The sequence below is a fragment of the Meleagris gallopavo genome, chromosome Z, assembly GCF_905368555.1.
Source record: "Meleagris gallopavo chromosome Z, MGAL_WU_HG_1.1, whole genome shotgun sequence".
Lineage (NCBI taxonomy): Eukaryota > Metazoa > Chordata > Aves > Galliformes > Phasianidae > Meleagris > Meleagris gallopavo.
This window is the reverse complement of record NC_139435.1, coordinates 24,081,822-24,201,455: the sequence shown is the minus strand read 5'-3', so window position 1 is coordinate 24,201,455 and position 119,634 is coordinate 24,081,822. Positions and strand designations below refer to the sequence as shown.

The window sequence follows — 119,634 nt, the reverse complement described above, 5'->3', positions numbered from 1 at the left end:
GCCAAGGCAGGCAGGCAGGGAGCCATGACTCCAGCCAGCCAGCCAAGGCAGGCAGGCAGGTAGGGGCCACGACTCCATCCATCCATCCATGGCCGGCGGACACGTGCCACGACTCCAGCCATCCAGCCAAGGCAGGAATGCAGGGGCCATGACTCCAGGAGGCCAACCGAGGCAGGCAGGCAGGGGCTACGACTCCAGCCAGCCAGCCACGGCAAGGAGACAGGGGCCACGACTCCAGCCATCCAGCCAAGGCAAGCAGGCCGGGGCGTGACTCCAGCCAGCCATGGTCAGCAGGTTGGGGTTGTGACGCCAGCCGGGAGGCAAAATAAAAAAAAAATAAATAAAAAATAAATAAAACAGTCCTTGGTTATACTTGGTTTCTCAAGACCGTGCTGGGCCACATTCTCGCCATAACAAAATTTCAGAAACACAACTAATTGAGTGGGTTTTTTCTTCTTTTTTCTTTTTTCTTTATTTTGTTTTGTTTTAGTAGATGTTAAAGCATTGTCTAATAACGAGTCAACCTCTTGGAGTGGGTCCAGAGGAGGGCCACTAAGATGATCAGAGGGCTGGAGCACCTCTCCTATGAAGAAAGATTGAGGGAACTGGGCTTGTTTAGTTTGGAAAAGAGAAGGCTCCGAGAGGGGGAGACCTCACTGTGGCCTTCCAGAATTTGAAGGGAGCGTATAAAGAGGAGGGGGAATGGCTGTTTCTGAGGGTGGGCAGTGATAGGACAAGGGGGGATAGTCTTAAACTGAGACAGAGGAGGTTTAGTTAAATATTAAAAGGAAGATTTTCACACAGACGCACTGGTGACGCACTGGAACACGGTGCCCAAGGAGGCTGTGGATGCCCCATCCTTGAAGGCATTCAAGGCCAGGCTGGATGTGGCTCTGGGCAGCCTGGTCTGGTGGTTGGTGACCCTGCACATAGCTGGGGGGTTGAAACTAGATGATCATTGTGGTCCTTTTCAACCCAGGCCATACTATGATTCTATGACTGTATGAATATCTCAAGTTGGAAGGACCCACAAGGATCATCAAGTCCAACCCCTCGCTCCACAGAGGACCACCCAAATGCAGACAGTCCTCCATCTGCAGCAGCTCGGGGCCGTGCCCACTGCTCTGGGAAGCCCTACCATACACACCTCTTTCTTGTGCAGACCCTTTCCCCAACCCCCAGCTGCCCCTCCCCTGGCACAGCTCCATGCCGTTCCCTCGGGCCCTGTCGCTGTCACCAGGCAGCACAGCTCAGCGCTGCCCTCCGCTCCCTGTGAGGAGCTGCAGCCGCCATGAGTGCTGCCCTCAACCTGCCCTGCTCTGGGCTGAGCACACCCAGGAACCTCAGCTGCTCCTCAAACACTGTGCCCTCAGATCCTTCTCCACCTCTGTAGCCCTCCTTTGGACACTCTCGAATAGCAGCTTATGTAGTGGCACCCAAACCTGCACCCAGCGCTGGAGGTGAGGCCGCACAGCGCAGAGCAGAGCGGGACAGCCGCTTCCCTCACCTGGCAGTGCTGGGCCTGACGCACCCGGGGTATGGTTGACCCTTCTGACTGCCAGGGCGCACTGCCGGCTCAGATTCCATTTGCCATCAACCCAGATCCCTTTTTGCCAGGCTGCGCTCCAGCCCCTCACCACCAATGTCTGCACACAGGGCCAGGGGCACCCCATCCCAGGTGCAGAACCCAGCGCTCGCTCTTCTTTGTGCAGATGGGGACCACCCTCATTTTGTCCAGATCTCAATGCAAGGCCTCTCTATCCTCAAGGAGGTCAACACTCCTCCGAGCTTAGCATCATCCACAAATTGATTGATACTATTTCCAGATCTTTATTGGAATCAACAGTAAAAGCAATAAGGAGAAATGGCCTTACAATGGAGCCCTGCAGAATCCCTCTGGTGACAAACAGGGCAACAGTCACGCCAAAGCCAGCCAGTCACCCAATACAGCCATGTTTTGGTTCTCAAGGGACATTCTTAGGGGCACATTGCCATGGCTTTATGATGTCACGAGCCACCTCCCTGCCAACAGCTATCAAAACGGGAACCCTGACAACCGAACAACAACTATGATGCAAGGCAGCCAGCCAATAAAGGCAGGCAGGCAGGGGCCACGACTCCAGCCAGCCAGCCAAGGCAGGCAGGCAGGGGCCACGACTCCAGCCATCCAGCCAAGGCAGGCAGGCAGGGGCCATGACTCCAGCCAGCCAGCCAAGGCAGGCAGGCAGGGGCCACGACTCCAGCCAGCCAGCCAAGGCAGGCAGGCAGGGGCCATGACTCCAGCCAGCCAGCCAAGGCAGGCAGGCAGGGGCCACGACTCCATCCATCCAGCCAAGGCAGGCAGGCAGGGGCCACGACTCCAGCCAGCCAGCCAAGGCAGGCAGGCAGGGGCCACGACTCCAGCCAGCCAGCCAAGGCAGGCAGGCAGGGGCCATGACACCAGCCAGCCAGCCTAGGCAGGCAGGCAGGGGCCACGACTCCAGCCAGCCAGCCAAGGCAGGCAGGCAGGGGCCACGACTCCAGCCAGCCAGCCAGCCAGCCAGGGAAGGGAGGCTGGAGCCATGACTCCAATCAGCCAGCCAAGGCAGGCAGGCAGGGGCCATGACTCCAGCCAGCCAGCCAAGGCAGGCAGGCAGGGGCCACGACTCCATCCATCCAGCCAAGGCAGGCAGGCAGGGGCCACGACTCCAGCCAGCCAGCCAGCCAGCCAGGGAAGGGAGGCTGGAGCCATGACTCCAATCAGCCAGCCAAGGCAGGCAGGCAGGGGCCACGACTCCAGCCAGCCAGCCAAGGCAGGCAGGCAGGGGCCATGACACCAGCCAGCCAGCCTAGGCAGGCAGGCAGGGGCCACGACTCCAGCCAGCCAGCCAAGGCAGGCAGGCAGGGGCCACGACTCCAGCCAGCCAGCCAGCCAGCCAGGGAAGGGAGGCTGGAGCCATGACTCCAGCCAGCCAGCCAAGGCAGGCAGGCAGGGGCCATGACTCCAGCCAGCCAGCCAAGGCAGGCAGGCAGGGGCCATGACTCCAGCCAGCCAGCCTAGGCAGGCAGGCAGGGGCCACGACTCCAGCCAGCCAGCCAAGGCAGGGTGGCTGGAGCCACGAATCCAGTCAGTCAGCCAAGGCAGGCAGGCAGGCAGGGGCCATGACTCCATCCATCCAGCCAAGGCAGGCAGGCAGGGGCCATGACTCCAGCCAGCCAGCCAAGGCAGGCAGGCAGGCAGGGGATACCACTCCAGCTAGCAGCCAAGGCAGGGAGGCTGGAGCCATGACTCCAGCCAGCCAGCCAAGGCAGGCAGGCAGGTAGGGGCCACGACTCCAGCCATCCATCCATGGCCGGCGGACACGTGCCACGACTCCAGCCATCCAGCCAAGGCAGGAATGCAGGGGCCATGACTCCAGGAGGCCAACCGAGGCAGGCAGGCAGGGGCTACGACTCCAGCCAGCCAGCCACGGCAAGGAGACAGGGGCCACGACTCCAGCCATCCAGCCAAGGCAAGCAGGCCGGGGCGTGACTCCAGCCAGCCATGGTCAGCAGGTTGGGGTTGTGACGCCAGCCGGGAGGCAAAATAAAAAAAAAATAAATAAAAAATAAATAAAACAGTCCTTGGTTATACTTGGTTTCTCAAGACCATGCTGGGCCACATTCTCGCCATAACAAAATTTCAGAAACACAACTAATTGAGTGGGTTTTTTCTTCTTTTTTCTTTTTTGTTTATTTTGTTTTGTTTTAGTAGATGTTAAAGCATTGTCTAATAACGAGTCAACCTCTTGGAGTGGGTCCAGAGGAGGGCCACTAAGATGATCAGAGGGCTGGAGCACCTCTCCTATGAAGAAAGATTGAGGGAACTGGGCTTGTTTAGTTTGGAAAAGAGAAGGCTCCGAGAGGGGGAGACCTCACTGTGGCCTTCCAGAATTTGAAGGGAGCGTATAAAGAGGAGGGGGAATGGCTGTTTCTGAGGGTGGGCAGTGATAGGACAAGGGGGGATAGTCTTAAACTGAGACAGAGGAGGTTTAGTTAAATATTAAAAGGAAGATTTTCACACAGACGCACTGGTGACGCACTGGAACACGGTGCCCAAGGAGGTTGTGGATGCCCCATCCCTGGAGGCATTCAAGGCCAGGCTGGATGTGGCTCTGGGCAGCCCGGTCTGGTGGTTGGTGACCCTGCACATAGCTGGGGGGTTGAAACTAGATGATCATTGTGGTCCTTTTCAACCCAGGCCATACTATGGTTCTATGATTGTATGAATATCTCAAGTTGGAAGGACCCACAAGGATCATCAAGTCCAACCCCTCGCTCCACAGAGGACCACCCAAATGCAGACAGTCCTTCATCTGCAGCAGCTCGGGGCCGTGCCCACTGCTCTGGGAAGCCCTACCATACCCACCTCTTTCTTGTGCAGACCCTTTCCCCAACCCCCAGCTGCCCCTCCCCTGGCACAGCTCCATGCCGTTCCCTCGGGCCCTGTCGCTGTCACCAGGCAGCACAGCTCAGCGCTGCCCTCCGCTCCCTGTGAGGACCTGCAGCCGCCATGAGTGTTGCCCTCAACCTGCCCTGCTCTGGGCTGAGCACACCCAGGAACCTCAGCTGCTCCTCAAACACTGTGCCCTCAGATCCTTCTCCACCTCTGTAGCCCTCCTTTGGACACTCTCAAATAGCAGCTTATGTAGTGGCACCCAAACCTGCACCCAGCGCTGGAGGTGAGGCCGCACAGCGCAGAGCAGAGCGGGACAGCCGCTTCCCTCGCCTGGCAGTGCTGGGCCTGACGCACCCCGGGGTATGGTTGACCCTTCTGACTGCCAGGGCGCACTGCCGGCTCAGATTCCATTTGCCATCAACCCAGATCCCTTTTTGCCAGGCTGCGCTCCAGCCCCTCACCACCAATGTCTGCACACAGGGCCAGGGGCACCCCATCCCAGGTGCAGAACCCAGCGCTCGCTCTTCTTTGTGCAGATGGGGACCACCCTCATTTTGTCCAGATCTCAATGCAAGGCCTCTCTATCCTCAAGGAGGTCAACACTCCTCCGAGCTTAGTATCATCCACAAATTGATTGATACTATTTCCAGATCTTTATTGGAATCCACAGTAAAAGCAATAAGGAGAAATGGCCTTACAATGGAGCCCCGCAGAATCCCTCTGGTGACAAACAGGGCAACAGTCACACCAAAGCCAGCCGGTCACCCAATACAGCCATGTTTTGGTTCTCAAGGGACATTCTTAGGGGCACATTGCCATGGCTTTATGATGTCACGAGCAACCTCCCTGCCAACAGCGATCAAAACGGGAACCCTGACAACCGAACACCAGCTATGATGCAAGGCAGCCAGCCAATAAAGGCAGGCAGGCAGGGGCCACGACTCCAGCCAGCCAGCCAAGGCAGGCAGGCAGGGGCCACGACTCCAGCCATCCAGCCAAGGCAGGCAGGCAGGGGCCATGACTCCAGCCAGCCAGCCAAGGCAGGCAGGCAGGGGCCACGACTCCAGCCAGCCAGCCAAGGCAGGCAGGCAGGGGCCACGACTCCAGCCAGCCAGCCAAGGCAGGCAGGCAGGGGCCACGACTCCACCAAGCCAGCCAAGGCAGGCAGGCAGGGGCCACGACTCCAGCCAGCCAGCCAGCCAGGCAGGCAAGGGAGGCAGGGGCCATGACTCCAGCCAGCCAGCCAAGGCAGGCAGGCAGGGGCCACGACTCCAGCCAGCCAGCCAAGGCAGGCAGGCAGGGGCCACGACTCCAGCCAGCCAGCCAAGGCAGGCAGGCTGGAGCCACGACTCCAGCCAGTCAGCCAAGGCAGGCAGGCAGGGGCCACGACTCCAGCCATCCAGCCAAGGCAGGCAGGCAGGGGCCACGACTCCAGCCAGCCAGCCAGCCAGCCAAGGCAGGCAGGCAGGGGCCACGACTCCAGCCAGCCAGCCAAGGCAGGCAGGTAGGGGCCACGACTCCAGCCAGCCAGCCAAGGCAGGCAGGCAGGGGCCATGACTCCAGCCAGCCAGCCAAGGCAGGCAGGCAGGGGCCATGACTCCAGCCAGCCAGCCTAGGCAGGCAGGCAGGGGCCACGACTCCAGCCAGCCAGCCAAGGCAGGCAGGCAGGGGCCACGACTCCAGCCAGCCAGCCAAGGCAGGCAGGCAGGCAGGGGCCACGACTCCAGCCATCCAGCCAAGGCAGGCAGGCAGGCAGGGGATACCACTCCAGCCATCAGCCAAGGCAGGGAGGCAGGAGGCCTGACTCCATCCATCCAGCCAAGGCAGGCAGGCAGGTAGTGGCCATGACTCCAGCCAGCCAGCCAAGGCAGGAGGCAGGGCCATGACTCCAACCAGACATCCATTGCCGGCAGACACGTGGCATGACTCCAGCCATCCAGCCAGAGCAGGAATGCAGGGGCCATGACTCCAGAAGGCCAACCGAGGCAGGCAGGCAGGCGCTACGACTCCAGCCAGCCAGCCACGGCAAGGAGACAGGGGCCACGACTCCAGCCATCCAGCCAAGGCAAGCAGGCCGGGGCGTGACTCCAGCCAGCCATGGTCAGCAGGTTGGGGTTGTGACGCCAGCCGGGAGGCAAAATAAAAAAAAAATAAATAAAAAATAAATAAAACAGTCCTTGGTTATACTTGGTTTCTCAAGACCATGCTGGGCCACATTCTCGCCATAACAAAATTTCAGAAACACAACTAATTGAGTGGGTTTTTTCTTCTTTTTTCTTTTTTGTTTATTTTGTTTTGTTTTAGTAGATGTTAAAGCATTGTCTAATAACGAGTCAACCTCTTGGAGTGGGTCCAGAGGAGGGCCACTAAGATGATCAGAGGGCTGGAGCACCTCTCCTATGAAGAAAGATTGAGGGAACTGGGCTTGTTTAGTTTGGAAAAGAGAAGGCTCCGAGAGGGGGAGACCTCACTGTGGCCTTCCAGAATTTGAAGGGAGCGTATAAAGAGGAGGGGGAATGGCTGTTTCTGAGGGTGGGCAGTGATAGGACAAGGGGGGATAGTCTTAAACTGAGACAGAGGAGGTTTAGTTAAATATTAAAAGGAAGATTTTCACACAGACGCACTGGTGACGCACTGGAACACGGTGCCCAAGGAGGTTGTGGATGCCCCATCCTTGAAGGCATTCAAGGCCAGGCTGGATGTGGCTCTGGGCAGCCTGGTCTGGTGGTTGGTGACCCTGCACACAGTTGGGGGGTTGAAACTAGATGATCATTGTGGTCCTTTTCAACCCAGGCCATACTATGATACTGTGATTCTAATATCCTTTAAGCAAGACGTGTTTAACACAAGCCTAAGGCCAGGAAATGTACACAGCATAAAATAGCAAGTGTGACATCCCAATTTACAATAAAATATATAAATGGAGCACTTACAGTTGTCTGAATGATTGCACTCTGAGAGTTGTGGTCATTGGCTCAGTGTCCAAATGGAGACAGGTGAGGAGTGGTGCTTCTTAGGGGTGGCCAGAAAGGAGAGTGAGGTGACTATTGCCTTCTGCTGTACTGTGTCCAGGACTGGGGCCTCAGCACAAGAAACATGGAACTGCTGGATTGGGTCCAGAGAAGGTGACAGAGATACTCAGAGGACTGGGGCACCTCTCTTAATGAAGAAAGCTGAAAGAACTGGGCTTGAGAGACCTTACAGCAGTCTGCCAGTATTTAAAAGGGACCCCTTTTAAATAGGGAGGAACTGTCAAAACAGTGAGAGTAGGAGAATCATAGAATGGCTTGGGTTGGAAGGAACCCCAAGTACCTCCAGGTTCCAATGCCCCTGCCACAGGCAGGGCCACCAACCTCCAGATCTGGTACTAGAGAAGGAGGAATGGTTTTAAACTAGAAGAGGGGAGGTTCAGTTTAAATGTTAGGAGGAAATTTTTCTGAGCGGTGAAGCACATGAAGATTTTGCCCAGAGAAGCTGTGCTGCCCCATCCCCAGAGGCATTCAAGGCCAGGTTGGATGGGGCCCTAGGCAGCCTCAGCTGATGGATGGCAGCCCTGCCCATGGCTGAGGATTGGAACTGGGTAGGCTTTAAGATTCCTCCCAGCCCAAACCTTTCTGTCACTCGATGACAGTAAAGCTACTAATTGAACTACAGCAATGCTGCTTGTTGAGTACCTCTCTTGATAGTAAGATGGTTAGTTACTCTGTATTTCAATGACAATTGAGCACAGATTAATAGTTTTCATTTCTCAAGTTCTTTACAGAAACTCATAACCATTTTGCCTTCTACTAAAAAACACCCATTGCTGTCAGAGTTGCTGTCATGTTTTAACAACACGAATGTATACAACAGTTCAGATACCACACCCAATTTTCAACACTGGAACTTCGTCAAGACAAAATGCAACTGGATTAGTGCTCAAGGAGTACTAATTAAAGTAGCATGGGAAAAACAGTATTTTAACACTGGATAAACAATACTATTATGCTGATCTCCCAGCAATTTTCAAACAGGATGCAAACAGTAAGATTACCTGTAAGATAAGATGACTGCACTAAATAATTAGACTCCAAGTATTTTGTGGCGCATACAGACACACCTACAGTTCATCTGTTCAAACTCTCACATGACTGATGCCCATCAGTCAGCACACAACCCTGGGGTTTTGAGTTCCTTGTTTCCAGGTGCTGAGGAGTAATTCCAGGGCTCTGTCCATGCCAGGAAGCTGAACTTGCTGGGTTGCTTCATGACTCAGTCACAATCCCATCCCTCACGGTGAAATTCTTCAGTCATTATACGCTATTAGTCTAACACTAACTAGGAATCACTTGCCAAGAACCATCCTGGGATGGTTCCTGTGAACCATCATGGGAGCGTCTGTCCCATCACACAAAGGTTTAGAAAGAAATTAAATAGATAAATTAAATAGATAAGTCTTGAGCTTTACATGCTTTTCAAAGGATACTCATTTGTAAATAAACATAAGGATGTATAGTAAATGACAGGTGTGTAAGCACTTCCCATTTGGAAGGTGAATGAACATGTGGAGGGACAAATCAAATATGAAGACTTGCTGTATGCAATTGTTCTACTGGATTGCAATGCTTTTATTGGCTCAGAACAGCAACAGAATTAGGGAGTCAAGGCCAGGAGCTCAAATAAAGCGTTAAAAACAAGGAGTATGGCAGGAGAATCTACTTCAGAGTCCAGCATGCAGCTGCTTCTAAGCATTTCCAAGTTTTCTCAGCTCCTTTACTTCTCATCTCTGAAAATGAAATAAGGGACTCAAAACAACATTTATAAACCATGCAAATTTTTTTTTCTTTTTTTTTTTTTTTTTGTGAAGTGGAAAAAAGAGTTGTTAATGTTATTTTGTGATATGAAAATCTCACGTGGAAATTCAGGCAGACCACCTCAAACAAAAGTAGAATTAAAAGGTCCAAATTAAAGAGAAGTTCTTATGTTTTAGACAACATAGGTCCAACTGTTGTACGGTCCAACTATTTCTTTTGTCCTCAAAAGTCCATTTTAAGAGAATTAGTTTAAACTTAAAATTGCAGCAATTCATCTAGCCTTCCTTATTCTAACACATCAGAGGAAGGTGCGCAGAAAAAAAACCTTGCTGCATCAGTGGTTACAGCTTAAGAAAAATGTACACCGTCAGGCACACAATGCTCTGAAGTGCATCCCTTCTTGTTTATCTACTTGAAAAATAGTTTTCTCCTTGTATGAAGCTTTTTACTGCTGAAGAGTAAAGATAACAGCAATGCCATGAGTCATACACACTGGTAAATTGTGTGGCATAAGTAATTATTAATATCTAGGGTCAAATTATATTGTAGCTATTCAGATGGCTACAGAAAAGCTCAGCCTCTCCTTACTAGAAAGCATGTGTTTTTTAATTACAAATCAAGCAGGTCTTTTGTTTTGTTTTGTTTTTTTTTGTTTTTTCCCAGAAGGGAAAAGGAGGGTGGCACAGGGAGAGATTTCTTTTTTGCCAGATGAAATAGCTGCACTTGAAGGCAGGGCTTGCAGCAGGACTCTCTGCATTTGTTGCATTATATTACCCAGGGCCTGATGCAACTCAGCTTAAGGTAAATTTTCTTTTTTTGTGCATAATGCCATTCTATTAACTCAAGCTGTTCCTCTCATCTTGCTTACCTGTAAGGTTCCCATAACTTAAATGATTTCTGCATAAGAAGCAGAAATCCCCGCGTAACCAACAGAAGAGGGATTGTTACCGATCCATTAGGAGGCAGTTATTCCTGCTATTAAGAAAGCCTGCTCTGCACCACCTCATCTCAGTTCTTAGCAATTCTTCATATTTTAGAAAAAGTACAAATTTATTGTATTTCTGGCATTTCTCAGCCCTGGATCTCCGTTCTCCCACACATGCTTTCCTGATGTTATTTCTGTACAAATGAACACAGAAGCTTAAATACAACTTTGGAAGTACTCTATATTAAAACTATACTGTACAGTAATATCGTCTAACATGCTTCTGATATGCTAGTACAGAATGAGATTTTTCACACATCAACAGCTTATGTGGCATTCCAGTTTTCACTTCAGCAACCTCAGTAACACAAGCAAGCTGCTTTCTGTTAAATGTTTTACATTGCTACACTGCAGTACGGCATACAACTTCATATACAGTCCAAAGGTTGGTTACAGCGTAAAATATTTAAGTAAGTTTCCTTAAAGCACTGAAAGTTAGAAATAACTACAAACCAGGGGTTTTCTTCATAATTTTTAATACTTTTCACTTTAAATACTGGTTTTAAATTTGTGATTGTAACATAGAAGAGCCAACTTTTAATTTTTAAAACTTATCATTAGGATCATAAAGCTATTATATAACAGTTACACTCTACACACTCAAGGTACTCAAAAATATGATTCATGTTCTGAGTCTGTAGATGAACAGTGGCAATTCAAATACAGCGTTATCTGTACAACGTGACAAAAATACAGGTGGACAATCTGATTAGTTTAAAGAGAATCTGCACAACTTCAGATAAGCCAGCTCAGCCCAACTAACAGAAGGGTAATTTCCCCTCAGCCCATAAATGCACCATACTTCTCACACCTAAGTTGCTCAAAGTAAGTTGTTCAGTTTCCCAGACGGGCTAACAATGACTATTGCTCATCCTCGCTCCCATGAGTTCTATCAAGCTATTTCCTTAGACTGCCATATCCCCAGCCCTTCATATGGGCTCAAGTTACAGAAACATCTATCCTAGAGCAAAGGGCTTCTTCTGCAATTCTGCAAAGAAAATCATAGCAGTATCAATTCTACAGATTCATTAACAGGATGAAAAGAACACAGAGTGCTCATATTTGTGGCAGTGGGAAAAGGGTTCAGCTCTGGAGAAATTTTATAGAACCATAACAGGAAGATCTCTTCTGGAAGAAAGGCTCTGATGGCTACTTGCACACAGACAATCCAACAGGCCTAAAGAAAGCTGCTTTTTTTTTTTTTTTTTTTTTTTTTTTGAGAGAGAGAGAGAGAGAGGTCTTTTAATACCTATGTCTCAATTTTGCAACTCCTTCCACAGTTTTAAAGAAGTCTCTTACAACACTGATTGGGCAGGGCTAACTGCAGTGAAGTACCAGTGCCTTTATCTAAAAGTAAAGTGTATTCTTTACAAAGAGTAGTAGTGTGATTTTATTTACAGAATAAATCACAAAAGTACATCACATTTAGTGCAAATGCAACTAATGATAAAATATTTATATACTGCTTTGTAAACTTTCCATTCCTTTGTAAAATAAAGCTATCCAATTAAATTAAGAAACAGTTACTCACCTGTGTTCAACAACTATTACCAGAAATGACAGATAAGGAATTACACTCTTTTGGACATTTTTTTTTCTCTTTTGAAGTTCCCATCAGCGGCTATGGTGAATGAATTATTGTTTTGTTGATTGTAAAAAGATGAAGTACATTTGAGGTATAAGAATTATTTTTTAACATTACTATATAAAATGCTCACTGGTGATATAGTAAACATGTATAAATTTTTGTCTCGTTTGCCTTACTAGCATTACCATATAGGCACTTTTCTACGTATTCAAATTAACAGAATAGTTCTGTAATAAGGCATATTCCATGCACACTTTCAGAGAAAGGCAAATAAAAAAGATACAGTTATGGAGCATGAAATCCGCGTGCATGTGTAATCATGTGTTATGTATGGTTTTATCTCAATAGAGAAAGTGAACAGGTAAAAGAACATGTTTTTTTTCCTAACACTGTGAATATCCCCTTTATCATTCACCAGATCTTTATTAAATTACTCTCTTAAATTTATTTTCAGGCACCTACTATACTCTATCAAATACAACTTTCTCCTTCTTTTGAGAAAAATAGATATCTGAAACTTCTTTTTTTCTTGAGATATACGGGTCAATGAAACACCCAGCAGCCTCTGCATATTTTCCAGCTACAGGACGTGGATTAAATAACTCAAAGTGAGTACCAGTCTGTGAGAGTTGTCTCCCAATGAGCATCCCCAGAATCTAAGGCAGGCAAGTATCTGACATTTAAATTTTCACAGCAACTAAAGGGAACTTTCCAAGAAGATCAATGCATTGTCATAGTTCTGACAGGTTTTTGATCAAGTGACAGGTATTATCAATGCAACTACTTTTCTACATGAACCTCATAGCATGGCTTTATTAAGATGAGGAAAACACATGCAGGATTTGAAAGTAATGTACTCATCCTCATTCAGATCAGGAATGTTGTCTTATGTAGTCCAAATTACTTCAATAAATATTATAGTGTACCTTCTCACAGCCTCAGAAAAGCCCTCTAGATATCACGCAGGAAAGCAGACCACGTATAGCACGGACAGATGACATTTAGCTTTCAGACAGTCTCTTGCCCTTTCATATAGAATCTTTCCAGAAATTTCTGGGTCATGTTTAATAACAAAAATTTCGTAGCACATTACATAACTAAAAAATACAATAGAAATATAAAGATATCTGGAAAAAAATAAAGCTTTTCACACTCTTACTCCTTCAGAAATAAAGATCTTCATAAGAGTAAGACAATAGAAAAGGCAAAGTCATAAGGATATTGACAGCCCTCAGTTATTAACTGACATTTTATGTAACAAGATGATTCATTATAGAAACCAGCAGCAATGAACTATGATTATACAAAGCAAAACAAGACCTGCCAGTAAGTCACTAGGCTTTACTGAACTCCTCCCTTCATCCTCCCCCAAAATACCACAGATTTTTGTGCATATAAAGCACATACAGTATGCTATATGTGCATTTGTCTTTTGTGCTTTTTAGACATGCACAAAAACTATGCAATTATCTGGGGAAGGCTGACAGTGAAATTCTGCAAGTTGTTTAAAATTAAAGCAGCAACTCACGTTGGTGATTCAAAGTTGTACGTTCTTCCTCTTCTAAAGTAAGCAAATAAAAATAGAGCCATATACATGTTATCAATACATGTATTTATAATTACACACTGATTCAGCAAGAGAAGTTAGCAGGAGAGAGAGCTAGTGTTAAATATTCAACCTCACGGTGTTGCAACGTTTCTTCACTTCAGTATACAAAGCCTAGAATTTGGGCTGTAAGAAGACTGTAGATCCTTCGTTCCAGCATGGAGTCCTCTACGTATGGTCACTTCTCCAACGTGGAATGCTCACCCAGTCTTGTTCTGATCACTGGAGACAAGCAAAGACAAAATACACCATTGTATAAACACTAATAAGAAAACAAGAAATTGTTAAACTCCATAACTTATATTACTGCTATGCTCACATTTGAACTATTGGTTCATGACATGTTCTTGACACATCAGGTTCACCTACACTATCACTCTAACAATGCACAGTTAAATATGTGAATCAGATTTTACAGGATTGCCTTTTAACAGAAGGATCAGTTGACTTGAAGTCTGACATAACAAATAGAATTTAACAGTAGATGTGGCCTGTGTCATGCACAGAACTAACTTTCAGATCTTGCTCTAAACAAGATATAATAGCACTGTGTTGTTGGAATTTGATGGCTTACAGTCTGCACACTAAGGAAAATTAAGCAAAGCCTTACTTTGTACAAAGGCTTATGTCTGACAGATTATGTGACTGGGAAATATTGCATACACATTTTAATACTAAATGTTGTATTGATGCTAATTATGATGAAACATTTCTAGATTGCATGCTTCTGTTTGGCCTTAAACATTTACAACAGTGAATTAAGAAATTAAAAATGAGTTTGTACCTGCTAATACTAGAATAAAATAGATTTTCCAGCTGTTTTCTCTTGCACATATGATGTAAAACGCTTCAGGAATTTGGGATATTCTCGTTTTGCCACTGCCCGTAACACAGATGCTGGTGCCCACCCTCCTGGGTTGACTAGGAGAAGACAGGAAGAAAGGCAGAAATATACAAAATCCTCTAAAAGCTGCATATAAGAATGTAAGTTTGTATTCCTGCAACTTTTTCCAAAGAAACAACAATGAATAATCAGAACTTTTTTTAGGCCATTATAGTCTGCTGTAGTGTTTCCAGCTCTTAATATTCACGTTCAATCCATGTCTATGATGCCATTATTTAGAAAAATAATAAAATAAGGTGTGAATCTTTAAGTACTGCCCAAATGGAAGGTGGTATTCTTCCAAGAAAAAATGGGAAGAATCAAATTCTTATTTCAAAGAAAACAGAAATCAATCTTAGCTTTCCAGTTACTGCTGAATTTGTCTGTAGAACTGCTACACAATCAATGTCTTACAAATGATTTTTGAGGGACTTCAAAATGTGCTTACATTTTGCTGAACAAGTTGCCACTTACCATACAATGAGAGTTCAGCATTTGTCATGGAAGTATATACTACAAATAATCAGGAAACTTTTGAATAGGAAAAAAACCACATTCCCCCAGAGGTTAGTATTGTATCACATTATTTGTACAGAACTTCCTACAAGCTGTAATGAGTTCAGTAAACATTTGCAATGTAGGACTGATTCTACAAGCTGTATCAGTCTTACATTGCAAATATTTACTGAACTCATTTTGCAGGCTTTTTTAGTAAGTCATATAATAGATGGTTAAGAATAATGAGCAGGTGGGCTACTCTTAAAGTGCTTTTTAGCTGCAGGAGATGATCTAATAGGTATGTGGGTCCAGTACTGTAATACACTGCTAAATACTGGGTACAGGAACAATACAGTTAGGCTTTGATAAATTTACAGTCTACAAAAGGGATTTTATCAGTTAAAAAACATAAAAAATATGTAACTCAGTTATACATCTTGCAAACATCCTCATTAAAAAATGTATTTGTACCTTCTTAAATACTGAGTTTTTTGCCTAACAAGATGAATCAGGGGGAAAAAAAATGACAGCAAAACACAAATTAAAAAAATTATTGAAACTAAAAGCCAAACCATCCAAGTTGCAGATATTGTCCTGCAATGATGACCCCCCCCTCAATGACTGCTACATCTTTTTGAACATAAAGATCACAAATATTGTCCTCTGTTTAACAGAAAGCTGCACTGACTTTTTTCTTGCTAGCACTCAGTTCACCAGAATTAGCATGTATCTCAAATGCCACACCAAAAAAATATGTACAAAACATGAAGACTTACCATTAGCTACATATGTAATCTTGCATAGAATATTGTCTCTGCTTATTTCTTTGTTCCCCTCTGGTGGGCTTACTAATGTCTGACATATCATAGCAATATTTATTTTGGCACGGACACAGCGATTGTTCAGCTACAAGAGAAAAATGAAGAAAGATTTGTAAGCCTCCAAGTAAACTTATTTCTTCCTACTTGATTGCTAACATTTTCTTTTACTATAAAGTTTAAGACAATCCAAAGTCTGTTTTTTGAAGAATGTACATTCTAGCACAGTGATGTACCATGAGTGCAAACAAAAGGAAAGGTACATACTGAATAAGGAAAGTATTGAACTGAAATGCCTAAATCTCACATTTGTTTGCTTAATAGATATTAGACATAAGGTATTTCAATAATTTTAACAAATCAGTAAGAAAGTATTAAACGGATGATACTTCTACAGACATCAGCAACTTTTCCCTTATGAGCAGGCAGTGGCATAGAACATGAGCAGAGAAAGATTCCAAAGACAAAAATTATTGCTAATATTTGCAGAATGATGTCCACTGGAAGTTTAATAGATCCCATATCTAACCTCATATCCACACTGCCACTCTTTAAAATATTTTCACATATATATTTTGTTTTCATTTTTCTGCAACACTTTGTTGAGATAAGGCAAAAAAGCTTTATCGAACACACAGGTCAATGTATCACCTCATTTAAAAAAAAAAATATATATATATGTATTTTGCATACCTTCCTCAACTCCCAGCCTACTTTACACTTGTACTGCAATACCATCACCACATAACAGAAAAATTGTGTACAAAAATGGAACAGAAAAATTCTTAAAGCAGAACTAGATAGAGTGAAAGCAAAACTTACAGGAGCACTGTCATGTTCCACAGAAAAATTGCACACAATCCATGTTTCAGGATCATTTTCACTGAATGCTGGAATCTTTCTGATGGCAGACAGATACAGCACATCTCTTTGAGAAGCTGGCCACACTCTCTGCAGAGAAATATCCCATCATAAGCTTTTCATAATGTTACAAATTAAATACTTTTTATACTTAGAAGGTCACAACAATTAAGGCTAACAATGTCAGATGTGTTATCTAAGTAAAAAAAAAAAAGTTTAATCCAGAACTCTTTAATATCTTTGTTAATGACGCAGGCAGTGGGATCAAGTGCACTCTCAGCAAGTTCAAAGATGATACTAAACTGGGTGGTGCAGACAGAAGGAAGCGATGCCATCCAAAGGGATCTGGCCCAAGTTTGAGAAATGGACCCATACAAACCTCATTGGATTCAACAAGGTCAAGTGTAAGGTGCTGCACTTGAATCAGGGCAATCCCAAACACGAATACAGTCTGGGTGACGTGGATAGAGAGCAGCCCTCAGGAGGAGGACTTGGAAGTGATGGTGGATGAAAAGCTCAAAATAAGCTGGCAAAACATGTACCTGCAGTACAGAAAGTCAAATACATGGCTTTCTGTATATAATACATGATGGGCTACATCAAAAGAGGGATGGCCAGCATGGCAAGGGAAGTGGTTGTCCCCTCTGCTCTGCCCTTGTGAAGCCCCACCTGTAGTACTACGTTCAGCTCTGGGGCCCTAAGCACAAGAAAGGCATGTCCCTGCTCATGGCAGGAGGTGTGGAACTAGATTGCCTTTAAAGTCCTTTCAAACACAAATGATTCCATGCTTCTATTTTAGTAATTTCATGCAGTTTTCAAAACTGAAACAGAAAACAAAGCTACTATACAGATGCATATCAGGTGCACTTCATTAAAAAAAGCATTAAGGCAACAGTTTAAGGCCTTCGAAAGGCACGACAACAATCTGCAATGACTTGCTTGTAAGCTACAAGCAGAGCTAGTAGCTAAGTATAAATACATGCGATTGAAGTCTGAAGATGCACCTAGGCCTCCATAAACATGAAGGGCTAGAGAAAAAGAAACAAACATTTTATCTATTATGTTTAAGAGCTACTACTTCAGCAAGACAGATGTGGTAAACTGACAGTTTCCAACAGAGAATTTCACAAGAGAAGTGCCCAGTAAAAATATAAAAGAAGAAACTATGCAGAAGCTATTTTCCTGACGTTCAATAGAAGCAAAAATGCTGTTTTTACCATAACACTACAGTTTACACAACAGAAAATTGAAGCCTTCTTGTGATGGCATTTTTAACATAATACCATCATTAATAAAATTGTGTAAATAATTGTTAATTGTTCAAGTATCCTAGTATACCAGTACTTGTCATCATACAAGATTCAAGTTTACATGGGTGGTTGGTGAGAGGATTGGGGGGAATGGTTTTAAACTGAGACAGGGGACGTTTAGGTTAGATATTAGGAGGAAGTCTTTCACACAGAGGGTGGTGACATACTGGAACAGGTTGCCCAAGGAGGTTGTGGATGCCTGGAGGCATTCAAGGCCAGGCTGGATGTAGCTCTGGGCAGCCTGGTCTGGTGGTTGGTGACCCTGCACATAGCTGGGGGGTTGAAACTAGATGATCATTGTGGTTCTTTTCAACCCAGGCCATTCTATGATATGATTCTATGATTAATATGTACTACTAGTTACAAATTTTCTATTTGAGTCTTTTAATTTACTATTATTGAATTACAATTCAAATGAAACATTTAGAGAAGTTGCACCAAAACTATCTGGGGAGAAGAAGAAGCATAGCCAAGTCACAGACCTATATATTACACCAGCATCTGTACCATGTCATAATGCAAATGCCTATGTCAAATATTCGTAGTTAACAACAGCTTGCATTACTGCAAACAGACAAATGATGAAGTGGTTTGAGTTTCTTGCTTGTAGTCAGTGTTGACTTATTGCTTTGGTTTGGTTTAGACAACCACTGCCTTGTTGGAAATGACATTATAGACAATATTAAACAGCTCTCATTTCTTATTACATACCGTAGCAGACACATTCACAACCAATTATGCTATCTAGCCAAGCTCAAAAAGTTGACAAAGTTGCAGTTTCAAAGAGAACTTGATCTCAACTAGTTTGCTTTTTGAGCCACTGAAGTATTTCAAAACAAGCTGGAGTACTGTTTTGATAGGATGAGTATACAGGTAAAGTGTAATTCTTACCTTGTGTGTCTGGTAAATGATGATTGCATTATCAGCTAAATTTTCCACAACATGGAAATTTTCAATTGTTGCTACAAAAACAGGAAAAAAATAAATAAATAAATCAGTAAAATAGCACAGATACTAGGTCAATGTTATGAACAATATGCTTGCTGATATGCTGATTCAGACTTGCATCAGTCCATAGGGCCTGCTGGGATTAATTCCATGGTACTGAAAGAGCTGGCTGGTATCACTGTGAGACTTCTCTCAAATATTTTTCAGTGGACTTAGGAATCTACAAGGTACAAACTGACTGGAAGCTGGCAAAAGTTGTACTGATTTAAAAAAAAAAAGAGATAACAAGGAAGACTGGTAATTTTAGAGGCCCGTGAGTCCCACTTCAGTGCCTGGTAAAATCATTGAAAAGATTACTTTGGGAGTTGCTGAAAAACAACTTGAAAACGGTTGAAAGATTACAGTTATGAGTCATACCCAACAAGGGTTCACAAGGGGAAAACCCTTTTAAATAAAATTAATCTCCTTTTATGATGTGGTTACCTATCTAGCTGACAAAGAGAAGCCAAAAGATGAGGTCTTTTGGATTTCAGCAAAAGCTTTTGGTACTGTTTCTCACAGGACCTTTCTGGATAACTATCCAGCATATGACTAGACAAGTACATAAAAACACTGCGTGAGCAACTGGCTGATGGATCAAGTAAATACATTGCATCATCTGACAGTCAAACAATAGCAGGTTCTTCAGGGAGCCACTTTAGGGCCAGTTTTCTTTAATTCTATAATAAAAAACTGAACACAGGACTTAAGTGCATATTAAGTAAGCTTGCACATGATACTAAATAAGGAAGAGCTGTCACCTTCCTTGAGCACAGAAAGACAGAATATCAACAAATTGAAGGGCTCATAAAGTTTAACAAGAGCAAGTACCAGATTCTGCATTTGGGATGGGGCAACCTTGGCTAAACATACAGATGGGGGACAAGAGGCAGGAGAGTAGCAGTGGTGGAGCACTAGAACAGGCTCCCCAAGCCAGCTAGAGCTCAAGGACAACACTCGCAGACAAAGGGTTGAATTTTGAGTGGTCCTATGTGGAGCAAGGAGCTGGACTCATTGATCCCTGTGGGTTCCTTCTAAATTGCAAAATTCTGTGATCACTAATAACAAAGTAAGATATAAGAACAGATTCCTTACTTTCCCAGTCATTACGAACGTCAACGTTCCAGAAGTAGTGGCAAACTTCATGTCCTGTTACCCCTTTAACAGCATGTGTTGCCTTCAAAGGATCCAAAACTATTCCATTTTCTTCCACCTCTCTTCTGTATACCTATGATCAAATACAAAGAATGAGATGTAGGACAGAAATTGTCAAAATTGAAATAGGAAACAATTTACACATGAGCGTAAGCTTTTAAAAAGCTGCAATACCAACGCATGAATAATTTGCCAAGACAGTTTTCTCTGGTCACTTCTAATGCAGGTATTCTTAAATGATAATTCACATTACAGTAACATTATTTTTAGAATCTCTACCATAAAAAGATCTAAGCTACATTATCATTATGTATAAGGATCCACACAAACACAGTAAAATGGCTGACAGCAGTTTGCTACCATATAACATCCTCATATTTTGAATTTATGCCATTTTAACACCAAGTTTTTAGCAGGAGAGAAGGAAGGAATCCATAAAGTTATTCCAGGTGTTACATAGGATGTTGCAGCTCTAGTGAACTCTAGTTCTAGCTTGAACAATACTATTTTCAGAAGTTCTAACAACATGACTTACTGAGTGATAGTATTCAAAGAAAACAAGGATATCTGTCTGATATGACTTAAGCATAAACCAGATGTTTACCTTCATTTCTCCTTCTTCAACCACTATCTGCCAATTGGCATCTCCTCCTACATCTTGTAAGGAATAAGTCATATGGTTTTGTACCATCTCTTCCACCTTTAAAGCAGAAAAAAATACACATTTAAAAGTTTTTTTTCATCCTCTTGGACAGGCAATTGTACAGTCCTGGAAGCCACATGTCAATACGTCAATCCTGTGCAGTGCTGATCTGGGACAACAGAGTTCTTCATCCAAGCTTAAGATACTGTACTTAAGATACAGATACTTCCAGGCTTCAAAAACAAAAGCCAAAACAATGATTCAAAGTATAACTTAATTATTTGTGAGTACTTCCCATTCTTCCATTGTATGCCTGAAATGTCAAAACTCCCTACTTCTACCTGAAAACCGTTTCAGTTCAGCAAAATTACTTCAGGCATCTCTAAGCAGAATTACAGTGCTTAGTGACTCTTGTAGGACAACAGCCAATAAAGAACGCTTAAAAAGCTGAACAAAGATGTAGCAGTGGGTATGATGAGAGCAGGACGAAAGTGTTGTGGTTTGACACCAGCAAACCCAACACAGGAACACAGATCAGCTGTGATTCTCAGTTATCAGTAAAACATGCCTGCTCTGCTCCACCGGAATCTTTGCACAATTACAAATTAGGAAAAAGTTAGATGATGCAGAGACTCATCTATTTAAAAACATTCATTTAAAACTAGACAGTTGTGTGCTTTCCTGAAAGTTCAGATATTTGATACATTTTAATCCACCTATGGAAACATCTCATTTGTTAAAAATTCTGCTTAACGCACATGACAGTGGGTGACAGAACAGGAAATGCCTTTTTATTTGCATTATTATTTTCAGTCTGCAGTTTCATTCTACAACGCTTTTTCTGTCCCTCCTATTACAAAATTCTATCCTTCTAAATAAAAATAGAAGCAAAAATACAGTATACACTGCTGAGTAATGTTTACAAATACTGTAAACAATCTACTAAGCTTCACATAAACAGGAGGTGACCACTAAAATCTGTCACAGCAATACCACCTGCCTGACACTGTTAACGTGAATTACTGTGTTTTTTTGGTTATTTATTTATTTATTTTAAACAGCAAAGCACTACACCTAACCATTACTTAACTGAACAACAGAGTAGTTTAAGAGTAAAACTGAAGCATCAGCAGTAGTTTCTGCACTGCTTACAAGACTATTTTATAAGCACACCAGGCTTCAGAACATATGAAACAATTGCAGTAATTAGTGAAAAAATAGAAAAGCAAAATGAAAGAATACTTCATCTTTTCCTTACGTGCTCTGGAACAGAAATACGATATTTATTTTTAATTTAAAGCAGTAATTTTATTTGTACAATGTACTTTTTAGAAAATGTGCTTAAGGTCAGAGAAACAGGTCTTTCTAAAAACCAAGTCTCCAGAGAGGGGATGGAGGCCAATTTTATGTCAATAAAGCCCAGGCCAGGGTGTCAGGAGAAGATGGCATGCTGCTTTTCTCTTCATTGTCTTTCACCTGTTTGCTCGCTAGCAGTGAAATTCCAGAGAAGATGGACTGATTTGTTAGTCTGGTAGAAATTTGTTCCAGGGAAAAAATACTGAGGTAATTAATGGTGGGGAAGATTTTTGTAAGCTAGCAAGATCATCCTTTCTGCAGTGAGCTAGTTAACTTAATGCCACATCCTAAAATTCTGGGTGATAACTTCTGCTTAGTAAAATCCATGCAGCAGCCACAAATGCAAATCCATCTGGCTATCATTTTTAATTTGTGTTATTTTGATACAGACCTGGTCAACCTCAGATTTGTTTTTAAATGATTTATTTTTCCACCATACTAGATCTCTGCTACAGAGGTTTATCATGTGGATGCACAATTGTTATTGCCGGTATAAAAGACAAAAATGTCCTATTAAACTGTCTTTATTTCAACTGAAAAGTTTTACCTTTTTTTCCAAGTCTCTCTCCCTACCCACCTGTGGGGAGTGAATGAATAGCTGTGTGGCAGCTGAACTGCCTGAAGGGTTAAACAACAACCATTATTTTTCGCACCCAACGTGGGTGGCCTGAAGGGTTGAAGTAACAGATCTGACCAGAGTATCTCAAAGCAAATTTATTATAAGCTTTGTTGTGCATGTTCTCAGAGTTCTGTTGTGTAGAGCCTTACTTGCTCTCTATGCTCCTTCTTTTGCCATTGATCACGCCTGGGTCTGGGTTAATGTTATCAATATTATTTTGCTATACTGTGTCACACTGGCTTGTGACATAATAAACTTAGTGCTTGCAAAGCTTGCAGTACTTTCTGCAGGTGGCATGATTCTGGGCTTTGTTAATCAAAAGAAAATAAAATCTATTCCTTCTGTTTGAAAAAACCAGCTTGTTTCAATATTAAACAATGATTAAAAAAAAAGATAAAGTAACATATCCTAGAAGGAATTCCTGCTCTGGTTCACAGTAAGATAAAGGCTCACAATAGAAGAAAACTAGCAGCATGAATGTCATGTTTGAACATCATTTTTTTGAGACTAGAGAGCAAAACACGATGTCACTTAGTTAACCCAACTTTAAACTATGTCCCCTTCAGAGCAAGCACCTGAAGTAATTTTGTACATTACTAGTGTATATCACTTTACATTTACGTATTCAGGAAGTCAGAGTTACCTTCTGAAGAATCAGTGAATATATTGAAAGCTTTCATTAAAAAACCATTCATATCCACAACCTTACTAACAACACATTTTATAACATTTCAGTAATAAATCTAGCTGTAGAGATCAAAACCAGTAAATATTAAAAATCAGTATTATCATCTTAACGTCACTACAAGTGACGACTATTAAAAAAAATTATATCTTTATTTTAAAAAGAAGAAAATTAATTTGAAGCAAAGACCATCTCCATCCTGCACAAAACAGGTGTTATTCTAAAGTCACAAAAATCAGAAATGCATGAAGTTCAAGTTGTATGCATTTTTATTAAAGCTACTGAAATCAATCCAACAGTTTCACAAGGGGTGGGCCTCTGCAGGAGTGATAAGCATGCAAGCAGAATGTAAAAAGACAACCATTTAGTCTACTAATAGAGAACTCCTTTGTTTGTCTCAATGTACTAGTTTAAAGCAAGCAATGATTCATGTAACAAAAATGCAGGTTCTAGAGAAGAAGATGAAATATAGCAAAGATATGTAACCCCCACTCTACACATAAATACAGTACCTGGGCGCTGAATCTGTGAACATCATCAGAGGCACTGACTAGATCAATGGAAGACATGGAGGAAGAGCGACTATAGGGCTACCAGAGACAGACAAAGAAAAAACCAAGTAATCAGAACAAAGGCACAACAGAGCGTTCAGTACCAACTTGCAAGCACAAGATAATGAAGAAAAGGAGAACAAAAGCACCATAAGCAGCAAGCACAGCAGCAAATGCTGATTTCATGCACCTATTATGTATTATGCTCCCAGTGTAGCCGTGAGAGGAGCACAGTGTTTCCAGTAACATTAAAATGAAAGTCCTGATCCAAATGAATTTTAAAAAAATTAACTAATTTGATCAATTCTGGTGAAGAAATCTTAAAAACTGAGGTTGATAGTTCATCTGTCTCCTTTACTACCACTGATAATCTTGAAAGAAGTCAAGAGTATTCTAAATGAACACTCAGAACAGTGTTTTTTGAGCCAAGAGAAAACAGTCTTCCTCCAATTCCAGCTGCTTTAACTGAATGTGAATAAACCATGAAAAGTTACTAGAAACACTTACAAAAAGAAAATCAATCTTGCCTATCCATACAAATTGTATATAAACATCATATATCAGCCAATATTCTGTGGAAATTGTGGGAAATATTTTACCTTTTGGACAAATCGGTGACTCCCCACAGCAGAATATGCATCTCCAGAAGGTAAGGACATTGGCCAGTGCAATCTGACCTTTTCACTTTGAGACTGCAACAAAATAGGCTTAATTATTGGTAGTTAGTTGCTACTAAATGTACTATTAAAGAGTGTGAGTCATCCTCAGTCTATGTAATGGCTACTGCATTAAAACAAGAACGAATACCATCCCTGACGGGCCTTCAGTTGGCATCCTGATGATCTTTTAGATGAATGAAATATTCATTAACTTCATCTATACTTCCAGATGTGTTTCTAGATTAAGGAAATTTAATTGGTACCAGTAACGCTGCTACATCAATATAGTCACTCAAAAAGATGTCAGAGGTGGGTATTGGTGATATGGCAGTAAAGGTTGATCCTTCCTGCCAATAGTCTGTTACCATTTTGTTGCTCTTCCACAGATGGCAGCAGAGGGACTGACAAGCAAAGGTGTGCCACTGAATTCCTCTACGAGGAAAAAACTGCACCCACTGACACATTTATTGATGCTTGCTGAATGTCTGTGGAGACCAAACAGTGGCTGTGAGCAGAGTGAGGTGGTGGGTGGTGCAGTGGCAACAGTGAAACTTGACATTTAAGACAAGCTATGTTCTAGACTGCCATGCAGAGCTGTCACATCACAAAATGAAGATCAGCTTGATCAGTTCATCTGTGCATTGCTAGATTATGATCAAGTAACTTTGCTTGGAGCTGAGTTATCACCTTCAATGTGTTGGTAATGCATGGAGGCAATGTTGGAATATTGCAAAGTTTGTACCCAGTGGGTCCCAATGCTCACAAGAACAGAAAGAACACTATATTCAAGTTTGTCAGGACCTACTGAAACAATATGAGGCTGAAAGTGGCAGTTTCCTGGATTGCATCACTACTAGTGACAAGATAAGTGTCCCTATCAGATGGAGTAAAAACAGCAGTTTGGGCAGTGGCAACACGTGAATTTCCCATGGAAAAAAAAGTTCAGGATGCAGCCCTCGGTGGGTAAAGTGATGTGCCCCATCTTTTGGGATAGAAAAGGAGAGATTCTTCTTTATTTGCTATTCAGACAAACCATCAGCTCTGCCTGCTACATTGCAACACTTACTAAGCTGAAGGTTCAAACTTCCAGAGTAAGGACAGAGGAAAAAAACACCTTTCTCTTGTAACACACTAACACCAGGCCCCATATATCAGTCTGAGGACAATGGAACACACTGCCCATCTTGGCTAGACTGTCCTACCACCGTAGTCTGTCTTTATGCTTTTTTGCTTCCATCTGTTCGGGCTGCTGAAAGACAGTCTGCACGGGCAACATTTCCCTGGAATTATACCATCACAACAGTTGTGAAACAGCAGGTCACCTCCACTGGCACAGATTTTTTTTTTTTTTTTTTTTTTTTTTTTTTTTTTTTACAAGAGCAGCATGCAGGCTGTTGTTCATCATTGGCAAAAACACATAGCTAATGGTGGTGACCATGCTGCAAAATAATGTTTTGTAGTTGAGAATTTGCTCTACCAAATAATGTTATTGTGCTCTTTGTATTTGTTATAGTTTCATTGGAAATAAATAGGAGGCATTACTTTCAAAGCAACCCTTACACTTAATGCATGTTATCCCTATTTGATCCTTGCTGCTGTTATTAGCAAAATAAACTTCAGGGCAGTAATGACGTTTTGACAAATACCTGCAGTGTTTGGTATTCCTATTTGCACATGTACTTGTTACAAATAAATTTTATGCAGAATTCTAAGATATGTAAGAATCAGAAAAGACAGATTCACTTAGGTTAACATTTGTGCTGTAGTCCACATAAGCTGTGAAATCAGCTTCTCAAAATTAGTGTTAAACAGTACTTAAAACAGTACTTGACTTTACAAATACCAAGAACTGAATTCTACTTTTAATTGTCAGGAGATACACCCAAGGAATGAGCATAGGTCACTGAAGCTTCCCATGAAGCGCCCATCATTAACACATTTTTCAAGCATCAGTACCTGTTCTTCCATTTTATCCTGTCTATCAAGAGCAGCTTCAACAGCATCAAAGAATTCTTCTTCATTAATCAGACTATTAGGGCCCTCCTAGAGTATAAGAAACAAGAACTAGTTTAAAACTTTGGAGACATGAGAGAGCTCCTTTTAAATTTAATTTTAGAAGTATATGTATGTACTACGAATGTAACTGATAGAATTAAATTCTTCCATATCCATAAAAAATTCCATATTTTTACCAATATTCTTAGACCACAATTCATGTGAAAACTGTGCTTGTTAAAGAAAGTTACTCCCTCTAACTGTAACATAGGAGGTAGTTATGTAAACAAGGTAAACAGGAAACTGAGGAATCGTCAACATACTTTGACATCAGATTTTAGCTTTAATTAATATACATTTCCTCTTTAAAAATGCTTACAAAGTGTCAGAAAAGTAAACATATTAACATAATTGCACAATTAGACTGCTTCTGAGTATTCCAGTGTTTCAGATAAAAATATAAGACAAAAAATACTGGGGATCATTTACTTAAGAATTCTTGGAAAGAATAACTTAACAAAAAGAAGCAGGTAGAACTGAGTACTGAAAACTCAAGATAAGACTTAAAATGGTAATTCAAGAAAACTAGGTTGCTGTTATTGTACTGTAAAATAAACAGATCTACCAAATCTCAAAAAACTAAAATGGATACCTGAGAGAAGCAGCAGTGTTCAAATGTCTATTAAGTATCCCATATTGTTACTATTTCTCAATTTTGATTTTTAAGCAGAAACAAGTATGTGATTAATGCCATAAAGTCAAGCTCTTAAAAAAAAAAAAAAAAAAACACACACAAACTGCACAATAGGTGCATTGGCTTGTATTACTTTTCAGAAGGTGGTTTAGACACTGTAGAATTTGAGTAAATATCTGAGGAGGAAGCTTCTGAAATACACAATTTAACAGCTGAAGCAGAATCTTAAATTCACTGCATTTATGATCACATTTGAAGTAACAGAGACAAGTTAAAAATTGATTTTAGTTTAACTTCAGATTCTAGGACTGCCTCTGCCTTTAGGGTTTCCGTACTTGTATTACATACCTATACAGTTGACCCATTAGAAAGGAAAAGTATAACTACTCCATATAAGCAGTATCAAATATATTTAAAAAAAATATATCAAAATTCACCAGAAATATCAGTAAATGAATTACTCTAGACACAAGAAGGACAAGATGAAGATTGAATTTCATTTAAAAAAATTAAGGATAGAAATTTGTCATCCAGTTTTCAAGTTGGAAAAACTGAGGTGGCATGTATACTCTCGCACAAGCCAATCCCCTTGATTTACACATACAATCATTTAATAAATAAGCTTTCAAACTCCTGGCTTTAAAAAAAATGTAAAGCAGAAATGCACCTCATAGTCTGGTCCTCCAAAGTGGGACTTTTTCTTCAGTTCTGTTAGAGCATTTTTATATGCTTCTTCTGTTCTTCTCCTTTTTTCTATCTCCTGCAAAATGACATGATCTTTTGATGCTGAAGGAATGAAATGGCTGATAACAATACATATGCCAATAAATAGAATGATCAGTATAGCTTTATTTTTTTGTTTGTTTGTTTTTTTACAAGACTTCCAGAGCCATCAATTTTCTCATTTTATTTGCATGCACACACTGTGTGCATTCATATATACTCAAACAAAACTTGGGAAGCTAAGTACCTTGAGGAACCCCTTCCCACAGAATCAAAGAATCATAGAATTGCTCAGGTTGTAAAAGACCTTGAAGATCATCGAGTCCAACCACAACAAAGAAGAGTGTGAGCAAAAGAACGTGTGTAGCAAAGAAAGTGTGAGCAAGTAAAGCTGAATAGGAAGGATGATTTAGTAACCAGGGACACAAACAAGACTGATGCGTTTCTTTTTTTCTTTCTTTTTTTTTTTTTTTTTTTTTAAATAAGTCGTGCAAGAAACTACTAGACCAGCAACCAAAAATTAAATATAACTATAAATGATTCATTGAGGGTCAGACCTGCTAAGTAACTGTTTGAACTGCTCAACACCGTTGCTCAGGCAGTGATGACAAAAGGATGAAGGGTAAAACTGTTGAAATGTGAACTCGCTGAATATAGTGAGATACTAATGAGTCACTGCATGTAAGTTTCTATCTGTAGTTAGTTGGCACAGGATCCAAGTGAGTCATTTCATGAATTCCAAGCAGAGACTAACAACTCAACATCATTCTCTCATAATAGGTGTATGACTGTATTAAAGCCACTAATTATATCTACATTACATATTTTGAATAAAGATGTAGTGATGCTGGAATCAGATTAAGCCTAGCATCTCCTCTGCAAATTTTCTCCTTTAAAGTATATGTGAAAATAGGCTGAACTTCATTATCTCACAATATTTACTTCTGTCTCAGAAGACATTCATCTGATGATAATGCAATGCTTTTATATCAGATCCATAGCTGTAGAAGACACTTCTACAAACTATATTGAGCCACTAAAGCAATGTAGTGAAAAGACAAAAAATTCTTGTGCAGATATAAAAACATTTCTATTAGAGAGGATGCAGGGGACTCTCTATGGGAGGAAGTCAGGGCTCATGTCAGACACTGCCAGGTCCAGACAACTCCAAAACAGACTCACTGCAGGACAGTTAAGCCTGCCAGCCATATAAGTGACACTTTTGAAAAAAACAACAAACACACACACACACAACACACACGCGCACACACACACACACACACACACACACACAGAAAAACCCCACAAAACAAAACAACAACAAACAAATTAAAAACCCCACACCGGGAGAGAGGAGGAGGGAACAAAAAGTAAGAAACAGCAGAGGGAATGTCAAGGCCAGAGGCTGCGGTGGTGCTTGATGGCAGAACACATATCCGTACTGCAGCCCGTAGAGGACCCCCACACACTGGAGCAGATAGATGTTAGCTTAATAAACTGTGGCTTACGGAAAGCCCACGCTGGTGCAGATCATTCCTGACAGAAACAGTGGCCCACAAATGACTCTAGTCCATATTTCCCATTATTCCCACACTACTCAGGGCCAACAAGCTTACCACAGCAAAGAACCTTTAAATCTCGAAGTTTTGAGAAGTCTTTCCTATTTAATTTCTGGAAAACCAAGTTCTGACAAGATCATGATCCTCTTTCAAATGTATTTACTCATGATATGTGAGGCAATCTGCATATGGCATACCAGTAACATGAGAACTAAAGGGAAATTCAGTTTTGTTAACCACTTGCAGCTAAAAAAGTGCTTTAAAATTAGTCTAGTGACTAATAACTGATCTAAACTATCTTCTATATGAACATACTATTCCATATTAAAATACACAAAACTTTGGACAAGAGAAATTCATTTCATCCGTGCTCTAAGAAAATTCTGATTAAGTCTGTCTGCTCATTCAAGAGAAAAAAGTTGCTGTCAAGGGACTACCAAGGAGATGTCAAGAAAACAGATCCAGTCTCTGGTACAAGGATGAAAAAAAAGAGAATAGATACTGAAATATTTCTGATTGGATATAGACAAAGACTTTCAGCATAGCATTGTAAGTTTCTCTGTAATGACAGGTGTACAGAACAGAAAGTTGTGCAGTCTCCATTTTTGAACACTTGAAACCAGACGTAATAAAGCCCTGACTACCCCAGTCTAATTTCAAACTCTCCTTGCTTTGGGCAGGAGATTGGACTAGAGATCTACCAAGGTCTCTTCCAATCTGAGTTATTCTGTGATTCCATTAATGAATTTCAAGTCTTGGATCAGATACAATTCCACCAACTACTTAGACGAATCAGAACCAAAAAGAGCATTGTCTGAAGTATCAAAACAGCTAGATAAGCCCAGACCTTTGACATACAGACAAAGGACAGCTAGAGACAGGTGCAACGACTAAAATGCAGATGTATTTTATCTGAATGCCTTTATTATTTGAATCATGTACCACTAAAATATATAAAGTACCACTATAATATATAAAGTAAGATTTGATATATGCCATATGTAAACATGCTAAATTAAAAAACAAGAAACAATGGTACAGAACACCAGGCAATAATGGCAGGCTGACAAGATTGTAGAAGACAAAGCCTGAAATACATCTCAGACATGCTTCCAACACATCTCATCTGAAGAAGAGATTGTGCATTTTGAGTTGCTATAGTGGTTGCACAGGATTAGTGCGAACTATTATTGTCATCAGAAAAACAGATAACACCACTAACCAAAAAAAATTAATCAACTAAATCATGTTTTCTATTTATCTCTTAAAAGTGAAATAAATGATGATCCCTTTAAAGAGACCTTTACAGTTAAACTTTTAAAGAATAGGTTGTTCTCAGTACTGTTACCATTTTACAATTAAGCATTTTGGATTTGCAGATCATTCTGGATACTGTGTGGATATTCATGTCTCCTTTAGAAGGCTGCAAGCAATAATGTATTATATTAATGCTGTCAGGTTCTCTTCGGATTTTAAAAAAATAATATAGAAATCCTAGTTGAACAAGGGCTGCAAAAAGGAAGTCTACGATGAATGCTACTGTATCAGCAACAGTCAAGATGAGGCTTTAACATTTTGTAGGACTAACAAATAATGAAAACACCTAAAATTAGTAACTGCTATACATAAAAATACAAATAATGCCTGAACTAAGAAGGTTAAAAACAGTTGTTGAAATTTCAAGCTGAATAAACTTCTTTTTTTTGTAAACCAAAGTGAAAGGAAAACAACCTTACCTTATCTACCCTTTTTTGCCAGCTTTCTTCACGCTTTACCATGAGTTCAATGCAGTGAGATAGCGTAGCAAGGATTCCTGCAGTAGTTGCCTTGAATGTTATAGCTTCTCCTTTAAAGTCTATGCCATTAATTCCTTTGGGTGTCACATGTGGAAATACTGAAAACAAACATAAACAGCTGCCTTTAATTCAAGTGAGCATCTTAAAAGTTTATATTACAATTGTTTGAATATACTGCCTAGAAAGTTGATTTCAAAACACAAATCAAAATGTGCTAATTATTTGCAGCTATCCACAGGGTAAGAAAAGAGATTCAAAAGGAAGAATGCATCCCTTCAGCTTCATCTTGCTATACTCTATTTCCAGTCAGCTTGTAATGCTGTATTACTCTGCGCTCTGCAAATCATGTAGGTGGAGGGAGTGGTAATACTTCGTAACAATAGCAGTTTGAGAGCTTGAAGTGAGGCCTAAGACAGAGAAACCTGAACATACCTAATTCAGTACTGAGAAAGGAAAAATTTAAAAATGCAATCAAAGCCAAAATGTCATATTGCTCTAAGCTGGCAATTATAGATTTTAAATCCAAAAAGTAAAAATGTATGATTTATATAAAAGTATGAAATGTGTGGAATTATCCAAGTATTGTGGGTTTTGCAATTCCAACTACTACTTCATGCTGTCAACCAAGCCATCTGTTGCTAAGGCTATTTAAATAACTTAAAATGCATGACAAAAAAATACCTATTATATGTCAAACTTACATATAGGTTGACAGAATAACATATCAAATACTACACATTAATGCTATAACGTATTAGCAAGCAGAAGTAAACCCCTGTTGAAGACTGAGCTCAGCAAGCTCAAGTACCTCCTGCTATGCCATGGTTAAAGCTAGTGACTTGTCAGCTGGGTAGTGCATTTTAAATTTTTCTTTGGTTTGTCACTGTGCCACTGTTATGGTTTAAAAAGCTGAAATAAATATTTATGTTACGTTTATCCAATAACTGCCTGCATGGGCAAAGCAAAACTTTCAAGAAGCTCTGTTCTTACAGGGAAGAGAAATGCAATTGCTGTCCTCTGATAGTAGAATACTTGGGGAACAGAAAGCAAACATCATATGGTCTTAAGCAGTGGTGTAAGCCTCCAGAGGCTTTATATGCTCTTCTTTCACAAGCAATCAAACTATTTTTATTTCAAATACATGATTACAGACCATACAGTTCTTCATACTCCCCAATAAGCACACATGGTATGGTAAAACACAGCTTATTTTTTTATTCCATATCAATGAAGAATACTCCCTAACAGATGAAGATGATATGGGGCTGGAAAAAAAAAAAAAAAGAAAAAAATTATGTTTCAGAAATAATAACAAGCAAACGAGATCTCCCTCCCTCTAACAGCTGCAGAGGGAACACGGAGGAGGCCGAGACTTAAAGCAGTATAAGCTGGTGAAGAGGCAATGCAGTGGATTCACTGTGAATAATGGAAACTAAACAACAGCTTCACATAAAAACTGCATTTTTCTTTGAGAACTGCAATACCACTAATTTGTCCTCTTGGTGTACAGCATGTTCACCTACAAGCTTACCAGCAGAGCTGCACTGCTTTATAGACCTGTTTTTTATTTCAGTACATAATACTGCTAGACATAATACTGCTGAAGAAACATCTACCAGCTGCAATGTAGAAAATTCATTTCACAGATCTCTGCTGCAGTTTGTTAGTGTAATGCAGCAACAAAGACTCATTTCTCAAAAAAAGTCAGCTTTCGTTGAATCTCATTACAACTCATTAACACTTGGATATGGTTTTGGATATCATGTATTTTCAGTCCTTATTCAGTGACTAGTCTCAAAGCAGCAGTGATATGTAAGCCGTTTGAAATTTCATTCAAAGTCAGCCATTTCACCCACTGTACAAAACACTGGACAAAAATGAACCTGCAAAGCTTATTCCTTTGAGGAGAGGATCACTCAAGAGATTCTTTATTGTGTACAGGGGTACTCCTCAGGAGACATTTTTCTTCCCAAAACGTGTCTGAAGAAGACCACAAGCCCCAGCTCAGAAACAGTTAAGGTTCAGAATATTAAGAATATTTGTCAGATTTTCTATCCGTAGAAGCCGAACATCTGATTTCTTCTCTACACTTCTTTTCTACATCAACTACAGGATCTAGTGTCTCAAGCTGAAATCTTCCATCGGGACATCTACAGGTTCAAGTTCAAGGATAATAGTAAAAGTTTTCTTATTGGAGCTGCTCTTCTAGCATTCTAATCAAGCTGTAGTCAACTGAAAAAAACTCTGCAATGATTTTTTGCCTACATTAAATTCAATTTCAAGATTTTGAGTCAAGTGATTCCTTTTTAATTATCCTATCTCTTAAGCATTTTGCTTTACTTCTGAATCATCTTCTCCTTCCTTTCATGATAATGATTTTTTTTTTTTTTTTTTAAATACCATGCTCTTTAGCTGTTCTGCACCTCTACTCTTTTAGGATCAATCAGCTTTTACATCTTGTTCCTCAGTTATGGTTTTCAACTCTTCCCCGGAAGTCTAAAACATAACCTGTTTGGTAAAATCCATTTTCCAGTGAAATGGAAGATTATTTTTAGAAGATATTAAGTACAAAAACAAAGTTACTTTTTCTCTTCCATTTTATGGCACTTCTGCAACTTATACCACTATACTATTTCTACCTAAAAAAGAAGCGGGTGGGAGTATTACTTATTAAGTGATACCTATTGTTGATCTCCTGTGGATGGCAGTAGGATTAATAGGATTAATTCTCCGCTAAGAATAACCTCATTATTTCAGCAATGCGGGTGAATACTCTTCTTGCATTTCAAGAACAAAAATTCACCACAAGTCCCACTGTATTTTATACGGGTTATTTCCTTCATCCTACATCTCCTATGTAGTTCTATCTTCTGTCTTTAAAGAGGTTCCCACAATAGGTTTCACCCACTCATTTAAATTAAGCTCAAATCCACTCATTTTCCCAAGCAGATAGATGGGAACACTTCTCAATCAAGACTCTCACATTCCTAGACTACAAGATTCCAAATGGTAAACACACATCAGTCAGGCACTCCGTTAGCGTCTCGATACAAATGACCATTGTTTCAGTTACCAGATTTTCCAACTGGAAAGTGAACAATAAATTTGAATACCTTCATTGCGCTCTAACTCTTCATTAAAGGTTCCTAGGAAACACAGAACAAAAAACTTCCCTATCCAAACACGGTATCTTCATTACCAGTATATGAATCTCTACAGTCATGCTAACTTTCTCCTCCCTACTCAGGCACGGTGTAGAGTGGAAATTTCAAACGACAATGAGAAAACAGTTCCTTAAACAAATTATAAATCTACTGGTTTGAGCACAAGATACTAGGATCCTGTGTGAAGACAGAAGTTGGACTTGATCCCTGTGGGGCTCTTTCAACCCGGGATATTCCAAGACAGCATGAACTTTTTAATGCGTTCACCCCTTATAAATCATATAGGTATTGAAAAAAAATAGAATGAAAATCGGTTGTTAACAGAATTGATGGAAAGTAAATGTAGCAGAAACAGGAATCATAAACACTGTAATTAGAAGTTCTGCAAAAAGCAAAAGGTTGCAGAAATAGTGACCTATAGTAAATGAGTTTATATATAAAGATATCCATCCGGGACACCCAACAATTTCTTAGCAGAGACATTCCTGAATACTTGATAAAGATTTTTTTTTTCCCAAGATGAACATAGATACATTACTTCAAATTCCTCTTAAGCAATGATAAAAATAATGGACATCACTTTCCTTTTAAAATTTGTAACATTATCTGATGTACCAAAAAAATATACTTTCCAAATGAAATTTTACATATTAGGTGTGCATATATGGGATATATATCAGAGTAATACAGATATGAAAAAATGTTCTAAAGGTAAATTAAGCTGAAACTCCTACACCATCCTACAAAAAGTTTGACAGATACCTCTTTCAAAATGAATCATGCCATGTAATTAAGTACTCAGTAATGTTTAAAAAAAAAAAAAACAACTTCTTATTTTTTCTGGAATTTGTTCTAGTGATTTAGAAGTCCTCAAAAATGTAGACTCTTTATATATGGTTGGTGAAACTGCTAGACTTGCTTACCGGTCAATATTGCTTATATTTACTGACAAGAAGCACAAAAGATTTATTCAGGAATTCGAAGTTATACTCTACTTAACCTCTGATGCCAGCATATAATTAATCCTTAGCAGGGAAAGCACTTTATATCACTGAAAAATCAGTTCATATTATTAATTCTGGAAGTATGTTTATAGTGCATTCCATTACCTCTATTTCTCATTCCTCATTACCTCTCTTTCTCATCCCTCATTACATTATGTTTTGGTGATATTCTAGAAAGAGCAACTGCATAGTGTCTGACTTGGATGGAGTTAACTTTCCCCACAGCAGCCCATACAGTAGTGTGCTCTCTGTCTGTAGCTAGAATGCATTGACAATGGCTGAGCAGTATGCAGGCTGCTTTTCCAGCCCCTCAAAGTCAGTACGCTGGGGTGGGCAAGAGGTGGAAAGGGGACACAACTGGGACAAATGGTCCAAACTGATGGTATGGAATATCCCCTCTGGTATGACATCATAATCAGAAATAAAGTTGAGAAAGAGGAAGGACCAGGGGAAGCTATCAGTATGAAAGCATCCCTCTTCCCAGGTAATGCTATGCGTATCAAGTCCTTGCTTCCAAAGGCATGGCTGACTATCCCATGCTTATAGGAAATAAGCAATTCCTCCTTTAGCTTCTGCAAGGCTTTTGCTTGTTTTATTTTTCCTTTCATTAAACTGCTCCTTAACTCAACCCATGAGCCTGCATTCATTATATTTAGTTCCTGTTATTTTGAGAAGGAGTGAAAGAGCAGTGTGATGGAGCTACTGGAGTTCACTAGTGTGAAAACATCAAAAATACTCAAATACAAAGAAAGCTGCAAGACATAGGAAGGACAGCTCATTATAAAGAAAACAGTAGACACAAAAAAGGCTTATTTTGCCTCCATATTTTCAATTCCTTTATGAAAGTGTTTAAGTTTAAAAAAAAAACAACACTTTTAAGTACTTTCTTTTAAAGACTCCACCTGTTTTGAAAGAGAGCTAGCATAATTTAAAAACTCTGTGAACCAAGATCTAGTAAATACCTAAACCATCAGCATCTAGTGAACAAACACTGAAGTAATTTCAGTCAAGAAACAAGAGAAAGTATACAAAGAAAGCAAAGAGTTTTTGAACATATATATAACTTCTGGCAGGCCAGCTGTATGAAGATTTTCCAAAAAGGAGGACCTGCACGAGTCTCGCATTTACTGCATGGACAGAAAGATAACTATAATTAGATCTTCTAAGCTAAGAATTAAAAAAAAATTATCAAGATTTTGTTCATCGTATCATTGAAAAATACAGTTAAAAAGTGGTGAAATTATGAGGAGTAACAACACTGACTTAGTCATAATGCAGCCACAATAGTTGAAAAAAACATACAAGTTGACAACGGTAACAAAAACAAGAATGATTATCTGCTACAACTCTCAGTTCCCAATATTTTAACGACACAGCTGTTCCAGCAGAATTTTGTAGAAGTGACTTTGAACACAATAGGAATTATCAGCTTCCATTAATAGCTGTGTGAATTAAATTAAGCTTAACTCATGACAAATCATGAAAAACATCTAACAAATGATAATTTTAAAATGAACAAGAATTTCCTGTAACAAACTTGAAATACCATTCCTATAGCTTTCCTCTCAGACAAAAGCATAAATATTAGTTATATAAGGCTTATCATACTATTCAAGTGAATTTTCAGTGTTTAGACGTACTTACACTTTTCTCTACTGCTGTTACTGTTATGCAAAAAATCCCCATCAGAACGCATTGTAGGGAAATCATCTTCATCATCTTCTACCACTGAATTAGGAAGAGAAAGATAATATGTTAGGGAAGAAAGAAAGCTGTTCTAATTCTTCAGTGCATAAGAGTAAACTAGGAGCACTCTCACAGCTAAGCAGCACAAGATATTTTTCCTATAATACAAACAAAAAGTCATGATCCTCTTGCCTTTTTTTTTTTTTTTTTTTAAATCCCCATCAGAACCACAACGTTACTATGAGGAATAATTATGAGATTTTTGGTCAGTGTCGAAAGGAAGGTTCTTTTATAACTGATTACACAAATGAACCACAATTCAGCTCCTCTATGCTAGCAAATCTGCAAAACAGTGGGATTGTTTGTATCTATCATTTTCTCACTAAAAAAAGTTTCAGGACTTTCTATAGTGAGAGATAACAAACCTAAGGATAAATAATAAATGCCCCAAAAAACATGTATGAATACAAAAACAAGCTGCACTCTGAGAAAAACTATTCAGATATACAGATATCCTCATCTGGGTCTACTATTGCAAGTGACACTCAAGTTGTACAGTATTCTACCCTCAGTCAATACGCTTCTGAAGAATACAATATGGTAACAGTTTTGCTTTTATGTAAGAACATACTGTTCCTATCAAACTAATACTCAAATGTTTTTTCCCAAATAATGGTAAGAAATGTAGTTGTAAATTAACTTGATTACATCTCATAAGGGTAAAAAAATATTGTTGTATAACATCAAGTGCTTAAAAGATGTTTTTTTTTTTTTTCCAATGAGCTTATCAGCTGCAGGTTAAGAGCAAATTTAAGCAGTTTTTAAAAGGAATCTGACTACTGCAGTGCAAATAGTTGAAATTATTTACACAATTACAAACATTCCTTACAGTATAGAAATTTAGATTTAAGGAGGTCAGTGTTTCCAGTAATAATTTTACCTTTATCCCTCTGGAGTTCATCTTTGGAAACTGCATCTGCACAAGCATCAAAATATTTCTGTAAAGTATCAACTTGTCTACACAAGATGTCTCTAAAGGTTTCCATTTCTGCAAGCTTCTCACGTAAGCTATGGCCCTTCTGAAAATACAAGAGAAAAATACTTCAAATGCTTCTAAATATTCAACAGTAGTTCAATGAAAAAAATGAATTTCTGCAGCCACAACAAACAAATCTTTCAGGTACACTGATGATCTTTCAGGTATCAACTGCTAAAAAGTACTGTCAGTGTTCAAAGAGCATGATTGTAAGAAACTATATGCAAGTGTTCCTCATTTTTTTTGCTGGTCTCAACTTTTCCTCTCTGTTGCACTTGCTACTTCAGAGCATCCTAAAAAGCTTACTAACAATAGCTTTGCTTAATCCCAAGTTTGCAACTATTTGCCTGAAAATAGTCAGCTCTAGTTTTCGTACTGATCCAGACACTTTTCTAGCATTGCTCCTCATCTGCTCCTACAAGAAGCCATGTTACTCAAATAAAAATGTTAAACATTTTAGACTCTAGAAACTAGAAAAGTCATTCGAAAATTGGTATTAATAATCAAACTTGTTAAATCACAGAACCAGCATATCCTTTAATTTAGAAGACCTTGTATGCTCAGGAGTACACTGGGAAAGGCTAAATTCTCCTAACAGGTTTGATTTCTCTTGCCATCAGAAGATACTGTAATTTAAAATAGACAACTGCTTAACGGCATGTGAAAGCTTTCTGTATAATATGTTCTTTATTACATACAGAATTACACAGTAAACCAAAAAGTTAGTACTCTTTCCTCTAGTTGTGTGAGCAAACCTTCACATAATATATCCTTTTCTCTCATTTGTTTAAGTATCTTTTTTACACATCCATACTAAGAAAACATTACTCACTAACCTTGAACGAAGAGGTGGATGTTGCAGAATATCCACTTGCTCCAGAAACAAGAGACACCATGGAGCCATGGCGGCGTAAACTTGATTCTGATCCGTAGCCGGATTCAGTCTAAAAAATACAAACCGCACAAAAAACAGAGTGAGGTTTTAAATATGAAAAGAAACCATAAAAGCAATTAACATCACTTCCTCTAAAATCTTGTTTCTTATGACTATGTATTAGAAGCTTAACTCAGATTGTGCCTGCAAGTTTAAGATGTTGATTTAATACCTGTGAAGTTAATACAAACCTATTTTTTGTTATCATAATGATGAGGAAAAACAGTAGCTACCCACAACCTGTTATGCATCCTCCGAAAGTACCAAAACCCATGTATCTAAGGGTACAAAAATTTGGAAACTTTTAATTACTTTGGTATCTGTGATCTCCAATAAGCAATCTTCACACAACATTCACAAAATGTACAGTACTCTACAGTTATGCAGAGTAAAGATGGTTCAGTATGAAGACAACCCACAGTCTCAGTAAACCTTTCCCACTACTGAAACAATGATTTTTTTTTTATTTTTAAAAGCAAAAAAAAATTAAATAAAAATAAAAAATAAAAAAATAAAAAAAATTAAAAAAATAAAAAAAATTAGCAGGGAACAGAAAAAAGCAGATAACTGCGAATCATTTTTCTTGTTCCAGACCTCCTCAGCAATATTCTTTGTATAAAACCCAAATTAATTGAAAAAGTATATGCACAAACAAAAGGCAGAAGACAGTAAGATTTAAATAGTTGAATATTACAGAAAACAAAGACTATATCTTGAATAAAAAAGCACGAAAACACAATAAAACCATTAAGTTTCATGAATTTCTTTACAGATAAAACTACAAGCGCAGATATTGAGGAACTGAAGGAAAAATGTTTCTCCATGCATTCATGTAAATAGTCAGAAAAACACGGAGAGAACGTATGAAAGAAACAAAGTGTTCAGATTAATATTTGAAATGCTGTTAATAGGTGCATTTGATCAAATACACAGTGACAACATTGTGAAGGATCTTTGACAGGAAAAAGAAATGCTGCAGCATGGAAATCCTGAAGGCGCAGGGAGATGGTGATACAGAATGAGTAACAAGGAACCACAGGCAGCAATACAGTTCTTAGCAGTTACTGGAAAAACTAGAAGCTGCTTTGGAAAGTGAGGTGAGTGTTGATAAACAAAGCAAATGAACTTACAGAGCTTTAAAAACAGGGAGTAATGAAAAAATGTTCAAAGCACAGCTTGAAACAGGAGTATTTGCACAATGTTTGAGTTACAAAGGAACAGAGGCAGAGAAACTCCATTTTGTCGAAATGAAGGTATGGCTGAAAAGTTGTTAACACAGTACTGAATGAACATGACTGAATGAGATTATTCAGAAAAAAACAAGAAGGATCCTATCTGACCTGTCTGAAGAATGAGGCTGAAAAAGAATTGAGGAAACAGAATAAACTTCTAAAAAAAACCTAGAATTAATTATCAAAAATGGAAAAGAAGTTGAAAAAAATGTATGTGACCAAGAAATACAAGTGTATTTAGAAATGACTAGTGTAGAAGTCCAGTCTGAAAGAAGGTTAAATGATTAATTTACACAACACTTACAACAACAACAAAAGAGGCATTTGTCAATTTGAAAGATTTTATATGGCATATCTTTAAGTTTGTTGCTTTAATTCACAAAAACTAGAGAAATATTATCATCTACTTGACATAGAAGTTTATGTTTAATGACAGCTTAGAGAGAAATGACAGAATGCAAGCAGCAGTTTCCTTAAGTCAAACTTTAAGGATGTATACATCATTTAGTCATTTTTTATGAACCACAAATTTAAAGCTATTTTACAGTAAGTGAGGTCCTAGGGAAATAGCTATAAAAGAACTAGAAGCTCCACTTTTCAGAATTGACCACTTGTTTCAGAGCACGTCTTTAAAGTATCTATTGGATATAGCAGAGCGTTTTTTTTTTTTCCCCCTTATTTAAAGATACCAGTTGAAGTAACAAGGGGCTTTGATAATACATTTGGGATAATGAACCACATTTTGAATTGCAATGCACTTAGTGTTACAGTACAAAACTTACAGCTTTGACTACTGGATTTTAAGTAACCAAATTCTAAAGCTTTGATCAGTTTTCTTAAAATATTCAAGTAAGAGATTGAGGCTTTTTTTTTTTTTTTTTTTTTTTTAAATGGACTTTGAGTCCTCCAAGGATGACAAGTGAAATCAAAGCAGATAAGATAATAAAAAATATTTGAAAGTACAATTACAATTAAGAGTTTTCAGCATACAATACTACTATTTCACCTCAGAAGTGTTTAAAAAGCATAAACTATAAATCATAAAATACTTTTGCTAACATTTCCTTTAAATGCAAATCTAAACAAAATTAAATGTTCCAGTGTCAACTTCACTGTTTACTTAATCATACACTCAAATAGTAAGAAGATTCTGAATGTGTTCTTACTTCTGCCAGTTTGACATAGGGTCTTGTTTAATTTCTATATAAGTCGTACAAGTTAGAAAGAAGGGAAAATGTTTCAATAGGATATGACTTCATGAACAGATTAATTTTAAAATGTAGTAAAAAATTTCCAATGTATTGCAGACAGTATTTTAATGATGAAGAGCAGACGTATTCTGAAAGGCACATGTATGCAAAAATGAGAGATTTAATTTTAATAAGTGAAATTTTATAACATCCGTACCTGAAGAATTAATCAAGATCCATTTTAATAATACTTCTATAGACCTTAGAAGATAAATCCCAGAAGTACAAAACCTTGTAACTTACACTGGCTTAAATTCTTTTCTTCTAACATTACCCTTATAGTTAATGTCCATTTGAATTAGTTCACAAAATAAAAGCTGAGTGGAAAAAAAACCTAACTCCAACCTGCCTAATTATTCAAGCTTGACTTTTTAAAAAAGGTATCTTCTCAGCAGTACATTTGAGCATCATCTGTGCTTATAATTAAGCAATTTATTTATTAGTGTATCAGTATTTAACACAAGACAGCAATCTACAAGCTTGCAAACCATGACAACTCAAAGCTGTTACACAAAAAAGCATTTAGATAGCTTTAGCTGTTTGCAACCAAGAAGAAAGCACACTGAACAGCACAACATGAATCTGAAGTCTCTGCATTTATAGATGGCACTCACAAAATTAAATGTTTTAATAACTGAAAGAGAAATCAAGACTAAGAATACTTATTCACAAGAAGAAAGAGAAAACGAGTATTGCTTTATCACTGATGCAGAAACAAGTCATCCAGCTCACAGCAGGCACATGCAAGCAGATTAAAACAAACAATGAAAGAATGCACCATGCAAAGCCCCACCATTCTACTACCGCAACATCTAATTGAGAGCAGGTCACTGCCGCATTTATGTCTTGCAAAGCAGAACATCATTAACTATTCACTGCAGAAATACACAATTACATTGAGAAGAGGAATCTTGACACAAGCTTCTTCTGTTCACACAATTTTTAATTTCCCAGAGTAAAAAATTGGAAAAATAGGTAGAGTCCATATGATAGTACTAACAGTCTCTGTTTGAAAACAAAAATAACTCAGAGAAATAGTATTGATTCATAGCATCAAACGCTACGGCAAAATTACCATGCTCAGTACACAGATGCAGTTCTTCGAAATTCCATGCATGCATCATAGATTTAGATGCACTAAAACTGGCATTTGTTAGTACAGCAACAGCTTCAGCTTTCTAAGATGCTGCACGAAATCCAGTAATCCTTTCGAAATGTTTTTTCATTATGACAGGCGAGAGGAAAGAGTCACATTAACCAGAGCTTCATGTGATTCTTTACCGGAGCAGGAGTTGCTATGAGCAACAAGGCAATGCATCAGAAGAGCTGCTTTCAGTAAAACTGTTAAGTATTCACAGAATCATATTGTAGATTTCCATTCTAGCTCACACTGATCCGCAGGTTAAGGGTTTCCTAAAGTGGGTCAGTAATCCTCTGGAATAAAACACAGACTCGCAGAAAAGCTCCTCCACTTAAAGATCAAATAAAGCAAATTATTGTCCTACATTTTCAAGAACTATTTTGATCATGCCTTTTTTAGTGCATGTGAACTGCTTCACTGTATGTTTGTCCACAAAGGCAGTTATTTTCAGCTACCATCATAAATTATTTAATATTTTACATAACGCAAGCAGCTCCTCCCTCTGAGACATAAGACTCAGCCTAGGAGTGATGAAACAGACATTAGGATATAGCAACCATAATCATGTTTTCAGCAGTATTTTTGAAAAAAATACCACTCAAACATTTAAAAGATAAAGCCATAGTAACTCAAAAAAAAAAAAAAAAAAAAAAGTCTGCAAGAAAACAAGAGAAATATGAAAGAGCTGGAAGATAATATGAAGTATTTGGCATGGACTAAGCAGAACAGGTCTTCTGTCAAACATGCATGATCCAAGGGTGATTTTCAGACTAACTGAATATTTCAGCACATACTTAAAGAAAGAAATGGTACTGCTAACATGACCCAAGGAAAGAGTGCAAAAGAACCGAAGGCACTTTGGGATGCATTTCTGTATACTGAAGTTAAAACAATGATTAACACACATCTATTTTATCAATTGTTTTACACGCTCTGGCAATGGAAATTTAAGGTACTGAAAGCCAGGTAGCTATTAATCAGCAGGAAGACAAAGACAGGAATGTCACAATCCAGGTCACAGCAACTTATAGCCCTCCTGAGCACAGTGCAGTAGACTATAAAGAAAGGTTAAAAAGCAGAAAATGTTCCAAAGTGAACTTCCTTCACAACTGCAAAAACAGGAAAAGAAACGTAGACTTTTTGCTCTTAACAGTGATAAAACCACAATTCTGCAGTAAATAAACATCTTAAATGACCAAGACCAATAGAAATTCTTAGTTGGAGAATATATAAAGCAAGGAAACTGATAAAAATAGACACTATAGCTATACTACAGCATTGAGATTATGGTAACCACTGTAACAGCTTGCTTAGTCTAACTAACAACATCTTTTGGGTCATCACTACTCAAACTCTGTTTCAGTAGTTCACTGTATGCTTTCTGTGAACAATGGGCATCTTTAGCAGCAGCAAAAGCTAGACTGATGTAAAGGTTAATAAATCCTGGAACCACAAACTATTGCAGATTTGAAAGTAAGGCTGACAAGAGGCAATCAAAGGCAAATAATTCGACTTCAACAAGTCTTTATCCATGTAGTTCACACCCCTGTTTAATTACATGGATGTGTAGTGTTTTTCCACGAGGTTTCTTAACTACTATTTTGCACTTGAAGACAATTCACTAAATATTATTTAGCAGCTTTAAAGGCCAGATTAATAGGGAGGGATGGGTGATCCAAGCAGATAAGAACAGGCAGGATGCAGAGGAGACAACATCATGGAGTCTACAGAGGGTGAGCAACAGAAAGCCTTTGAGATTTTGCTTTTCAGATCTAGGATCACTGAAGAAGAGCATGACCTTCCTGAGCAAAAGAGTCAAAGACCAAGCTGACAATAACTGCTTCCCCTTATTTCCTGACTTAGAAGTAAAACTAATGCATCTTGTACTGCGGGGCCACAAGTTTATACGAAGAAAGAGCAAGGATGACATTTGCCTCTCTTATGAAACTGGGCTGCCAGGAAATAGACAAGATTTGTAGAGCTAAACAAGAACCAGCCATTTCTGTTCTGCTATTAAATGCTGCCATAAAAAGCACTGATGCTCTGATTTAGGTTCCCAATATGCTGGAGAACATTTTTGGACTTGCTTTAAGGCTCTGAAAGGCAGCTTTCTCTCTGCCAAGTGGATGACACCTCTCCGTGCTATGCTGAGACATAGCTTGGAGTAACCTGGCCAATACTGGTAGGTGAGAACTCAACCACATAGTGTCATGACAGGATCTACAGACATCTCAAAAAGTCTTACAGAAATACTGAACAAACCTACAGATATGCTTAAAGCTCATCATGCTAATCAATAAGCAGATACGCTATTAAACACTTCTGGAAAAACACAAATATCATTTATTCTGTTATTCATCTACTTCAGCTGCCATTGCCACACACAGGAACAGATCTATTTTCCTTCTACTCTCTTTTCATTCACTTAAACATCAGAATAGAAATCTATTAAATGCTTGGCATACTCTAGAGCACGTAAAAAAGTAGCAGGTACTTGAAGAACTGGCAAAGACTGTAAACTCCAGATTAAGTCTAAAAGAGGATTCTAGAAAAATCAGTTCTACATCCAAAGAGGAACTATAACAACTATAGCTATAATTATAAACTATAGCTATAATAACATGTTCAGTTTAAATTGCAATTTTACCTGTGATTTGGGAAAATGTGGAAAAAATATTTTCAGAAGAGCTAGTTTTGCATCTTTAAACCAACAAATCTAGTCAGTTTTTCCCTGGTTTTCAAAACCTGTTCCTTATTCTTCCCATTTCCTTTTTGCTATACTACTCAGTTCTCAATATTCAGTTCCCTCACTCCTCTCCAAATACCGAAGGTTTACTGTACTAATTACAGACTTGCATAAAGTTTATACAAACTTAAGGACTTCTTGGGATGGCACCTTTTCCTCATGTTCCTGACATAACTTCAGATTCCTGAAATTGGCCAGGGCTGAAGCTGTATAAAAGCAACCTATTTGTTCCAAAATAACGATTGTTTAGAAACAAAGTCCAGTCTGAACTAAAATTTCTTTATTCACACAGAATCCTACCATTTCCTACCATTAACATTTCACACAAATCAATTTGCCAGAATAAGAATTCTTAACTCTAAACTAACTAGGCAAAAACTGTCAGATGATATATATATATATTTTTTTTTTTCAGAAGACTAACACACCAGCTGGAAAGTAACAACGATAAAGTTCTAAAAGATTAACTATACTAAAAAAAAGAACAGTTCTACATAACATGAAGAAAAGAGTTTGTTAGAAACATTTGTAATATTTTAAGATCCTAAGCTTACAAAAGGCTGCTTCTAGTGCACCAAGTAGAAAGCAAATCAAAGGATTTACGTACTGGCTGATTTTATCAGTATGCAATAGATGTACTGACATTTCAAGAAGTTAAAGGAAAAGATGAATTGGTTTACAGGGACTAGCATTTCTTGATACTGTCATTCTGATATTAGCCTATAGGCCAATAACAAATACAGAATGCTAAAGTGATAACTCATCTTAGCACTTCAAACAGTTAGACATAACATCTAACCTAACCTCAGATACAGAAAAGCAAACCATTCACATAGTGCAGCTCTGAACTGTTTTTGAAGGCTCAAAATTCTTTAGAAACAAATTTAGATTATGCTCAGGTCTCTGTATGATTAAGTTTCAGGTAAGGGGCATGTCTGAATATCTACAAGGATAAAAACTTGTCTCCAAAATCTACTGAACCACCAACCTGAAGCGTGGGAGTATGTATTCCTACTGCAAAATAACACAACACTCTGCATTTAACAAGGCAGACTGGGCGAACTGTTCCCATCCACCTCATAATATTTCAGACTGAGCTTTTTTAAGATACACGCGTTTGAAAAGCACATCAGTTAATCTCCAAGTCGATATCCTTTGTATCCACTAGAGGGAACTACAGAAAAGCAAACAGATACGTCTAAAGGTTACTATTGGTCAAAGTCCAACAGTAACCCTTATCCTGTTTCTGCTTTAGTCCCTGCGCATACAAACCTCCTTTTCTTGGCAGACAATTAAAAACAGAGCACTTTTACCTTTAGCCTTTATAATTACACTTCAAACACACGGCTACATAAAGTTCTCAGCACAAAAGAAGTAATGACGTCTATTGCTAGAAGAGTGACAATACGTTTTGGAGCAGATTAATGAAATTATCCTGAAGACGTCTCTCAATTATTAATTTCAGAGCAGTGAAACAACATGATTACTTCCAGTTAAGATCGTCCAAAGTTATTAGCACAAAATTAAGCTCTTTGGCACTATATTTAGACTCAAATTTCTTGAAAGTTCATCTAACTATATAAGCAGAGAGGCTTAAATAACTTTACAATTAGTATGTCACTTAATATGTGACGTACAGAAAATGGTACAGCCATGCCTGAAGGACTCATGACCAAGTAGAAGAGATTCACATTCAGCTGCTCTACCATTAGTCTGCAGTTGTCAAACAAAGCTCACTGTGAGAATAAGCTTTGTATACTATGTAATAACATGCACAAGCGGCGTTCAAGTACAGCGTATGTAGTAAGTAGGCTCTCATCAAACTAGTTTTCCTTGTATGTATATAAACTTTGAAAAGTAACAAAAGAAACAGACTTCTGGTTAAAATGCAATAGTGATACAGGGATACTTCATTTGTAATAACTTATTTACTCTATACACAAGACAAACTTAAGCAAGTTTAGGGATGTTTGTAAAACTGTTTTACCCAATGAAAGTTTCAGAATTCTAGTATTTGAGTTTAAAATGTCATCAGACTTTACACATGTCAGTACATGTATCAGTAAAAATACTAAACACAACTTAATCTGTCAATACAAAAGCACCCCACACACTACAGTTACCTATTTGTGTGAAAAGAGAATGTTTTTCCTTGCTGCAAGACAACTCCCTCTGTGCAGACAATAAGAAGCACAACTTCAAGTACAGCACAGGTCTCCACAATAAGCAGACCTACCCTGCCCTTGCAGAAAAACTTGGGAACTTGTTGGAGAAACAGCTTACAAAAGGCTACTACTAATGCACAAGGAAGAAAGAAAACCAAAGGATTTATTTACCAAAATGCTCAGGACTTCAAAAGTAAACATTATGACTCATTTAATTCAGGGGTGTAATACTGTTTGCCATTGTTAGGTTGTGCATTAGGCTGCATGCACGTTTTTTTAATTTATCTTCCAGAGGGGTAAAAAAAAGTTTGCATAAGACCAGAACAGATGCCAATATAGGGCTGAACACCAAAATAAAAATCTGCCCACAGAAAACATCAGCTGGAGAACAGTGTATTGCTGATAAAAACGAGCAGTTAGTAGCTTGTCATGACTCAGCCTCCTTGTAGTGATTAACTGTCTCATTTCATTACAGCACCATTGTGCTGTGCCATCAGAGCACCTTCTGCAAGAACTTGTGCCTTAACTGCATTACAGTTCCTTGTCCATTCTGCACAGCATTGACAGAATGCATGCTGCCAAAGAATCTTCACACAGATCTACATATATATTTGACTGTTCAGGCACAGAAAAGCACTAGACAGAGAAATGGCAGAAAAGTAGAACAAAACTTCGCAGACTGCCTGTGTATCACAGAAGAAAAGCTTTTTTCCCAAACATTCTGTAGTGAAGCACTACAGATCAATATGTCTGGCAGCAAGCCCCTTCAGTCAGCTGACACAAGTTTGTTTCTAATTGCAGCCTCAGGTCACACACTGCACTTTCTTTTCATGTGACCAAACCCAAACACATAAGGGAACAAGGTTTTCTCCAGGTGCAGAGAGAAACACCTGTCCACTCACGTGGATACTCCAGAAACAGAAGCAATGTATGACTGGTATTGCCAGCTACTGATGCAAGTTACAGGAATTAGCTGAGAAGAAGCCATGGTGGTTGCTCCTCAAGAATTGGACCGGATGGGCTACACCCTCGGGTGCTGAGGGAGCCGGCGGGGGTGATTGCCGAGCCCCTCTCGGCCATCTATCAGCGCTCCTGGTTGACTGGAGAGGTTCCAGAGGATTGGAAGCTTGCTGATGTGACTCCCATCTTCATGAAGGCCGTAAGGAGGATCCGGGGAACTATAGGCCTGTTACCTGACCTCGATACCAGGGAAAGTAATGGAGCAAATCATCTCAGGTGAGATCGCACGGCACGTGCATGGTGTCCAGGGGATCAGGCCCAGCCAGCATGGGTTCATGAAAGGCAGGTCGTGCTTGACCAACCTCATCTCCTTCTATGACTGGGTGACCAGTCTGGTAGGTGAGGGAAAGGCCATTGATGTAGTCTACCTAAACTTCAGCAAAGCTTTTGACACGGTCTCTCACAGGCTTCTGTTGGGGATACTGGCTGCCCGTGGTCTGAACAGATATACACTTCTTTGGATAAGGAACTGGCTAGAGGGCCATCCCCAACAGGTAGTGGTTAATGGAGTTAAATCCAGCTGGCAATCCGTTACAAGTGGTGTCCCCCAGGGGTCGGTACTGGGGCCCATCTTAATGTATTTATTGACGACCTAGATGAGGGGATTGAGTGCACCCTCAGTAAGTTTGCAGATGATACCAAGTTGGGAGGTGGTGTGGAGCTGCCTGAGAGTAGGGAAGCCTTACAGAGGGATCTAGATAAGCTGGATCACCGGGCTGAGATGAATGGGATGAGGTTCAACAAGGCCAAGTGTCGGGTCCTGCACTTTGGCCGCAACAACCCCATGCAGTGTTACAGGCTCGGGGATGAGTGGCTAGATGATTGTGAAGAAAGAGACCTGGGGGTGCTGGTTGATGCTCGGCTGAACATGAGCCAACAGTGTGCTCAGGTGGCCAAGACAGCCAGTGGCATCCTGGCCTGCATTAGAAATAATGTGGCCAGCAAGAGCAGGGAGGTGATTATCCCCCTCTACTCAGCACTGGTGAGGCCGCACCTCAAGTATTGTGTTCAGTTTTGGGCCCCTCACTACAGGAAAGATGTTGAGGCTCTGGAGCGTGTCCAGAGAAGGGCAACTAAACTGGTGAGGGGTCTGGAGCACAAGTCTGATGAGGAGCAGCTGAGGGAGCTGGGATTGTTTAGTCTGGAGAAGAGGAAGCTCAGGGGAGACCTCTACAATGTTGCACTCTACAACTTCCTGAAGGGAGGCTGGGGTGAAGAGGGGTTTGGCCTCTTCTCCCAGGCAACGAACAGGACCCGGGGAAATGGCCGCAAGTTGTATCAGAGGAGGTTTAGGTTAGACATAAGGAAGAACTTTTTCTCTCAGAGAGTGGTCAGACACTGGAATGGCCTGCCCAGAGAGGTTGTGGAGTCACTGTCCCTGGCAGTGTTCAAGAGGCATCTGGATGAGGAGCTGCGAGATATGGTTCAGTAGCTTGTGGTAGCAGTGGTAATGAGAAGACAGTTGGACTGGATGATCTTATAGGTCGTTTCCAACCTTGTGATTCTGTGAATTAGAGCAACTGCTAGCCACATAAGTCTCTGAAGACCAATTAGATAACAACTATACTAAGTCCTATGTGTAGTTTGATTAGTTTACAGTAAATGTAATCTAATTTGCTGTTGTTTACCTTCGTACTTTCTTTTTACATTTCAAACAGGTAGGTTTACCTACTGTTTCCTACTGAAACCTACTGAACACCACACACAGTATGACACACATTTTATTTTTATTTCCAGCTTAACCTCAGTTCAGCATATTTGGGGGTAGGTATAAACAAGAATGGGAATAAGTATATGTTATATCTTAGAACGGTGTATGAAAAGGAAACAGAGTTAAACCAGATCCCTCATTTATGAAACCTGAAAATCTGCAAATTTGAGGCAGTAAAATTTCGCTGTTCATTAAAAAAAAAAAATCATTTTGAAACAGGAATGGTGATTCCTTTCAGTGCGAAGTAGAAAATATAGCACGAACAATATTGTTTTAACTGCTATGTAAGGAATGTGGATTTATCACAGAATAGAGTAATAGAGGTCACAGGGTTTGTCTAGTCCCACCTTCTGCTCAGAGCAAGTTCCGTTAGACATCCAAGCCTCCACCCTACAAGGAAGTATTCTTCTGAGAACTACAGTATCTACTCCTAAAGCCAAAGTGACTGTTACGAAATAGAACTGGAACACACAAGCAAAGACTGGGTTAGTTGAAGTGAAACAATCTATTTTGTTTATAATTAATCAAGTGTGTGAGTCTGGAATTAACTGACAGCTTTAGTCAAGCTTTAAGGAGTTTCAACTGCAAGCATTTAGTGATAAAGCTGCAACTTTCAGCCACTGTTGGAATACAAACTCAAGGCTGGCAAGAAAGGCAAGAACTACTGTTTTTGCTTCTCAGAAAGGGAAGTTTTAACAGTCTGTAACTGACAACATTTAAGCTTACTGCAGCATATGCTTGTGTAGTCAACTGAAACTGCTGATTCACTTTCCACTAAAGTCTTCTTTCAGGAAATACACAATGACCAGCAGTAAATGCACTTAGCAAGTTTTGTAACATGAATACAAATAACATTGCTTGTCACTTAAGAGCTCCTGCTGATACCAGTGCTAAAATAATGGAATCTGTCAGAAATATGCAATATTGATTTCCCTCCTTGAAAGAGTATACTTGATTCAATTTTGAATAAACACCTTTGTAATTTCTACTAAGTTTTGACAATACATCTCATGTTTCCCTAAAAGCATGGTTTCTCTATAACAAGTTTCACTTTCAATGTCACAATGTCAGGACAAGAAGTGCCTATGAGCACTGGCTACCCTCTCTTACTTAAACCAGCAACTTGAGGTAATCATCAAATCCTCCCGTTATTTCAGATCATGGAGGCACAAGAAAGACAGATGGAAACCTCTATAGTCTCCTTCCTGCCCAAGCCTCAACATGTTGTTAAGCCTGTATTCATATCTACCAATGTATCTGACAATAATATTTAGCTCCTAGTATTTTAAAGCATCTCTTCTTCTCCCACTTTGAATAGCTATGTTCAGGGAATCAGAGTTATCTGCAGGAAGTCCATTCATCTAAATGACACTATAGGAAGCAAATCCCTACTTTCAAGCATTATCTATTCTCACAGAGACAGATACTTTTTTATTATTCTACAATGTCAAACATATCAGAAGAATTAACTTAAAAGCTTTCAATTAGGGTAAGTGGACAATGAATTTATACAAGCAGAAGATTCCAAGTCTTGTCATTGTTTCTAAAAGAATACTAAAGTCTCCTCTATGTTTTTAAAATTATGTTAGTTCTGTCAACTTTCTATTCTCTTTTTCTTTTCTTTTTTTTTTTTTTTTTTTTTTTTTTTTTTTGGAAGGGCCAGGGCAGGAAGAGGGAGGCAAAAGAACCAGAAAGTCACAGACAAACTGATCTGAAGTTCCTTCTGCTGAATGTTCACAAATATATACCCACTGCTACTCGAACATCCACCCATGTAGCCGGCTGAGCGGCATCTATACCCTAGGCTAGGGTACGACTCTGCTCTGTCAATATCAACTTCATGAGCTTTATATAACGACAAGTTCCCTGCTCACAGAAAACATCCCTTGCAATGTCTTTTTAGAAATTAAAAACAACAAAAAACAAAAAAACAAAACAAACAAACAAAAAAACACCTGAATTTGGTAAGTAGGAAGCATATAGAGCATCTAAGACTTTTCTATTAAACTGTTAACACATGGTGTTGTTTAAGGTGATGAGTAATGATTCTGAGTAAACAGTAGGTAGATGCATTTGGCAAGTGCCAACTTTAACTGTTTCTTACTCAATACTTCCACATTTCAGTCTCTACTTTCTGTTCTAGTACAAAGACAAGCACTTGCCCTGATTTGAGGGGGGAACTTGACCAAAGTCAAGTTTGACACAGGTCTCTCAATGAACAATATTTTCAGGGAGACTGTACAGAAAGGTTCTGCTGCTGCCACAGACAGAGAGTAGTGCTCTTCTGCTAGATACATGCACTGGCATTCTCCTGATTTCTAAGAAATGAAAGTATGCACTATCAATATTACTACAGCTGTTTTTAAAAAATAAATCAATAACACCTCTGTTATCAGGAGAGTTCTTGTTTACAGGAATGAGTGTGTTTATTTACTGCATAGCCAGCTGCATGGTTAGTGCACTAGCTTTCCCTAGTTCTTCTCACCTTAGGCATTAGACTGAGCACTGCACTTATTTTAAACACGTACACCACCTTACATCAAATAACATTACAAAAATATTGACTGGCAATCTTAACAGCTTAGCAGTAGCATTACAGCTTTTACTGTTATTTGATATTATGTTAGTGTTTTTGAAACGTTTTCTTTCACTTAACATTGCACTCACAATTCAATGCTTTGCCAACATGCATTCTGGCCTGTAATTTTCAAGCACTCAAGATACTCTTCCAGGCATTTCAAACACCCTGGTTCAAAGTTATCTGGCTGCAGTCTAACCTTTTTACACTTTTTTTCTGAATCTTCAGAAAATACATGTGTTTAGCTAATTCAAGGGAATAAGAGGAGTTAAGTAAATTCTCAACTAAGTTCACTGCTGTTTGAGGGCAGGAGTTTCAAAGGAGAGTTCAGGACCCCTGCTAAGATTACGAAGACTATTACTTAATGTTCAGACAAGATGGAGGAGAAAACTTTAATTAGGAACACACGGTCAACAGTGATCACAGCTCTAATGGACACAAAGATTTAAGATAATGTTAAGTTCATACATGTACATAGCTTCTGATAAGAAACTCCCGTAAGAGTAGCATGCAAACTCAGCGTGATACTGCTAAGTGATGTAGTCTTTCATCACTAAGTCAGCCACCATTCTCACCATGTGCTAGAAAATAACAGATTAACAAGAATCATTGGTTCAGAAACAGAACTGTACCCAAGCAGCACAAATATTTGTTTCTGGAATAAAACAAAAATCCGAGACAATGTATTTTTTGAAATGTAAGGTAATGGAACAGCAGCAAAAACTGTAAGAAAAAAACGTTAGATTTACATGGTAAAATTTCTTGGTTCTACTTGCTCAAATACAACACAACTAACAAAGTACAGATTTAAAGATAAACAGTGGTTAGTGGCTCACAGCCTCATTAAGTGAAAGAAACATGGTGTTGCAAAACAATATAGTCTACAAGACCCACAAAATAATCCTACATTCTGTTCAACATTTGTAAGATCACCAATAAGAACAATGAGTCCAGTTTTGGTGCTGTACCTCAGAGAAAGGTAAGAACTGAGGTTAGACGAAAATCATACAAGGAAGAGAGCTGTAAAATAAGTTCATGCTAAGAATGATTGAGGAAAGGGGAGCTATTCAGTCTAATGCAAAAGACAAGAAATCTTAAGTGCAGCAAAAATGATGGAAGTAATCTCTTCTCCAGAATGACTGTAAGACCTCTTTTAAACAGAACAACTCAGAGCAGACGAGAATGCATGAAGGAAATCCTTCTAACAGCAGAAATAATGTAGTGATCCCATGACCACACAGAGTTACAATACCCAGTAGTCTAACTTACCACCACACATGAATACAGTACTGAATAATATAAAATGAAAGTCATCCTTAAGGGAGGAATTAATTAATTAATGTTAAGACCCTTGAGAAGTTCTCTTCAGTTTTTTTCTTTTCTGGTACCATACCGGTCAGGGATCACTGAAGAACAAAACATAAAAGCCAGCATCTACAGCTGAGGGACTGATGGACTTCAGAAGCTAAAAGTTACTCACAATTAAAATAACATCTTTCAGTTGGGCATTTCCCACTTCAGCCTGAGATTCAGGCCAAAATCCAAAATAAATAAGCTTATTACTGCAGAGTTCAGAAGATTATGACTGGACCTAGCTTTCTGTTTAGTTATTAGGGAGTGTTTTTGCAAATTTGACTTTGAAGGGAGATGTCAAATATGAACATACAAGGATATAAGTTACATGGTTTATATCAATGAATGACTGACAGAACTGCAGCAAGACTAGATCTAAGTTACTGTATAAGCCTGAGCAACAATTCATAGTTTTCTCGTTTCAAATTAGTGAACAATGCTTTGGCAACACCTTTCAGCACAGATCCTTACAGCTCATCAGCAATTTGCATAAAAGTTTAAGTCTGTTAAAAAGAGATTTGAAATTTTTACAGCTTAACAATCAAGTTTTCAAGTGTCCTCACAGGCAAGTTTCACTGCTGCTGCCAATCAAAGCCTCAAAAGGACATGGCAAGAGTGATCCTGGAACAGTATGACAATCCTTGCACTTTCAGAAAACTCCCACCAAGCTTAGCTAGATTTAACCAACTATATATGCTTTAAGTGACCAGTGGGAGATTACTTACAATAATCTCACTAGTAAATAAGTATTTGAGAAATATTATACACTTGTCACCAGCTTATTATATTATTTGTAGCTTAGATGTTCCATTTTATCATCACAAATTCCCTAACAGAAAAAATCTGTTATACAAACTGAAAACTACAAGTAATCACAACAAGAATTATTACAGAATCATAAAGGTTGGAAAAGATCTCTAAGATCATCTAGCCCAACCTCAGCTGATCACTATCATGCTGCCCACTGAACCGCTTCCCTCAGTGTCAGCCATATCAATACATTTCTTGAACACCTCCAGGGACAGTGACTCTACCACCTTCCTGGGCAGCTTGTTCCAATACCTCACCAGTCTTTCTGAGAAGAAATTTTTTCTAATATCTAATCTGAACCTCTTCTGATACAACTTAAGGCCATTACATCTTGTCCTATCGCAGTTACTTGGCAGAATAAGCTAACCCCCTCCTCATTACCATCTCTTTTCAGGTAGTTGTAGAGAGTAATAAGATCTCCCTAAGGCTCCTCAACTCCAGACTAAATAATCCCAGTTTCCTCAGAAGCTCCTTATAAGACTTGTGCTCCAGTTAGCATGTAAACCCTGGATATTTCAACAATGCAAAACAAACACCCTGATTTCTAGCAGGAATAAAAAGATATAATGATGTGCATAACTCACCTATCTTTTCCATTTATGCCAGCATTTACCTTCTTTTGCAACGCCTTTTAGAATTAATTACTTCAAAGTCCTTTTAAACAGTCTTCTTATATGCAAGATCCATTTCATGGACAAATAATCTGTATTATAACTAGCTGTAAAAAATGTTACAGAAACTAACATGATATCCTGTAAGATCCAAACAGTCAACACCAAAATGAAAAATCTGGACTCTATTGATGTGCTGCAAAACAAAAGTCAGTAGAACATGGCAACTCATGGCAATCAATTTGAAAGGGCAGTGGTTGACACCGAAACAACTTGAGAACAAATTTGTTCCTATATTAGGCCACAAATATCAGTAAAAACGGTTCTAATCACCACTTTCCTACTGTCTTCTTTATCAACTTGGGAAATGAAGACGAGGTTGAACAATATTTACTTACTCTACTATCTCTTTTTCCATCTGCACTGGTGCTTTGGTTTAGACCAGTCTTACTTGTGAGCTGATATGAAGGCGGGAGTAGGGACAGGTTTATATTAGGATGAAATGCCAAAAAATGAACAGATAAGGTATCCACATTCTTCCTCTTCTTCAGATCTCAACAGCTATTGCTAACAAAGCAAATTATTTTTAAATCACACATCAATGAAACATCTGAATTCCAGGAGAGGAAGTAGATGGAGAAATGGCAAGAGACTATTTCCATTCCTTCCCATCATATGTCATTTCTGAAAATACTCTTGGCAATTTATTCAAAAAATAATTATCTAGAATATATTTCTAACTAGCATTCACTGATCAACATTACAAGGAATATTGTCTGCTAGAAGTGGCTTTACTCCAATTCGGTAAGCTTACCAAAATATACTTAAAGGCAAAAAAAACAGTGCAAACTTCTGAAGATCACTTGCACAGTGTTTCTGTACAAAAGTAAGTATAGCCCACATAAATACACAGCCAACTTACTTTAGTGGCTCCACAAAGACCTGCCAAATAGCAAAATAAAATTTAATGTACTAATAGCAAAACTCTGATTTTTGTTTAACTTCAGATTTTAAGAAGTTTGTTATGTTAATACGCTGAATAAAAACGTTTTTACAGCATTTCTACTCTGTATGTACTTTTCTATTAATTTTGAATCATCTTACTAAGACATGCAGCACATTTGGATTTGGATTTATTTGCATGTCTTCACTGGCATTACACATAGATTAGTTCAGTCTTGGGGTAGAACTAGAAATGTGTAAGAGGAGGAGAAAGATTGTCTTAGAATTTGATAGCTCTCAACTGTTGAAAGCCTGTGAACAAATTCAATGTGTTACAGTACCCTATCTGCAGTTTATTATCCTGCTGATAACAGACCTCAATGGAGTTCTATTTTCAAAAAATAAAACTCGATGTTAGTTTCTGACTAGATAAACATAAACAGTTCTTGCGGTGCTACCAACTAATAGAACAAAATAGCATGGAAAAGATATCTTCACTAGCATTTTTCAAATCTTTTTTTAGTGTGGCTAACAAACAAATAATGTGGTAGATAAATATTTATACAGTATTCAAACAAAAGTCTCACTTAAGCACTGTTCATGTGAAATTACTGAAATGGCTATTTAGTTGAAGGGATAGGCAGATGCACTTAAGCCTCAATTGGAAGTTGAAACATTTCAATTACAAAAAATAGAGAATTGAGATATTCCAGGTGCATATCATCAAATTACATGAGAAATTTAAGATCTTTCCTGAGCTTGAAAGAAGTTACTCTTGTATAACCTCTTATATTTAGACAAAAACATAAGACTTCGACTACTTAGATAGAAGTGTGATTAATTTAAGGAAATACTTTAATATAGCTCAATATTTTACCCAGTATCCTTCATACTTCACACAGAGACTTTTCTGTACTATGAGTGGATTTAAGAAATCTGATATTAGTGTACCTTTTTAGATTTGGAACAATTTGGATGGCTTAAGGACTCCTTTTTAGGAATACTTTATGGGTTATGCTAAAGATGCTTCAAGTGCATATTACACAGAGATACTCTGGTTTTAGTCACTAGGAGTTTTGCTTTGTATGGTGTTGGACTTAACACTGAACTTTCAAAAATCCTTGCTCTCTCTCCTCAGAAATCTACCTGCTGGCTTTTTCTTCCATTTCTAAACAAATCCTCAGCAGCTGTTCAACTCTGGTTAGATGAACATCACAAAACATCATTAATTTAAAAGTCTTGAAATTCAGCTAATTTGCTAAAAATGAGTTAATTTATTCAGATTATGCTCAGGGTGAATTGTAATTCTCATTCACCCTACTGTTATTTATGCCTTGGGAAAGTAATGCAAATTAATAAGGATACATTTTAATTCAACCAAAACAGAGTATAAATAACGAAAATATTAGGTTAGTATGTGAAGGAGTATTTGAACAAGGAAATCTTGTTTATTTATACCACATTGAACACTTTCATTTTGCTTTCCTGAAGCTGCAGTCAACTGAGGTCCACATCCTCCGTACATACACCCAGATGTTTTCTCACATCATACAGCAAACAGTGTTACAAATTCCATACTCCATTTTAAAACTACCATGCAGAGAGGGAATTAGTCCTTGTATGCATTATTTAAGAAGAGGGTAACTTTTCAAAAACACCAATTCCTTGGTGCTCTTCCATTGTCAATATTTTTACACCAGAGAAATAAGGAAACCAAGACTGCTTTTGAGTTCTTTGTCAAATGCACTCACATTAGATCCATCTAAGAAAAGGTCATTAGCCAGCTCAGACCTGACAGTCTCTCAGGAGAACAGAGAAGCTCCCTAATGAGACACACCCTAACAATCAGGTAATTTACCCGCACTGTACATTTATTGAAACATTAGCAGAAAGGACTCATGGTTACACATGAACCATTTTTTCCTCATTTGCCTAACTGCTCTCTTAGACTTCCCTTTCCTCCTGTTCCAGGAAATTAATAAGCACTTTAGAAGCTATAATTAAAACATTTCATCTGCATTCAAGAACTTCAGTACAAGAAAAGGCTAATACACTGATAAAAGCAAACAGCAGCAAATTCTAACACTTTTTATGCTTGAAGTTAGATGTTTTGCATTTCTCAGCTACCAGCTACTCATTGGTGTTGCAAAGCAGTAAGTTTTTCTAAGTCTACTCACACACAAATTTAAAGTTCATTGTAAATCAGTGTTTTCTCTGTTCAGAACACAATGAAACAGTCAAGTTCCAGTCTCTTTCATACTCTAAAGATAAACAACCTTGTGCAATGTTACAGTGAGTCTCACAAATGTACTTTTGTTAGCAAAAAGCTTAAGCAGCCTACAAGAACTAGCTACCCACTCAGCAAACAACAAAGAGCTTCAAAAACAAAAAAGCACAGTACTCAAGTTAATAAAAATGATTGCATAGTACATAATTTCCTCTCAGTTTTGTTCACATTATTATGTATCAATTCCAGAACACATTTGTCAAACAAAAGCAAATTTTATTTGCTCACAATAGCTTTTAAAGGGACTTTTGCTTGAGTTTTATTAATCTGATCATGAAAATTGCTTCAGAAAATGTATGAGTAAGTAGGTAAAATTCCAAACTTTTCAGTGAAATGAAATACTTTGTCTCAAAGGTTTATCGCCTCCTATTCTCCATCAGGTGTTCTGATAGAAAGCTGCTAAAACAACTGAAGAAAAATTGAAGGATGGATGAAGTTCATTGAAACTAGCAATCATTGAATTCTTCCTCATTCAAACTGAAAAGGAAATGGGACAAGCTTCCAGGTTGTGAATGTTACATTTTCACTACAAAGCATATTTTCTCTACAAAGATATATGCACATTATAGGAAAATACAGCACTAACCATTTAATTTTGAAAACATTTTATTGAAACAAGAAGTCAGACACATGGTCTCCAACAAGCATTAGCAGACTAAAAGCTAGATTTAGATGTATGTTTTAACTGGACCAAACACCTAATATGTACATGCGGACATTTCCAAGGCTTCTGGTGTTCAGATTTTACGTATTTTAGTAGGAACAGTTTGAAAAAAAACAGGTGCATCTACACAACACACCTACAACATTCACCCTATGAAGCTGTATGTGTATCATAAAGACAAGTAATACTGCACTAGAAGAAAGTAAGAATAACATGACTTCCTGAGGTGTGATGACACACTTTTGAGTCCAAGCCAGTGTTACAAGACTGTATTACCTTTTACCCTGTTTTGTCTTACATTCATTAAGTTATTTAATTGCATACTACTAAGAGAATGCTTTTAAATAATGTACTGCTTTAATATATCACATAGTTTGATCATTATTTAAAAATTAGGTGCCATAATATCTCCCACACCAGGTAAGAATGACAAATGCTATTTGCCTCGAGCAGCAAGCAGTCTAGACTAAAAAGCAATATGCAGGAAACTTGAAAATACAAACACCACCACCAACAACAAAAAAACTCCATGAAAAAAAGAAAAACAAACCAAATAATCTGCTAAGTCATTCATAAATGTGTACCCACATATATGAAAACTCCCATGCTTATAAAAGCAGCTTCTAAAAGGTCAGCTCTAGGGATGTGTTATTCAACAACTTGTTCGGAGCATCCTCTTGAGATATTTCCTTCAGGTGTTTCAAGATTAACACATTCTTGTCTTAAACATACCCACAGATTAGCTAGGTATTTTTTTTCCACGAGATTAAGAGAAACTATCCTTGTTTTGCAACTTAATTTTGTATGTTTTCATGTTGTTTGTATCAAAGTGAAAGCCAGATGTCAACCTATAAAAGGACAACTTGCTGAAAGACAGCACTTAACATTTAAGAATTTTTACTGCTTATTTTAAATCTGCCCCAAGAAAAGTTGAAAGTTCCCAATTACATACACTCCTTCGAGAAACTCAAGGTAAAAATACAAGTAAAATATAAGTAAAATTAATTATGTACCTACTTACGTATCTATTTTAATTTATATTCCTGTAGCACTTGTGTAACCCAGATATCGATGTTGTGTTATACTGGGTATTGTAGTTAAACTTAAAAACTTGAGGCAGTGTTTATCTTGTACAGAGTATATGCCTTGTGCATTATGTTCTTTAAAAATATCTGACCTTCAAACCCTTTAAGTAAAAAAAAAAAAAAAAAAAAGGAATTCAAAAGCATAGAAGAAGAAACTAAAATGACTGATGATGAGTAGGGTCTTAGAAGACAAGGACACAAGAGACAGCAATCAGATTGAATAAAAGCAGCTAGTAGAACAAACATGTGAACCATATAAAACCAGAATTATAACCTAAAACATTGGACTCCAAGACAAAGAAGTTTAACATCTAGCACAGATAATAAATAATTTGGTAATGAGAGAGAACGGACAAAACCATTAAAAAGCCAGTTAAATACAATGCAAGTTTTTTTCTTTTTTCAAGCTAGCAGAAGGTTCACAGTTGTAGCTCCTACCTATGAAGGGTAAGTAAATAAATTCCATTGGAGTGTATTTCACTCGCTGCTTCAAACTTGGAACAGTTGTCTGTCACATATAGTTTCATGGAAGCTTATCACTCACCACAAGGATCACCATATCTAATGTGTGAGAAAGAAAATAAGACTTACCTTGTGTTGTTCTATTGCATCTACCCACTGTTGTCTGTGGTCTGGGTCCTGAGCTCGAAGATACCAAACACTATCATTTACACTAATATCAAATCTGCATTCGTCAAAGTCATGGGGCTGTGAAAAAAAGAGTGTAAGAAAAGCTGGAATTAGTAACATGTTCAACAGTATCTTACAGAATATTCTGACAATCAAACATGGTAATTAGCAAAGCCTGTCTTTGATTCAAAATGCCATTTTATGCAGCTCTCTCAAATAATAAACTAATGTACACTTTCACAATGAAAAGTGTCTGTTTTCTGAAAAAGAAGCTGAAATGAAAAGTGGGAGACAGAAGCCAAACTGCTGAATATGTTCTTATTAAAGAAAAATTATCATAAAAAGTGTTCAACACAAATACTGACCAACATTTCATACTTTCAAACCAATTTTTTTTTAGCATCTAGTGGACACAGAACAAAGTACACTACTATTATTGTTCTTTTAAAATATCAAAGCAAGAGATGAATTCAAGTTATTGCTGTTAGTACTGATTTTAGATGGAAGACAAACAACATAGCAAAACCCACTAAGACAGAACTGTAAAAACTGACTACAGCAAAATGACATGGAAGAGAAAAAAAGGAAGCTGTTGTACTCTCAGCCTCCAGCTATTTTTGCCATCTAAGACAAGAATATCAGATAATCGAAAGCAACATTCAATCCTTTCCCATACCACTTATTCAATGCACCTAAACTTTACAATGAAGGCAGATGAGATGTAAAGGGGGACAAAATAATCTCATCTGCCTTGCACCTGACATTGTCAAAATAAATTCCTAGCCAACACCCAAAAGAATACAGCTTTTCCCTTTATTTAAAGTTACTCTTTATAAAGTCTTATTGTTACGGCTGAATACCTTCACTTTTTTTGCTACATGAAAAAAAAAAATCTGCTAAATGTGAAAATATGGCAGGAAGCAAAAAGGCTCTTAGCTTAAGGCAAGTAATGTGATCTCAAGGTCCACAAATTCCTGACCCCAACAACAAGGCTACAACAGTCAATGTTCTTCGCAGTATATGAACTAGATAGACTACAGTATGCTAATCTTGCAGACAGTTAAGGCACTGTACATCAATCACGAAACACTCCTCAAACAAAAACCAAAGAGCAAGTCTCATTTGTTCGTTTCACGGAAGAATCCATAGTGCCAGTCAGAATTATTTTCAAAGGATCTGAAAATTAAAAGCTACTTACATATAATACACAATCCTTCCGGTTTAGATCTATGGGAGGAATAATAGGAGATACAGCAGAAACCAATAATCAAAATCAAACAAAAAGGAGCTCTGAGTTTAACGGGAGTACATGAAAGCTCCTTTTTTTTTTTTTTTTTTTTTTTTTTGCAGCTTCATATATTTGTTCAAGAATCTAGATCTAAGTTCAAACTAGCCATTTTAACTTCCAAAAGAAAGAACAGCTACTAACAAAACTGACAATCATGTGCAATAACTTCTATTAATTACTTAATTAAAGCAATTTTTAAAACTAATTACGTATGCTGTTTTTACTGAACCCAAAGAACACAGACACACAAGGCACATCATGTTTTCTCATCCAAGGTCATTTTTTTTTCAAAATGCATTTTGCACATGGTTATTACAATATACAGGAAATATGTTTACCTGTCTTAGATTAGCAAGTCTGCCATACCAATAGTTTAAGCTTATAAACCTATTCCCAATCACTCTTCTGCCAGGCTCTCTTTTGGCTCTGCACTGGGGTATCATGCATTTAAAGAAATGGAAGACTTTCCCAGAAACTGTTCAAAAAGCAAACGTACAGGAATTAGCTATCAAAATTTTTACTCCATTAAGAGTAATCTAACTGATCTCTATTTGAGGTTATCTGGGAGGAGCTAAAAGCAGTAGCATGGCTTATCCAGTTAGAAAGTTTTTAGAACTGAAAAGCCTGCACTACCATGCACAACTTACTTCTCTGTATAACCTGTCAGAAAGTTTATCCCTCTATCTCTAAGCTAAACAACTTTTACTGTAATTTAAGACCATTACCTATTTGCCCTTTTCAAAGGCATGTTTATGCATTCCCTTTCTTTGCACAGCAACTCTAAATACATTTGAAAAAAAAATATATACTTTGTTAGTAAGATATGGTAGGGAAGAGCTTTTCTTGACATCTAGTTACAAACTGAACACCCTCCTCCCAGGCCATACGCTGAATTTACACTTCTGCAATTTACTTACAATTAAAAGAGAGGACCATCTGCAAATGAGGTCAAGGTTTCAGTAGTGGGGAGTCTGCAAGGTTGGCCTCTATGAGCAAAGCCCAACAGCTGCCCCATATCAGATCACAGTCAGACCCAGCTGCTATGGAAGGGACCTTGCCACTGCCACAGTTCAACCATGAGCGATGCTGGGTGTGCTCCGGGAGAGCAAATTTAAGAAAGATCTCTGTGTGAAGGCACTGGGGCCTGCCCTGTGCTGGACACACATGGTTCCACATATGGCCCCAATGGGCTCCATCAGCTAAGCTGGTGGTGTGGCAGTGAAATCATATAAAGGAAGGGACAATTAGGAAACAAATGAACAAGCTGTGTAGGAGAACCTGGGAGATTAGTGAGTGAACTCAGAGAAATAACCATGTGAACATCCAGGTCAGAGAAAGAGGAGGTACTTCACACACAGGGGCAGAGATTTTACTGCAATTAACTGGAAAAGATTACAGCACCACAGGTATTTCCCTACAGCCCATGAGTAGGATGATGGTGGAGCAGAAAGCCACACAGTAGGCCTTGCAGGATCCCACGCTACTGTAGTGAAGTATGCCTTGAAGGAAACTGCAGCTTGTCAGATGGACCCCCAGTAAGGCAAGGAAGAAGTGGAAAGATAAAGGACTTCTAGAAATATGCTGTTACGAACTGACTGCAGCAACCATTCCCATTCTCACTACTGGGAGAGCTGAGAGGAAGGAGAAAAGTTGGCTATGAAGGAGAAAAGTTGGCTATGAAGGAGAAAAGTTGAAACCAAGAAAGGAGAGATAGAGGAAGGAGACTTTTGTTTTACCTGTTTTCTACAAGCCAACTCTGTTTTTAACTGGCTATCAATTTATTTTGCCTGAGCCTTTTGCCCATGACGTTAACTGGTAGGTGGTCCCCCTGTTTTTTTGTCTCAACCCACATGCTTTTCATCTTATTTTCTCTGCCTGTGCTGTTAAGCAGGGGGAGTGAGAAAGCAGCCAGGCAGAGGGTCTGGCAGCCAGCCAAGTTTTACCCACCACCATAATCTAGAAAGTCATTATAAGCATAGATTGTTCTTGGAAAGAACAAGAAGAGAGAAGGATTGTTCCAAACTAGAGGTAACATTTTTGCTGCACATAGTCAAACTTCAAGCAAGGAAGAAACTTCCAAGGGAAAAATATAGGGATGATACTTAAGAGAAAATAACATCAAGACAGGATACAACAAGGAGAACACTTAGAAGAGAGTAGTTCAGGCTGTTCTAAAAAGTGAGTGATGACTCCAGACAGAAATATACTAACTTGACTAAATACTTCTCCTTAGTATTTAATAGGGCAAAAGAGATGATGTTTTTAAACCTACCTTGTCAGGTAAAATTATTTTTGAGTATTAATTAATTATTCCAATTAAATGCATTTTGATTAACTGAGAGATATTTTCAAGAATTTTAAGAGCTACTCATTGTACAGAATATAAATTTGAAATTGTATGTCTTTTCATCTCACTATCTTGTATTCAACAACTTTTTGTAAGTCAGCGTTTTCAGTCTTTTTAAATGTTGTACGAGGGAAAAATGTTCCTTTGCAGTTTGAATCTGTTAAGGATGAAGAACTTTGCAAAAATTACTTTAAGATGTGCACTTCCTGAAATTTGGCTAAGATTTTTCACTTGCTCTTCTTGAGCTGAATAATCACAACCCTTGCAAATTCCGTGTGCTGATTTTCATTTGGAAGCTGAATTACAGTTTTCATGGGTACTCTTAAAAGTAATTCTTTCATCCCTACAACTCAAATTACTTTAACTTTAGGTTTTAATTTGCATCTCAACACAAGCACCCATATAAAGCGTTCATACTTTTTTTTCCCCAATTTGTTCCCACTGTCAAATATTCATCTTAGTTTTAGTTTCATCTCTCAAACTGTAATATTTCTCGTTTCTGATACCTGCTGCTTTATGTTAAGCCTATAGCCACCAAAAATAGTGTTAGTCTTTGACTTTACTACCCGTTATTTTACACTGCTTTCACTAACTTCCTCTTCTCCTACTGCATCAAGTTACTTTCTGAGGATATCAGTTTTTATAGTTTATAAGATCTTAGACCCTCTATGTTTATACTTAACAATCCATCACTTCCTAAGTTATCAATTATGCATCTCTGTCATGCGTTATGCATTCTTCTGTTGTGAGTAGTTCCACTTGCTCATCTGCACAGTCACCTTTTTAAATTTTGTTTCAAAATTAACAAGGATTGTAGACAAAGCTGAGCTTATTCTGATACTGCTTGTCCTCCACTTTATTACTGTATCCTATACATACCATTCCAGGACGATGTTGGAAATTAGAACATAGAGGGGGTTCTGCCATTTGAGTGAATACATGTAGGTCTGGAACCCACTGAATGACCTATGACAACATATAGGGAGATACACAGATTTTGTTATGCAGCAGCTTCTCTGATCTCTCTTCTGTGGATGAAGAGAATGCTAGTTCAGATATTGTGGAACTGGAGAATTTTAAGAAACCTCAGAATGATGCAGGAAGGAATTCCTGAATTCCACCTGAATGATGGAAAAACTGGCAGAGGAGCTGTACCTTGCACTGTAAAAAAGTAACACTGTTCACTATTGGAAAAAAGAGCATATATTCAGCCCCGCTGAACCAACAATCATCATTTATGACAGCCTGGCTTGCATCTCATTTTCCAGGGCTTAACTGTTAACATCCACTTTTATTAACAGTTGGACTTTATTTCAGAGGTCTTTCCCTACCAAAATGATTCTATGTTTAGAAGTAATAAAGTTGCTACTGATCAAGACAACTACATTTACAAGATACTTCAGGCTTGCAGTTACAGCTTCAGAGTTTCAATGTGGTATTTTCATATTTTCTCATCAGAGGAATTGAAAAACAAAATGCAACAATTCTACTCATATCCTGAGCGGAGGAGAAGTGATCCTGCAGTGGATTATATACCCTAACCCTATACAGATTCCAGCTCAGCACAGCTGAGAGTATTCGAATCAGCATTCAAAATACTTCAAATTCCATTTACATGGAAAAATGAATCTTAAGTGAATTTTACTCATGTGAGGATTCTTACATTTTTAAATGCTGAAAACCAGTGTTTTTAATAGCATACAAAGTAGAGTCATTAAAAACAAAAAACAAAAAAAAACCATAACTTGAACCAGAAAAAAGCACTGTTCATTTTCTCAGTTTTCTATTAAATTTTTTGACTGATAACTTCCTAGATGGAAAAAGAACGAGGAGTTCAATTCACTTACTTTAGGCTATTCTGAAAGAAGGGGGAAAAAAACAGGTTTTATATTTTAGCTTAGATCTATCACTAAGGTCTCTGATAATGTTTAAAAGTTAATTGACCAGTCATTCAGATCTTTCAAGCTACTTACCTGAAGACAAATTTGTAAAACCTGCATAACACAAAAGGCATTCCTTTAGAAAAACACCTCATCTTAAGCAATCATTACCTACAATTCTGCAACAATTATAATAGAGACTAAAACAGGCAGTACATTAATATTTGCTTTTACTCTTACATGGATACTGTTCATTCACTTGTGAAGTCTTAGGGCAGTGATAATTAAAAGAAACATAACGTGTTCTAGTAGGAAGAATGTGAAAATTGTCATTAATTCTTCTGGAATCTGTCTTGAAATAGTCTTTTAAATTGGACTGGAATTTAGAAATTCAAGAATATCATGAAGTATTAAGAATTACATGCAGCACAAGAACAAGTTTGCACATTTAGCTAAATGCAAAATCAACATGGAGCTATGCTAATTTTTAATTTCTTAGTCTTGCATGAAAAAAAAAACTGTGTCCAAGCTTCAGCAATAAAACAGTTTTGTAGCTCTGAAGATGAGCACAGCATTTATCTTTACTAGGTTGTATATAGTATTAAAGTACATAACACCTGTGTATTGTAAGCTGCAGTTATCCTGATAGCAATATACAGCATTGCTTTAACAACTCTGAAGCAGTTGCACTCATATAAAGTTGTCTAGCACCTGAGTCACATTTATGCTACTAGTGTCATTCCTGTCTGAGAGAACTAAAGAGCAGTGATTCTCATTTACTGTAGACCTGTATTTTGTCTAACATCCTAGTTCTCCACTTGTTATTTTAAAACAACTTGCTTTTAGTTCTGAAATCAGAATAGCAGCATAAGTACAGTTAATAGTTGTGATGTGCAGACTTGAGTTGGATTTATTATAAACTGTTCCAGCTTCCTTCTGTAGAAAAATAATACCATTTAGAGCAGTGAAAAAATGACTTAGGAAGCATAACTTTCTTCATTCGAATATTACCTCCTGCCCAAGAGAGCTCTTGAAAGTTATGAAATCTATAAAAACACTTAAACCTGCCTTTGTGATTTGTTTCAAGGGCCTCAAACCGGAGAGCTGTAACAGGAAGAATTCTGTGGCAGTACAGTCAGCTATGACTCATGAGACCAGAGCTGGCTTCAGACTTCCTCAGTAACGGCAGCCAAGTAAACGTTTCTTCATGTAAACTGCCCTTGCTTGTTCAGAATTTAAGAGCTAGTACAGGTTGGCTTTATACAGAAAGATCTGGGTCATTTGGTGCCTCTATTTCATAGGATTCTGTACAGCTAACTCAGAATAAAGCTCAGAGGCGTACAGAAAGGACATCAAGGACTGCTGGAGGCCATTTTTTTTGTAGCACTTTTTTCCATGGAATAGATTTAGGTGTTTTTCTTTAAAATGCTGGCTCTAGAAAGAGCACTTGGAACATGCAGGCTGCCTGTGTCTCACTCTTGAAGGCTGCTAAACACACCTTTGAAAAACTTCATGAAGGTTTTCAAGTGCTCCAGTTCAGTGTCATGCCACCAGTGTGTTTTGCTGCCCTGAGTTCTCAATTGAACATACTCTGCCTGGGGCTGATGGGGAGGTGGGGGATATTTGGAGAAAGCATTTGAAGTTCTCCAACCTGCTTTATTTCCTGGGGGTATACAGTGACTCCTACTTACTTACTACTTCCCTGTGTGATAAAAACACTCTTCTCATCCTTGCTTCATTTTGGCTGTGAAAAGGCAGTAGGACATACACTGGTATCAGTACAAATTTTTCTTCTTGCAATACATGAAAATTTGTTATATCTTTTCCAGTCTTGTCAGGTAGGCTGGCTGAGAGCTATACCACATTATAATGACTGAGAGCATATGGCTGAAAGCATATGGAGGAAGAGAAAACTATGCAAGAATACAATGACTTTTAAAAGAAAACATATGAATGAAATAGAAACATATAGAAAGTGGAGAGAAAAAGAAAAAACTTCTCCCACAGTTATAAGAGACTCAAACTAGTCTGGACATTAGAGAAGGGCAACAGATCCAAGACGTGGTGAACAGTATCTCATTATCTGTGCTAGATACAAGTAGAGAAGGCAATCAGAGCATTTTAAGAAAACAAGGGAAAGCAAGGAAGTTTGTCCACAGCTCAGCAGAGATGAGAATCTAACACATGATACAGAAAAAGTTATTTTTCCAGTTTGCAAAGTTGTCAATAAAAATAAAATGAAATCTTGTCATCAAGAGCAAATCTCTTGAACCATGTGTGATCTGTCTTCTTCTGAACTCAAAGCTGATCAGTAACAACACAATGATTTCATTTTGTTTTTATTAGTAACTTTGCAAAAGGTTCTCATTCAGTAAATTCTAAGACAGGTCCTACATAGTTCTTCTGCTGTAGTCTGCCTTTTTTTTTTTAAGGGAAAAAAAAAAAAAAAAGGAAAAGGAGGGAAATAATGTATCTGATTGCAGTTGCCAGAAAAGCATGGAAAAAAAAAAGTTAATATTTTTATTTTATTGTGAAGTCATTATCACATCTTTGATCATATGGTAAATTATTTTATGATGGTAAATCATGCATTTGTCAAGAATGAATCACATTATGCCTATCTAGTGTTCTTCTGATGCCTTATTTGGCATTCTATGGAGATTTCTTATACTGAATTAACCAGTCTAACAAGAGTACTAGTACAGTTGGTTCTAGGTAACACAAAACTGCAGCGAGCTGAATGTGTCCCTGTTTCTCAACAATGAATGGTTAAACTCTACCACATTGTCTGGTTCCTCCTCTTCAAAAGAAGAAGGGGAGAAAATACAATGAGAGAAGACTCATAGAATGAGACAGATCAGTTAGACACAGCATAGGGAGATAAGTGTAATTTACTGCTGCTTACTAACATTCTAGAGCAATGTTTAAAAGCAAACTAACAGCTCCCTTACCCAACCTTTTGTACCTCCTCTCCTTGAGCAGCACAGGGCATCACAGCTGCAGTCAGTCCATCACACTGCTCCAACACGGAGTTACTGATCCCACACACGCTTCCCCCAGGATGTTCTTTATTCCCCCTACCATTAACCCAGCTATACAGGCATGATATCATTGTAAACAGAATCCTGTAGTCTTTCCTGTAGAAAGTAACTTGTAAAAAGTTACTTTCGAAAGCATTCAGCTTTGTGAGAGCGAACATTAGAATCACCATTTAGTATAAATTAAATGAAGTCTCAAATTTTGCAAATATATTTTCTAATCTATCAGTTACTCTAGATGGAGTTCTCAAAGTGTAATTAACTTAGTGTTATACTTCACTGTTTAACATTTTGTGCAAAATGTACTGAAACCATGAGATGTGTCAAGTTTGAATTTATTTCACTGTGAAACTTATTTTTTCCTAAAACAAAATCCAGGTAGATCTAAAAACAGAAAACAATGCTTTTATTTCCTGAATTCCAAAATCCATGCCCACTTATTGTTAAATTAGCAGCACTTATTTTTAATAAATTGTTGAACAACATTATTGCAAGCAAGCACAGAACATTTTTTTTTTTAAATGTTGTACTGAGCAAACCATTAGGTGGCAAAACATAGGACAGCTAAATGACTCATCATTGACATGGTGGATGTAAAAATCTCTTAGTGGCACACGTATAGATGAGAAAAGTTTTAGCAAGGATACTCCTTCAAAAAAAGAAAAATATGAGCTTACTATGTGTTTTTACATTCTTTGCCACTATCCAAATATCGCATTTAAGACCTCAGGTTTGGACAGCTGCCTTCCAAAGAGACAGCTGCCTTTCAAACATTTACTAAACACATTTAGAATTTTTTCTTTTCAAACTCAAGTAGAGGCCTGCTGCAGTTAAGATAGTAGAAGCACACTGAGCAGAATTTATTATTAGTCTGTTAGTACAGTATGCATCTGTAATGACAGCTTGGTTAAACCCATTGAAAGAATCCTCTCATATAAGAACCATGTTTTTAACTCTAGGACAAGTATACACTGTATGTGTTACCTTGGCAGTTAAACCGCATTTTAAATTTGAAGCCTACAGTTCTCAGGAACAAACCTGGTCAATCTAGTTTTCTTCATATTCAGCAAATAGGTTCCAATGCAAGAGTGATCAAATAAGAATTAATTTTTATTATTTGGTATAGAATCATCTATCCTATGGTCCTATACTACTCATCTTTTTAGTATTTTTTTCAGTTATTTTCCTATTAATAATATCCAATTACTATGTAGTATTAAGCCAAGTTGTAGTGGTTTATATGTAAACGTACCTCTGATCCATGCTATTTTCAACTGCTTATTGAGGAAAAAAAAAGACTTCTAATGGGAATTAGACTACAGAATGGAGTGCCGTGCAGAAAACTGCAGTTACCTATTAGGTCCAAAATGCTTGCAATATCCATCATTATCATGCATCAAGCATTGGAAAATATCAGAACCCTATCACCTGAAAGAACCTTAACTTGGAACTTAATTTTAAATCACAAAGATAACTTTGTAAGGAATCTTATACACAGCAAGACACTAAGGAATTATTAATCAGACAGGAAACAAGGCTGCTTCATTCTAGAATCAGAGAATGAAAAAAATCATGTGTATCGCTTTATGGAACAAGCAAATATAGGAGCAGGAACTACACATCTGCTGCTGCTTTTGTAGTGATAAACTATCTTTTTGTTAAATCCCACACTATGTACCTCAGAGCACCACAGAGCTGGACGACCTTGTAGGTTGCACAAGACCTCCCACATGTTTTAAATATCTCTAAAGGAGACTCCACAACCTTTCTGGACAACCTGCTCCACTGCTCTGCCACCCTCAGACTGAAGAAGTTTCAATCACATTCAGACAAAGAATCTCATATTTCAGTTTTCACCTATAGCCTCTTTTCCAGTGGTGCCTAGCAACAGGACAAGACTGGCCTCACCTTCTTGACACCCTCTCTTACATTTGTATACATTGATGAGATTTCCTCAGTCTCCTCCAGGCCCAGCTCCTTGTAAGAGATGTCCTGTCCCCAGTCATCTTTGCAGCCCTCCATCGGATTCTCCTCAGTAGTTCCAGCTTATTTTACTCGGGAGCCAAGAACTGGACACAGCATTCCAGGTGTGGCCTCATCAGTGGTGATTTGAAGGGGACGATCAAAGGGAAGACTCTCCTTGACTTCTGGAAACACACTTCCTGATACACTCTAGGACACTATTGGCCCTCTTGGCCATTTGGGCACACTGCTGATGCATGGTTAACTTTCCACCAGAACAAACTATCAGGTTGTTATCCCAAAAGCTGCTTCCAGCATGTCAACCATCAACCTGTACTGATGCATGCCGTTGTTCCTCTATAGGTGCATGACCTGCAGTTGTTAAAGTTGAATTTCATTAGGTTCCTCGGTCTGTCCAGGTTCTCACTGAATGGTAGCCCAGCCCTCTGGTGTATCAGCCATACCTCCCAGATTCATATTATCAGCAACCTTGCTAAGGAGGCACTTTGTCCATTCATACACTAAGTTAAACAATTCTGAACACAGATCAGACCCAGTGGCTAGCTAACACACCAGCAGCTAGACTCTGGGTGGCTGATCACAGTCCTCTGTGCTCTGCCAGACAGCCAGGTCTCAATGCACCTCACTGTCCACTCATCTAACCAACACTTGCTGAGCTTACTTAGGAGCATGTTATAGGGGACAGTGTCAAAAGTCTTCCTGAAGTCAAGACAGACAAACATCCATTGCTGTCCTTTCACCCTCCCAGCCAGTCATGACATCCCAGAAGCTATCATATTAGTAAAACATGATTTCCCCTTGATGACTCCATTTGGACTCTTCCCGTCACCTTTCTGTCCACAGGCATCTCTCTAAAAATGGCATCCAGGATAAGCAGCTCCATCACTTATCCAGATACGGAAAAGGCTAATTGATCTGTAATTTTCTAGGCCCTCATTCTTGCCCTTTTTGAAGAGTGTAAGTCTACCAGCTTTCTTCCAGTTCTCGAATAACCCTCCTGTTCACTACGACCTTTCAAAAAAAAAAAAAAAAAAAACAACAAAACAAACAAACAATGGGCCTAGCAACAACATCCATCACCTCCCTCAGCACTTCAGAGTGCATCCAATCAGAGTCCATAGTCTGTAAGAAACTTGTAAAAGTAGAACTGTATATGCTTTTCTATAAATGCAGTATTACCATTACTAGCAACAGGTTACAAGTCTTCCGCTAGCTATGCAAGGCCCTGGTCCTGATCTGTTAGACTCATTATCAACTTTCCATAAAGCATACTCTGTGAACTAGGCTTGGTATACCAGGTGTCTCTTATTAGTACTGTGCAGATTAAACTCTAGATAACAGAAGCTTTTCAAATATTAACAAATATGAAAGCAGATGCCCCAGAACCTCAATTTATTAACTGTCAATCACTGGTTAGTGAAAAAGTGTAACCTCCAGAGCTACGAAGACTGCTTCTGCCGTAAGTAGAAGAGGCTAGACCAAGGGGAAAACACAACCAATTAACATGGCAAGGCCTCTGCTGTAGGGTGGCAAAGTAACATGTCTAATCCCCAGACCAGAAGCTAGAATCAAGGAGTAGACACCACCTAGAAGGTCAACCATTTAAGAAATCACAAACTGTGAGGTGGCAGATGGTGCCAACTTCAATCCAGTGCACATCTGTTCTGCTCCCTCCTCTCCTTCTTAAGGAGCTCTCCAGCGAAATTGCCTTGACCTCATCAGCTAGAAACATCATGAGCAAAGATGTCAGACTAGCCATACATCATTGCTTCAAGATACTGCATACTTACAGTAATTTCAAACATAGGAATTGAAAACTGACTACTTTGACTCATGATGATAATGTTTAGTATGCAAGAACTACTGCACAGTGATAATGTGTAAGAACTATTATAAGCACAATATGCTAATATCAGCCTAAAAGCTTGAGTTCTGAAGTTTAAAATTGACCTGATTTGTCGGAGCTTAGGCTGAACTCTCCCATTTCACCTAATTCCTTGATACACATACACAATTGTATTTACATTCATAGATAGTTTTCAAACAGCTTTTCACATTCCGCAACTTAAAAGAAAGCTTTTTGAGTATATACGTTAGACAATTCGCAAAATAATCTGGGTTCACAACTGCCAGAGATGTGGGGTAGTAAATCCTATTCAACCACTTTTAGCTGGGAAACGATGGTGGAAAAACATACCAAACAGACTAGGGAGTGGCTGAAGAGTGCCAGAAGATTTGATCTGAACCACACTGATTAAAACTAGTATAACAGCAAAAGCAGCTTCTGAAGTTTGTCTAAAAAGCAATCTAAAAGATGAACTGGGAGATGCAGAAGGAACACTAACAAAGTAATCCGAATAATTATTCTGTGTACAAACAAGCAAAAAGCTGATGAGTTAGTAACTTTAGAAGGTGGCAAAAAAGGAGGTGGCCTGGTGCAGCAGCAAATCAGTAGACATAAATGAGTATTCTGAGCATTTTACTTGGCGTTCCAGGAACACATTCCATGAAGTAAGGTCTGGTATTACAAGTATACCCAGCAGAGATGTTAAAAATGTCATTAATGGCTGTCATAAGACAGATCAGATAATCAACAATAAGTTGCAGAGCAGGGCAGTTGAGCAACCCCAGAGGGGAGAAGAAGCACAAACCAATTGAATCCACTAGTAATAAACTATAAATAAATCTCATGGAAGACAAGAAACAATCAAATTGAGCAAGAGAAGGACTGAAAACAAGACTTAAAAAAAATTCAGAGATATAAAAGCATAGCATTAATACCAAATGCAAACACTAGAATTGTTTAAGTCTTGTCCCAGAGCCTGTAAGAAGCATTCAACACCATGAAAATGCACTGGTACCACTCATGGGCAGAAATAATGATCCTGAATTAGACATCAAATTGTGGAAAAAGTCAAGGAGAGTAACAATATGCTGATTGACAATGAAGTGGACACAAGTACTCTTGGACTACAGTCACAATTTCAAGTGTGTGGGAACATTATTGCATTTGAGTCCTAAAGCAGAATTCTTCAGCAATATTAGGTAATCTCATTATGAGTTTATTTAACACATTTCATTTTTTTTTTCTAGATCCTAATCATTATGAAACTCTTCATCAATATAAGTGGTTTCATTTATGCTGAATTGGATGCTTGTTTTTCTACGTCTCATTTAATTTCTTCAATCCACACTATGGAAGAAACCAATTTGTTTACTTCTCTCCCCGCAAATACTTGCCTTTTGCTTGCCAAGAATATTAACACTTTGATAATCAAAGGGCAACATTCTGGCATTTTCACTCTGAACATCAACTTAGCCATTGCTGGTTGAGATTCAAAGACTGTCAAGATCCATATGCAAATATACAGAGGTTTTGAATGCAAAAAATAATTGTCCAGTAAAATCTTACGTTTCAAAGAATACCTGCCTGCTGCAGAAATGCTGGCCCGGTATCATCTCCTAGCCATCAACTCTCTCTTCATTGCTCTGGCATTCTCCTCTCCAAAATGCAACCATTTCAGGACTTCCAAATACAAGCAAGCATTCCTGACTGCACTTGTATCTGTAGAGTTTCCTCAATGGGCTATCAAGAATCTCCAATATTTCAATCTCGTCAATGTGATATTTTCCACTAATTTGGAAGTAACAACTCCATTATTTTTTTTAGACAAGCCAAAGCCTAAAAACGCTAACTGCCTCATGCCCTAAATAAATCCTTATTTATAGTTTGTATTCTGTGCCTTAGTTTACCCAGGTCATCTTTTTAATAACAATTAAGGCCGAGGAAGCACTTTATCAAATTACATAAAATGAATTAATACTCATCATGTCATACTGAAACAGACTGTTTTCCAGCCTCAGACAACTGAAAAGAAATTAATATATTTCCACACAATTAGCAATTATTATAAATTCACTGCTATGGTATTTCTGTCAAGGGCAATGATTTACAGACTTGGTTTTAAAAAAAAAAAACTTTCACCAATGAAATGCTATCAGTCTGTATTCAACTTCACTAGCAGCTGACTGAATCAAACCTATCAGTAGATAAAATTGCTAACTACATTATTCTTATCATATACAGTTCTGTTGGCAAGATCAAAGTTCAAAACAGTAGATAGTAAATGCTAATCTAAAATTTACTTGCGTCATTCAATTCCAACACCTTCCAAAGCATTTCATGTTGTGTAAAATTATGAAAATAATAAAATAACAAAATTCAATAATAAAAGAAACACATCACTGCACTGTTTATGTCACAGTAAATTTTGAAAAGCATGCTGTAATACATGATTCTTCACATAACAAGTGCTTTAAGCAATACTATTTTTTAACAATAAAAAAATACACATCTATTTCAAATCTCATGTGCTTGTAGAGTTTAAGATCTATTGAAAGAACTCTTACAGGAAGCTTCTGTATCTGTTTCAGTTGACAAATGCATGAAGCATCCTCTGTAAACTTGTCAATCTATTTTTAAAACTGTCAAATGCTACTTCCCTTCAAAAGTGTTCAACTTTATTAATGGTGGCCAGCACCATACTAAACATAAGCACTGGTATAAGAATGACAGCTGAACCAATGATATCTTAAAAAAGTGAGGAATTTTTAATTATTAGGAACTGGTTACTAGAAAGAACTATTTTGCTGTTTCTTCAGAACATACAATGAAATGAAAGGTTAAAATAGGAAGCTGTCAAGTTTCTTTCATGTATAGTGTTCAATTTTTTTTTGTAAAGTGGGGCTAAACTGTGTTTATTCTATCCCTAATTTATAACATGAATATTTACTAAGTTTATCACAATAACAATTTGTTTTTGTTCAAGAAAAATAGCTAAGATAACTTGTAAGTTGAATTGTCTAAAATGAACAGGCTGACTCTCAGGTAGACTTCTGCTTTCCACCTTGCCTGTTTCTAGCTCCAGATATCCAGAAACAGACACTCAAGAAATCTAAACTTTCAGTAACAAGAATGACTTGCAATCTGTATATTAACATCATTGCTTCTCTTTAAGGCAATAATTTCTTCTAGTCTCTACAAAGTAGTTCACAGAAAACATCTATTATGTGAAATGCATTCATTACTCAATCCTAGTTGAACCATTTGTGAAAGAATTAAAAGTCTCTTTACAACTTAAGAAAACAGTCTTAAAATTTAAGGTATAACCAATAGTATATTTCCATTACAAATTTAACACAAGTATACATAATCTCAAAATAACAAAAAGCAAAGCAAATAATTGTACCACAATTACTACGTCTTATTTAAGCTAAGAAATTAGAAATTTAAATGTTTTTCTACAATACAGAAAGTACAACAAAGACCAACCAATGGATAACATCTGTCTAAAGAGCTCAAACTTGGATGGATGGATGGAAGATTTTTTAGTTCTTCTTGTGTTAGTCTTTTTCAGTTAGTCTTGTGTACTCTTTGTATTTTTTCCTTACTGTAAATTATCGAGCTTCAGCATTCTTTGAAACTGTCAAGCATGACATTTCTCTAAGAGCTTTTCAAAATCCTCTGTACATAACCAAGAGCTATTCCAAACAGACATGCCCTTTGTTGAAAAAAAACATAGAATTCAGAGAAACACTTTGATGTTAACAATTTGTAGTCAGGTTTGAAAATTTATTAATATAAATTATCACCAGGATTAAGTATTAGTGCTGGCCTTCCTGAGTGATGTCTGGAGATGGGTAGGTACAGTAGATCTCCAGAATTCCCTTCTAGATTAACTTATCCTATGAATATCATGTTACTTATTCAGCAGTCACTGAATAAACAAGACCCTCTACACAAAGGCACTGACAGCACAAACATGGCAAATCAAGCTGAAGATAGTAAAATGTGAAAGGCCAATTCTACTGGAAGTCAGATTTCCAACTCTATTGTTTTGAGTGACACACTCTGGCTCTTTACAACTACAAATCTAAGCTCAAAGACCCATATCTAGAGACATGCCATCAACGTTCACTTCTAATTTGCTCCACAGAAGTCACCATTAGATATGAAGAAATAAGGTTTTATGCTAATGAGGGATGTCTCTAATAAGCACCATCTGATAATCAACTCCAACAGTTATTCAGGATGTTCAGGATGAAGGAATAGAACGAAGTTCAAGTCTTCACATGTCAACTTTTCTTTTTTAAATAAATACCCAGGATTTCTCATGCCTTGATCATTAAGCAGAACTCGTGAGTTCAAGCCTTTGCTCTGTTATAAACCAGTCAAACATTTTCAAAGTGGTTTTCCTTAGTTGTCTTAAGCAAATCAACATCAGTTATTGACTTCCACTGTCCTCCTTCATAACTTATGGTACATAAATTCTTCACAGTTCTTTACCTGTTGTGTAAGGATACATTAAATACTCTTCCTTTGGTCTCCTATTGCAGAAAAATCAACTGATAGTCTCAGTGGCTAATATTCTGAGTAGACCAACCAAACTCAGTATTTTCTACTGAACTAATGACAATTGTCTTGACATACCAGTTCTAGAAATATGGCATTGTAATTCTAGAGTTAAATATCTGAAGTTACTTTAACAAGCTAATTTAACAAGACATAAAACATCCCTGTAGAATTTGCTAGCAATCTCTGCCCAATGATATAAATGATTAAAAAAGACCAGAAGGGACTGTGGTTTTCTGAATACTAATTTTGTCTCATAATTAATCCTATGACTAATCATCATGCTGATATTAATCTCTGAAAATACAGCATTACTACTACTCAATGATAGAAGCTAAGTTTATGCTTATACGTCAATAAAATGTGGACATTCTATACTTCAAGCAGCAAAGAGAACTCAAAAATCATTGTGCCCACAGCTGAAAACAGTTTGTGCACACCTAATCCAAATACTCAAAAGAAACTTCATAAGAATACAATCATTTCATAAGCATAAGCACTATAGGCATCAACATTATACAATTAGTCCTCATGTATTGCTCTGTACTGAAGAAAACCTGATTGTAACATACCAGGTTAAGAGGGAGACAGTTATAATGCCCTACCCTGAATCAGCAACACTGAGAAAAAAATAAATGTCAAGACACTATAGGAAAAGAATACATAAAGAGTCCAACTATTGAACATTTGTAGCTGAACATTAAGTCACTAAGAAACTCAACTTCTCCTCTCTAACACACTAACCTTTGACATACAGTAAAGAGTAAGTTTCACTACAGCAGAAGTAGTTTTCCTGTTACCTCAAGATTTTCTAAGGTATTGACCTTCTCCTACGCACTAAATACATGCTAACTAGCTTATCACTATAGTAAGATATTACATGAACGTGAAAGTAAAGATTAACAGGACGAATATTTCAAACATTTGGAGCTGTTGAAAGGGTCCAAAAAAAGGTCACGAAGATGATCAGAAGGCTGGAGCACCTCTCCTATGAAGAAAAGTAGAGAGAGTGGCACTTGGAGAAGAGAAGGCTCCAGAAGAGCCCTTCCTTACTTCAAGGGTGCTTATCAAGTGGGAGACTGACTTTTTGCAAGGGTGGATAGTGACAAGGTGGGGGGAATGGTCATAAACTAAATGAAAGGGGTTTTAGGTTAGATGTTAGGCAGAAATCTTTACTTGTAGAGTAGTGAGGTACTAAAACAAGTTACCCAGAAAGGCTGTGGATGTGGAACTGTTCAAGGCCATGTTGGGTGGCCATTGGGAAGTCTGATGTAGTGAGTGGCAGCCCTGCCAACAGCAAGGGGTTGGATACTAGCTGATCCTCAGGGTCCCTTCTAGCCCAAGCCACTCTATGATTTGACTGGAATTATTTTTCTACTATTAAAAACAGGTTAAAAAAAGCTAGTTTTTACAACTCAACTACCAAACCAGAAGTATTCATTCTTAAACTCTGGCCCAGATGAATAGCTTCTGAAAAACAAGTGTTTTCATAATAGTTTTAAACCAATTTCCATATACTGAAGATGCAAGAAATGATCTGATAGTATTCCTGAACCTCTAATACTGAAGTAGCAATCACTAACCACAGCTAGAAATAATTAACAGAAGTTTACCAGGCCTTGGAGATGCCATTTAAAACTCAAAACAAGCAACTAAAGCACAAAATACTCCTTACAATGCACGATTCTTAATGAAAACTGAACTAAAATATCGTTAACTTTTAGAACTGTACCCACTTCTTTTCTTCCCTCACTGTATTTTCTCAGTATACTACTGAAGCTCAAGAACCAAAAAAAAAAAAAAAAAGAACTATTCAACTCTAAGGTATCCCTAACATAACCCTAAGAGAAAAGTTACCTACCTGTAAAGAGGTTTCAGTATTAACATTTCCTTTTCAGAAGACAAAATGATCCCCAAATTCCCTTCACAAAGTGCAGTATCAGCACTTATCCAGTAGCAATAGTGCTGTAATATCTCACACCATCACAACTGGAATTTGAAATGCTATGATATGCTCTAAAGTATGGATTCCAGCCTTTTGATTTGACTAGCCTGCACTGACTGAAGAGTATTTATCTTGAGCTGGATATTAGAAGAGTTTTGTTACTTGTATACCTTTGATTTTTAATTCAAACAAAAAAAAAACCCACAAAACTAGCAGGTCCATGCTCCAGTCTATACTTCCAGACCTCTCTTGGTCTAATTCCTTGTCACCACCTTCCTGTTTCTGTCCAGTACACATATTAAGCCTCTTGCTAGTTAACAAGAGACCTTTCTGGAACTTTTGTTCAAAGGCTGGAACTACTACAGATGGCCATGAATATATTAAAATGAGTACTTTTCCTTTGTCTTCCTCAATTCATCTTGAAATAGCACATTCAGTGGAAGTAAATTAAATACATTAAATACTACTGTTCTTGTATATTTATGTGCTGCAGAGAGGATGAGCTAAAAAATCCAAAGGAAGGTCATGAAGATGATCAGTGGGCTGAAGCACCTCTTCTATGAAGAAAGGCTGAGAAAGTTGGGGCTGTTTACTTAAAGATTCTGGGGAAACCTCACTGTAGCCGTCCAGTACCTAAAAGGGGCCTTCAAGGAAGACCCCTCGGTCAGACAGTCAACTATCAGGGCAAGAAGAAAGATTTAAATTAAATGTTAGGGGAAAAATCTTAACTCAGAGTTTGGCAAGGCACTGGAACAGTTCACACAGAGAAGTTGAAGAGGTACCTAGAGATGTTCAAGGCCAGACTGGATGGAGCCCTGGGCAGTATGATCGAGTGAATGGTGTCCCTGCTCATGGCAAGGGGTTGAAACTACATCTTTAAGGTCCTTCTCAACACAAACCTTTCCATGTGTATTCTGTTTTCTGTCACATAAATGAACTACTTAAAAATAACAGAAAAGCTACAGTATGACTTCAGTAAGGATTAGTCAAAATTAATTCACTGAATTTTTAAATTAGCAAAGACAGATTTTTCTTTATCCTGTAGGGCCATTTCATCACTATGGGATTGCATCTACACATAGGTTCTGTACTCTTATCAGCATAATACTGAGTCTCTAAGCATTAGGCAGAAACACACGTCACATTTAGAAAAAGAAGTAAGCAGCAGAATGCTTTCCTTTTGGAAATACACAGATTCAGGTTCAGAAAGTTAGTAGTCAAAGAAACACCACTTTTTTTTCTTCCAGTGCAAAGTGTAAGGACTGTGAGGGATGTAAATTCCTTTGGGAAGTTGTTTTCATGTCTCAGTTTGACCCTTGGAAAAACAATACCTCTTCCACAGAGAAACTGTACCCCTATGCACAGAAATCTTAAGCACAACAGAAAGCTGCTTACTGCAATCTCAAACGAAAACAGCTTATTTTCTAATTAGGAACTCCTTGCCCTGCTCCACAGTGTTGCAGGATATCACTAACTTAGTATTAAGTGATGTAACAGAATAAATTTGCTTGCACTAAATATTAGCCTTCAACAACATAACTCTCAAAACATTAAAAGATAGCAATAGCACTTACTGTAATCACAGCTTTACTCAGGCAGATAGAGCCTCTGCAGCCATATTCTGTTTCGTCTTCAGACTTGTAATAACTGAGTGTGTTGGTTTTCAGAACCACCCATCGATCCTGCCATCCATGAATGTAGTTGGTCCACTACAAAAAAAAAAGAAAAAGAAAAAAAAATCAAAAATCTGCTAATGGAAAAAATACAAAAATGCTGAAAAAATAATTTTGTTGATATTTCCAAACCTTTCAAGTATCAGAAGGTTTTTTTGTTTTGTTTTGTTTTTTAAAGTTCTTACCAATTGAGAACATTGCACTTCTGATCAGGACTCTTAAAAAAAAAAACACATTTGCAAATCACTGAAATATGGTACTAAAAACCAGTTGCTTCCCACGAACAGGAAGATAACAGATGTCTTTGATGCAAAATTGCTCCCAAGGCCACTTAAACAAAGGTATCAACGCAGTGATAACAAGTTAGGGGACACAGGAGGGGAACACTAAACATTCTACCTTGAATTTAGACTTGCTATTTTAAATCTGAATAAGATGAACTGCTAAACTTAAGCAGAACGTAAAACATACTTTATTTATATACAAAGTGACTTGTACCAAAGTGATTTTACTGAATTTTCTAACTCTTCTCGTATGAAAACATACATGCCATTATCCTACTAGTAGAGCATATAACCATTATAGCAACTAAAGTCACCAGTTCTTCATCAATTTACTACTACCCACAGATACTGCTTTAGGTTTTAATTCCATAACCACTTCATCATTAAGATGATAATTACTCGTCAGGAGACATCAAATCATCCTGTTACTAAGATCTTTCTAGCTACTCAACATTCACATATACAGTGCAACTGACATTCCAGGAACAAGTTCCTGGATTCATCATATAAAGGTATGGTTACGAGTGACTAATAAAGTCCTGATTATTAATATATTTGCTACAACTTCCCAACACAACAGAATTACACCCTGCAGAAGCTTTCAGCATCAACAAAGTACCACAACTATTCTACAACTCTGGTAACACGCTGGTGCTAGGACTTTGAATGCAGGGCAAAAAACCAGAATTTAAATAATGGAAATGGGAAAACAAAAACACTGACAATGATTTTATCGGGAAAGCATTTATTTGATCACAACAAAGACTTCCTAACCACTATTCACCATTTTATCACATTGAAACAGGGAGTGAGAAGAAGTGGACTAGTGGGATAATTTCCATGCTATACTACATGTATCAGTTAGCATATGTCTCAAAACTGCATGTTAGCCTTCTAACGGCAAGAAGAAGTCTAAGCACTAAATAGGAAAACAAATTCTATTACCTGAGAAACTACTAGCTATCTTCAAGCACAAGTGAGACCTACATTTACTCACCAAAAATAAACCTTTTTGCATCCTCCTAATAAACTGAATAGCTACATTCAATGAGTGCTTCAGCTGTGGTTAGTACCTGAACCAATAGCACCGACTGTTATGAAGGTATATTTGTGCTGCCTTCCTCCCTCTGTCTCTATTATATTCTCTGTTCCTACTAAATATGAAGTGAAAAGCCCAAAGGTATCTCGGCCAAAAGAGCAAGGGACAGGGAAGAAAGCATCTTTCCTCCTTTGACACAGTTAAGTGAGGTAAATATAGCAGCCAATCTCGCATTTGCTGCTGCAATCAACACTGGCTGTTGCAATCAAAATGTGACAGGAATTAAGAGACTCCTTAAAGTATTCTCATAGAAAAAAAGGTTCCTGCAAACAAAAGACCACTGGTTAAAGCACACATGTATCAAGACATTTCCAAGGTAGAGTTCTTTGTATCCACCCTAAAGTTGTAAGGAAAATTGTAATGGAAAATGCTTAGAGTTTGGAAAACTCAGAGAGCAGTGAAATGTACTTCTAATAAGCTTCTCTTTCAAAATTATCCTGTTTGTTTAAATGCTTCTCTCTTTACTGAGTTGAAAAATTACTAAGCATACAGAGAACTGCAGCATACTTTCACTGATTTGCTATTTAATAACAGACTAAGTTTTAAAAACAGAGACACGCTCAGTAATCAGTTTGTAATGGTACTCTTCTATTTTAATTTGTCTCAAGTATTACTGAGGCATTAACTAGCAAAAGGCAAAATTATCCCTCAAGTATATTCACCGCAACAGGTTTTACCATGCTTTGACTACTGAGATTACATCCCTGGGTTCTCACAGAAAAGGCAACATTAGCTACATTTGGTATAATTAAAAAAAAATAAATAAATACAAGTCTTGCACATCGCAACTGTATAAATTTCAGCAGAGACCATGACTTCACCTGTTACTCCTATACTTGCCAACATAAGAACCAACCATATCCTAACAAATATTTAAGTTTCTAAGGTAAGAATCATCCAATCAAAAGAACACATTGTTAAGAAAAACCTACGCTACTAAACCAAAACCTCGTGTTTTAAGTGCTGTCACATCTCATGACTCTCTCATCCTCTCCCATCCGCTACAGATGACAGGATCTCACACAAGAGCCTTCTCCCATCTCTGGATTTAGGAACGCTTTTAGACTGCAAAGTGTTTATGACTCTCCCACAAACAAGCAGAGGACTGCCTCATTGTGACTATTTTCCTAGCAGTCAGGGCCAGTTATGAACTCAGTATCCCATGACCTGTGTGCTTCATGCATGCTGATGCCCATCCTCGCCACACAGAAAAGAACTTATTATTATTATTTTTTTTACATTCAACATCATTCTGAAGGTACTTTCTGTAAAAATAAAACCTTTTTGCTCCCAAACTTAATGATTCAACACACAGCTTTAAAATTGCCCCCAAAGTAAAATTTCCCAGCGTCACCCAACGCATACTTGCAAGTCATCTCATTTCCAGCGATTTAAAAAAAAATGATAATAAGCAGCAGCACTTCTATTTAAGAAGGGAAACAAGCCTTAGTGCCCTTTTCCTTCCTCTCCTCCCCTCCTCCCGTATCTCCTGCTGCAGGGCTGGTTTATGGCACTGTTTTGATAGTCGCACCGAAGGCTGCGCCGCTCCCGTGCCTGCTCCGGGGGAGCGACGAGCAGGGCAGTGGGGAGCCCCGCCGCACGGAGGATGCGCCCTGCGCCGCCGGGGACCCGACTCTCGCAGCGGGAGGAAGGGGGCTCCCCGCTGAGTGCCTTCCCGGCCCGACCGGGGCTCGAGGCCGCGCCGGCGGCTCCGCCCGAGGCAGGGCTCCCTCACGACACCTCTCCGGGCCGAGCTGCCGGGGCCCGCGCGAAGGCGGGGGGAGGTGAGCGGGCCCCTCCCGGCGCAGCGCCGTCGGGGACGTGCCGGTGCCCCCGCCGGAGGGAGGGGGCGCGGGAGGCCGGCGCGGCTCCCTGGCAGCCTTCGCGATCAGGTGGCAGCTGTTTCGGCCAGCGCCTCTCCCGGAGACGAGCGAGCCCCGGAGCCGGGCGGCGAGGAGCTGACAGCCGGGATCTGTCGGCGGAGAGGGGGGTGGGAGGGAGTCGGGAACCGCCGCAGAGAAGGGAAGTGCGAGGCCGCCGGGTGCGGCGGAGCGAAGCGCCCTTACCTTGCTGAGCACCCCGCAGAGCTCAACAGGCAGCCCGAGCTCGGTCTCGGGGTCCTCCTCGGAGCCGGAGGAGTTCCAGCTCTGGTTGTCCGACATGGAGACCGGAGCCGCAGTCACCGCTGAGCGGGGAAGAGCCGCGCGGCCCCTGCCCACAGCAGCCTCAGCGTCTCCTGCCGAACAGACGGGAACGGCCGACAGCGGCTCTACCTGAGCGGCACGGCACCGCACCGCACCGCGCCAGCCAGCGGCCGAGCGGCCTCGAGAGGCGGAGGCTCGCGCGGTTCCCTCAGAGCAGCTCGGCGGCCCCGGCCCGCGGCAGCGGCCACAACATAGAGGTGGCGAGGGGAGGAGGAGCGAGCGCACGTCCGCCTGCCGCGCACTCCACTCACAGCGCTGCCGCCGCCGCGATCTTACGCGAGGCCGGGGGGGCACGCTCCGCCACTATTTACCCGTTCCACCCCCCGCCCGGCCCCGGAGCCGCGCGCCGGGAGCTGTAGTCTCCGCGGCAGAGTCCGAGGCCGCCGCTGCGCGCGTCATGCTGAGAGTTGTAGTCCGCCTTGCTGGCTGTTCCCCTCCCGCCGGCTCGTGGCCGCCATCTTGGTCTCGTCTTTCCCGTAACGCTGGGTTTGTTCTCTGATAAGGTGGGGTACTCCGCTCCCTGCCCCGAACGTGGGGCAGCAGTGCTGCCTGGACTGGTAGGAGCCGATCGAAAAACGGCTGCCTGAGCTGTCAGGTAGCCCGGTCCCGTATTTTTATGCGCCTGCTGTTGTAGCTCGGGGCACGAGATAGTACGGGGTGGTTTTTTAGAGCTCTGACTGGGATGCGTAACCGTGTTTGTGGGGGTAGAACTGTTTGCAGAAGGAAGACGTGCCAGCTGACTGCTGTACAGCGTACGAGCAGATACAGCGGGTTGGAATGGACGTACCGTTTGTGCGGGCTCGTGTGTTTTTGCTTTATTTCTCGGGGGGAAGAAGACGTCAAAAAGGTTTGGATGGGGGAGGACTCAGCTTTGCAATGCATGCTGCTGGTTGTATTGGAGGAACAATGCTCTGAAATCTGATTTTGTCTGACCGCCTCTCTGTGACAAACCATGGTATCATTTTCCCATGCGATGCTGCTTGAAGGTTTGCGCTGAGAAATTATTATTATTATTTTTTTTATTGAAGAGTCTTTATCCCAAACCGATGTACGTATGCTTATTATCCATACATGAGATAGCTAAACTTTTAGTAACAGGCGTACCCTCTCAAAGTCTTTTGTATGAAGATATCTGCACTGTAATTGTAAATTCTCTGTACTGAGTGAGTGGTAAAGCAGCACATCACTGTCCTAAACGACTGGAAATAAAGGGTGGTCACAGAAATTTTACTGCTTCTCTCTGAGATGTGTACTTTCTTTCAGGGCTATTGTGGGCACTGTTTTTGACAACTTTCAGACTTAGGAAAAACTGTTGAGAAATTAGGCCCTTTTCATCTGCTGTTTGGAAAGAAGCTATGCTATTTTTGCTTTGTATCTGTTGCAATGTACTGCATTTTTTAAGTAAGCAGAATGGCTGACTTTTTATATACTGATATATGAAAGAATAAATTTTGGTTCTTCTTTGTAGCACATTTATGAAGTTGAGTGGCACCACTTTTGATGTCAGATTTTTTTCCCCCATCAAATTTCGAATGAATTTCTTTCTCTATTCTGATCTAAAGCAGGGAGTGAAGAGACATGTCTGAGCAAAGCCTTTGGCAGTGGCAGTGACGTGTACTTAGCCATGCACCTTCACTTTTGTTCTAGGATTGACCTCTTGGTTGCAGTTGCTGTTACAGATCAAGAACTGCCAAACTGTAGGGGTTGTAAGGGACCTCTGTAAGAGATCATCCTATCCAGCCCCTGCTAAAGCAGCTTCCCTACAGCACGTTGTGCAGGAAAGCATCCAGTGGGTTTTGAATGTTTCTGGAGAAGGAGACTCCACAACCTCTTTTGGCAGCCTGTTCCAGTGCTCTGTCACCATCACAATAAAGGAGTTTTTCTCCTATTTAGATGGAACTTCTTCTTTTCCAGTTTGTGTCCCTTGTCCTGTTGCTGGGCACCACTGAAAAGAGTGGCCTCATTCACTTGCCTCTCACTCTTTAGATATTTATTAGCACTGATAAGATCCTCTTTCAGTCTTGTCTTCTCCAGGCTGAACAGTCTTTGGTTTCTCAGCCTTTCCACGTAAGGGAGATGATCCAGGCTCCTAATCATCATAATGAAATTATTTTCTTGGTTTCTTCTCCATTTATATGTCTGCCACATCCTCCTGGAATGTCTTATTTTTTACCATTATTTCATTAGTTTTTGTTCTTTAAGCATGTGTTGAGAGTCTGATTAACCTGAATTAAATTAACTCTTCTCTGATATTCTAACCACCCTTTTCGTATATTATTTGCTGCCTATTACTTTTAATGAGACCAAATCACATCTACATTACTGTGGTGCAAATATTCAAGGGAAAGATTTGGCACTGAGGATCTTAAGTTCATAGTGTACGTATTTTAAGAGATTTTTCTTCTTACTAGCTCTAGTCTGGTCCCATGGCAGAATGTCCATTAGCAAATGGAATATGTCAGATGTGCTCTGCAATTAGTCTTATTGTTTAGTTTATGAAGAATCTGATTTGTATGCTCCAAGGCTAACTGATAGGCTGCTATAGGCCACACATTCATTTCTACCTCTTCCTGTGTCTTCTTCATAGAATCACAGAATCATAGAATGGTTTGGTTTGGAAGGGACTTCTAAAATCATCTAGTTCCATCTCTTTGCTATGGGCAGGGACACCTCCCTTTAGACCAGGATGCTCAAAGCCCCATCCAGCCTGGCCTTGAGTGCTTCCAGGAAGGGGGCATCCACAACCTTTCTGGGCAGCCTTCTTCAGTGGGCATTTATTTTGTGCTTGATTACTGTAATCATAATTTCACCACTTTGTTCTGAGGTGGCCAGTGATGTGGTTTCCAGCAGTAATAATTTCCAGTCTGAGGAAGGCTATTCAAAGTTTGAGTTTGAGTTTGAGAGTTACTCTTGAATCAGTCTGTTTGGCTTGTTTGTTCTGCATTCTTTTTTCAGATTTTTTGGATTCTTCAATTCTTTTGTGTTCTTTTGTATTCTATTGTCAAAACAGTTTTCGTGTGTATTAAAATATAAAAAAGAAAAAAGAGAGGGGAGGCACTCGATCTCTTATAATTTCATTTAGTGTATAACTTGCTACTATACATTAGTATATTTTATATTTTACATTTATATGTTTATGTTTATACATTTTTCCAAAAAAAGTGAACAAGTTTTCCTAAGTTCTACAACAGTAACTGCTAATTAAGAGTATCCATTTCGTCAGTCTGTTTTAATATAAGAGGTTTCTAGCAACATTAAGCTTCAGTTCCATCTTCAGTTGAAGTAGAAAGTGAATGCAAAAGGTGTTGTCTGTGACATTTACATTGTTCTCAGTAGGCAGAGACACAAGTGTTTGTCTTTTGATCTTAGCGCAGTTCATACTGCACTGCACTTGGTCTTAGTAAAAAGGCAGAAAAGTGATCCTTTATGGTCAGAATTGGATGAACTAAGTTATTTATCTCAGTTAGCTGTTTATTGTGCGTTCAGTGCTCTTCACAAAACTTCTTTTAACATTTTGACCTTGTCACAGAAATTAAGGATAGTATTTATTTTCTTCTAATACAACCTGTGTCCAGTGTAAGGGTTCACAAAGTTAGTCCATCCCATGTTCTCCATGTTTATATGTAGAGGTATGTCAAAATGTCATCATTTTGTTTTCTAGAAGAGCTTAAAGAAATATCCAAAACATCTAAATCAAAAGAAAATAGGAAATTTTTTTGGACTATAATAAATGAGGCATCAGATTTTCATGAAATGTTGCTACATGCCGTTGCAACTTCAGCATATGTATATTTTTACATATCTTGTATATTTTTATGCCATGAATAGTAGATTTGGACAATTTAGATATAAAGGGGGGATGCCTTCCATTTCTGCTACATGTATGGATTCCTTGGAGCTGTAAGAAGGATAAGCAGTTGTGTAACAGTACTTTTTATCTCATGCTTTGTTTCTTTTGTTGGTGTGAGTGTCTGTGATAACATAGATAACAGTTTTTCTACACGAGAATTGTTACACAGTTTACATGCAGCAAATTATCATTTTGTATACAGTTTCTTTTTCCAAGTTTTGCAAACAGTTGTCATTTTTTTTTCCTGGTATTGCTTCTCAGCAAGTTGTTACACTGTTAATAGAGGACAAAATCTTAACAACTTTTTGAATGTTATTGCTTTGCAAGATAAAACTGTGTCCACAGAACTGAATATTTTAGAAATGCTTTTTTTTTTTTTAATCTTTTTCTCACATTATATTTTACTATATGAAGATAATAAGGCAGAAGTGTTCTTAAGTTCTTACGCTGCACACAGAGTTTCTGTTACTCGAATTGCTGGGTGTTTAGTGAATACAGACTGGAGGAATAGTGCAGCTCACAAATATGACCTATTTCCTTTAGGCTACTTCATGCAAACAGATGCTGAATGAATACAGATAGAGGCACTTTTTAAAGAAATTAAATAATTTCTGTATGTTACTTGCTCGTTTTGTGTCAGTCCAATCTTTTTTATTCAATTGAGTTTCTATGCTTGCTTCTAGAAGAGTTTCATTAGCGTTATGTTTTTTCCATTTAGAAGCATCCCAGATTTCTAACAAACCTTCCTACACAGTAATGAAATTCTGTGCTCCCTCTCCACCTTTCTATTTTGCCATTACCAATTGGCAGTTAGTGCTCATGTCTTCCTTATCTTCAGATGCCCTTTCAGTAGCAATTGAAAATTTCTTCCACATAGAGGTGATTCTACTGCTCCCCATACCCACCTCCAAATAACAAGAATAATAGAATAGTATTTAACTGTAGACTTCCTTCACAGACCTCTGATTTCGTACCCTGCTTTCTTGTTGTGACTGTGTGAGAAATTTAGTATGTCCTCTAATGGAAACAGCACAGTCTTGCAGCAGATTCTTGAGATGACAGCATGCCACAAATATGTCACAAGCCTGTCACTCTTTGCCTAGACAGTTCTAAGCTAAGTGTTTCATTAATCTAAATTTTTACCCACTTCTTTAAAGTGTTTTAGCTAAAACACAAGACACCACAAGCTGACTGCTTCCTCCAGGTCAGTTTTCCTTGGAGACCATTTTCCATGGTGACAATAAACTTCTACACTGATGTTTTATTAACATTTTGTACAGTGCTTCAAATGGTGCTTCTCCTGCATTTCGTTTAAATGTTATCATTACTGCAGATGATCCACCTGAGTGTTCTGTCTGACAGTGCTTTATCTGCTGTTTTATTGTAGCTTCTGGGATACATTTAAATATGCTAAATATTTAACATATTTTCAGACCTCTTATTCTGATAGACTCCAGGTTCTGTTCATATCTCTTCTCTATGTGTACAAGCTTCTGTGAAGAACTAATATCATGTCTTCAGATAAGTATTTTCTTAATTCCAGCTAAAGCATTACTTTATACACTTTGTTTTCTGTTACTATTGATGTATTTTTGGTATGCACAAGAGGATGAGAAGGTAAAATACACTAGGAGACTGGCATTTCTGAGACTTTTTCAAAACTTTTATCATTGTGGCATTTTGTTCTCATTGGATATATAGCAATGTGGGAGGGAAGGACTTTGAGTTAAACACGTGTTTAAAGCTCTTGCTATAAGGCTGAGGATTTATGAATGAGAAGGGAGAAAGATTTGTACGTGCTAGGGATAAAGAGACTTTTTCAGGAGTATGGGACCAAGTTGCAAAGTCTGGAATGGGAAGCAGTAACTGTGTTCGTGCCAAGTTCTTGAAGAGAACGAGTGATAAAAGAACCAGGGGAAGTGAGGGAGGGTAATTTACCCTGAGGGAAGTGTTTATTTGTAGTTATGCCCACTGCTTACCATAGATTGAAAGTAATGCTGGCATCACTGAGTGGCTAATTGAAGTGGCATGAACTCGAGATGAAACTTGGAACTGAAGTATGCAATGCAGTTTTTGTTTTCTTTCTTCCCTTTTGGCTTTTGTCTAGCAGTCTTGTTACAGGCTCCAGTAAGTGGAAAATTAATGACAGTGTTTGTCATTGTGGTCTTTTGTTTGATAGATACACACAAGAGCTATGAAGCCTTTCCCAATCCCAGTTGACTGTTTAGTAGCACTATAGCTACAGTAGTACCAAGAGTTAGAATCTCTATCTACATCTCCAAGTACTTTCTATTCCTTGAAATGCAACAAGCAGTATAGATAAACACAAGGTTACTTAGCTGGTCTTGTGTCTTTGGAACGCATCATACAAAATAATCTGAATTGGTGGAATGTGATTAAAAATTGGGTATTTGTGGCAGAACTATTTTAATGTGTGACTTTACTGTCTAATTTCATTTGACTAGTGTATTTTAGGAGGTGACTGTCATGAAAATAACAACACTGGACCATTAATGTAAAATAAGTCACCCACATGGTTCTTTTATCACACATACACACACAAAATAGCTTTAAAATGAAAAAGGCATAATAACATTTTTCAGTTTTGTCCTTGAGTAGTTAAAGCAGCATTTAAAAATACCTTATAGAAAAAATGCAACACTCTTAGATTTGTAGTTTGTGGCAGTGTTTAACAGAGCTGCTGTAAGAGCCTGAAGGGATGTGACTTCTCCTAGCAGGAAGGGCTCGTGTCACAGGGAGCAGCTTCAAGGGGAAGCTTAGGAGCGAATGTTCTTCCTGCACAAAAGTAAAGCTGAAGCTGTTCATTAGTCAACAGCTTAGGGTAGGAAGAAAGTACTTCTGTATGCTTTTCCAGTAAGAAATTTGCGTTATATATTTCAACCAGTCTTGGATCCTGCATGTTTTAATCTGGCAGAAATGCGATCACAAGATCGTGCTCCAGAAGGCAGCTTTTGCTTAAAATCAATTTATTATCTAAACAATGTATGTAGATGGAAAAGTTCAGCTGTTCACTTTTGTAAGGCATAAGGGAAGATGTCACGTATCAGAAGTACCTGCGCATGTAAGAAATTACATATGGCAGCAATTGAGTGGTAAAAGTTTGGTATGCTCTATTAGTTGGATGCTATGGCTCTATGAATTAATGGAGGAAAAGAATGCAGGAATTTTTGCCTAAGTAAACAATTAAGATTTATTCAAAGTTCTTAATTGAAGCCGTCTGTTTTTTAAAAGATGAGCTGTAACTCAAGCAGAAGGTTTGAATTTGAGCTAGAAATTACTGGGAAAATTAATATGGCATACCTCTAGCAGGAATTAGGACTAAATGAATGACAATCTTCAGCAATTTAAAATCTTTTTTGTTTGTTTGCTTGTTTGTTTGTTTGCTTTTGGAAAGTAATGCAGCTTAGTGTGTTTAAGATATTACTGTTGGTTCTGATGGGATTATATACAGGGATAAGTCTCATGTGTGACATGAGATGCTAACCTTTACCGAAGCTGATGATGCAGAATTATTTCTGGTAAGGGAACTTCTGAAACTTTGGTTTTTATTTACTAAAGAAGTAAAACCTTACTGTTTCTGAAGACTGATAATGGTTTGGTGATTATGGAAGGTCAGCCACTGTACACAAATATGTCTTCGTATTTGTGATGTATGTGTTGTTTTCATGAACAAATATACAGCAAATGAGTTCTACAGATTACTTTTGTATTGTTCAGCTGGAACTTAGAAACAAGTATATGACTTAAATTCTTTTTTTTTTTTTCTTTCCAGGTACTAAGTCTCAGGAAAGGTACTGGTCTTCAGAAAGTACTATGGACAACGTGAAAAATGCTGATAACAGCTCTTATAATGGTGGAGCTCTGCTTAGAATGGGCCTCAATGATAACAAAGCTGGAATGCAAGGTTTGGATAAAGAGAAAATTAATAAAATCATTATGGAAGCTTCCAAGGTTGGTTTGATTGTATTTATTTATGTATTTATTTATTTTTCCTTGCCAGCATTTCTACTTATATCTCCCTTTCCATTACAGATAAAGTTGATGTGACTGGATTTTTAATGTTTTCAGTAGAATTCCTTTGTCCTTTTCTTTTTGTCCTTTTTCTCAAGTGATTCTTGAGAGAGGTGGCCGGTAGCATGCAGTTTTGTGCCAGAGATCCTCAAAAGAAATCACACCTCTACAAAGCACTGGAATATTAGTCCTCTTACTTTTTTCTTGAATGGCCTACAGATGCAACTGTATGGGGATAACACTTCATTCAGGCAGCTCTAGATTTTTTTTCTTTTCCTTTCATAAATGTTCATTTCATTTGGTGTTAATATATCCCAAGGTTATTTGCATAATATTTTTTGCTCAGGAATTTGTGTGTCACTCTGTTAAGTCCAGACTATTCCAAGCATTTTGTTGGTGCTTTACACACTCTGGGGTAAACTCAGGGATGGGGAACATGCTATAAACAGCGTTTATTTAGCAAACATGTTTTACTTGTGTTTCCACTTCAATAGACTTTATGTAGTGTTAAGACTCCTGTTGATTTAGTTGTTTCCTCTCCTTATTGTATCCATTATTTCTTGAAAAGTTAGCTCTTTGTCAGAAATATGTTCATAATTACATATGGAGAAATTATTTCTCAGGGACAGTTATTGTTTAATCACCTGTGTTGAAGTGGAATGAACTGTGAAAAGGGCTTTCAAAACCACTAAGTAAGTTTCTTTGTATTAGGATACATTTCTGTAAATAAAGCAGGAGAACGTAATGCCATCTATAGATCAAGAAATCTGAAAATAAGCTTTGATTCTTTCTGAAACTTTCCTTCTTTTTTTAGTCCTTTCAAAATTAAACTTACAAACTCTACCCACAGTTGTACTATGGCAAGATTTTACATAATTTCAACTTTGAAATACTGCAGGGGATCTTAGAGAACTTCTTTACTAAGTGTTACATACTGGGCAGTTCTTCATCCTATCATTTTCTTACTGATTTCTTTCAAGAAGACTTAACAAGTCATGCTTGATTGCAGAGGGGAAAAAAGATGATGTGTATGTCTGATATTGAAAGAAAACATCAATCTCTCTTGTGTATCAGCTGTATAAAAATCCAAAGTATTCATTACTGTGTTTCACATTTCCTATATTTAAAGATCAAATTTTGTTTACTAGATGAAAAGACAAATTAAAACCTTACAGTTTTTTGTAATTTTCTTCCAGGGCTCCAAATTTTATGAAAACGAGCTCAAAAAAGATCAACAAGTTAACCAACGAATTGAGAAAATGATGCAGCTTAAGGAGAAAATTACACAACAACAGCTGTTGAAAGCACGGTTGCGGGTACTAATCCTGTACATTTTTATTTTATTTTATTTTGTTTTGTTTTGTTTTATTTTGAGAAGATGATGAATAAACATTTCGGTGCAATTTAATTTACTGTATTACATTTTGTTGGTAAGCACACCATTAGATACTGTTTACATGTTAGTCATGCAAGTAAATTTTGTACAGTGATTTAAGGATGTAAGTGTAATAAACTATTCCTAGAAAAGGATAAAGTAAGCTCTAAAACAGATGTGAAATTTTATTTTATTTTTTTAATTATAATGAAGAAAAAAATAATTCCTGTCCTTCTAAATCCAGATGGTTTGAAGGGATGTCATTATGGTTTCTGGAACAGCTTTATTAAGTACTTAGTTAATAAGTAAAATAGCATTCTTCAGTTTTAGAAAATATATATTTTTGTCTTAAATGACCCTCAATTAAATGAAGATGGTCAGAGCTTTCAACTCTTCCTGATTAACATATTCTTTATCTATGCTTGTAATGGAAAGTAAGAAGTCAGAAGAAATACATATGTCCTAAACTAGAAGGATGGAGGGACTATTTTTCTTCTCATGTGCTAATAGTAGATAACGATATCTTAATAGTTCTCTGTGTTAGATATTGTTAAAAGAAAACTACAACAGGTTGCACACTACATTCGTAGACCCAGTGTAATTAAAGTTACTTGTAGTGGCTTAATTCACTTCCTTTCTCATTTATACTGTGATTCAGTCTTTAATTACATGATTGCATGCCATTTTTCTCTAATAGGACTCCTGTTTCATTCAGTGCACAGTGCAGACACAGTTCAGTGAGTGAGCAATTATTTACTGTTGTCCTCATTGCTCAGTGGATGGCCCCAAGGCTTATTTGTTCTACACTAGTCTAATCCAGCTTTAAATGCAAAATTACTGTCTTCTTCATAGACTTTTCTATGTTGTACACTACATATTGAAAATTCTTTAAATTATTCTTGCAAAACTCCAGCAAAGTAGTGTGATATTTTTGTTTTGTAGATGAGAAGCTGAGGCATGTTTCCCAGACTGTTTTCTCAACCTTCAATGTCTCAAGTCACCTTTGTCCTACATTAGATAAGTACTACACATGCTTTGTGGTACTTAATCAGCTTCTCTAAGTTTTTCAGATACAGATATACCTAAGTCTCATTATCATCTTTAACTTTCTTCCTATCCCTTTCTTTATTTTAGTCACTCTCTTCATTTCAATACTGCCTTCTTGAAATATTGTGAAAGAACTTGTTCTCCTAGAATGTGTAACTAGGAGATGCTATGAAATTACAAATATATACATATATTTGGAAATATATGTATGTATCTGCACGAATGCTGCAAGTTTTCATCTTCAGGTTAAGTCTTGTTTGTAGGGTGCTTAGAGGCTGAGATACAGCTTCCTAAGCTGGGAGTCTGTGCAGGATCTCCAATGTAAAATCAAAGCAATAAAAAAAATTTCTCACTTACTCATTTGTTGGACAAAATCTTGGTTATATCGTGGAAACAGTAGCATAAATGAAAGGCAGCCTGCAACATAACATTTACTGTCTTTCTCACCACTAGGGTGTGTTTGAAGAGGAAATTTGAAGTTCTAATAAATGCCATTTTCTATTAAGAGAAGTAATATACCATGCTGCATTTTACAGTTCTTAATTTCTGGAAATTTGTCTGTTACAGATTTAGATTATGCTGATAACTTAGATTGGATCTGCTTGAAGTTCCACAGAAATTAACAGTACTTTAAGAAGTATCCAGCTGCTACCAGATTGTCAGGCTGTTCTCACGATGCTTGCTAGTTTTATCACTGTGTGGTTTATCATAGATGTTTATTCTGTGAATAGTTACTGTTGTTCCAAAAAGTGTTGTTATTATTTGTTTTTTCTTCAATCCTGTCAAACAGTTTTACAAACATTAAATAAATCTTGAATAGTATTTTAATATCTTAATTTGATTATGCAGTTTAAGATAGGAAACTTGTATCTTGAATATTTTACGTTCTCCAACAATATAAGAAACTTTTTTTTTTCCATGTGTTGCATCATGTAAATAGATAGGAGATAGTGGCCTGCCTGCACCACTTTCAGTTGGGACCTTAATTTCTCTAAATTAGTATGTTCAGCCCTGGGGAGCATACTGTATTCTTCTGTATGGAATACCTACTCTGAGGTCCCGTTTCACCTCTAAGGTGAACTTGGAGCAAAGAAGAGAAAAGACTAAGTGAGTCATTATTCAGCAATTTGTGACATTCAAAGCCACTTGTCTTTGTTCAAGTATCTTCAGTCTCAAAGGCTGAGATTTTAGATTAGTTTTTTTGTTTATTTTATTAAGCAGCTCTGCAAGGGAAAAAAACAAAGAACAACTCTTGCAGTGACTTGGCAAATTGCACGTAACTGTTCCTTTTCAGGACCATAAAATAATTATAATTGAGCCAGAGACATTTCTGTTATGGTACCTTGATTTCACAAATGTTTGTGAGTGTCCTTGTTCTTGCACACAGAGAGAAACATCTGTTCCTTATCACTACATGCATTTCTTGAGCTCTAATGTGTGTGAAGCTCATTGTTTCTTTTCTAATCGCAGCAACTTTTTGTTTGTGTAAATAGAGGTTAGCATAGTCATTATTATGATTAGGCAATCATAGTTTGATAGCACTTCCTTTGTTCTCCTTTTTTGATATTTTCTCTTTTGCTTCTAGAATGTTGTATGGTAATGACAACATAGTCACCTTAAGTCAGCAGGTCTTAAAAATTTTCTATTAAGTAATACACTCGTACTTTCTAGTGACACTCACTCACTTCATACCACATTCGTAGTTGAATGATATTTCTGCAACAAGCACAAAATATCTAGCTCTCTCAATAAAAGAATGCAAATAAATTAAGAAAAACAGTTTAAAGTATTTTTGTGGAGAAACCTATGTTTGACTGATTCAGAACACTGTGGGACTGATCAAATCCACGATCTACTTGTAGGAGAAAAATCTTTAACTTCTAAAGAGAAACAAAGTACTTTCTAACTCTTTTCTATGTATAATCTTTAAAAGTCACCATACTGTTGCTAGCAGTCCAGCCTTTCGATACATATTCCTGTAACAAATACTGAGGAATTTTACAAAGGTATTAACAGCAGCTTTCTTTGCAGTAAATGAATCTGTTTGAGACCTTATTTCTCACAAATTAAGGTGGACTGTACTGCCCTTCGAGCTGCTGGTCTTTTTTTCATGTGAAAAATTTGAGCCAATTTTCTGAAGAGTGGTAGCTTCAGCTTGGTGTATTGGAAATTTACATTCTATTAATGTATTTTCATCTGTTTGTCCATTTTTTAAATAATGTCTGTGACAGTAGCTGAAGCTGCATCTTCAGTGGGTCTTACCCAGTTACTGTCTGAATTAGTTTTGTTTGTTTTTTTTTTTCACTAGTGAGGAGTTTGTTGCTTTTTGTACCATTTGCTAGCAGTGTTTTAGCAAATGTCACCAGAAATGTGTTTTTTTTTTCTTAAACAGCGTGCCATATGCATCAAAATTATTGGAATCCTGTGTACTTCTGAACTTCTGCAAGGTTAATAGTTTTTTTAATTATTACTTTATTTTGTTCAGGTGGACAAACTGGTGATGGAACTGGAACAGAGTCGCAACCTTAGTTGTACTATTGTACACATTGACATGGATGCCTTCTATGCAGCTGTGGAAATGAGAGACAATCCAGAGCTGAAGGAAAAACCTATTGCAGTGGGATCAATGAGTATGTTGGTAAGGCTAAATGTCAAGCTAATATAGAAATTAATTGCGTTAATCTAAAAGTGTGATAAAATGTACAATAATAGCATATAATAAAGAGAAGTTTCATGACTTTCTGGAAAAAATAACAAGAATGGTAGAGGAAGTGTCTATTCTAGACCACGTTAAGCTGAACTTTATTTTTCAGTAGAAAGTGTAATAATGAAATGTTAAAGGGTGTGAACAGACCAGAGAGAGGAAAAGAATATACTAATTCTAATCCTATTCAGTCTTTTCTGACTGCAGTTCCATGATCAGAATTTGATTTAACATTAAGTGTCACTGAGTAAACCTTGATTACTAAGCACTAAACTTACTTCTCCTCTTCCAAGTCCACCTCAAACTACCATGCTAGGAGATTTGGTGTACGTGCAGCCATGCCTGGATTTATTGCTAAAAAGCTGTGTCCACATCTAACTATAGTACCGTTAAACTTTGAAAAATACAGAAAAGTGAGTGAAGAGGTAAGTCTGGAAAAATAAAAAATATTCTAACTAAAGATGGGTGTACTTTGTTTTAGACTTTATCAGTGTTAGATAATATGAGATGTGTCAGCTTAAACGTTACATTAGAGTATGTTTGAACCTGCTAAGAATCTTGGATTTTACAATATATATACTTCATTTGTTGTTTGATGGGAGTAAAGTATTAAAAATTACAGTTGTTTTGGTTTTATATTTGTGATTTTTTTGGGATTTGGATTAATTTTGTTTCATTAGCAAAAGCTGAACAGTGAATCTTATCATTAGCTGTTTAAGGGAAGATGAGATGCATATATGATCAAATATTGTGATTCCTAATAATTGGACCTAAACTTATAAAATATGATGCAGCCAAATTTTCCTTCTTGCTAAAAAATAAAAAATAATAATAAAAAGGAGGGAAAGGGTGCAGAAAAGAGTAAAATAAGAGATTTTATTTGTCCTATTAATTTAATATGTTGTTTTGGAGGATGCACTCAAAATTAATGATTTTGGGGTAAGTTTTGCTAGTGGCTCAGACTGGAGCTCTAAACTGTTGCTACACCAATTGTTTGACTTTTCTTATGTTTTGCATATGTGATGTCTGACGGACAGTGCAGATAGATAAATCGGCTAACATGCTCCTTCTGAGCTTCTGCCAGTTTCCCAGATCCCCAGAGTTTTGTTCAAGTAATTACAGCAGTGACTGTGAACCTCATGCCAGTGGAGTGCTTATTCATTGAGCTTAGTGACCTGTACAGTTAAACACCATGCTCAGAACCCCTTTACTTGCTTAGTATTGATGTCTTGGTACTTGAGAGAAGTAGTGCTATAATTTTGTAATATCAATAAATTATTTGTTCTGTAAATGTCTTTAATGGTGAATAGTCATCTTGAGTTTTCAATGTATGTTTGTTCACCTAATGATTGTGTGTCAAGATCTGCTTTTACAGCAAAGTTTTAAACTTTCTCTATACATTTATGAAGGTTAAAGAGATACTGGCTGAATATGATCCCCATTTTATGCCTATGGGCCTAGATGAAGCCTACCTGAATTTAACAGAGCACTTGGAGGAAAGGCTGCATTGGCCTGAAGATAAAAGAAGATACTTTTTGAACACAGAAAACACTACAGAAAAAAGTAAGCAAAGTCTCTTCTTCTGCGTATAACGTATGCTTCAGAAAAGCAGCTCCCACTGAAAGCACACATATCTATGTGCATCCTTTGTAATTCTTTATGCTATCTACCTCTAATTTCTTAGGTTCACTTTCTCTACAAAAACCATGCTGATGACAGTTAGGATTTAGAGATGTAGATTTCTAACTTGTGAGTACATATGTGTGGAAAGTGGTGGCAGGTTTACTGTACGTAGTTGCATGTTTTAGCTACATATTTTGTCTTTACAATTCAAAACTGTAATTTTGCAAATAAATAGTAATAATCTTGTGACTTAAGGAAGTATAGAATAAATAAATTGATTGTTCTGAAGTTTATTTACAATTTGCTGAGGTGTTTTCTAGAATGAGGTACTGCAATGAGTTCTGTGAGAAATTATCTGCAAAGAAAACATGTATAAGCTCTATTAAGATGATTTTGCAAGACTAGAACTATTCAAAGAAATGAACACTGCAGAAATACGGTAACGCTTAAAGATATGTCTGGATTTCACGTGGCTCTAGAAGGTGGAGTTCAATCCACACTCGCAACTGTGAAACCAATTAGGAATAGTAAAAAAGGAGTCAAGTAAATGGTTGATTGAAGTGCAAACTGGATAGCTTGTACTATTGTATTAAAAAATTATCCAAATAGCTATTAAGAGGATAATGAAGGAAGCTGTACTGAAAAACATTAGTAGACTAGAAGAAAACAAACTGGCATTGTCTATGCAAATGAAATACCACTAATATGTAGTCATGTGTCTCTTCATACTTATCTGCTATCTGTGTTCTTTTCCTACCACATGCAGCACTGAGAATGTGGAAGTGTAACAGAAAAGTTTGTAGTCAGACAGAGGGCTGCTGTCATTCCTAGTTCTATGATGACTGAAGCTGAAGATTTGAAACTTACCAGATTGGCTGTTCTAGAACCAGAAATTTTGCATTATTCTAATATCATTAGAAAATACTGAGGGCAAAAAAAAAGCACGGAAGATTTTTATTCCCATGAAAAAGGGAGCATCTGGGCTTCTCTATGATATGGAACACAAGTAATGCCAAAATGTTTATGTTTTTCTGCTATCACAGCACCAGGCATTAAACCTCAGTGCTTTTCTGGAAGTGAAGTCCAGTCTTCTAGCCATTTCTAATCTCAGCCAAGTATAATCTTACAAAGAATAAAACAATTGTGACTCTCCTTTCTTCAAATGAAAACGCAATCTAATCATTCTGGCTAAATAAACATACATTCTTGTTAAACAGAAAAAACAGAATTGCTAATCAACTATTTTCCTTTACTGCAGAGGAAAATTAATGAAATAGATGCTGTATATATTGATTAATTGCTTGTGTGTTTATCTAATACAGATAAAGAAGATATAAGCATATCTGGCAGATTGAATATAGATGGATACTCTTCTTCACCAGAGCTGTTTGAAGATGGCACATCTGTAATGGATGATCACTCTGGACAAAGATATCAGTCACTGAAAAATGTAGTTGTGTTTGGAACCTCTGCAGAAGAAGCTGTGAAGGAAATTCGCTTTAGGATTGAGCAGAAAACTCAACTGACTGCTAGTGCAGGTATTCAAAACACGTATAAATAATAATCTTTTGTGTTTCCACAGTGTGTTGTACACTAATCTCAGGGGATGCTACAGTCTTAAGAAATAAGTATTGCCACAGCATTCTCATGCTGCAAAGAAATATGCCTCCTTTGCAATTGTGTAAAAACTTCTGTCTTTCAGGTAATTACTGAAACCTTATATGTATCAAAGCCATTCCTCTATTTTCTAAATCATATAAGTAGTTCTTTTTGCTTCTTTCGTCTTGAAATGGAAGTAGTGTAGAGACAGGATGAGGAAAAATGGCCTCAAGTTGCGCCAGGGTAAGTTTAGGTTGGATATCTGGAAATACTTCTTTACAGAAGTGGTCATTAAGCACTGGAAAAGGCTCCTCGGAGGGGTGGTTGAGCTACCATCCTTGGTTATGTTTAAAAACCGTCTGGATGTGGTGCTCAGGGACATGATTTAGTGGAGGGTTGTTAGAGTTATGGTAGTACGGTTAGGTTGTGGTTGGACTTGATGATCTTGAAGGTTTTTTCCAACCTGAGTGATTCTGTGATTCTAAGTGAATTGGGGAACTCAGGAATTAACATTAGCACTGCTGATACTTGTTTTAGTGCCTCATGTAAATTGTTGTGATAGCCTTATGGCTGTAGAGTAATCTGTTACTGATTGCTGAATTGGTTTTAGCTTGAAGAAAAGATCAGTTATTGCTACCTCTAGCAGTCTTGCCACACTGTTCCCTTTGTTCCTTTTAATACAATATTGTAATTCATTTAAAGGGAAGTAAATGTGTTTAAGTTAATAAAATATTGAGAAAGTTTTTAATATTTACCATCCAAGCTTCCTGTCTTCAGGCAACCTACCTGGAAGCGTTGATAATTTGCCTTAGATACCTAATAAATAAATAAATAAATAAATAAATAAAAAATAAATAGAGCATGCTCCTAGTAATCTAGTTTGGATGGCATCCAAAGAGCTTTGTGAACCAGGTGTGTGAAGCATCAGGGAATGCTGAACTTTATGAAGCAGGTAGGTGTGAAGGCCAGGGAAATGTCAAAAGCAAGCAGAGATAAAGGAATAGGTAGTAGAAACAGATGAGATTGCCCCATATGTTATAAGTAGTAGTAAAGTAATAATTTTGTTCTTCTGGAATGTTATCCGCTGAAGGATAAAATACTGTTTATGAAGCTTTTATAAAATGAAACATGTTTAGAAGGCTAATAGAAAACTTCTGATCAGCAATAGTGAAAGAAAATTACTTCTACCAACTAGACTGTGGATATATAACCTCTGAGCTCACCTGGGCTTCATTGAGAGAAGAGGAATCGTGTTGGGCCATTTATAAAATACATAATGTGGTTAGCATGTGTAACTAACAAAACCTCTTTCATTTTTCAGTAATTTGTATAAAAACATTAAAAAAAAAAAAAGAAAAAAGAGGTCAACAAAAAACATAAATCTAGTGGGTTTTCTTTGACCTTGTTTTTGTGAAACTGATTTCAGTGTCTGTTTCAGTGGAAGTAGCTATGATTATTAGTAAGTGCTCAAGGTGCTTTTCAGATTTTTGATCTAATTTTATTCTTCCTGTGCATCATCCTTGAAATTAATTGTTCAGGAATGTACATACTGCCAGAAAGTGATTACATGAATAAGATGTGATTGTGAGATATATTTTTCTCTGTTAAGGTAGGCCTTATAAAAGTCTAGTAAAGAGAAGTGACCACATTCTTCTTAGGCTTGAATGTCTGACTGCAACTCTGTACATTTGATTTGAAAATTCATAGGTAATGCACGTGTGAACTGAAAATGGAGTTGTGAGTATTCAGAAAAAGCTGATGTTTCTTTGGAAAACTTGAAATCTATTTTCAAATTTCTTTATCAAACTCGAAAGCAAAGCACATATTTTTCCACTGGTCTCAGGAATATGTTTACCCACTGTATCACAGTGCATACAATTATTTGCCATATCTTGGGTTTGCTGTAATTTGTTTCATTGTGAACGCCACTGTGTTTTGAAATGTAGCATAGGTAAGTTCACCTTGAAGGTGCTTATGTAACTTGTTTAAATGAACTGTCAAATCTACCAATAAGCATTGTAAATTATTTTACGCTTTTTGTAATCTTATGAGGCATTTAAAATGATAAATTCGTCAGCATTGCATGAGTATGCTGGATATTTCATCTGCAGTGAATGTGTCAACTTACTAAAGTATTTTATGAAATAACATAAGCCCAATTTTAATAATAAGAAAAATTGCATTTCTGCTTGATTCAAAAAAGTATGCCCTCACAGGCATACACACCTGTAAGCTGAAATATCATTCTCAGCAATCATTGCCTTTTATTCACTAAGTGGCACAAGCAAATTTAATGTGTAGTACATGTGATTTTAAATTTATCTGAGTGCATGTGATGGACACAAGAGGCAGAGCTAGCACTGCGGTGTGTCTATGCAGTCGATGCTTGAGCTGAGTGCAGTCCACTCATGAGAAATATTGCTAAGCATCACATAATAATGTTAAAAGTGTATGTTCTCATGGGACTGCATTACTAGCTGTACAGAGCCCACATGCTGCATCTAGAATATTATACCAGCAAGCAGATAAAAATTTAGACTACTAGGGGTGTAGTAAAATTTCTTTGATTCTTTTTTTTTTTTTTTTTTTTTTTTGCTAGCTGATCCTGTAGTTTGTTTGTAAAGCTATTTACTTTTCTAGAAAGGAGCAACTCCTACTTATTTCCTCCATGAAGGAACTAGTGAAATATTTATGTATTTTTTAATTCTAAGTAATTTCATATCAGTGGTAGTCCAGAAAATACTAGTTTAGTAAATTTTGCCATAATAAATTGAGTCTTTTTTGAACTACAAGCAAGACATAACATCTTTACATTGAAATTCATTGTAACTGCTGTTATGAGAATTTTCTTTTGTCTTATTATGATCACTTTAATAGTCATAAAATCATTCAGTCATGTAATGGATGTTATTTTTAAGACACTTGATATTTAACTCCTCATGACTGATTAGTACATGTTCTGTTACCCTTTCTCAAAATAGTAGGTACGCTTTATCTGATGCATCAATTATTTTTAAACTGTCATATGTATTTATTTTCTCACAAGTTTATTACAATTATTTTTCTTTTTTTTTTTCCCCCAGAATTCCAAGAAATCTGCTTATTATTAGTTACCATTTCTCTTCTGCTTTTGTCAAATGTGTAGTCTACTCTTGTGCTTTTAAGTAATAGATGATTAAAATTGCAGTCTTGTATTTTTCAAAATCTTCTTTCTTTGTGTTTAAGGAATAGCTCCAAATACAATGTTAGCGAAAATGTGCAGTGATCGTAATAAACCTAATGGACAATGCAGAATTTCTCCAGAGAGACAAGCAGTGCTAGACTTCATAAAAGATTTGCCCATTAGAAAGGTAAGAGGTACTGTGACATTTATTATACAATCGTTTATGTTCATGATGTTCTAAAACCAAGATTTCTCCAGAAAGAAGAAAAAAAAAATTCTAAGTAATAGGCCCAGTTTTTTCTTAGTACTGGATCCACAAATACTAATTTCCATTTTAATGTGTGTGTTGGTTTTTGTTTGTTTTTTTTTTTTTTTTCCTCCCAGGTGCCAGGTATAGGAAAAGTAACAGAGAAGATGTTAAAAGCCCTTGGAATTGTGACTTGCTCAGAACTTTACCAGCAGAGGGCACTGCTTTCTCTTCTTTTTTCAGAAGCATCTTGGCGTAGTTTCTTGGATATCTCTCTTGGGCTGGGTTCAACACATTTGGAAAAGTATGCTTTGGTTTTGTTGTTTTTATATTTCTACTCCTTAAATTTTGCTAAATGTTTCCAGGTGTGTTTTATATAATTTACATTTTAAGGCACACTGTGTTGACAGACCAAAAAATATTATGAAAATTAGGTTTGTGTGCAACATACGAAATTTAATAAGTCTTTTAAAGAGGAAGTTGCGTGTATGTGTATTTTATTAACCAAGTCAGCACTATTTACTATACTGATAATAAATATATCTGTATATGACAATACACGATATAATATATACTATACTATACTATTATATTATATATATAATATACTATTATACTAGTACTAACATACTATTAGATTAATATATAGTTTAGGATAATATCATAATTATTAAATTAACTAAAGAGATAATAGTTACTTATCCAAAGCACAGATGTTCAGTCATGTTTATTTTATGAAAATAATACACCTTCACCATTTTTTATTATCTGATTGTATTGAAAGTCATATTGGTGGTAAACTATCATGTTTCTATTGAAAGTAAGTAATTTTTCTGTGTCTCCTATCATTTTCATGTTCGTGTCTATAGTAACTTAAGAATTTACGAGAATAGAACTGAAGATTTCAAAAATTTTTTTCATATCTGTTGTTGTGAGATTCATTACTGAGTAGATTTTTATCCTATTGTTTGGATGGGAGAAATAACTTTTACCAGTGAATCTGTCTTTTCAGTAGTATATACCTCTGGATACAAACATGCAGCACTTAATTTTAAAAATCATAGCACTTTGCTATTTGGAATTTTAGGAACCAATATTTCTAATTAGGGATTGAGTCCTTTCTTGTCAATATTACTTCCATAAATGTCCTTCTAAATTTGATTTTAGTAGGAATTAGCTTCCAAAGTACCTTCTGAAAAATGTATTCCACCTTACTTTCTTTACTCCTCTGACAATAATAGATCTTACACTTTTCCAATTTGTCTATAAAATAATACTGACAGTTAATAATTTGTAGGCAAGTAATATTCTACCATGAATGCTTCTGAAAATAAAAAAAAAAAAAATACAGCAAATTGATGACTTGAAAGAAAACATGCAGTAGAGTTCACTTTGTGAAGCTGACTTGAATAAAATCAGATTGTAGTTACATTTGTTTCTGCTATGATAATGCAACCTCAAATGCTCCTTTAAAATTGGCAGACTTTCTTTCCTTATTCACCCTGTTGTAGATGTTATACAGTCTGGGATAAAACATGTCAAAAATTAAGGTTATTGCTGCAAAGGGGAAGATATTTTTAATGATGTCATCTAAGATTTGTTTCATGGTTTAATTTTTACCAACACCAACTTGATCTCAGTTATTTTAATGAAGTGAATGCTAACCCGTAATATATGAGCACATGAATTTTCAGTGAGTGGCTTATCTTATGGTCATTGCTTTTGACTGGCTTCTTTCTTGAAAATTTGAGGATATAAAATCTGTTACTTATGAAGAAAGACTTAAACTTATAAATAGAAGAACATAAAAAGAAAAATCTTTGAAGGCCTTCTGCGTCCAGAGGTGCAGAACCATTGTTAAAGAATTCTTGATAAAAAACTGAAAGGAAGAAAATACAAATAGCAAAAAAGAAAAAAGAAAAAAGAAAAAAAAGACCTTAGTACATCATGTTTTCCATGGGCAGAAATTTAGGTAGAAAGCAAATTAAACTTTCAGACAAACAAGTATTCTTATATGTGTAGTATGTTTGGGATTTTACTAGCACTATTTGTGTTATATACCTAGGAGAAACAGAATCAGATTTATATTTAGTTTTCGGATAACTTTTTTGATAAGAGACAATAGGTTTATTTTGCAAACTGGTAATTCTTACTGACATCTGTAGGTATTATTATATATTATATTGGCATATTTATTAAGTGATAAATATATCTTATCTGCAATCAGTCAAGCTTAATGTACAAGAATATTCAGATTTTACAGAAAAGTTTGCTGTCATTTATTGAAGCATGATTGAAGTTGACTCAGAGTCTAGTGAAAAGGTAACATTTACTGGTAAAGTGAGTGTATTAATTTTTTTTTTTTTTTTTTTAAGGGATGGAGAAAGAAAAAGTATGAGCACTGAAAGGTATATAATTTGATCTTGAAAAAATTACATTAATCACTAAATCTATTTAATGTCCTATGTGTATGGTTTTGTTAGTCATATAAATTCATTGTGTATTTACATATGTTATAAAGCTAACCAAACTCATTAAATCACATTTGGTTTCCATCCTCACCCCATCTCCTTTTGGCTTCAGAATATTCTGGAAGTACTCCTCCTTTATTTTCTGTTTTCTCATCATCTGCTTCTCTTTGAGCAATAATGTAGAGTGGAAACATTTACTATTTTATGTTTCAGTTCAATGCCAATAGCAGTCCAATAGCCTGCAGTCATGTGGATAGCATGTATAATGCAGCGAAGTCTTGAAAGGCACTAATTTTGCAGGGGTTGCTGAGATAATATGCATAATAATAATGCATAATTTCCTTATGCATTATTTCTTACTAATTTAACACTCCTTCAGAAGGCAACATGTTATTTTAAAAGGTGAGGTTTTGGAAAGAAATTTTGGAAATCTTTTTGGAAAGAAATTACTGCAAAGCGAATCTGCATAGAACTGTAGTAATTATCCTGCCCTCATCTTAGAAAATAAGGAAAAATTAATATTCCTATTGAGACGTCATTGTTTGGGGCAATGTTAGTAAGGATTTGCTTTTAACACCTAATCTAAATCTCCTCTCTTTTGGTTTAAAACTGTTTTCCCTTCTCCTATCACTATCTGTTGTTGCTCTCCATTTTTTTTAATAAGTCCTATTAAATATTAGATGGCCACAAACGATGTCTCCCTAAGCCTTTTCTTCTTCAGTCTGACCAAACTCAGGCCAATCTTATGCTGGTTTGCAGGTTGATAAATAATCTGAGTAGACTGTTACCTTTCTGTCTTTTATACCTTCCTTTATTCTCTCTGAACAAAGATGTGGTTAGATGAGAGACATCAGTGGGCTGCTGGGATCATGCAGCTAGTTTATATGAAAGAAAGAGGGGTGCTTGAAATTGCAATGTCTCTATCTTGTCCCCTTCCAAACTTCCAAATCCTATAGTTTCCCATATACTACAGGATTGCAGTGCTATAAATCACTGCAGTGTTACCTGTGTAACATCAGTTACATCTTGGTTAATGGACCCACAGTAAAATAATTAGTCTGTTAGTTTGGCAGCATGCAAACATTCCTAGGGGAATGTGAATCTTGATAGAGGATGGCTATGCAACACAATCCAGTAAACGTGAACATAACTTTGAGACATGAAAATTAGTGCAACTGTAGGGACTCTGCACTCATAAAAATATAAAGCCTAAAGTGAAACGGAATTGGGAAACTTTTCCAGAAACATCTAAAGTCTGTAAGTTTTGATTCTAGTGTGCCTTAAAACCACAACTAACTGCAGCTTGCTTTTCCTCATGTTATTCCTAAAAAGCAGATACATTAATGGAAAAAACAATACTTCAGTTCCTCTGATGAGAAGCTCTAACAACATTTTTGGCAGAAGACTAGTTTTTCATCCTCTGTGACTATCCGTAATTATCCTAGCTGGCATATTTTTCTTTGTATCTGCATTATTTATTTCTAACACTTGGCTCTGATGTTGACTTTCTAATCTTCTCTTTCTTCTGATGTTACACAGCAGTGTACAAAGGAGATTACATACAAATTACTTTGCTGCCTCCGTGAATTCAGTTGGTATTAGTATTCTCTCCTGCAAATATTTAAACATTAATGACTTTAAATTATTTCATTATTTGAGGAGTTTAACAAATACCTTGAAGCACATAAATGTGCATAAATCTTTTTGTACAGCATTTGTATCAGTATCTTTTTTTGTATCTTTGAAGTAAACACTCAAACCCCATGAAACTTTCTTTTGATGTAGATTTGTTCAAGTGTTAAAAAAAAAAAAACAACATTTAGACAGCAGCAAGATTTAGGATTCATATTGAAAAAAAATACTTTGTCTTTATCTTAGAACATTCAGTGAAATTAACACAGCAGAAGATCAGTACAGCTTGTGTCGAGAACTCTGCAGAGAACTTGCCCAGGACTTACAGAAAGAGGGACTCAAGGTATTTTTTATTCTATTTACTTTCAAAAGGACACCATTTTGCACTCAAAATGTATTAGTGGTATGAATCATCATCACTTCATGCAGTCTATCTTCAGGAAATTATCTTAATTCATTTGCAGCTAGTTTGAATGTTTTTGACAGCGTTTTGATTTTGTTCAGATGGATATCTAATAATAAGTTTAGAAAAACTTATTTCAACTAACTAAGCTACAGAATATCTTAAATTTTTTTGCTAATGGCAATGCTAATAAATATGTAAATATATAAATATATAAATAAATAAAAAGAATCTGTTGCCCATGAGCTGTGCTCTGGTCAATCATAGAATCATAGAGTCAACAAGGTTGGAACCTCCAAGATCATCCAGTCCAACTGTCCACTTACTGTCAGTATTTCCCCACTAAACCATGTCTTCTAGTACATCTACACATCTCTTGAACACTTCCATGGATGGTGACTCAATTGCCTTCCTGGACACCCCATTCCAATACTAACCACTCTTTCGGAGAAGGAATTACTCCTAACATCCAACCTGAATCTCCCCTTGCACATCTTGAGACTATTGCCTCTAGTCTGTTGCTAGTTATGTGGGAGAAGAGACCAACCCCCACTTTGCTGCAAGGTCCTTTCAGGTCATTGTAGAGAGAAATAAGATTTTGCCTGAGTCTTCTGCAGACTAAACAATCCCAGTTCTGTCAGCCTCTCCACATCAGACTTGTGCTCCAGACCCCTCACCAGCTTCATTGCCCTTCTCTAGACAAGCTCCAGGGCCTTGATGTCTTTTTTGTAGTAGAAGGCCTAAAACTGAACACAGTACTTGAGGTGCTGCCTCACCAGAGCTGAGTACAGAAGGAGGATCACTTCCCTGGCAATGCTATTTCTGATACAAGCCAGGATGCCATTGGCCTTCTTGGCCACCTGGACACACTGCTGGCTCGTGTTCAGCCAAGCATCAACCAACACCTTCAGGTCCATTTCTTCCACACAGCCTTCCAGCCATTTTGCCCCATTTCACAGTATTGCCAGGGGGTAATTGTGGCCATAGTGCAGGATCTGGGACTTGGTCTTGTTGAACTTCATCCAATTGGCTTTGGCCCATCCAGATTCCTCTGTAGGGCCTTCCTAGTTCCAGACAGATCAACACTTCCTCCCAGCTTGGTGTCACTGGCAAACTTCGTGAGGATGCACTCAATCCCCTTGTCCAGGTCATTAATAAAGACATTGGACAGGACAGGCCCCACTACCAACCCCTGGGAAAGAGCACTCATGACTGGTTGCCAGCTGGATTTAGCTCTATTCACCATCGATCATGTAATTTTAATATATTTAAAATGCTGTTTCTCTCCTATCTTTATGTAGGATCCAGTCAATAGCCAGCAGTGTAGTTTAAAAAACTCACATTCCCAGTTTGCAAAAAAGTTAGTCATACCACTCAATGTATGATATGAATGATATGAACAGCCTCTGTATTCCTTCTCCCAAATTTCGTTTTCTGAGGGCTGCTGTGAATTTAACACATAATATTTTATGATGTTGTCTCATGACATCATAGGCAGATGTTGGTGGTATGGCAGTAGAGAGGTTGAACCTTCCCACCATATTCCTTTACATTTTGTTGGTGTGTGACAGATGGCAGGAGAGGGGCAAAATGAACGGGAGCTACAGAAAAGAAATGGACAGACTTCTTAGCACGGTCTGTGATGATAGGGCAAGGAGAAATGGCTTCAGGCTCAAAGGGGGTAGATTTAGGTTGGACCTTTAAAAATCCCTTCCACCTTTAAGCATTCTGTGATTCTGTGAAAATGGCATCTGACATGGAAGTCTGTCTGAAGCAAGGATGTGGAATTGAATTCCTCCATATGGAAAAAATTGTAGCCACTAACATTCATCAACACTTGCTGAACATTTCTGGAAACCTAACAGTGGATGTGAGCACAGTGATGTAGTGGATGGCACATGTCAGCAGTGATGACAGCAACATCAAAGACAAGACACGTTCTGGACAGCTATGTGGATTTTTATGAGCGTGCCAGATCTTGATAATTGCTGGCAAAAATACATAGCTAATAGTGGTGACTATGGAGAAAAATGTTGGTTTGTAGCTGAGAATTTCTCTATCAGATATGTTATTGTGCTCTTAGTAGATTTTGTAATTTCTATGAAAATAAATGGGAAGTATTACTTTTGGAGCAACATTTGTATTTTTTTGAAAGAAAGACTTCTGTAGTGGTCTTTCTGGTAAAGCAAGGAATAACATTCAAGACCTAAAAGAGTTCTTATTCGTTCTCTTCTGCCATAAATGATTGTCTCAGTAGGTGTCAGGTTGAAAGAGAAATCAACAGCAAATAGGTCAAAGAAGTAAGCTTACAAAGGCACCAAACACAAGGAGTGCCACTAATTTTCGTTTGGATGGTCATTCCAAATCACAGTTGTCATGGAAGGTGTTGCCAGAGAATATCTGCCAAACCTAGGTGTTATGTGTTGCTCTGACAACACTGAGAAAGGATCCTTAATAGGATATTACTTACACATCCTTAATAGCTTTCCCAGCAAAACTTAGATACCTGGCACTGAAAGTTTCTGAGTGAGGAAATAATCTTTAGTAGACCAGGTAGATGATGTGCCTGTAGCCACATGCACTGTTGGCAAAAGGTCTTCTGCAGACCATAGCCAACTGACCTATTGTAGAAAATTTGATTTTGGCAGCAGTTTAATAGCAAGTGTTAAATCTTACAGATAAATTTTTGGCAGTAACTCTTATTGCACACAGATGAAAAGAAAGTCTTGACTGTAGCTTTAAGGCCCTTACAGAGGTGCTGCATTAGTATTTCTATGTGTGGCATATAAGATATGTATAACTTTTTTTTTTTTTTTCCTAATAGGGTAAAACTGTTACCTTAAAGCTAAAGAATGTGAACTTTGAAGTAAAAACAAGAGCTTCAACTGTGCTGTCTTCCGTTTCTGCCGAGGATGAAATATTTGCTGTTGCAAAAATGTTGTTAGGAACGGAAATTGATAGCGTTGCTCCTCACCCTTTAAGGATAAGACTTATGGGTAAAACTCTTTTCAGAATTAGATCACATAGCATATGGAAGTAATAGACTGTAGTCTAAAGTAGAACTCATATAAATGGATCTATCCTTTCTTCATTACCCTAGTGGTTTTTGCAAAGTGAAACAGCTCTATAGTGCTGAGTAGTAACTCTGGAATGTCTTACTAATTGAAGTTGTACCTTTCCTAGTACCTGATAGTTCTGGAACAATATAAACATTGGCAGGAGAGTACAACCTTAACAGCATTGCAGTTCTTAATTCCGCAGCCTTAAAAAGGTTTTTAAATATGCTTTGCCCTGCAGCAACAATTTATTTCCATACATAACCCCTTTTAGAAACAAATACATTAAATAGAAGTGCTTAGAAATTTGAAGATACTAAGTTCTGTGAGAAATTTGAAAAATTGTGTCAAAATTAATTCTGTATTTTGATTCTAAGTCCTGTGATTTGGGATTTGAATCATTCAGTAAAGTATAAAATCTAGTTGTCTATAATATTAGAATGTGCTGAAGGGAAAAAAAATAATTTGATGGGGAAACTTGATATGAATCTGTCTTCTTCTGGACTGAATTTTACGTAACTGTGTTAATACTTCTGGGTATTGAAATTAAAGTTGGACAAGTTTTCAGGTCTGATAAAAGTGCATGGGTCTTGTGATCTGTTCTTAGCATTTGCAGGCCCCTTAACCTCTCTTTATAGGGAAAAACATTCTTATATTGAGTGAATGTTCACCTCAAAAAGTTGTTAAGTAAGTATCAAATTTTGAAAATACTCATATTTAAAATTGAAACTTTTTTTTTTCGTTAGGTGTACGAGTATCGGGATTTCTAAGTGAAGAAGAGAAGAAATACCAACAAAAAAGCATTAAAAGCTTCTTAAAATCAGGAAAAGAGCTTGATTTTCCAAGGCTTCAGCGAGGGAAACCCAATCAAGAAAATCTCACAAAAAATTCAGAAGCATCTTCCAGTGGGAGTTTTTTTGATAAAAAGCGAGCTGCAAGGCAACTAAACTGTAATAATCTTTTTCCAAATGAAAGTGTAGGTAAGCAGCACTATTGTGATGTAAAATCATCAGCAAATTTTGTGGAAGAAGCAAACAAGGTCACAAATTTGCAGAAGTCTAACATATGTGAGATCTTCACGTGCCCTGTTTGTTTTGAGGAGCAAAGTAGTATTAATTTGGAAGAGATTAATAGGCATATTGATGAATGTCTTGCTGGCAGTCTCGTTAAAGATACTGTGGAAATACCAAAAAATGACATTTCAAGAGAAAATACTTTTAACTTCTTATCACACTGTAAAAATGAAAATATTGATGACTGTAAAGAAAATATAACAACAGATCAATTAGCAGGAACAGGCCAGTCAGCAAGTACATCTGAAAACTCTTCTGGCGATAGCAGAGAGAAAAAATTCACTCAGATAGTCTCAGAAAAACTTCACAGAGAAAAACAGCCTTGTGATCTCATTGATATTCCTAGAAATGCAAGCATAAAACAATGTCTGCTTCCCAAAAGAAATTCACAAGAGAATGCAAAACAGTTTGGAAGGACGGATCATATGGAAGAAACTAGTTCATCCTGTTCTTTTGAAACCAAAGAAGACAATGTTCTTGTTTGTCCAGTTTGTAATTCAGAACAGAAAACCACCAGCCTTATGTCATTTAACAGACACGTAGATGTCTGCTTAAACAAAGGCATTATCCAGGAGCTGACAGAAAAAGATGATTGTTCTGCTAAGACTTCTGATACAGAAAATTCAATCAGAGTTGGTGAGTAGGCACATTAAGATGTATTTGGTTATTCACATTATCTACTTGTGTAATTCCAATAATATAGTTGTAGTTATATACTTTTAACTTTTCAAGAGTTTTTTTCAAGACATTTCAAGATATTCATTAGAGTAATATCTGTGTGAGAGAAAACACCTCTATTTAAAAGATGTCACATCCGTTTTATTCACAAACAAGCTTTCTGAATGAGGTGGTAGTTACATAGTGCACTCTCATTTGCAGGAGTGGTAATGTAGGAATTACTGGTGATTTCTGTAAATCCTGTCTGCTCCCTCGTAACCATAATCAGATATATGTTTGTTAGGTCACTGAAATTTAGGTGAAAATTACCGAAAATGTCATTAATGTAGATCATTTCAGAGGTTCAGTTGACAGAAGAGTTTTATTAATGTGCTGGCTAAAATAGAGGTTATGAGCATAAAGGCAGGCATTGCTAATGTGATGTTCTTCCAGTCCTGTAGCTGTACCTACAACATGCTAAACCCACAGCCTGTTTACTCACGTAGTTTCTGTTCTTAATGAAGCATTAATCATTCAGTTCCAGATTCAGTTTCAGTTCCAGTATTGTCAAATTAAAAAAAAGAAAAAAGGAGAAGGAAAATCTTTATCCAGAACTGCTCTTTTAAAAGTTCTGCTATGTATATGATTTCTGCAGCATTCTTAATTTACTGAAATAATACATTTTTATTGTTTCCAATATTGTTTCCTCAGGAGGTTTAAACAGAGGACAGCAGTGCACAAAATCATTACAAGGAACAAAAAGGTAAAGTTATTCTGAAAACTAAGTGCTCAAGTCATATTTTAAAGTATTGAAGTTAAGAAAAAAATTGTTCAAAAGTTCTATAAGTATCTATTATATACTTGTATATTAATTTTATTTTTATTTTCAGGTCTGGACTAACAACTTCACAGTCAGCATCAAAAAAGGCTAAGTCAATCAATTCCAAGCATACAATTGAAATGTTTTTTAAATGACAGTGGGGCAATGTACTTCATATGAAGTATTTCATAGTGTTTTATGACAGCGTATTAATTTAGCATTGGTGGTAGGCTGGATTCAGATGAAATTTGGCTGGATTCACATCGGAGCCATTGTATGCTTATCATGCTCCGTAAATAGAACGATATGCGAGGTAGAAGAAGAGATATAACTGAGGTAATCCAGTTTTTTCTGAAAATAATACTTTTTTAGCTTACGAGAAATGAAATTGCTAGTACTTAAGAGTTCTGTTATATTGAACATGTGAAACTTTGTTAGAGTCACATGCAGTCTCATGTATTATCTCTGCTGTTCAACAAAATAAAACAGGTTCATTACAGCTGCCATGGCAAGCACCTGAGAAAGAGAGTCTCATGAGGTAGAATGTCACACTGTGCTTGCTGATGTCCTCCTTTGAAGATTTGACCAGTCACTCTGTCTGCAAGGCAGTGAGTTGGCAACCATAGTTGCTCAAGTTAATACTTCCTTGGTCAATCAAACACCAAACTAATTTGTGTGATAACATAGAAGAGCCAAGCTAGTTCATTTCAGTTCTTCTGAAGGTCTGTCTTGTCATTGGACCAAAAACTGGTTGGTCTTCAAAAAAGAAGAATTCAAAGCACAGCCAAGCTTTTATTGTTATCACTGAAAATTATTTCAGTATGAGGTGATGGACCCACCCTGAAGGGCTCTCTGTGATGAGATGCAGGATGACTTTGCTTGATGTTAATAAACTGGATGATGAGAGGATTCTTCCAGATTATTTGAACAAATGCTGTTTGATCCTTGACCTCTCCAAAGAGACTGAGAACTTCAATTGTCTTTGCTGTTGTTAAATTGGTACCTGTTGGTAGGGCTAAATTTAATATAAATCAATGTGCAATAATAATATGAATGTTGTATAAGTATGTGCAATATGCTGAAATGAAGTATTCTTACTGTTTATCTATCTTTATTTAAAATTGTTTTTTATTTTTAAATAAATTGTATTTTATGAGTACTTAAGTGGAAGGAGGAAGTTTTAAAGTTCAAATATTTGAAATACTCTATAATGATATTCTTCTGTTTACGCCAAATTGCTTAGATTTAGATTTTTTTATAATTAATTTGTGATGATAGCTTCTTTTTTAGAAGTTATACATACAGTCACGAACCTTTGATGAAATATGAACTTTTGAAAGTGGATAATCTTTGAAGTGACTATGATAGAAGCTTCTGTTCCGTTGTTTAATTATATGGGGATTACTTTGTGGCTTACTTTTTTTTTAAATAAATATGTGTTTTATATGTTTTAGATGCCTAGGCTAAATCCAGAATGTATTTTTTCACTTCCAGATTTTCTGTAATGATTTCAGTATCTCCTACCTGCTCATCTCTGTTTGCCAGGTGCCACTGTACCTGCAGATCTATTATTTGAATTCAGTGCTCTTTAATCTGCTCTGGACAAAATAAGCTAGGCTAGTTCATACTATTCTGCAGTCTGACAGTTGACTTTGTCCAAACAAAGTCAGTGAGCAGTCAGCATTAGCTGTTCTGCTGACAGAGGTGGGAGCTGGAAATTTCTGGTAGGAGAGACATTAAAACAGCTGAAGGAGCAGTGACTACTGTCTAAAAAAAAAAAAAAAAAAAAAAAAAAAAAAAAAAAAAAAAGCACCTGTCCCTTTATTGATTTACATATGTCTAATTTAATAAAGTGTAGAATCCAAGATAACTTGTCAATGTGTGTGTTTATTTAAATTTTATTATTTTGCATGTCCTTTACTTAGCAAAAAAGAAAATTCCTCTGAGTACTTGGACAAATGAAGCTAGTTTGGCTTGGCCTGGAAAACTATCACCTGTTTTAAAAAAGCTGCCACAGATTTGTCTTTAAGTATCATAAAGTTAAAATTGTGGAGTATGTTAGATTTAATGTGGAAATAAAGCTCATGATATGATTCTAAATCCAGAAGTGTCTGTCTTTTGAAATACATGTAAAATGTACCCATCTGGAAAGGATATTCTGTATGTATATGGAAAGTGCCTGGTCCTTCTAAATCATCTCTCGGCTGATTTCTTATACCACTTTTGTTACTGTTCCTATCTAAAGAAGTCCTGTTCAGGATTAAGTATTGTTGGAAACGTGATGCAACAATTTCTTCTCAGTCCTTGTGAAAGCTGTGCTAGCAGTGTTTTTGTTTAGCATATTTCTCTGACTAGTACTGTGCTGTCCATTGGTAATATCTGTAATTAACCAAACTGTTTTCACTTGCATCTGGAAAGTCTTCAGAATTTGCCTGTTTCTGACTTAATGTGTAAATTATTTCCTGTGTGAACTATTCCATACTTCCTGTATTTACAGTCTTGAAGGACGTGGATGATCTAGGATGGCTGCAGATGAGAATTTTCTCACTAATTATTTAAGGTAGATGTGTATAGAGCGGTAGAAGGACTCACTGACAGCAGCTCTGTGGAGGAGAACTTAGACATGACTCAGTAGTGTGCACTTTCAGCCCAGAAGGCAAACAGTATCCTGGGTTGCATCAAAAGAGAGGTGTCAGCAGGGAGAGGGTTAGATGTTAAGAGGAAACTCTTTACTTGGAGGACAGTGAGGCACTGGCACCCAGAGGTGAGGCTGCCCAGAGGAGCTGTAGATGCCTCATCTCTGGAGGAATTCAAAGCCAGACTGGATGGGGCCCTGGGCAGGCTGATCTGGAGGGTGGAATCCCTGCCCATAGCAGGGGGATTGGAACTGGATAGTCTTTAAGGTCACTTTCAACCCAAGCCATTCTGTGTAAAATAATCTTGAATTCCTCTTCTACTTATGGGTAATAGAGAAAAGGATGGCATTTCTGTGATCTTAACATTTTTCACTACTTCTGAAGAAAGGGATGCACAAAACATTTATCTGTGAGAAACATGCTTGCCCTCCGTGGAACAAACAATAAGAGGGAAGAGAGATTTCCCTCTTAAAAACAAGATTTGCTTGAGTTTATCTTGTAAATCCTCCATCCTTAGGAACATAGATTGTAGAGCAGCATTCTCTTACTTAATCTGTTTACTGCTGTTGTAATATCTTTACGTACTTTCAGATTTTGGAATACCTCATATGCAGAATGCCCTACAGTGGTTGGGTGACCTATTTTTTTATTAGTTATCTGGCCTGCATATCTCAGTCCTTATTTTTAGAAATGTTCTACTGGGAATAGATAAATACTTTTGTTCGTGCCATTTTGTTTTCAGAGTTGCTGAATTTCCATGTTGTAATTCTGTAGACAGGAACATCAGCAGCATGGAGTTTGGGCTTGACTTGCTCTGACGGCAGCTTGATCCATGCTGGGAGTTATTACAGGGTTTATCATATCCCTGTCTCTCTTACATTGCAGTATGCAGATTCAGTGTAGAGACTGAATTGTTGAATCCATTAGGAACAACATGGCCTGCAAGGTAGCTTAGGGAACAGCCTGCAGATGCTGAAGTTTTTTTTTCCAGCTGTTTTTCTGAGGATTTCTGCCATACATTTTCTTATTTCCGTTTTTGTATGTGAGCACCTGTTCAGTTTGAGCATCTCCATTTAGTTGTCCTTATTAGTAAACCAAACCAAAGGCAAGCTGCAGGCGATAGCTTAACAATAGGAGATGAGGGAAGGAGTGAGTATAACTGCAAGGTGCTGAAGTTGCATAGGCTAACAGTTCATGCACCAGGTAACTTGGAAACTGTAGATTTCAAAAATAGAGTGTAATATACAACTTAAGAACACAGTAGTTGCTTTCTTCTTTCTGGCTTTTAAAGTCTTAGTATTTACAGAGGGAAATTTTGCTTGTTCTTTATGCACTATTCAACATGTGCTTGTCTGACCTTTTTTCTTCATAAAGGTTCCGTTTGTTTATGTATTTGTAACCATAAAATCATTTTATTTTAATTAAAAACGACTGTTGCTTGGCTTTTTATAGTTTTTTTTTTTAAACAAAAAGATGCTCTGAGTTTGTACTGTTCTCAGCTCACGAGGCAGAGGAGTCTGTGCGGGCAAGTAAAAGAAATGTTCCAGTTCCTTGCTCTGCACTTTTTAATGGATTCTTTGTTTTCAGATTCTGCATCAGCCTTTTCTGCAGGTTGCTAGGGCCATTTGAAAGTCAATATTGTGGGAAGTGGTTAGAGAATGTGGTGAACACAGCAGAGGTTGGATGCATAACATATAGCTGTACTGGGAAAGTTAGTTAAGAGAGCTGAGGGATACACTGTGAAATGAGATTGTCTGATAGTAATTAATGCGTGCAACTAACAGCTGTTTACAGACTCTATCTAAAATCATGATTCTAATAGTTTAAAGATTTCTGCTATAACTTGTGTTTCTTCCTTTGGGA

General features: G+C 37.8%; 2 protein-coding genes across 7 annotated transcripts; one reads left to right on the top strand and one right to left on the bottom strand.

The window, feature by feature from the left end:
• Positions 1–10,016: 10,016 nt before the first annotated feature.
• CERT1 (ceramide transporter 1) lies at positions 10,017–85,388 on the bottom strand. Of its 2 annotated transcripts, XM_085214507.1 has the most exons (18): positions 85,246–85,388; positions 81,698–81,832; positions 61,192–61,308; positions 38,908–39,015; positions 37,976–38,114; positions 36,994–37,077; positions 31,122–31,279; positions 27,771–27,863; positions 26,371–26,457; positions 24,355–24,447; positions 23,717–23,794; positions 20,506–20,601; positions 19,842–19,974; positions 18,651–18,721; positions 16,411–16,539; positions 15,547–15,676; positions 14,174–14,310; positions 10,017–13,611 (listed from the first exon to the last, which is right to left on the bottom strand). In XM_085214507.1, the coding sequence occupies exons 1-17, from the start codon at positions 85,339–85,341 to the stop codon at positions 14,183–14,185; spliced, it is 1,875 nt and encodes a 624-aa protein (XP_085070633.1). In that variant the 5' UTR covers positions 85,342–85,388; the 3' UTR covers positions 10,017–13,611; positions 14,174–14,182. The 2 variants fall into 2 exon arrangements, with proteins under 2 accessions (XP_085070633.1, XP_085070634.1); XM_085214508.1 differs by lacking the exon at positions 23,717–23,794.
• On the top strand, positions 84,758–117,235 carry POLK (DNA polymerase kappa). 5 transcript variants are annotated; one of them, XM_085214502.1, is made up of 15 exons: positions 84,758–84,963; positions 93,027–93,205; positions 94,462–94,581; positions 98,173–98,325; positions 98,685–98,816; positions 99,801–99,954; positions 101,337–101,552; positions 104,839–104,963; positions 105,161–105,327; positions 107,399–107,431; positions 109,373–109,469; positions 112,354–112,525; positions 113,332–114,294; positions 115,027–115,078; positions 115,206–117,235. In XM_085214502.1, the coding sequence occupies exons 1-15, from the start codon at positions 84,786–84,788 to the stop codon at positions 115,288–115,290; spliced, it is 2,826 nt and encodes a 941-aa protein (XP_085070628.1). In that variant the 5' UTR covers positions 84,758–84,785; the 3' UTR covers positions 115,291–117,235. The 5 variants fall into 5 exon arrangements, with proteins under 5 accessions (XP_085070628.1, XP_085070631.1, XP_085070630.1 ...); XM_085214505.1 differs by lacking the exon at positions 84,758–84,963 and adding an exon at positions 85,749–85,886; XM_085214504.1 differs by lacking the exon at positions 84,758–84,963 and adding an exon at positions 85,835–85,978.
• Positions 117,236–119,634: the final 2,399 nt, after the last annotated feature.

Bases quoted from the DNA above. Each gene is read 5' to 3' on its own strand.
- POLK (XM_085214502.1), top strand. From the start codon at position 84,786: ATGCGCCCTGCGCCGCCGGGGACCCGACTCTCGCAGCGGGAGGAAGGG. The intron at 98,817-99,800 runs GTAAGTCTGGAA...ACATTTATGAAG, and splicing joins ACAGAAAAGTGAGTGAAGAG to GTTAAAGAGATACTGGCTGA. The intron at 109,470-112,353 runs GTATTTTTTATT...TTTTCCTAATAG, and splicing joins TACAGAAAGAGGGACTCAAG to GGTAAAACTGTTACCTTAAA.
- CERT1 (XM_085214507.1), bottom strand. From the start codon at position 85,341: ATGTCGGACAACCAGAGCTGGAACTCCTCCGGCTCCGAGGAGGACCCC. The intron at 31,280-36,993 runs GTAAGTACGTCT...GTTTGTTTTCAG, and splicing joins TAACAGCAGTAGAGAAAAGT to TATTTCCACATGTGACACCC. The intron at 20,602-23,716 runs GTACTGTATTTA...TCTGCTTTAAAG, and splicing joins TTCACAGATTCAGCGCCCAG to GTGGAAGAGATGGTACAAAA.